A 122,522-nucleotide genomic window follows, 5' to 3' on the forward strand; every position below is an offset into this window, starting at 1 on the left:
GAAGGGTCAGAGGAAAGGAGGACCAGGCAAGTGTCAGTATGGTTTGGGAGAGTCTCAGTGGGTGCACTGAACTGTGAAGCACCATTCCTAAACCATGATACATATTATTTTATAAATTACTAACACAGCTTTGAATGTAATAATTCATTCTTACCAGTGCATAGTCTTCCTGTGACAGAAATCTTAGACATAGGCTCCCGCACAATGGAGAAATCTGTTGTTGCTCCCAATTTAAACATAACTGAACAGAGACAAAAGGCCATAATGCCAACTATCTTTCTTTTTATTCTGTGTGATAATACAGCAGTGTTCCATCTTTCTCAAAGAGTGAGTGGCACCTTAACAAAGAAACTATTTCTCTTGGAACATTTCACATGTGCTTCACATTTTGAACAACCCATAGGAAACACAGTAACTGGCTGAGGTATAAAGTAATGATAGGAGTGTTTAAAAAAGATCTTATGCTAGCAGCTGCAAAAGCAGGAGATGCAGTACAATATGACCGACAGGTCATAGTTTGGTTTCATTGCTACAGAGGATCCTCCAAACTGACAGAAGATAAAAAATCATTGGTTATTTTGCTTGCAATTCATTATACTCAGAGGGTGCTTCAGTGCAGCTCAGGCAATGACCAGCCTCTTGCAACTTTAAGATGTCTGAGCCAGCTGCACAAGGGATGTTTCTGTTTCTGCCTTGCAGCCTTAATGCCTCCAGTGAAGCTTTGGTATTGTATTATGGCACCATCCCCTTTAACATTTCTTTTGCCAGGAATGTCCATTTAATGTATTTTTAGAAAATGCAGATAGATTTACAGAAGGTTGTGTCCTAAATTTCCTTACATCATTAGAGAAAGATGCAGGAGGTTTTTATTGGTTTTTTTTAAATGAGGAAACCACAAAGAGAATGGTAAGAGGCAAAAAGCATGGCAAGAGTCCATTACAAAACCATAACCCATTTATGTGTGGGTTATAAACCCATATATGTTTTCACTAAGACTGCATTTTCAAGGCTATTTTATGAAGGGCAGAAAAGAGGGAGATGGGAGAAAATACCCCAAATAATAAAAAAAAATACCATACATGAAAATCCCCTGGAGGATTTATTGAGAGGCAAAGAGGATGGAAAGCTAAAACGAAGTGGCTCACAGGTGACTCAAAGAAGTGGTTACAAAAGCACAGAAAGTTAGCTCGCCCAATTCATGTTGCTGGTGACAGTGTACAAGGTCAGTGGTTCTGTGTTTTAAATGAAAGCTCCACAGTAATAAAAGCATAGACCCTTAAGTTCAGGTACAGAAAGACTGTTAAAGTTTTAATTGGAAGCTTTTGTTATTAGAAACTTAAGTTACAGTCATTTATAAGCAGGGAAAAGGCAGTATGTTTTCCATTTTTTATATACATACACACTTTTCTTTCCTACCATGAATGTGTATTTCCTTCTACAGTGCACTATGATCTATTTCATTTTATTTACACTCAGTTCTCAGTGTTAGGCTTTCTGCCTTTCAGCTGCCAATAATGTGGTTAGTAGTTATAATAAATGGAAACTCACAGACCTTGGTGTCATCCACCTCAGACAACATGATCCTATTACATCTAATCCAAATTAACTGGATGAGAACCCTTTGCCCTTGATACTTATACGGACAAGAGAGAGATTTGATGGTAACAATACCCATGTGGTTTAGTTTAGAGTGGAAATCTTCTGCTCTCCTTCTGTAATTGATTAGGGATTTGTAGGAACTCTAACATGCTGTTAAGGAGCGTGCGTTTTTTAGCCATGCGCTCTCAGTGTACTGAACATGGTATTTGATTAGACTGTAGAATAAAATGTTACACGGAAGGCATCTCCTGTGTATTTTATTCTGCCATGGGAATTGCTAGTTTTGAGAGCACACCTGAAATGCCACAGCCAAAAGAGGCAAATAATTCATGCAAGTTATTGTCAAATGGCAACAATGATGATGAAAGTCTTGGAACTACTACTTCAAAGAATTAAAAAAACCCGTAACACCGTGTCCAGGTGGATTTCTTCAAAAATAAGAATTCTCCATTGACTGAAACAGGACAACTTCTTTCCTCATTTAAAGATCATCCACTGGACTTGATGATCTTTGAGGGTTCCTTCCAACGCAAAATATTCTGTGAAAATCTTTTTACGAAGTGTTCCTCAGCCTGATATAGATTTACCTGTGTGAAAGTACAGAACCTGAAACTCTGGTTGGCTTTTATTCATTGTCCCAACAATGTATGACAGCCTGACTCTGTGGAAGCAACACAACTGAAAAAAGTTGTGGGGGGAAAAAACCCAAACAATCACAAAGAACCTTATAACCAAAGAGACTTTCCTATTTTTTTGTTGTGCAAAAGTAGTATTGTGTTGGAATTAATACTTACTGATCAATATATTTACATTTACTCAAGTCTTTCTATATTTTTCATTTCTTTTGTCAGCATTAAAACTACTTTGATATAATCAAATCAAATTGAAGGGAATTGAAATCTAGGACTGGCTCCAGGTTGTGATGCAAAAATCTTTGCCATGGTTTTTTTATTGTTTTACTGAGGGGATGTAAAAGAAGAATGAAAAGGTGCTTTTTTTGTGATTTGGGACAATCTGCCTCACAGAGCCGTCTGATGAGCATGAGATAGGGAATGTTACTAGAGAATTGCATGATAAAATTTAATTGTTCTTCCTTTCTCCTTCTGAAAACTTTTAGTGTCAGCTCAGGCCAGTAAATGAATTGAGTACTTTCACAGTTTTGATCAACTGAGTATTTTGAGCAGTATTTGAGCTTTTATAAGTAGAAAGGATTCAGTTGTTGCTATCACAGGGTATGATTTCTGAACCCACCACCTCCAGCCTGATGGGTGTTTCTGTCCTATGTGGCAGGTTGCTGTACAGGAGAATATGTTTCTGCACAGCATCTCCAGAGAGAGGGCTCTGCCATTACATGTCAATCCTTTGCTCCATCTGAGCCCTCAATCCCGGCATGCATCCCATTCCCACCAAAACTGGCTTTACACTCCAGAAACCCCTGCCTGGACACACATATGCCAGTGAAAGAGTTGCCATAAAAGAGAAAGCAACACAAGATTTGGTGTGAACAGCTTTCTGACACTTCTGCCACCCTGCAAAGCTGCAAAAATTTGACAAGGGATTAATGAGCAAAGCCATAAGGACTATTGATCTGGCATCTGCTTCTATTAGTCCAGCTTGCACCTCATTCCAAACATACTGAGGACACGCTGCTGTGCATTGAGAAGAAGGCAGTGGAAAGTGGGAGCATTAGGAATGAAGGAGAATTTGTCTGCATGCCTCCCTACATCGAGGACCAGCCTTAGATTTTTTTTCTTTTTTTTTCATTTTTACATTTTGCAAAAGAAGGTTGCCATCAGGGCATTGGGGATTAAAAAAAATGTTATCAAAATGCTGGTTCTGGATGACAGTGGAGAAAGAAGCCATGTCAAGTCTATATGGGTCCAGCTCTCTACACAGAAGAATAAAGCAAAGTGGGTTCCCTGCCCTCCACTGTGAGTCACAACCTGGTACAAAACAAAGATTTGAATCTTTTGCTGGGTTAGTCCTGTTATTCGTGCTACATAATTGCAGCAGATGCAGCTGCTATTCTTGATAAAACTTTTCTTCATTTCATTAGGAAAAAATTGCGTATAGAAGAGACTCTCTGGCTCTGAAGATTGCAAAAAAATGACCCTCTTTTTGAGATTTTTACATAACCAAATTGTGATGAGCAGAGATGATGGATACCTGCTTATGTGGGCAAATCAGCATCTTAAACCTACAGAAATATTTGCACAAAGCAAGCAGGATTTAGCAGCTTCTAAAAAGTACATAAAAAAACCACCAGGTTAAAACAACCAAACAAGAAAATGAAAGATTTTAGGAACATACTGCATTTATTGGTCCCACAATTCCTAACTTTGTAACAAACCCCCAGAGTTTCACTCCTTAAAGTGCTTCAAACTCCATTTATATTATTATTATTACTTTTAACATCAATGTACATTTCTGTATAAGCAACAATCCAAAGAAATTTATATTTTTATAAAATTCTTTGTATTAACGGATCAAACTTGCTCTCAAGATGGCCAACATTACGGCAAATTTCCAAAATTAAGACACTGGAGTTGCTCAAGTCTCTGCTGTTGTGGGTGAGAGCAGAATTTGGCCCAGTAGGGTATATGCAATTATATTTTCTGCACACGTCTCAAAAGGCACAATGGATTACCTTGGAAATCAAAAACATTTAAAAGGGAGTTTGTCAAAGCAAATACTTTCCGTTTGCTTTGGCACAGTCCACATCCAGAGGATGCATTTGCTCACCAGCTGTTCAGAACAAGCAGCCTGATGCTGATCAGCAAGGGGAGCCCACGCAGTTCTTCGGCAGACACAGCCTGATGCGTGCGCGCCGACTGTAACAGCAGAGTTACTCCTCTGGGCACCCCTGCAAATTCACTACACCGTGAACCTCTGAAATCCTCCTGGCGGAGACATGTTTGTCATTGATGGTAATATTCCAAAGACAGCCAAAAAATGGGTCCTCAACTGGAAGCCACGGGGTGTCCAAATTTGCTACAAAAAACAAGGTGGAAAGACCAAGTTAATGAGAAGTATTTTAAAGAACATTAATTATGGCAAGGCTTTCAGAAGAGGGGCTATGATATAGGAGTACATGAATGGATGGAACCTTTGTTTTGGAAAGGAAAAACATGAAAAAATAAGAAGCAATAATATTACCTGGAATTTTGCCAAAGTAGAGTGGCTGATACACACGTCTAGGAGGAGAGGGTTGAAATTTAGTGGTATAGTTACTCTGTGAGTCCACCTCTAGCTGCACTGTGTTCTCCTTCTGAGAGACTGCAAAGAAACAAGTAAATGAGAACTATTTCTCAACCCTATTAAAGAATCAGCTAGATATGGCACTATTTTTAAATAGCATCTTTCTTGAAATTAAGGACACAGAAAAAACAGGTTTTATTTTAATTCACAATCAGACTGACAAACCTAGGTCATCTGGGGCTTAACAGAGCCTACCAAAAAATCTTATGTAAAGACTTTCATTAACAGAAGACACATCATTCTAAAGAGTATTCTCAGACTAAACAGAAGTAAAATGATTAATAAAAATATGGAGCTGCAGTGCTCTGTGCCCACCATCCCTTCAAAGCTTCAGAAGAAATTATATGTACAATGTACCTGCAATGGTATGCCACTGTCCATCAGACAGAGGTTTCTTAGGTGTGACTGATGCCTGGAATTCTCCAGCATCACTATTTCCAGCAGCAATGACCTGTAAAGGATTTTTCTGTTAAGCTACTGTGACAAAGAACAGGAGCAACAGGGGAAGGTCAGAATTCCCCCAGCTGGAATGGGAACAGTCTGTACCCACCTTTCCTCCCTTCATGTAAACAGTCAAGTAATTGTCTTGCTTGCTTCCAGCATGGAGGAGTACACCTGTGGAACTCCTCGGTCGAATGGTAAATACAATCCTGAAATCCAATCCCATCAGCAAATTACCTGTGGAGAATTAAACAGTGGGGAGAGGAATGATCATAGGTGGAGATAAAAACAAGTAACCTGTACACCTACATGCTTCAGACATATTCCATATACCATAATCTCTACACAGCTTACCAATGGTGATATATCCTCCTTCATTAAAGAAGTAAATCCCTGTGTCCATGGGAACATCCAGACATGGAAGTACACCATTTTTTTGTTGAGGTGCATTCATGACTTTTCCATTCACCTTAAAATTCCTCAGGCAACCCTTGAAATTCTTCATTGGTATATTCTGAAAGCATATTTCAAAACATGAATACTGAAGCAGGATGGCTTTTTTTTTTTTACTAATAATATTAAACATTGGTTCTTTTGGACTGTTGGACTACAGAAAGCCAACTGGCACTAAAGGCACCTAACACCCATCCCTCATGCAGTGAAAAGGTATGACAAAATTCAAAAAAAGTGCTTGAAACCCAGTAAGAGTTGATTTTGAATTAACACGACTTGTGCTTGTAAAAGAGATACTTCCCAATGATGTGTCAAAAAGACAATGCACGAAGAATTGCAAAATTCCAAGCAGCCCTTCCCTTTCTAAGTCTGTTTATTTAAATCTGATTTTATAAAATACCCTGGATCATTACCTGTCCTCTTTTTAAAATAGAAACCACACACATTTCAGATTAAAATCCAGTTCTACATCCATAATTCCTTAATGAGAATGATTTTTTTGCTTCTCTACTAATTATTGCTTAGTCCAGTGAGGTAAATGTTCTGCAGAAAGATCGTATTTCTGGAATTAAAAATGTGACTTTGGCCTCCTCTATTTTTAAGGAATAAAAATGAAAAGAGTACATGGTTGTCATCAGTGTCTCAGGAACATATTGAAAATATGGGTCCACGTGAAGGCTGTATGAACAGGTGAGAAAAAGATCTGTAATGAACCACTGCAAACACCAGTCACAGATGGTGCTCACGTGGTCCTTGGAAATCCCCGCCAAAGCTTTTCAGCATGGAAATCCTGCGTATTAAAGACTTTCCCATATAATTAGTGCAGTATGAGGAGTGTGTGTGGATGTGTCAACTATTTACCTGTTTCTTCAGTGGTGGCAGCCCTCCCACATAGACTGGTGGCTTAATGCTGATGGCAGAATGTGTTGCCAATTTCCTGTGCTGGGCCCTTAGACCATCCACGACAAGGCGGGCACTCTTCCCATCTGTGCTGAAGACCACCTTTCCAGGAGGCAAATATAACAGAATAAAAAACCCAAAAGCCAATGAAAGCCACTGCAGATTGTCTTTGTCTTTAAATTAAACACCATGTTGTTGAAATATTTAAAAACATACTGGGACCATCAGTCTCAATAAGGTCTCTCAGAGACCTGTCAATCACATGAACTTTCAGACATAGGAATTAATTTCCAATGACCAAAACTGAGTTTCTACTCTCTAACAAATGTAACAGGCTGTGCCTGCTGAAGGCATGCTAGTTATGCTATCACTGTGGTTCCATGCTACTTACAGTGTGCCATTGCCCATCATTGTATTTAATACTGGTTTTGACTTTGATTTGTTTTTCTCCAGAGCCAAGTGAAAAGACAAAATGTCCTTTTGAAATGTGGAGAGCCATATAAGAGTCCTCAGAACTTTCCTCCATGAAAACTATTAATCCTCTTGATGATCGAGTCCGTACATCTATAGAAAAATGTAACCTGCAGTGGAAAGTAAGCATATTCCAGTATAGGTCTATCTTGTTAGTTGTTGTATCTTTTCTGTTCTCCAGTGAAACTCCATTTGTGAAATGCAGAATAGCATTTGGGTGGAATCCATGGCATTATACACTGCATTTCTGAATGTGCATGAAACTGGACACATTCAGGCTTAGGAACTGGCATTAACATGCACCGTAATTGTTCACCACATCCCATTCAATCTACTCAGCCTGAACTTTTAGAACCACCTTTTGTTATGGCCCAAGACATAAACAGAAAGAAAATCCTTACACTCTGCACCCAAAGAGTCAGGCAGCTTTGACAGTTCAAGTACTAGGAGGAGAACAGAGAATGTTTTTATTACCTGTCTGTAGATAACAATGGGGAAACCATGTAGGAGATGAAACTGTTGGGGATGCTTCCAAGGAGATACGCTTCACTGCTGTCATATAACAGAGCTGGTATAGTGTGGTTTTGCACCTTAGCAGCTTTCAAATAATCAAGGTACTTTTCATTCTGTGCACACAAGATGGAATTGAAACATTTACTATATGTGCACATAAACAGAAACATTTTCATCAACACATTTAAGAGCTCCCACCCAAGGCAGTCAACAGCCTTCCCTAGAAGATAGAAAAGCTGCTGTCAGACATGTTTAGCATGAAACTCCAATACAGTGAGAACTTGCTTCAGATGTGAGACAGAAGGAAAGGAAGAACATTTGAATCTCAGTTCCAGAAATGACAGCTGTGCAGACAAAGCTCGGGCATCAATATGGAGCAAGGATGACAGTAACATTAAGCATACCTTTAGCATCTTAAGCCTAAGAGGATTTTTAAATTCCTGCAGCAGCATTGGTTCAAGGTTTTCATATTCCTGGCAAGCTCCAAGGGATACACCAGTCTTCCCAGTATTAGCAACAAGATTTTGAACGTCGGGGAGTTGACCTGCCCTGTCATGATGAAAGCAGTAAGTGCTGTGACTCAGCATTCCTCTTCTTTAGGGTAATCAACAACAAACATATTGTAAAACCATGTTCTGCACAAAAAATATTTCCCAGTGACAAGATAGTAAAGTATCAAATTCTGTTTTTCAATGAAAAATGGACATTCAGTGCTGTAAATCATATTTTCCCTGGTTCTGCTCACTTCTTTTTGGCTATAGAAAAACTGATGTTTTGTTCTCATCTTTTCTAAACAAAGTAATTTTTGCTAAGAGCTATTTAAAAAACGCAAACATATATGGTCCTTGAAAAAAGAGAAAAAAATGACAGCGGCCTTGATTAAGATTTCTGAATCAGACTATGAAAATTTGATGGGTAATTATACATAACCAGATTCAAATCAAGAAAATAGAACATCATCAGGTTCTGCTTCACTATCACCTTAAATAAGATGTTCTAATGAGTTTTGTCAAGGGACAAAGCCCATCACAACTTCATATGTAGCTTTAGTATTATAACCAAATTATCAGAAAGACTGTCAAAGCCTATTTACCCTGTGTATAAAGAATAATATTAAGTAATAATATAATTTTCTAAGTTGTACAAAGCATCTCTCATCAGTAAATGACAAACGACTTTACAACTACAAAAAAAGCTACAAAGCTCCTTGCTTGTGGATTTCTGTGAGAAGAGTGGTAGATTTGTGAGCAGAACCTGAACTTGAGGGCAGTAAAGCTATGCATTCATGAAGATTTCACACACATAGAAGAAAAGCATTTTGGCAAAACATAATTTTAATATGATTAAAGAAGGAGAACAGGCCAAAATGCATGAAATGTAATTCTTTCTAGGCCAAATACCTTTTAATAAAGATGTTTGAGATGCAACCTTCAAAATTATCTCCACCAAATTTTATAGCTCTGTTTGTATCCTGTAAATTTGATGACCTGGGAGAGTCAACTGCTTTTGACTCATCATCAACCATCAGATGTACTCTGAAAAAAGTGAATTAAAATAAGCATGAAATATAAATAAATAGTTAGGAAATAAAATTATATATATATATGTAAAAGAACCATTTGACAGATGTGTTTCCTAGTTACATTGTGATTATGCTAAAGTTTCATTAGCTTACTCTGGGACTTTTTCAGTATGTGCTTACTGACTGCTGTGAAATTGCTCTGCTTTTCCATATTAGATAATGAGCAAGAGTTGAAGTTCATACTTCAGTCCTACAGTGAAATCATCGTGCAATTGAAATTCATGAAAAGGCTCTCATTGTCAACCGTGGGACAGGATTTAATTATTTGTGTCAAAATGAAACAGACAATATTAAGTTATAATCACCCAAAGTTATAGCCAACCATTCAAAGCTTTCCACTTCAACTAACACTTATGTAATCTCATGCATTCCACAGCAATCAGAATGATTTAGGAGCTTTTCAGTAAATTGTCTCTTCTAATATCTAATATCTGCATAACAGATCATTATTGAAAAAACAGACACAGCATTTGCTTCTTCCCTGGTCCTTTAACCACCTGTGTTACAGGGACACATGTGAAGGTTATGGGAAGGGGAAGAGCTCCAAAGACTCCAAACCTCCAGCTAGTCAAGCAGTCAAAACTCACACAACCTATAAAAGAAATGCACAGTAGGGTACAACTGAAATATCACAGGTACCAGCACGCACATTCACAGAACATCTCCTTTCCCTTCATTATTTAGGTACCCTCTGCTAAAAGAGACCATTTTAAGCTATTTGTCTAAAGAATTAGTCCCACAAAATTTGAATTTCTTTTCTCCAACCACAACATATAGGAACTAGATGAAGAACTGGACTCACCTGTTGTCTGTTTTAATTACTGTCACATAATGCATTGACCCATCTTCGTATTTCTTTTCCAGTTTAATTTCCTTATCTCGTATCTTTGCAGTTACAGAGCCAGGACTCAGAAAGATGGAAAGAACATCAGGCTACAAAAGAACCCCACAAAATGATCAGCTAAATAAATGAAAGAGCCTTTAGTTCTTGCTACTGCCATTAATACAGTTCTCAGTGGGTGCCAGTAGGAAACTATTTTTCTTACACTAGAACTGCATTTCTCAGTCTTCTAGTACCAGATGTGTACCAAGTTCTACATGATGAGCATAGCTTCCATTTCAAAACACCCCTGCACCCTGAATAGCAAGCATTTATTTAAAATACTTGTTTATTTTTGCAAAAAGCAGAGGAGTCGGTTCTCCACTTCTCAAAGGCCTGGTGTGCATTCACTTCTTAGCTCCTCCAGCCAGCCAGAATGGGGTTCTTCTTAAATTTCCCTGCTTTCTGAGGGATCAGAGCCAGAACCAAACCTTTTCCTCTGCCTATTTGGACATGGGTAACAATTCTGTGTGGGCAGAGTGCCGTTTTCCTTGAGAAAATTTCCAGCCAATTAAGCACCAGTTTTCTTACTGGGATGGTGGTGTCAGGTGCTGCTCTGCAGAAGGCTCTAGTTCAGCTACTCATTGCACTACTTGTTGGCCATGGGAAGAAATTGCCAGAATGCATTTCTCTGGCCTATGACATGCAAGATGTCACACTCAAAAAAGGCATTTCTTACCTTAAAATACAGGAATCTATATGAGACTTATGACACAAACTGAAATGACTTATTCAGAGATAAAACCCATCACATATGCTAAGTTGAATGTGATTCATACCCGTAGATTGTAATTTAAGAGTGTTCCAGTCGAAGCTGTGGTCTGAAAACCAAAGCCAACTTGGAAATCCTTGGGAAATGGGAAATCTGCTGCACTCAGGCTCAGTGTTCCATCCTTGGAGAAAGCTGCAGATCTCACAAGCTGAGAGAAAATAATTATTTCAGTGATTTTCCTTTTAATGAGAAGAAATGCCAAGATGAGACAACAGCTGCCCCACTCAACATAATTGTGATCAGCTCCAGTCAAAACCAAGCACAAGGCAAACCTCAAAAACCATTATTTCAGTAGAGAACAGACTGTCAGAGTTGGCTTCACCAGCATTAATTATGGTCTGAGAAACTCTAAGAAGAGAGAGGAGGCTTGCTGAGAATAATGGGCTGTTCATCTCTAGCTACTGTGGCTTTGAAAGTTTTCCCATTTGGGAACACAAAACCAAGTAGCTGGAGGAACAGTTCATAACTATGAAGCTGTGCAGATGAGCTATGTAACTGAACCTGTGTGAGTCATAGGACACCTTTTAATACATGACAACTTTTACAGATACAGAGAATGAAGATTAGATCCTCTGCAAAGATAGTCTGTGAAGAAATCACTCTATCAAAGGTTCACATGCCACAAGTAAAAGAAAATAAACACAAACTTTCAGTGCAATACTGTAATAAAAATGGCAAATGAGATCATGCACCATGTAAGCAGCAGTAAGTAGAAGCAGAAGAATAGTTTTCATCTTCTCACACAGCACTAGTTAAGCCAGCACTGAAATGTCATGTTGTCCCATTTTAAAAAGAACGTGGCAAAACTCAAGGATGTGCAGAAAATAATTACAAAACAATCAGTTGAGTGGAGCTTAGAATGAGAGACTTTGATGGAAGTAGACTGTTAGGATGTTTTAAGAAAAAGGCTGAGAGAAGGAAAGGCTTCCATTTAATTAGGAAGTGTAAACCTCGGCAGGAGGAAAGATACAGAGCAGTATAAAGCATTCCAGCCTAATCAGTAACAGCAACTGGAAGCCAACAAGCTTACATGATAAATATGAATACTTAATTGTCAACAATATTAAATAAGAGGGTAGACTATGTGCTGTAACAAGCTATCACAATAGGGCTGGTGTCTCTTCCGCACCTTCACACCCAATCCAGGTTCTTTTACTGCCATCACATGTTAACCAAATACAGTTTTTGACCTAAGCCAAACATAATGGTCCAGGATATACAGACAAACCAGAGACTGTGAACTCCAGCAGAAGTTTTTGAGGAAATTTATTAGTTACCTTCCAGTCATCTGAACATTTCTTGCTGACACCGAAAGTCTTATCAAAAACAACAGATGCAGTGGCTGGGTTTTTCAAATTCTTCATGCAGCCCCGGAATGGAGGTGTAGATATACTAAAGCTGGTTTCAGGGAGGGGAACAAAAAAGAGTTCAGTGGCCTGGCATTTCAAAGCACACACCACCACAATAACCTATAAATGCTGACAATATAAAAAATAGAAAAAGAGCATGAGAGCAATCTTTCTTGTGTACACAAACTCATGCTGATCAAACCCAATCAATACAATAAGCTCCAACAAAGATCTCACCATTAGCCAAAAATCACAAATTATGATCATGTATTATACACTTGGTTTTTTATGTCACATTAGATAGTTGATATAGAGGGTGAAAGAAATTGTGAAAGGAAAGAGTTTAGATGGAGCTTCCCTACAAAGTCTGTATAGTACAGTCTTTTTATAGTTACTCACCGTTCCCGTAGAAAAGATGGAATTCCACCTAGGTAGTACTCAGTGAAATTGAAGACATGTATGTTGGCTTTAATACCAGGACTGACGTACACAACTTTGTTTCTTCGGTCAAGCACCAAATTAATCTGAAATACACAAATCATGAGAACCACTTCACTTGGCAGAAACAAAAATCATTCACCTGATTAAAAGTACCCCCCCAGAGCAGGACACAGTGATGTTTTTTTCCCCTTTCTTCTTGTTTACTATTCTTATCCTTAAATCAAGGAGAACTGCAGTAGTTCAAAGGTACTTTGCAAACTTTGGGCATTTAGTCAAAGCAAGGAAAATGTTCAACTATCCAAATACAAGGTGAGGTTTTATTTTTGTCTGGAAGATTGCCTTAAAAACACACGTCACCTAAGATTCAGATATTGTCTTGTCTTTGCAGCTGAAGATTCAGAAGCTGCTGTCTGATACAAAAACTAAGTCAGTCAGCTGGCTGAAGGTAACTTGACCCAGTAGAGCATAAAAATTCCTTGCAGCAGACCCTGCAGCTCACAGTACTTAGTTGGAAATATACTAAGGGGAAAAGGGAGAACTAACCAACAAGGAAATCAAAGGTTTTTAACAATGCCTTTATGATTTCACTCTGGTAGTGCTACAAAAGTGTTGGGCTGAAGCTAAGGAGACAAGCAACAACAAAGACTCCAAAAGAGTAATCTCTACAAAGATCAGCCCACCCTGAAGAAATAAACCCTTAGGTGGTGAAAACACTAAGTGTGAAACTAATGCAAACAATTGTAATGTGCAGTCATCTTTATGTTAAGCATTGCTTTGACAATTTTTTTTTCCTTTGGTGGTTTCACTGTTAAAACGGAACTATTCACATTAAAGCAGGACAAGAGAAAGATTAATTTTCACATCTGCAAACTACTCCCCAGTGACTTGATTTCCTCACACAAAAGGAAAAACTCTACAATTAAACTTTATAACAGGACAGTTTCAATTAATGTCTATTTTTACAAATAATGACCTCTTGATTCTCTAAAATTACATACTTGTTGATATGTTCCATCATTTATAGTTTTTTTGGCTTCTACTTCTTTTGGAGTTTCAGAGTCAAGTTTGTATCTAAAAACTGTATGGCCATTTTTAATAAGCACACTGATGAACTGATCCTGCAATAAATAAATAAATAAAAATCAACACAATAAACTGCCACAATTTCAGATATATATTTCTCTGTCACATGAATAATTTTAATGAAGCTATCTAGTTACTTCAAGAAAGCTTTTCGGGGAAAGGATAACACAATGCCTAAAATTTATACTAATCAATCACAATTACTTTAAACTATTATAAACAGATCTTGTATCAGCTGCAGGTATTCTCCACATCTCTAAAGGACTTTCTGTCATTTCAAATGTCTACTGACTTTTTACAGCATTGAAAAATTATTCAGAATATGTCCCAGTGATTGCAAATACACCTACAAGATTACCAGATAAGTAGCAGCACTGTGGTTATGAGCATCTTTACAGGTATAAGTCATCATGTCACTTCCTATATTCTTTCTTACTCTGTTACCACACATATCTAGATTTGGGAAGAGTGCACTTCCAATTTTGGATGATTTCAATATTCCAGTGTTGGTTTGATTCCAATTACATTCCTCCTTTCCTTCCCTCAGCTTTGAATTCTCTGCACAGCCTATGGGGGAGCTTCTTGGAATGATTTTTTTCTCAGCCTTGACAAAGTGAGTATTCAGCAACCATTGCAGAATCACTGAATATCTCAAGCTGGAAGGGACCCATAAGTCCGACTCCCTGTTTCTTGCACAACTACCTAAGACTAAACTATATGACATTAAACATACAGCAGAATCTATTGATTTTCCCCATAGATAAAAATAACACCTTTAAGACATTTCCTTACATTTCTTACTATATCTAACATGTTCCTTAATAAGCAAGGTTTTTAAGATGTTCTTCCACTACAAAACAGACAGAAGCATTCCACACATTACCCCATTTGCTGCAAAAAACACAATGCCTTCATCTGCGGTCGTCTCAATTGTCTGCTCGTACCGTACTCGCTCGGCACTTCCTTCTCTCGCTGTGACACTGGCATAACCAGTGCCCTCGAAATAGCTTTGGTCAGTCTCCTCTTTATACCTGTAATAATTCAATGTCACAGATGGGAATATATGACAGGAAAAGCTGCTACCACATGGACTTACTGCCATTATAATTTTAAAAAAGCTTAAGTCAAAGCATTTGGTATGGGACCAAATTCTGATCTAACCCAAGCAGAGACAAAACCTTCCACTGACTTCTATCAGATTCACAAATGGTCTTTAGAGAGGAAATCATTAATGACTGACTTTTTTTAACTTAATGTAGTATTTACTTTATAAAGTACATGAACACATTAGTCTACAAATTGTGTCTGGATTTTATAACACTTAAATTTAAACAGATTGAGATTGCCATAGATGTGAATCATTTCATGATGGAGGATTCTCTAAGAAACGTAATCATGATCACGAGTTAGAAAAAATCACCAGTTTAGCTACAGTGGTTACTCTTCTGGATGTGAAAAGACAAGAATTCATAATGATAAAATCACAGAACTGTGAAACACTTCTGTATTCCTATCATACCTTCTGCAGGGTAGCACATCAGTGGTGTTGAGATTAAAAGTCCTCTTGAAGTTGTAAAGGCTGATAATATGCTCATTGAGGCTGTTCAATTCAATGCAGCCTTCATAACGAGGATAGTCGAGATTACGTGGAGGCTGCAAAACAGCATCATTAAAACCACTGCATCAACATTAGCTAACAAAATTTTACACTGCTCTCTAACTGCTAAGACCTACTGCAAATATTATTAAGACACAGAATATGACACCCTAAATATGTAAAAAGAGATATACTACATGCTTGTATATAATATCCAAACCATCTGATACCACCCTAGGTGTACTGCAGCACGATTTAAAGTAGAGTCATGTGGATTTGGAACAGTATTTAGCAGGGCTAGACAGATTTCATGCTTTCCTTAGAAAGTGAAATATCATCATGCTCCCTTCTTTGAGCTCTAGCATATTACAAGCCAGGTAGATTCTGTAGGGAGTAGCATCTCCTTGCATCTCATCTATTCCTACTGAAATAGATAAATTTTTACACGTGCTTTTGAAAGATTGCTAATTCCAATCTTGTAAGAACAATGGAACGATTAACACAAAATCTCCTTAAATCACTAAGTATCTCTGTACCCTAAAATCTGGTGGGTATCCTCCAACATAAAAGACAACACTGCTGGGATCAAGATTGAGGAGCACGTCACTGTCTCCACTGCTTGCGCTTCTCGGGCTTTCATCAACTGGAGAAATTGATGTTGCTGCTTTGATGTACTTCAGCTTTGCATACTGGTAAATCCTAAAACCAAAACAGACAGGCAGAATATCACATTACACTAATAAAAGATGTTACTAGCAGGTTTCCAAGAAGATTGTTGTACATTGTGGGTCTTATACCTTTCAAATGTAACTTGATCCATAACAGCTTCCTCAGTTTTGCTTTGAGTCACCAATGACTGCACTCTCACTTCTCCATCACCATCTCCCAGGTTATAAACACAAGTAAGGTAACCATCTTTCACAGCCATACCAATGTAGTCCTTGGAAGCCTAAAAATAGCAAAGCAAATAATAATGAATAAATGATTAATTGTAATGAAGGTAAAATACAGCAGCACTTCCTCAGAGACATCATCATGCTGTGCATGAGTCATAAGAAATCCACCCACCTAATGATGAGAATTAAGTTTATCAGTTCTGGGAAGAAAAAATTGTAATCCTCTATGTTGCACTGATTCAATGAATATAGTTATAAATTTACTGAAAAGTCATGTGTGGCTTTTTATTTTTGTAACAACATTATCTAAAATATTTTTCTCACTTGTAACATCTCTCAGCCATAGCTACGAAAACTTGACACCTTTACTAAGAATTAGACTCAATACCTGTGACATAAAAAAGATGTTCAGAACAACACTCAGTAAAGGACCATGGTTCCTGCTGAGGTGATTGGGAGCAATCATTTTCCCCAAAAAATCACATTTTATTTCTTTAAGACACTGAATTTCAGAAGTAACCATTAAAATGCTTTCAACAGATGTCCTGGCTAGTTATTCAGAGGATAAAAAGATTAAGTCCAGTGTAGAACAAATACCTCTAAATAGCTTTCTCTGTAGGCACAAGGCTCACTACAGATACAGCTACTGTCAAGTAACAAGACCAGAAACCACATGCAGGAAATTTTTAAAATGTTTGATGGTGATTGAGCAAACCTGAGTGCACAAGCAGGTCTGCTTTATTCAGCATATTTAAACAACAACAGCAAAAAAGACCTGAGGGGCTGTATTTTAAAACTGAAATGATCACTTTTTTTTTTAACCAACAGAGAAACTCAGAGTGATTTGAAAATACTGCGAAAAGAGTCAAAGCTCTGAGGCAGGAGTTGGGCTGTCTTTGAGCTGACTGGTGCAGAAACTGACAGATCTGTTAAGAATGTGTGATGGTATCCATGATGGAGAAGTAACTTTTAAAGGAGCACAAGATCAAAACATCAAAGGACAAGGCTCAGCCACTTGTTAGTTATTTTGCTAGGGAAGGAATGAACAAAACACTTCTACCACCACTTAAAGGCAATTTTCAAGAAATAGGCCAACAGTAGCTACAAACTTCAGTCAAAACAGATCCCTTCCCATCCTTTTCTCAAACCATGATGCCTGGTCTAAAAATCAGATTAAATATCAAAATATACCTACATCTTTATTACCCAGGTACAGGACAAACCTATTTGCCCTCTGGCGGGTGTCTGATCTTTGCTGAGGTCTTTGGATAAATAAGGAAAGTGAAGTGTAGCCTTTTAGATCTTCAAGGTTGCCTGGAGGTCGAACCTCTACACCAGAGCTGCCATTGAACCTCATAGGAATAGCAACCTGTTAAAAAAAGCAAAGTTCAGGATGTTCCACTGGTGTGTTTAATTGCAAAGTAACCCATTACACATCCTAGTTGTGTTTCAGCCATGGATTACCACAGATTTGGACGCTGATCCTACCAAACAAAATAATTAGGAAACAGACTGGGTAATGCAGCAGTCTGTATTCTCAGTACTTAACACAGCACATTTTTGTTCCAGACTTCAATTAATCAACCCTTACTGTGCCTCTGTCAAGTAACTGTTACCTTCAATACACAGACAGGGAAGGATGTGCCCTGCAGCTCTGAAGAGCAAGTCTATGAATTATTGAGATGTCTACAAACACATCCTGGTGCTTCACTTAGCTGGACTTAGACTGTCTGTTGGGAATTACAATGCACCTCTGGTATTATAAAGACACATCCTATTATGGATAAATACACCATGACCACTGATTCCTCTTTTCACTGTAACTCTAGGCTATTTGTCATGATCTCAGGGATGCTTCTTAGTACCAGAGACCACACTATCACTTTAGCAACTACAGCAGTTGCTTAAATGAGAAAGGACAGTCTAATAAGGTGCCAGGAGCCAATTTCTAGCATTTTGGAGCAGCTAGAGGAACGAGAGTACAGGCTGCACAACTTTGGCAGTGTCAGCTTTCAACTGGCCATGCACAGGTAGAGAGTCCTGTCTCTAAGCAGCAGAGCCAACTCTGTCCCTGCTGCCAAAGCCACCACAAAGTACCCTGGAAGGCAAAAGGTTGCTGTACAAATAAATATTACAGAGATGCCCTGGGGGAAAAAAATGGGAGAAAGATCCAGCAGGATGCTACTGCATCCTGTCATTTTTATGTATGAATTATTATTCATCACCACAGTTACTTCAGTTGCTGGGTAGTGCTGTTGAATTACATTTATGTTTGGTCTTTCACACGTCTAAATAAAATGATTTAGAAAGAGAAAGAGGAACGAAAGTACTGTTGTGTATCCAAACCACTGAGGTCAAGCATGATTGCAATGCTCAGGACAGACCTTATTTGCAGCATCTCTTGCCTGCTGAATCAGCTCTCTTATGCGATTTATGTTCTCAGAAATGTTGCTTATTGGCATCAGCTGTTGGTTGATACTCTTGATCTTACTGAACAGATCTGGAAGTTGGTTTGTCAAATTTTTTACTGCAATGAAAGAAAGCAAATGATTGATATTAAAAAGGAGGAGGAAAGTAAGATGCAAAAATATGGTATCACTACACAATTATTAGAAAAGCAGTAGACAGAGTAATGACAAAACAATTTTGACTGGTCCTGCAATATTAGGAAGCTCTCACTAAAAGTGGCAATTTATACAGAGGTTATTGTACTTCTGAAATCTGTGGCCAAAGGTATTTGCAGAAGCAGTCAGAATTAGCACTTTCAAAAATGTTTTAGGTAAAGGTTCAGAAAAAAGTATTCAATAGAACAGCGATGTGGTCTATGACATTATCATCCAGTGGCTGTGGATGCTAGGGGAGAATGAGCATAAAGGACAGCAGATAGGACTCATGCTTGTAGCATCTCCTACTGCCACTGTCAGAGAGTGAACAATGGGGTAGGCACACTGCTGACCTGGCTGAGAAGGGCATGAATTATATTCTTGTGCCAAAGTTGCTAACCAGCACAGTTTAGTAGCGAGTCTTACAGTAAGTATCTGGCCAGGTTAGTTCAGAGAGAAGAAAATAAAATGAAAATTTCAACTTTCATTATAACAGGAAACAATTTCTCATCTCCAAAAAGCCAAAACCAAAACAAAAAAAACACCCTGAAAGTATTTGCAGACTTCAACCCTATGATGCAGAAGGCAACTAAAGTGAAATCCAGACCTTTTGTTTTTCTAAATATGACTTATAAACCAGTTTCGTAACTGCAGGGATGACTTACAACCCTGCAATACCATGCAGGACTAGCTCTCGTATTTATATTATTTAAAATGTTTTCCTCTTACTTGACTTTATCAGTTAAAGCTGCCGAAAAGATGTAAAATGAAATTCTCTGGGAATGTGATTGTCCCTTATTTTGTATTCAGCACAGGCTCTGTACAATCCTTTTCACTTAATTACAGCTAACAGATATGTAGTCTCAGGTAATTGTCTAGGGCCCTTCTCTAGCCAATGTAGTAGAAAATCACACAATCACAGAGCAGCTGAAGTTGGAAGGAACCTCTGGAGGTCCCAATGTCCAATCCCTGTGTTCAAGCACTAGCCACCAGACCCAGTTGCCCAGAATTCTGTCTAGGCAAGGCTTCTGAATATCCCTGAGGATGGAGACTACACAACATCTCTGGGCAACCTGTGCCAGTACTCAGTCACCCTCACAGGAAAGGAACTCTTTTGTCATATTCAGAGGGAGTCTCCTGTGTTTCAACCTTATACCCCAAGGGCACATTGCTGGCTCATCTTCAACTTCATGCCCGCCAAGACCCCCAGGTCCTCTTCTGCCAAGTTTTTTTCCAGCTTTGGCCACCTGCTCAGCCTATACTGGTACATGGGTTTATTTCTCCTCAGGTGCAGGAATTCTCCTTGTTGGACTTCAAGAGGTTCCTGGCAGTTTATTTCCACAGCCTGTTGAGCTTTGTCTGGATGGCAGCATGACCCTGTGGTGTATCAGCCAGTTTAGTGTCAGGAGCAAACATGCTGAGGCACACTCTGCCTCACCATCCAGATCATTAATAAAGATGTTGAACAGGATCAGACCCAGTATTGACCCTTGAGGTCCCCATTAGTCACTGGCCTCCAAATCTTTAGAGACCAGTCATGGCACTAGCTTTTAACATATACCACAGAATGGCCTGAGTTGCTCTCTGCTGTGCCTGTTCCTTTTCTACTGGCCATAAAAGAAGTTCAGAATACTAGCTTAGGGTAAGTGCCTAACTTTTGAATGATTAAAACTGCTGCAAAACTGGCCATGTTCACCCTACAGGATTTGACAGGTCCCACACAGCACCTGCAATACCTGAATTGTTTGCCTCCATCAGTGCTTTATTGAAGCTGGCACTCTGTGTGCTTCCATAGTTACTCTTAATTCTTTCCACTTCTGCTTTAATTGGGACCAGTTCATCCAATACACTACTGGTGACAGAGTTGGCATCTTCTGCCATGTTCCTTGCGCTGCTGATGATGCTGTCGATGTCACCTGAAACACACAGAAATGAACATGCAGATTCTTACAGTAACAGATGAAAGGGGCAGGCCAGAAGTGATGGCTAAGTAACAAACCTCTGTTTATCCCGTTGAGATTGTTTTGAGCAGTGACAAGATCAATTTTCAGTTCATTTGTCTTTCCATCAGCCACATCAAGTCTTTGCTTTAGGTCTTCAAGGTTTGGACCAAGAGCTGCAAGATAGTGAAAGCCCCATGAGAATTTTAAAGAAAAATACCGATTTTCTGCTGGACAGATGGTGCTGCAGCACTTGTCTACACTCCTACACAGCTCATGCTGCCACTGAGCATTGAGTCCACTGCAAAGTAAGTACAAGGCAAAGGATTTGCTGGACAGGAGGATTGCAAAGGTATATAGCATAGCAGAAGCAGAAAATCTACTTTCTTGCCTTTTTGCCATGGGAAATAACCACCACAAAAAGTCCCACTTTAACGGAACTACATTTTTTTCATTGAAGAAGTGCTGAAGGGTGAAAATTTATGTTTCAAGGAAAGCTGCTCATGCTGTGTCAACATTTCTAGTACCGCTTTCTTTCTTAGTACCTTGCAATGTCCTTTTAGCCTCCTGTGCTTGATCCATGAGCGTACTGCTCTCAGTTTTTAACCTTGCAGCTTTTCCTGATAGATCTTCTCTCTTCACAGTCTGGTAACAAAAGCATGATACTGTAAGATCTCTTGATAATTGCATAAAAATTTAAAGAGTAAAAGAGAGAACCCAATCCAATTTAAAGAACCCCCAAGTCTACAAGGGCAGATATCTCATATAATGAACATCACCTTTAGCAACAACTAACAAGGTTAATTTAAGCATACTACAAGCTTGGTTTTCAGCACACTTCAGATGGATTTTAGGGCACTAGGAGGAAATTACTGGCATACACAGTTGGATGCACTAGTAAACATAGTTGGATGTTATGTCTCTGCTTGTGGGTGTTAGTAGTGCAGAGTAAAAGAGAGTACCTGAAATCACCCGCAGTGATTACCAAGCTTGCCTTGGTAAGATCTCTTTATTTTGCACTGAAAGCAACAGTCAGTATTCATATGGGCAGTCCCATCAGAAAGGCAGTAATTGGCCGGGTTAGTGCTGAGCCAAGACGAATTAATCAACATGCAGAACAGCAACTCATATAAAAGGTCACAGAAAAATAAAGCATGCCAAGATACACAGTTGTTTGATTTTGGGGCCACTGCCACAGTTAAAACAAAACTCTAGTTTGTAACAAGTTTACCATCACTCAGCCTCTTGCTGATACTCACCGATAAAGCTGAGTCAGCTGCTTTCCCAGCTTGGTTGGCGGCCTCCTCTGCTGCCTTGATGGCACCAATAATATTGTCATAGGCAGTAGAAGCTTCCACAGCACACTCTACCAACTCGCCCTTCCTGGCACTGTTCTTTATTCTGTGGGAAACAGGGAGAAAAATGCAGCCTTCTGCCCAGGCTGTGAGATGGATTCCGAACAGATCTGAACTCACTATTTTCTAACTAACCCCAATACAGAAAATGTTTTTCCTTTAGAGCTGCAACTTCATTCTACAAAAATATCAAATTTGGAGCTAGAGCAACGTGGAAAGGCTCTTCAGAAGACAGATAAGTTCAGGCGTGTGGAAAAGTACAGCTGTGAGACTCCAAAGCAGCCTTCAAATGATTAAGATGGAGAGAATTCACCAAAGCATATGGTCAATAATAAGGCACCTCAATCACAGCCCTCCACATACAATTCAGTTAAGAGGAATTCAGAAAACTGTAGATGTCAGATCATGGAGCAACTACAAGACCTTTTGTGTTTTCCCCAAGAACCAGCACAGCAGCTTTGGAATCAGAACAACAGACAAAATCTCTTCTACCCGCTTCCCTGTGAACTCCACAACTGTCTAGTATTAGCTGCCTTGTATTTGTGAGAACAGTGCCTTCTTAACTGCAAAAAATCACACTGAAAACTAACAAAAAACGTAATGAAAATGTGGTTTTTTAGCAAAGAATTTTGCAGCCACATTACGTATTTTGGAATTTAACTTCCTGAGGCTTTCTATTTGGTGCAATGACAAAATGTGAACAGTTTGCTAGGCTAAGGGAAAATGAATAAGGATTTCACTTTTCTTTTTTTTTCATTTTGTTCTGACATATCACAGAAGGCCTGCAAAACCCGTCTCATAATTCCAATGCAAAGTACAAATAATGGAGAGAGAAACACTTGATTCTTTTCAAGTTTATCATATTTTTGCCTTTCTAGAAGATTCCTTGAAGGATAAGAAAACTAGAGGAGGTCTTTTCCTCCACAGTGCTGAGCAGGCATGTCTGAAGACTGCCAAGACAGCACTTATTCCAATTATTTGCCTCAATTCTTTGATACCATAAAAGCACCCTTGAGTACGAGTACCTGAAATAACTCTACAAAAAAATACGCTAAACAGCTTCCCACTCTGTACATGAGGATTTTCTCTTGCTACTAAGATGTTAATGAAGCGTTAGTACAGTAGTATAAAACAGTATTATGTGAGTTCACACTTCTGGGGGGAAAAAATCAGGAAAAATACAGGAAGATCTGTTTTTTGGAAAAAAAGAAAACTTCTGTACATTATGAAGAAGCAGAAAGAGATCAACTTAATTTCTCTCTAGCTTTGCAAATGGTTATTAAAGCAAGTGAAATTACAGACCATTACAACCATAGATGTTCTGTACAAAAATTACTCATTTACAGGAATGGCAACATACTCTTCCAGTTGTTTTGCCAAATCTTGCAAAGATTTGGCATGTTCCTCGGCCCTCACCACCAGTGGTTCTTTGCTTGCTGATGAGAGATTTGCCACTTTTTCATTCATATCCTTCCTTGCTCCATCCAGCTGAGCAGCCAGCATTTCATATTCCTATGGTTTTAAAAATATATAATTTTATTTGTATTTGTACATGTTTCATTTTGTCCATGTCTGCTTCATACCTTGCACCTGAGGAGATCAAAGGGAAAAACATTCCCTTCCAATTTGCTCTGCAGGTTACTGGAAACTAATGACAGTCACTACATTACACTTCCAGACCCACTACATAAAAGCTGAGTCAGAGCATAGACCCTTCTAGTCTATCTTGCCTCCCTAAAGTGGCTATCAGCAATTAACCAGAAAGAAATAGAAGAACAGCACAATTGCTTATGGTACTTCTCACAGTTGTTCTCCCCAATTCTGATATCTGCAGCTCAGTGTCTTCCTCAGACACATCACAACCCTCAACAAGCTTTTCTCACAGAAACCTGTGCAGGCAGGCAGGCTCCTTTTGCATCCAGGATGGGCTGTGAGATCCTCTCTTTGTTGACTGGCTCAGATAAGCTTCATCTCCAACAAGATACTGGGATTTTTAACCCTTTCTTAAGGTGGTAAACTTTACCTCTTTGCTCTCTTGCAGTAATCCAAGTACACTCTTAGCTTGTGTCAGGGAAGATCGGGCCGAGTTCAGAATATTCAAGACACCATTCTGTTGCACATTTGTCTTTTCAATCCGTTTCTGAGGAAAAATGAGAAGTTGAACAACATGATTGCTTGGAAAAAAGGGGCAGGAAAAGCCATATCTTAAAACCAAAATTAAAACAAAACAACAACCCCAAACCTAATCTAGGTGGCAGTAGGATTTACCAAGGGTAGAGTCACATTTTTTTTCTTACATATGGACATGAGTGTGCTAAACCAGTGATACATTTCAGCAAGACCACAATTAAGAGAATGTGTCCTGCAGCATTTATTCCTTGTACTATTTTACCAGCGCTAAAATTAAAACAATGCTTAGTAATAACAGCTGTTCCTTGTCCTGATGAGACCTCAGAAGCTGTTCTGTAGAACACTAATCCCAAATAATTTAACAGTATTGCACACATCTTTGCTCCCATCTTTCACGGCTGTTAAAGCTAAATACTTTAAAGAACTTACTATGAAAAGTACATCAGCATCAGGAATTTGGTCTAGAAAAGGAAATAAAAACACTAGTGGCAGTTGGAAAGAAGTGCTGGGAAGAGACTCCTTCCCTGCTCTCATCAGAGCTATGTCTTGGTCACGCTGCTCTGGTCACACCAAGAGGCCATAGGCAGCAGAGCACTACATTTATACCTGTCCACACACACATCAGAGGATGGAAAGAGACCCTGAATGAAGTCTAAAGAATTAGTGCTGCTTGGCTTTGTGAGATCAAAAGCAGCAACCAAAACCACTTCTTATCTTCTGAGGTTTAATTTTTTTCTCCTGAACCCCAACATTACCTTGATGTCTTCTAACAGAACTGTGTTGTCTCTGTTTAAGCCTTCAGCCTGTTTGATTTGTCCCATCGCATCATTCAGAGCTTCACGAAGGTCAGTGATTTTGGATTCATATTCATTCAGTGCATCCCTCACAACTTTAATCAGCCCACGATTTTCTTGGTGATGCCTTTGTAGTTCATTCTTAACACGTGCCAGTACTGCAGTATCAGGACCAGAAAGAAAAGTTTTGTTCAGAGAAGAAGGGAACTGAAACAAACTTCACTAAAAAGGGCTTGACACTTAGGATTATAAAGCTGTTCTTGTGTGAACTGAGCATCTTCTGCATTCTGCAATGCCTAGTTCAATGCTAATATAGCAAAGATATTATTCAGCACCTTGCTGGAACAAATCTGCTCACTATTTTGCTGCTGCAGACACAGTGCACAGGTAAGTGTTCTCTTAATTAAGTAAGGATGAGGCTGATCTGAAAACACTAAATTTCTTTTTTATATGGAAATAACATAATATCATCAAAAATTTCATCTACAACCATGCTAGACATCAAAGCCCCCTCTGTAATCAATGGAGAGATATAGGCACATTTAATTTCAAAGAATATAGGAACACAAAACCACACTCTTAAGCATGCCCATTTCACTGCTGACAAAATAGGATACAGAAGAATCATTCAGAGGTAGGCATCAATGTTCAAGGTTGATGGAAATTAACTGTCTCTCATATGGGCTTTCACATTCCTCCACTATAGCCCTGGTTAGGAGATAAGCCTGCAACTTTTCATGATGTCTCCACTGTCTAGAATCAAGTTTCTAATGTCCCAGCCAAACACTTGCAGAAAACATGACAGGGAGTGCAATTAGTACAGCTAGAACTCCTGAACTTCCTTGTCCTTTTATGACCTGGCCCTTGGACTACTCTAGCAGCTTCTGAAAATCTGTCATTAAATTAAACATGCAATTCCTCTAAAATAATTCTATATACCACTACCTATCTCTTACAATACACAGAAGCATTGCATAGGCTATGTTAGGATTTGCTATGTCTTTATTTTACTGAGATTGATCTAGTTACAAAAGAAGGATCTACCGGGTTTCTTCCCCAGCTCAACTCATTTTCTTCCATAACACACTAAAATGCCTTTAAATCCAGGATGACCACTTTCCTGTTGACCAACAACAGCTACAAATCCCAGGGATACACTACAAAAGGCTGCTCCGTCTACTCCAACCCAATCAATAATTCTTCAGATTCAGGACTGATCTTTCTAGGAAGTCAGAAGCTGAGAGAACAAGCACTTACACCGCTGAGCTTCCGCTCGCTCCTTCTCTGCCTCAGCCTGAAGCTGGCCAAAGCTGCGGCTCCGCATCTCGGCCATCATGCGCTGAGCTTCAGCCAGCTCCTCAGAGGCATCTCCCAGGGGCAGGCTGTTACCTTCCGCGTTTGTACCAGCTACCTGTTCCAAGAGCGCTGAAAAAAGGCACTGCCAAAGTTAAAAACGGGATGTGCTTAAGCCTATTCTAAATGCTCAGATGACGGGCCAGCGCCTTTTCTGAGATGGATCTGCTTCATGAATTAATTCAGGAATAGGCACGTCTTATTTTTTTCCTTAATGAAGCACATCCATTTTGCATTCACTCTATTAAGATAAAAAGCATCCCATGACATACAACCAGAGAGAGTAAGATGGCATTGGCCTTGAAATCTGTCCCAAATTACCAAGTTCTCAGCAGTAATTTTAAGCTTCTAACTTTAAAGAGCCCATGACAACAACCCAGCACAAAGTTAGACTTGAGTCAGGATGGTCAAATTTGTTGCTCGAAATGTCTCTGTAGTGGAGCTTCTCTGTCTCTTTTCACTTCTTAGGCAAAGGAGGGTCCTAAACTAACGTTATATATTAGATTTCTAATAGGAAGAGTGAATTCTACAGCAGTGACCAAATTCTGATTTATGAAGTTGTTTTGTGAGAAAACCTCCTATGCATAATTAAGAATATTGTAAATAAGCTAAAAAGATGCTATAAAACAAAACATGAGTTAGAAATTATTTTTTACCTTGTATATTTTTGACCACTACTTGTATTTGTGAAACCAAATCCTTTCCCTTCTGATGAGTTTGGCCAAAATTGTTAAATAATCTCTCTGCTTCTTTGTAGTTCATTTCAGCCTAGCAAGAAAAAAAACTGTTAAATTAAAAGTATCTGGATACAGCATGCTAATACGTAGTCAGGAGATGTGTACTCTTAAATTGATTTGGTAAGTCACCTTTTCCTGGAGAGCATTTACATCACGATCTAGTTTAACGAAGTCTGTCTCCAACTCATCTACCTTTGAACCTTGACTATGAACAGCAGAACGGTAGTTGTTCAGTAAGACCTGAAAAGAAAGGAAAAAAATAATCCAATAAATCACCCACTGCACAGCAGACAAAAAGCAGAAAATTCACTGTATTAAATCTTTACCCAAGATAAATAAAAGCAGAATTACTGACACGAAAACTGAACAATTCCTTCCCAAAACATGGGGGTTTTACCTGTGGGCACCTGCTATTCCAACCACAGAACTTCTTTTTAGAAGGAATTTTGGTAATGGCAAGTGGAACACTGGGGGTTTTCAGTCATGCAGAGACATAAAGTGCTTGAAAAAGACATAGCTAGAGGGACACCTCAGAGGTGTAACTTCCAAGGTGAGCAGGCCTCAGAAAAAGCAGAGATACTCATTTTCTTTCAGAGCATGACATGGCAACCACAGCTACCTTCTAACAGGTGAAGCCCAGTGTTGCCAGCACCTGGTATTTGGAATCCAGGGTTGATGCATGTCTTCTTGCAACTGACAAAACTATGGCAAAGGTTCCTGGGTTCATTGCCTATCCACTTAATCTGAAATCCACTTTTCTGTTTCTGTGTGCCTACCTTTAAGTCCTTGATGCGTGTTTCCAGGTCTCTCATCTGCTCCAGACTGTGGGTACTTGCATGGACGTTCTGCAGCTGAGACTTGATGAGCTGAAGCTCATCAGCCGTTGTGCTCAAATCATTCAGCAGTGTAATCACACAGCTATCACAGGCTGGAGAGAACAGTGGAAATCAATCCATATCATCGATATTTAACACAGAGGACATTTGATGAACACATCAGTAATGGTGGAAAAGCTTTGAAGCTTGTCACCTGGTACAGCCTGAAGAACAAAGGCAACAACGACGCGTGCAGCACTAAGGAAAGTGACTTAAGACAGAAATAAGGAGGAGGTTCTACTTACACCTGACTAGACAAGCACCTCTTTAATAATTTTGCAAGTATTTGGTTGAATGTTTGTTTTTAAAACATTTATTACAGGATATCTCAGTCCTTTTTAAACTATGTCACCCTTAGAAGAGTCAGCAGTAGGTATTCAGAGCCAGCTGAAAGTAAACCAAAGTGCAGTTCTATTTTATCACTTACAGTCACAATCTTCATTGGGATCCACATCTTTTGGTTCATTATTGAAACATTCTGAAATCACAAGATTGTCATTAGTAACCAAAGTCTTCTTATGGAAAATACTACTTCATTTTTTCCCTCACTTTTCATGCTTGGCAGCCATTAAAACATGATGCTGCCCTTTCATAAATCCATACCCACTGTGAATGAGCCGAAATGCTCAGAAGGCTTGAGCATGCCAGAACATTCAACTCCCACTAATGCTTTGCTGAAAGCAACATCTTTTCCACCCTTCAAAGGAAACCTACTGTAATCCCACAATCCATGTTAGTTGGATAGAAGCAGGAGACCCTCTCACACCAAGTGTGCCAAATGTATTGCTAGAATTTGTCTAGAATAACACCACCAGGATTGGAGAGAAGATTATACTGTTAAAGCACTTTACTCAGGACATAGGTTCAAACCCCTTTTTCAACTTAATATCCCGGTTCAAACCACAGGTTCTGATTCCCCAAAGAATGTCTTACTCACAAGGAACTGAGAAATATTTATGGCCTTCCTTCATGCCTGTCACAGCTTGCAAGATTAAGGTATTAATCAAGCTTGAGAGAAATCTACAGTGTGTGCATGGAAGGAGGCACTGTACGTAAGACAAGGCATGAGGCTTGGACCACAGATGCAGGTTGTATATAACAAACACTGCCCTCAGACTTTCCAACAAGCCAGCACAGGTGACTTCCTGTCCAATGCACTCTTTTGTTTGCTTTTTACAAGCCCTGTTGAAAGAAGCTTAAAAGCCTCCAGGTCCATGTGGAGTAACATCCTAGGATCCTAACTTCTAGGATGCAGGAGAGAAACTGGCTCCTAAAATGCCACGATATAGGACAGGACTCTCCCCATCCTGATGCCCAAGTTCCTTTTACAGGCCTGGTCCCACTGCCAAGCTCTCATCTCCTCTTGAAAAAAAAAAGCCATGCATCTTGGTCAGAGATTGAACCTGATGATCTTGGAAGTCTTTTCCAGCCTTAATGATTCTATGTCTTTTACTCTAAAGGAAAACGATGCACTCAGTATAGACTGCCGCTGTCAAGAGTCAACAACAGCTTGCAACTTGTGAGAGGATACAGTGATAAAATTGGACCTGAACTTTACCAGCAACATTAAACAGCCTGGAACAAACTGCCTAGCTGTGCCATTTCCTTTGGCACTTGCACATTAAGTCATCAGGAAGTTAAACAGGATTGGTAGTGATTGCTGCTGCCAAAAGGAGACAAATCATAAAGAATATGTTTTTAACAGAACGAAGGAAATTCTTTCGAAATTCAAACATCCATGCAGTTCTACTGTTGTGTAGTTCAACTAATAGCAGGCACATTTCAGCTGTCACTGTGAAGTACCAATTAAATAAAACTGTTATTACAGCTTGTGCACCAAAAACATCAGCCAAGAAATGGTGAAGTGCTGGCCAAGCACCAAACATGATGCAAAAGTAACCTGTGAGAACATGTTGTGCCACAGAGGGGTTTATTCCTAATGCAGAGAAAGAGATGTCTGATCAGGATGTGTATTGGAGGAAAGAAAACTGGCTTGTTGAATATTGCCCTATGGATTAGTTTGTCCTAGCAAACTCTTGCTTCAAAAAAGAAAGGAATGATAAAACATCAAACACTGCTTGGATCTGTTCCATACAAGGTATAACAGAGATGTATTATTTCAATGATGAAATATGAAATGAGAACAAGCTATTGAAAAGTTGCACCAGCTGCCAACAGCACTTCACATCACTTGTTGTTTTTCTAATTTCTGTAGCCAAGGAAAGACAATGGGTTCCTTGGAGTTACTGGACTGCAGGATGAACAGCAGTGCAGAGAAATGAAGAGTATAGAAATATTTGGAGTTATTAGTTGGAAATTTCACTAACATATGAGGAAGAAAATCTGTTTACAGGGAAGGAAAAGTGAAATTTTATTGGTGAATGAAAATATGGGAGAATCAAGGACATTTCAGAAGCAGTGGCTTCTCTGTTTCTGAGTATAAAGGAGTATCCCAAGAGACTGAGGTGAATCAAGGTAAAGACACTCCAAGGAATGTAAGATCAGGCCCTTTACTTCAGAATTCTAATAGACAAAACAAACATAGGACCTTGGCATTATGTAAGAGCTTACTAGTAGTAAAGTACATGTGTGACTGATTCTAGGAAATCATGGATATTTAGCTAGAAAAGCAGCGCAGCAGAATTTATAAAAGAGCCTCCTGTGGCAGGTTCTAACTTCCACTGCAAATGCAGACAGCTTGGATACCTAAGACGGCAGTGCCTGATGCAGACTGAAGATTTCACTAAACTGTGCCAAATACATTTTAAATAGGCATATTGAGGATGCTCAGTTTCCTAAATCCATAACACAGACTGGCAGGAAATGATTTAACCCTGTCAGCAAAGGAACCATGATATATTTAAAAAACACTGCCACGGAACAAAACCAAAATAAAGTCAGCAGTATTTATGAAGGGAAATACAGGACAAAACCATTTAGAAGGGTGAACATGATGACTCAGGGCAGCCCTTCTATTACCATGATGTTGTGTTTTAGGAAATCTTACATTTTTTATCTACATTTCTTTTAAGTCTGGATCTTTCCTTCAGTTCAGCTTATCCAAGTACCTTCCCTCTTTGCTTCCCAAAGATAAAATAATGCTTCCTTCCATTCAGGACAATGCTCCATCCACAGGTCCTCACGTACCTCCAGTCAGGTGGTCACAGCTAGCCAGCTGTCCATTATTATTACAGTTACATTTCTGACAGAAGCCTCCATATTTTTGTGGATTTCCAAAATATCCAGTAGCACAGCTAGATAAAGAGATACAAGCAATTTTTATTAAATAGTTGAAGCTAATTTTGTGAAATATACTTTCCTTTGAGATAAAAACCCAGTTATTCTCCTGAAGAAACTTTCAAGAACTTTTGATTTCATGTCTTGACTTAGACAGAAATAATGTATTTCTGGTTTACAGTATCCTCTGCACTGTGCTAAAAATATCTTTGTGAGCACTGCAGAATCTTTTTCTAAAAATAGAAGAACTCCCACAGTGCTCTTGCAGGAATAATTCATTTAATCTGAAAAAACATGGCTTAACCAAGCAAACCATACCATTCTGCCCTGTGATCGCACCAGAAAACACGTACTAAGGGGGATCACACTGCATGCACAGCTGAGATTTCAAACAGCAACAGCGCTGAATGACATCATCACCCTTCTGCTGCATGACACCCCCTCTTGCCTCCTGCCAGCAAAGCAGTCTGTGTGACTGATCTCTAAATGTTTTGAAGGTAAAATATATTGTTCAGACTGGACAGCTAACATTCCTAGAAGTCACTCTGTGGTAAGACCTATAAGGGCGATAATGCAGGATCAAAGGGCCAAGATGAGCAGCTGAGGTACAGCTATACCTGGAAGAGAAAACACCTATAACCCTCAGATTAGACAGGCACCAGTCTAGAAGGACAAGACCATGTCCTACTGACCAGGTCCTGTCTTCAGATATGACATCATGACTCACTAGCTTCATATTTCCAAACCTGACAACACCACTCCATTACACTTCTGTTTTCTCTGGATTTGAAACTCAGTGAAATTGGTTCCTCTGTCTGCCTGAATGCTGTTCCTCTCTTGCTTTGCTAAGCTGCTGCAATGTTCCAGCAAAAGAGATGGCTTCAGCCTGGTCTGTGTAAGTTCCAACTGTGGAGCACTAGAATGATTTGGGATGAAGGGTATTGTGCTAAATGTTTCGTGATTGCTGTCAGATAAGATCATTGAGGCACCACTGTGTACACTGGAGGAAATGGGAAAATGTTTTTAACTTGAAAAGGGGTGAAATAAGTGGGAGTCATTATTACCAGAGTGCAGGATGAGGCAAGGCATAGGGTACTTAGGCAAAGAGGCAGATACCTCTTTTCATAAAAATGGTGCAGTCAGTAGTTTGTGGAGAATCGCTTACATTTCCCCAGGGAGCATTGGGTTTGTGACTGCAATCACACCACAGCACCATTCTTTAGCAGCTGCTTGTGTAAATAGCTACTCCTTATGTACATGGATACTGTGCATAGGTGCATGTCCATATGTCCACATGTGTCTGTCCCAATACAGATATCCCTCCTTTTATCATGTCTCTCAAAACTCTTGGTTTTGAGAAACAGGTTACTCACCGTTCACAACGAGCTCCAGTGTAGCCTTCTTTGCAGAGACACTGGATTTCTTCACCATTTGCCACACAGCCAGTTGCAAATCTTTGAGAAGAGGCAAAAATATTATTGTGAGCACATGATCAAATAGGTTTTACACTCTGGAGGTTCAGCTTAATGACTTTCAGATTAAAAAGTTTTTACAACATCAAATTACTTCTCAGCTAATATAATTGCCTCTAGATAATTTACTGTGACTAATCCTTTGAAGTTTCATGTTTTTTGTGCAGATCACTTTCCTGGACTCAAAAAATTATAATTTCTTGGCCCTGTGGACTGTGTATAATAGTTCACTACCCAAAGGAATACCTAAAATAAACCTTAATAGTGATGTCATAAAACAAGTCTGGATGGCTATTTTATCTTAGTAGGCAAGACTTATCAATCTATCTATCTTTTATTTATCAATAGCCTGTGCTAGACAACATTTCCTTATGTTCGTACATCTTTGCTTTGCTTTTTTCTTTTCTTTTTAATAGTAAAAACATTAAAGGATATTTTTATGTAGCTAATGTTATTTAGGGGTTTTTTATCCACGACAAAGTAGAGTTGTGTGCAATTTTGGGGATCTCAAGGATCTGATTAACACAATGAACTTTCTTCATGCAGATTTGTCTAGATTCAAAATTCAATGTTTGTGAAGCAGGGCCACGATTGCTATTTTCATTTTTTAATCTATGAACAGTTGGATAAAGCAAGTCTGTGTATCAAAGGCAGAGGTCTGCACTAAGAATTACTGGAATTTGAGTAGATGGAAAATTGTCAACTCCAGGAATGCCAGGTGGGGTGCATTTCCCATGTCAGGAATGATATTCACCACCCTAATCTGCAGTTGTGAAACTGCACAGGTTTATAGTCTCCCTAGATATTTCAGAACTTTGAAAGCAAACGATGACTAAAAACATGTTCAGTCAGCCTCAGGCAAGCACCTGAAGAAGAGGCTGTCAAAACCAGATCTATCAGAGAGTTCTCTGATAAATGATAAACCTGTCTATTGTCTGATGGTGTAAATCTCTTACTTAAGGTTAAGTGGTGTGTGCTAATGCACCTGGCAAATACAATGCGGTGCCTTTAGCAATGTATAGCTTAGGGTTTGTTTGGTTTTTTTTATTTTGATTTTATTTACCATGTTTCAGAACTGACCAATAATGATAACACGGCTAAACATACCGTGCATTTAAAATGTGATCAACTGCCCAATTTTAAAAGCCTGGCAACTTTATTAGATCCAAGGAAATTCCAATTTTTCACTTTTCATCTCAGTATGTTTGCACTTCAAACAGAACTTTCACAGGAAAAGCAACCATACTCTTTTAAAGTTCTAGTTTTGTGCTTAAGACCTTATATGTTTTTATATTATTTTTGCATCTTAATAATTCTTTTGAATTCCTATAAAAGACTTGTTTCACTGTTTTCTCTTATCTCCTAGCCAGAGGAATGGTGTTAAACATCTTGCATTCCAGTAAAAGAGAAAGATTCTGGATATGCTCAGTAAGGGAAAAGACCTCAATCGTATATTTCTCACTATAACGGAAGTACTGGTGGTCTTGAAAAGAAGCTCACTTCTACTGTCTGGGGCTCCCCAAGACTATGAGCAGTGTGCCTCTGAAGTTTAGGATCTGAATGAGAATTAGAATACTCAGGTTATTAAAAAAGGCCATGCTGTGAGACAGACCACCAAGCTCTCAATACGAGAACAGAGAAGATCATATATTCCTATGGTAGCAGAGTTTGGAATTTTTTTTTCTCTCTCTCTCTCCCCCACTTTTTTTTTGTTTGTTTTTGTGTTTTGTTTTTTTTTTGTTTTGTTTTGGTTTTTTTGGTTTTTTTTTTTGTTTTGTTTTGTTTTGTTTTGGTTTTGTTTTGTTTTGTTTTTTTGTTTTTGTTTGTTTGTTTGTTTTGTGGGTTTTTTGTTGGTTTTTTTTTGTGTGTGTTTTTTTGTTGTTGTTGTTGTTGGGGTTTTTTGTTTGGTTGGTTGGTTGGTTTGTTTTGTTTTGGGGGTTTTTTCCCCCTTTTTCTTCTTCCCTCCCCTACTTGACTCTTCTTACAAGCTTTTACTGTACCTGTTTGTATATGGGCAAGGGCATTCTCGGCAGGAACCCTGAGTGGCATCTCCAAAATAACCGTCTTTACAGTGTTCACATTTCTCCCCAGCAGTATTATACTGACAGTCCTTGGAAAGGAAACCAGCAACACATTTAGCAGTGCTTTATCACTCAATATGGCTTTACTATTATTTAAAAAAAATACAGCCTATTTACTCAGAGAATATGTTATTTTTCTTCCACATAATTAAGCATTTATTGCCAAAACTGCCTTCACAACCAAGATAGAACAGTTTCAGCCAATTTTCTAACTGTACAAAGCACAGTTTCCTCCCTCTTGTGGCAAAACAATAGATAAATAATAAACAATTATAAATAGAAACAATAATAAAACAATTCATAAATATGAATTCAACATATTTTTAAAGAGACTCAACCAGATGCATAGTTTGCAAAGGAGCATTCCATTAATTGTCTCTATCCTCATATAACAATTAGAAATCACTACGTTTATACAAAACTTTAGATTTTGCATCTTAACACTACTTAGAAGGCAGATACAATCTAAAAGCATGGAATTGAGCCCAAGTACATTGGTTTAAAAATCTCATTAAATAAATACAAAATTTGTTTCTCTTAGTAGGTTCAGACCAGAATTGAGTTTAATGTAATTTCTCCACTGATGTGTTACTTGTATTTTTCTGTAGTAACTGGAATAAATAATAGAAAGCAAAAGCTAAGAATACAATTGAAACTGATACAGCTGAGCCCCTTTTTCCATGATAAAATTGTTGGGAATTGTATCTTGGTTGAGAAACATTCTTAATTCTAGTGCTGTCTAATTGTCATACATTTATATTTTATGGGTACAGAATGAGGAGATTGCCTTTGCATTACCTGAAGTGTTGCTAATTTAAAATAGAAGTTGTTCAAATACATAAACAGCAAAAAAATACATAAGCAACCATAAGGAGAATTTCAAACAACTAACAGTCAAGAGGCATTCACACTCCCAAGTTCTACAACTGTTTGTCTTCTGGGCAACAGACTGATGAAATGTCCCACAGAGCTGAAGGCTTACTAACAGAGCAAAAGATGGAAAAAAGAAAGCAGGAAATCAGCTGGAAGCAGTCACTCAGCAAACTCTGCTTCCATTTCAGGAACCTTGATGGCTCAGGGCTATGTTTGAGGACCCTACTACCATGACTGGCAGAAGAGGGGCATTTTTCCCTGCAAATGAGAAATAGTTCTGTCTCTCCCATCTCCTCTACAACACCATTCTCCTTCACGTTTCTTCACACCAGATTCCCTCAAACACAAGCTCTTCCCTCAGGTGGTAACCCCTAATTTGTTTTCAGTTTGGTTAAAGAACTAAATCTGTGGTTCATTGATAAAAGGTTCTGGGAAAGACAAGAGAAGCTCCAGTTCCCCTATGAGCCATTTCACATGAAGTTAAACACCAAGTATCACAAAGGCACTATGTTTGCAAAAGAAACCCTTTTAAAATGCAGCCTCTATAAAAGCTGGTGCATATGTCCCTGCAAAAACCTAATGGAAAATTCAGACTGTTTCTGAAAAATTACTGTCAATTTTTATAATCCTTAATATTAAATTCAACTGCAGAAAGAGTAAAAGAGACGTATTTAAAATGTATGTGCTGGTTTCATCTTATAGCAACTTCCTCCCACCCCCACAAATTTATTTCCTGGCTTTTTGTTTTGCTCACTCTGTCTATAGAAACTCAAGTAATTCTGTAAATGGAAAGAAAATCTCAGCTATTTCACACATAAGCCACCCTAAATGTGCCATGCTGCTCCTCTAGCTACATGGCATATAAGGGCTGGAGCTCCCTAGGCCCAGTGCAATGAAGCCAGAGCAGCAACTCCCTCATGGATCTTCCTTCAAGTTTTATAGGGTCAGAGATACCCCTGGAGTCACAGCATCTCCCAACCATCAAGTACTGCAAACCGTGAAGGAAAATTTCCAGCTGACTCCATGTGCGCCCATATGGTACAAGGCCGTGAGAGTGTGTCAGGGCCACAGCAGAACCACCGAGGTTACGTCATACACGTGGGGCTCCCTGACATGAAGCAACACGCCATGGGACAGGCAAGTCTCGGCACCATGCTGCTGCTGAGGGAATGTGCCTTCCAGGAGGAAGGGCAGGGACCATGAGGACACAAAGCCTGATTAATGGCAGAGAAATGCTCTTCCCCTTCGCTTGAGAACCGAGGTCTTCAGTCTTCTCCACCTCCTCCTGCCCTCCATTGTTCCCTGCTTCCAGCAGCACAGCAGTGCACTCCTCTCCTCCCACCAGCCTGCAGCAGCGGGAGAGCAACTGCCTGAGCCAGGGAGGGCTGTGCTGCTGCACAGGGGAAGGAGCCAGCCTGGGCTTAGCCTCCCTCACAAAGCCACCTCTGTCACTGTCACTGGAGAGACACTGACAAATGTAGGATCCGGATCTGGGCTCCAGGTGAGGAGCAGGAAGCCAAGTGAACAAGCTTTGCACTCTGGATGTGGAACTTGACAGCTCCACAGTGGGAAGCCTCCTTGTCTTCCCTGCACCATGTCAGGTTTTTGTCCCATGGCTCCTCTACAGAGAGACATACTTGCTTTTGGTTAGGTGGAAGTTCATGATGGAAATAAAGGCCCTCAGGGCTTTCATTTTTCACCACATTATTCTGGATGACTTTGCTTGCCCAGGACCACGGGCTGATTTAGCCCTACCTATCTAAAGTTCATCGAGCTATGAGAAGGACAGAATAAAGAAAAGCCTAGATCACATACTTCATGAGGTGAAAGTAAAATTTGCCTTCATAATTCTAATCTGAAGTGAAGCTTCCTGATCTTTCTTGCTGTGCTGCAGCACTTTCCTGTCACGGCCTGCCCTGCTCCTCCAAAGCAGCAGCCTGTAAGTCATCTACCAGAATGTGCTGAATTGGTTTATAGTTTCCATTAAAGCAACATGGTTGGTTGAAACAAAGTCGGGGAGAATGACATAATGTGCAGGAATGCACCGCAGGCAGAATGGATGCACTGTGAACAAGGAGAAAGCAACAGAAAGGACAGACCATGAAAGATGTTGGCAAGATTCTTGTTTACACAGTAAATGAGAAATTAGAGAAAACGTTTTAAGGGGGAATTTTTCAAGACAAACTATTCAAAGAAGCATCATGGATATAAGCTGGAGAAGCACAGTCAGCCAAGTGTCACACTTCGATTCCTGAGGGCTGATCCATTCCCATAGGGCTGCTTTGGGTTTAATACAGTGTGCCAGCGAGCAAAATTTATCCCACCACGTCTTCTGTAACAGCTGAAATCTTCTAATTAATCTAACTTCTATTACTTGTATTTCATCTTATTTAATTCAGTATTTTTTAATCCATCCAGCTGTAGACTATGATTAGTGGAGATGCACTGAAGCTGATTAAACAAGATTCTGCAAAGCCTATGCTATGCATGAATGTGCTGTTTGTGATCATTATACTAACATATCCTAGTACATTTGTATAAAGCTAAGGACTGCATATGCCAGGATAAGACTCATGTTTATTATAAATAACTACAAACCTTTCCTTATGTACAAGTCTGGTGGCTTGTTGTAACCAGGAGCTAACAAAAATTACACGGGAAAGAAAAAAATGAAGACAGAGCACAAATTATTCCAATCAACCACAGTTACATTAAATGTACATTTAAGTGCACACATCTTATGTTCATTACCCATATAAAATTCAGAGAATGAGACATACAAGGATTATTCTTAGTTGCTTGGAATTTAACAATTCTGTATGGTCCATACTGCACTAAGATAGATGTTCTTTTCTCCTTTTCTTCCCATTAATTTACTGAATGTTACTAATTACTTACAATACATTTTCCAGTACCATCTTGACATCTATTTGAATTTCCATTGCAGTTGCAGGGCACACAGCGTCCAGCAAATAATCCTTTATTCTCACGATAAAATCCAGTGCTGCACTCCTGGACAGCAAGAAGAAATAAAAAAAAATCTTGAGCATTGGTAGAAATTTTTACATGTTACAGGAAGTGTATTTTGAAAATGTTTGCCATTTCCAAGGAGTAGTGAAGGCGTGAAATTCCTTTCAATCTCTCTTAAGATCATAATGTTGTTTAAATTTTTTAATGCAGTAAATAGCAATTAATGGAGAAGAAGAAGTTTCATCTGAACCCTGGGCTTTAAATACTTTGGCAGTGATGATTTAATAATTTTGACTCTAACCTTGGAGAAAAACACATTTCCTGTGGCTAAGTACAAAGGTGTAAAATATGATTTCTAAACCACAGAAAAATATTTGAGTACAAGAACACTAGTGTGAATCTAAAGAACATCTGGAAATCTCACATACTAATTAGTGGTTATATCTTGATAATAATTTCACTACATGTATTCCTTGGAAACAGTTCTGGATACCTTTTACATACTTTCATCACGACATCCCCAGTTTAGTCTACCAAGAGCTAAAGCCACACCTAGACATAGCTAGGTGATGTAACAAAACATACACTGGTCTAATTTCTAAGTACAGGCTTGCCCTGGAGACTGGGGAAGCATGAGAAGAATGTTCCAACTATTGAGGGCACAGGAGCAGGAGCACAACCTGTCAGATCACAGTTGGATTTGAACAGGGAGCTGAACCAGAGGGACATTCTGAACAGAGCAAGAGACATCAAGTTTGTTTGCCTACAGCAGGGAGGTAGTAACTAATATGTTAAAACCAGGTTCTGGCTTGGCATGAGCAGGAAAATCATAAGGAATTCCTCCCGGGCAGGAAGCCCTTCTGCCTACAGATCAAAAACTCATGCCCTTCTTCTCCTGGAATACTCTGGGTACACCAACCACACTAAAAATGACTGGACATCAGTCTGTCCTTTCTGCAGCTCTCTTCCTCTAGGAACTAAGCTGGTGTGGTGCAAGGAATATCAAAGGCTTGGAAGTGGGGAGAAAGTCGTGCTCCCCACGAAGCCAGCACCTCCCAGGTTCCTGCCTCCAGCAATGTTCTTGTGAGCTGTACCTGTGCCTTGCCTCTGCCTCACGGGCAGGGGCTGGCCCCAACAACATGCAGAAAACAAGCCACAGTTGAACTCTAAAGCCATAAATCTTTTCTCATAGTAAGTGCACCACTAAAACTGATGGAACCAATCTGAAGAGCAAAGGGTCGGTGGGATTGTGTCACAAATCACATTCCAGTGGTTAAAGGTATAATAAATATATGCAGAGGCAGGATTAACCAGAGAATTTTTCAATGATAGAACTACCACAGGGAAAAAAATACTCATTGCTCACAAAGCAGATCCCAAAAGGATTATTGAATTAATGTTGTTGAAACAACAATCACTCCTGGCACCTTTGCCTTCTCTACACGTAGGATAATTGGAAAAAAAAAAAGTATGCAGAATACTAATACCATCAACAGCTTTGAACACTGACTTCAGTGTGAGCAAGGACTAAGTTTAGAACAGACAGTTGAAGTTTTTCAGATACATTTTTTAAAGGGTGAAGATTCTCCCTGAACAACAGGGAGCCAATATACACAGTTTCAGAAGAAACCAGGGCCTGAAATACATTAAATGCATAACTAAGTAAAATATATGTTCTAATGCATACAAATTTTACTTACTTAAAAGTCTCTTTTTGGAGAGAAAAGTAAATCAAACATTTTAAAAATACATCTAATTGCATTTGGGAAAAAAATCTGTACAGCCTTTTGTTTTTCTATTTATGCTGTCTTTAAAATTACACATTTGGAGTACGTGGGCACTTTGTTTTTGAAGCAGCACTTGTGATTCCACACAAATGATAAACTGATTCCACATGAAGATAAAGCTCTAGGCACTTTCAAGTGCTTTTTAGGATCATTGTTTTCAAGTAAACAGCAATTTAATAGAAACCTCTTGTACACACTTTTTGTTAGTAAAGTACTTTGAGACAAAAGATTAATCTTCTCATTACTTCTATATTAAGTAATATAGTTGTTGTTACCAAATTAGTTCATTTAAAAACAAAGTGAAAGAAGGAAGCGAGGAAGAAAAAATGAGCAAATTACCTCTCTCCGATTAAAATCCATTTGAACTTGTTGCCACTGACTCCTCTCCTGAAGGTGGGGATAGGAGAGCCTCTGCTGCATATCTTGTGCTAGACAATGCCCAAGGGACACTAAAGTGACAACCAGCCATCCTACATTTCTTGGCCTCTCTGCTTGGGCCATCATTTTACTTTGGCTCCCCTGTGAACATTCACTGCTCTCCCTTCGGTGCTCACTGCTCCTTCTATTACGCCCCCTTTTCCAGCTTCTGACTCAGATTAATGAGGTTCTGTGCCGTGATGGGCCCCACCTTTAAACTTTATCCGTGAGTCAAGTCGCTCAGCACACAGTACCTGAGGTTAACAAGTAACTCTGCAGTTCCTGTAGCTCAATATATACCTAAGTCAGGGTGTGGCAGGCATCACCTCCTCCCCACCTAAGGCAGCCAGACAGAGCTTGGTGATTACAGCACTAAATCACTGCCTGAGTAATGCTGCATAAACATACAGGGCTTACGAACTTCCCCGTGAGTGTCTTGATCGCTTCCTTTGGCTTTGTATTTTCACCAGGTCACATTAAAAAAACCCCAACAGCTTAGTTTAACCAAGGCAGTATGTTGAAAGCAATGGGATGGCAGCAGAATTCTCAGTCAATGTTCATCAGTTTGTGTGTGGCACAGAGCCACAGAAGTGTGAAAAAATAAGAAGTGATTCCAAAACGGTTATTCTGCAGATGATGAATTAGCTGTCCTGAGCAGTGGATGCACACACGAAACGTAAGCCAGCCATACACGGCTTTGTTCAGTCTCTCTGCAGCTGCTCCAGCCTAGATATTATTCATCCATTCTCAATTCAAAAAGCTTTTGCAAGGTTAGTATGGCAATTGCTACTTTATGGTAATGCTCAACCGTTTTCTGAGAGTAATTCCTCATATTTTGTGCACTTTGTACACTGCTTATCTCTCTGGTGCTTTATTCTACTGCATTGGGTACTTATATATGGCAACAGCCAAACTCTAAGTGAAGCAAAGTGACAACCAAAAGAATTACAGCTACAGGAACTGCATCAGGGACAGGATATACAGCTGTATTGCCAGTCTTCAGCTAATAGTATTACTTTGCAAAGCCTACACTATTTTTAATAAACATCTCCAAATATTTTTTGCAAATATGTTAATTTCAGATTTCACATGTTTTTCTACTCAAATAGTAGCCTGAATTATCTGCATTCAGGCTACTTCCCTTGGGCCCTGTTAAAGTAGGAAACACCAGGAATCCTCTTTACTGTGTATGGTCTCACAGCCTTCGATTAAGTCAACTCTGACCTTCTCTCCATTAAAGTAAGAGATTATTCAGCCTCTCAGAGGGCATCACAGAAGAAATCCTCCATTGTAGTGGCTCACATACGCAAAATTACATTTGCAGCTCCATAAAAGCAATCACAAGTAGAAAAACCCCACAGTGCTTTTTAGACGGTGAAAGCACTTGAGCCATTGGAAGTGCACAGGCTTAGGGGAAGCACACTTAATTGCTTTAACAACCATCCAGCTCCTCTACCTAACCCAGTATGTATAGCTGCAGGCAACAGGCAGAAGACAATGGCTCCTATGGAGGCAGGCGCTTCCTACCTGGCATGAGTCACCGGTGTACTGCGGCGGGCAGGCGCACGTCTCCACGGCGAGCGCGACGCCGCCGCGGCCCTCGCCGGTGGCTTCCTCCAGCCCGACCTCGCCGAGCGTCAGGCGCTGCGTCTCCGTGAAGTACAGCGCCCGGATGTGCAAGCCATCCAGCCTGGACAGCATGGTCAGCAGCTCCTCCCGGGATACCGCCTTACCGCTGCTGGCGTGCCTGAAGTTGCCCTGCGCGTTGAGCGGTACAAAATGAGCACAACGCTGCAGCTGCTTAAGAAGAGCGGCTTCAAAGAAGACCAGAGGACAGAAAAAGGGAGAAAACACCCATGGAACAGACTTGCCTAGTGCCAGCTGGTGTGGGGTAATAGAGTCCAGGAGAGTAGACACAGGATGTGTAGAAATAAGAATATTGACCATAAAAGAGATTTAGCTTTGACTGTGCAAGATAAGAATGGCTCAGAGGCATTGAAAAGTGAAGATGCTTGTGGGTTCCTCTTCAGTCATCCAGATTTCATTGAGATACCACCTACCAAACCATAAAAATGTGAAAGAAAATGGTTTTATTTTTAAGTGAAGTCTTAGAAACCAAATCTTTCAGGGCTTTCTTGCCGCTAATAAACACAGCATTGTTGAAAATGGAATGTGGCTTGAAGAAGCATCTTTTCTGCCTGCATATGAATAAATAACCCAGTTTGACCTTCTGAGCACAGGTTTAAGGTAGGAATAATCCCTGCTGAATTCACCTACATGAATGTTGGACACCCCACTCTAAACTATGTGCCTAGACACCAAGGAAAACAGATAACACTTCATTCCATCCCTACTAAGTACAGTCTGTGGCTGCGATGAATCACCTTCTATAGAGGACTGATTCAGCATTACTCCACTGGCCCTGGAGGGGAGTGCTAAGGGCTACTCTGGACAAGATGCCAGAGGTGCTGAAATTAGGTGTCATGAATCCGAACCTGGGTTCAACATGGCCAGTAATGAGAGAGAAAAAATGTTCCTAATATTTAAGGTCTACAGTGTTTAAGTTTATATTCATCACGTTATGAAGTATTTGGTATATGTGCACATATTCTGCATGTGTGTATTTTTATGTGACTCTGGAAGGAAAAGAGGAGGCCATTCCTTTTTCAGTTCTTACCTCAACCAGATGCACTCGGCCATAATACTGACGATCAGGCAGTGGGTTGTTGGGATCCATATAAACAACTTCCATTTGGTGGCCCTGTGTGAGAATGAGGTGATAACATTACTGTTTCACTATTTGTTATGGGAAAGTGCTCAGATGCAACAAAATTTGGTGAAGCACATTAATCCTGTAATTTGGGGAATCAAAACCACGTAGTACTAGGAAAACTGTCTTTTTCTCACGAAAGTGGTGTAGGTGAGCACTGCATTCTGGTGCCAGCAAGGTCTTCACTGCTTTTGCCTATTAACAACCTTGTTTTCCAGTAGAACACCAAGAGAATCAAATTAATGCTGATCAACTCTCACAGGAACTAGTTATTACGTTAGAATAACAATGGTTTTGCATTTTGAAACACCCTCCCTTGCCTCCTGGTGCACCAGCAACTATGGGTATTATGGTAGGAGTTTATAAGGTACATTTCCCAATAAGAATACTAGAACATTGAATTAGTATTTCTGATGGTGTGAGGAAACAAAACATCCCCTTGAGAATTTCAACAAACAGTTAAAGATTTCAATTTTGGCTTAAAAGTGGTTAAATTTAAAAACTGTCAACCTAAATGGCATTTTTATTTCAGTCCCTTAAAGCCTTATAATTATGCTTAATTTTATGCCAAAAAAAAATCTCACAGAAAATGAGATTAATTACACATGAAATCCAGGGCATCTATTGCAGAGATGAGGCCATATTTGTTGACAAGTGTGCAATGTATTAATTAATTTTTTTCCACAGGCATATTCTACAGAGAAATCCTGGTTTATCTTTTTACTTGCTCTCAAATCAGTTATGCTTAATATGTTACTTTGGCAACAGAGACAGATGTGTTGATGGCTTTGAGCAAAATGCAGTAAAATCACTTTTACAGAAATAGTTAATGGTTTTAATAGTTAAGTTAATGTTTTAATAGGTACACTGTACTGTTAGGTACACTATAAGAGCACAATTTGCCATAGTTGTTAAGTACGATAAAAATCAGGGTATTTGTATTGCTTATAAGAATAAATAGTATTTTAAAGCTTACTGTTAGTCGTATATCAGGTTTCTTATCCAGAAGAACCATGCCCTCGCTCGGTAAGCCAAAAGATTTCACTTGGTAACTTAGGAAGCCACCATATGAAGAAAGCTGTAACAAAATGTACATGATCAGAGATACTTTATTGCACTATTGCTTGATATTAACCTATATTTTTATTCAATTTATCTCACCTTCCAGCACCATAAATAATACATTTACTCTTTGTCAATGCTGCTCAATCAAACCACCCTGCATAAATACAGTCTTTTAAAGAAACATAAGAGAATTCAAATTAAAGTTGATTTCCTGTTTAACAAGTTTCAGAACTGCACCATTTGAGAGGCTGTTAAATTACTTATTTTTCAGTGGGTTTTTTTATAGGACACTGTTGGTATTACAAACTAACCTTTGTATTCTGTATGTACAGTATTTATTTTCTAAAGTCAAGAGTGGTCTATTCAACACCGCGTTAAAATATAAAAGAAAATGGGAACAACATAATCTGCATTTCCCAATCACCCTTGGTTTCTATACTGCTATACATTTTACATTTGGTTCCCTTCTAACTTTGTAAACAGAAGACAGAGAAAGGAAAGAAAATACACTCTGCTAAATATAAATGTTCTAGTGGAACCAGTTAAAAGGTTTCAAATAATGGAAAACGGTATTTATACCCTCAACATAATGAAAAATAGTTGAGGTGATCTTGTTCATATTTTCAAAAAGAGATGCTATCACTGGAAGCAGACCAAACCCTGACATTTTTAAAACACAATAACATGAATAATGAACTTGTAAACTCACATTTAGACAGCATTTTGGTGGGACTTACATTACTGCAGTATTGCCTGTGCTAAAATATACACTGATACACAGTGTACAGAAAAAGTAGGACCCAAATTAGAACTATTTTATTTGCAGTGCTGTAACTGTAAATAACAGTTAGTAATGGCAGGTAAATGTTGTGACATGCAACATAAAACTCACAGCACTGATCTTAATAGCTGTGTTTAAAAAGGGTTATTGCTGCTTTATGTCTTGTTATGGAACAACAGAAGTACTTTTGCTGTAACGCTGCAGGTGATAACGTATGCTTTAACATGAAATTTCTTTCAAAAATAATTTGTAGGCACTGAAACAAAAACCTTTATAACATCAACAAAAAGCACCCTAACTAAATGTGCTGTTCACCTGACATAGATACGTAGTTCTGAGCATAGGAGAGCAGGAGGAAAAATACTGCTCTAGTCTTTAAAGTGAGGACTAGGAGAAACTTCAAAAACTGTAGCATCTTTCATGCCTTGGTGTCTACACCATTTTTTTTCTCTTGTGTGTTGGTAGGATTGCATCTGAAAAACCTGTGTGTCCTGCAACTGGCTGGTAAATATTGGCACTGTCAGGGTTCCAAAGAGGCAGAACCTGGGGCTCTGGGCCTGCAAATCACCATCAGCAAGTCCCCTGGTCGGTGTGATCCTCGGGCTGAGAAGCTGGTGGCATCACCTGCGAGCAGAAGACTGCCCCCATGCATGGGTTGACAGAGCAGCAAGCAGCTCAAAGGACACAAAGGGAAAAACCAGTTGATGCTCTCCCCAAGTAACATATCAAAAGTACAAGATTTGGGTATTTTTGTGTGCCACTGAGCACATAACCACCTTTTATTCTTTTGGAAATCTGCCCAGGACATACTCTAAAAACTCTAAAGAATTCACAAGCCCTATATGTTCTGGGTTTCAGAGCAGCCACATTGGCAAATTCTACATGTTCTGGGCTTCAGAAAAGCAGCTGAAGGTACCAGCTGCTTGAGACATTTGAACCATTCGTGCCATTGAGCTCTGTATCATGTTGTTCACATTAAGACCTGTCTGGGACCAAACAGTATGATTAATTCTGTGTTATAGGTTAATTTCAAAACTATACTCAGAAGTAAACTGTGATTCCTGGCATGACAGGTAAGAGAGACAAGTGAAGAGAGAAAAACTGATCTGAGAAAAAAAGTGAGACTCTTCATCAGTGATGCTGGTAAAAAAATGATTACATGTTATTGAAACAGAAGAGTTAGGTAGCATTTACCTTCTCTCCCAGGTAGGATGGTGGTGCTTTCCAGTACAAATTATGCACAGAAGCTGGCAACTCTTGAATATCAGCCACCACACTGTTACTGACTGGATTGAAAGTGACTGGAATGTCCATATTTTCATCTACTGCCTCCAAGCGCCAATTCATCATATCCACAAACTAATGAAAAACACATAAAGGAAACAACAGTTCTCTTCATCCTTTATTAAAACTTTACCAGCACTAAGTAAGGAGAAGAAATTGTTTAGCTTCTGTCATTCCCTTAGCATGAGATCCAACCCCTTCAGAGCCAGCCTAAAAGTCTTTGAACAATGGATATTTCATGGACCTCAAAAGAGAGTGAAAATGTAAAGATATGCCAAAGCTACTTGGGATGCAGGCATTTGGTTTGTTCACCTGGAAATGAAATTCTATCTTCAGACATAGCAAAACATAGCCTTCTGGGGGTGACTAGAAATTGTGCACACAAACCTGAGTATAATCTGGAGGAACTTTTTAAAGTCCATTCCAAAATCAGACCCAGGGCACTAACCTCAAAGACAGAGTTTGGAACAGGTTAACTGTGAGGGAGGGGACAGGGCATGAAATTTTGGAGAGGCAGGCAATGTAGCCTAATATTCTGCCTCCTTAATGCACATTTTATGTTTAGGACTGTTCTTCCATAAAAGACCATGTCTCTTTTTTTTATCATTATGCTGGAGGAAAGAGAGCATAATGTGTATGATGTCCAGAACAGTTCTGGGTTCTGGTGGATTGCCCTTGAGTGGTCAAAGCAGAAAACCAAAAAAATAGACATGTTTTCAGAAACAGTTTTTGGTGAGGACAAGTAATGACTAGAGGAAATTTTCTACTGATTTCACTTAGGCCGCATGTTTACCTTTTGCTTGTAAACAGTAAAGGGCACAATCTAGTCTATGTCTAAATCTTAAGTAAACTCCTCATTCACTATTCTCACTTTCCTCCCTTTTTCTTTCTCTTGCCTTTTTTCAAGCAGCTGTTGCTTTTTTTGTCAGTCTTCAGCCATTTTACTGTTCATTTATGCTACTAAAAATCTTTGTTTCTCACACTTGATGTCATGTCTCTTTTACAGGGGGGGAAGAAAGACAATTTTTACAAGCTCTGTAGAATCTGTCACACAGTTCTTAAGAATGTATCTATAATACAGCCATGTAAAATGATATGTGTTTATCAAAGCACCTTGAAGGAGATCACTGACTTTAATGATGACACAGAGTTTGAAGATAAAGCAAGCAAGGTAAAGGCCAGCTCAACTTCAGTCCAGCTAGTGACTTGTAAACAAACAGGTGAAAAGGGCCACTTCTGCTGAACGGCACTTTCAGACTACACCTAATCTTAAGAAGATTAAATCTACACTAAATCTTCACTTCGAGAACTGCTTGGAGAATATTTCTCGTCCTCAGAAATTAATAAAGTATATTTTCAGCTTTGGAAGAAATCTGTAATTTCCTTAATGGAACAAGTATAAATTCATGATAGAAAAGAAAAAAAACCACTTTGGCACACCTTGGTTCTACGACGATCTGTGCTGCGACAGCTGCTGGTTGCCCCAAAACAAAAGCAAGGTGTGCACCCCCTGGGGTTGGAAGGGTTCAGATAAAAGGATCCTGGCCTGCAAGTGTCACATGCTGCACCTTCAACATTTTCCTGTTAAGACACAGATCAAAGAAATTTCAGTGCCTTCTTTTTGCTTTGCTGAGGTCCCCAAAACTTCTTGCATATGAAACAAACCTTCTGAAAGAATAAGTATTTAAATGTATAGAAATGATTGAAAATATGTGATTGTCTGGATAGACTATATTGCAAATGCAAATAAAACTGTCTTGAAGACTATCTTATGAACTTTCTTTCCAGTTTACAATGTGAAATGTGAACCACTGAGTAACAAATATTAGTCAGAGACAGCTGGTAACTTCCTTGCCAAAACCCTCCTGCTGGCTTTTGCAAACCCATAATATAAAAGGTCACTTGTGAAAGTTCACATTTATCACATTTAATTATGCAGATCAGAACAAAAGAAGATTTCCTAGCTATAATGATGTTGTAAAATGTCAACTGACATAATATGGCTAAAAAAAGCATGGGACTTGGTTAACATCCAAAAGGCAAGATGCAGATGGATAAAGTGGATCTGTGCAGGGTACAGACTGCTTCAGTGATTCAATGGGCATCTACTCTGCAGTGCTCCAAAATCCTGCAAAAACTAAGACCACCTGTACAACTGACAGATGTTGGAGCCATTAAAAATGGTATTTAACATTACCATGATAATGTGTGCACACAATGCAAAGGGTGGTGGCTTTGTACAGCTGCATTTAATTTTTACTGAAAACTTAATGACAAACTCACTTTATTCACCCCATTATATATGAAATAGTCACTGGCATGCAAATGATGCTTGTGAATGCAGAAGTAATTTGATTTATCTGACCTTGCAAAGACAAATTCCTGTCTGGGGGTCACAAACATCTGGTTCTGTTCCATCTCTGTTACAGCTACATGGCACACAGTTAGGGAAACCATAAGTTCCAGGAGCACACTGATCACACTGACGTCCTTTTATTCCTGGTTTGCATCTTTATCAACAAGCACAGAGGAGAGAGTCAATAAGGGAGGTAGGAATGGAGTAGGGAAGGGAAAATAAAACAACAGGCAGGTGGATTTTCAAAGGGATTGCATGGCTATGACAACATTATGACTTCCAGAGAAAAAGCAGCAGGTTAGTATTGTTCTCAGATTTTGAATAGTGTGACATTTTAAATGGCCACAGAACTGACTAGGAATGGATTTGACTTTGAAGGATAAAAATGCTCACAATATAATTAGACTCTTTAGCTGCTAATTAGACTCTTAGCAGCTATTCAGTGCTTGCAGTGCAGAACTACTCCCTCTGTACACCAAGGTGTAAAACATGGATGTTGAATATGGGTAAGCAGTGCTGGAAGAAGGTCTATAGCTGGAAAACATGCCTGGGCATTACTCAAGGCATGCACCTGGTAACAGAAAAAAGGGCGATTGCAAGCATATGAATAATTACGGGGACTTCAATCACCCACAAAGCCTGGGTTAGTTTACAACTGTTCACAGTGGATAAAATTAATTTTGCTCACACTGCAGAGTGAATAAATCAAATTTCCCATATCCTCTCCAAACACCTGAAAAGAGCACTGAAGCAAACCATTCATGAATTGTTTATAACACACATAACCCAAACTTACTTGCATTGCCCACTGGTTTTATCACATTCTGGGCTTGCCACATCAACAATTCCTTTTTCTGAGCAGTTGCAGCTCTTGCAGCCAGCAAGGGGATGATAGCTGAAGTAGTATTTCTCACACACTTCACATTTTGGCTTCACAGTTCGTGGAGGGCAAATGCATTTACCAGTCATATCATCACAAAGACGCTGCCCGCAGCTGCATACTAGATGAAAGAAATTGTTCTACAAATCAATCACATCTCATCTTACAACAATCAATTCTTATTGAATATGCAACGAATACACACAACCTTTATGTACAGAAAATGTGACTCTTTTCTCTCACTAGTTTAAACTTCAGGGTCACAGAAACCAACTATGTGACTACAACAATAGTTTCAAAGTGCAGGTTTAGTGCTTGGCTCCTTTCCACGGATTGGTTGTTTAACTTCACCACAGACATTGTTTATCCCTTGCCAAAACTGCCAAGGATTAAACACGTAGTTTTGGTGTCAAGGGCACCACTTTTAGAAAGGAATGTTTATAAACATCAATATAGTATCTATGAAAGCAACTAAGGACTGTTGGTGTAATCTATAGATCTGTTGTTACTATTAACATCAGAATATGAGGAACTAGGAATGCTGTGTCTCTGATTATCTACGGAAGAGCTTGAAGGTGTAAAATGGGATTAAACATTAACAACCTGGAAATGATTTAGCAGTCAGTGCAGAAAAAAATCTATTTCACTGAAATAGTGGCAATATGGATTTTAACCAGTTCAGCTGTAAGCCTACTATACTGGATCAGACGACACATGCAAAGGCACACTTCACCACGGGCTAGGCGTGCCTCAGGGGAATGGGATTTCTTCTGCCTTAAACTGAAGCTATGCTGTGGTGAAGCTAAAACAGCTTGATCACCCTCTCACAGGATCAGGCTCTACAAAGAAGAGTCAGGCTGCAGTACATCTGCAGTAAATTCAGAGGGTTAAAAAGGTGGCCAGGTCAGGAACTGAAGGAGTGCAGGCACACACTTACACTTGCAAAATGGGAATCCATAGTAGCCTGTTTGGCACCGGCTGCACCGGCGGCCGATGACGTTGGGTCTGCAGACACACTGCCCTCCCAGGGGGCTGCACGTGGGGCTCGTGGCACCTGCGCTGTGGCACTCACACGGCAGGGCTCCGTTGTTGTAGAAGGCCACCAGGGACCTTACTGAGTCCTTACAGAAGGCCGAGGATCGTTCCGGGCTATTCAAATTGAAATATAAATCATGTAAGTGCTGGCACAAGAGAATTGTTATGAGAGTACTTTGTAGTGGTTCAGTAAATTAGGGTTCTGTCTTTCACAGTTTGACATAAGGATGGCATCAGCACACATGCAAGGATATACTTTAGTTAAATCAGGGATGAATGGCTCTGAACATGCAGGTAAAAGGTTTTTTTCATAGCAAGTGCATATTAGTGGTATCAGTTCAGACATGCCAAGCAAAATACCAAAAAAGCAAGGATGGAAATACCAAAGGCAGGAAGATGACACAGATTTTCCACTTCTGTACTGTGAGCAATAAAGCTCTACCTTTACATTGCATTTGCAATAGAAAGTCATGGAAAAATGACTCATGGAAATTTAATGGGCCAGCATAAGCCATGAAAACCATTTTAATGCAGCACAGTTATAGGGATTTTAGAAAGCTCTTTAATACAGAGTAAAACCATTATTATTCCCAGCCTGTTGTCAATGTTCAGTCTTTTCAAAAGTGATGCTTACTCAATATAAAAACTGTTTCCTCCACATTGGCTGATAAAATCAAATGACTTGTCCACTGTCTTTTTGTCAAGAATTTTGTAACTGTAGGTGTCTGCTGGAACAACTAAGATATTTTCCTTAAAACAATAAGAAAGCCAAATTGTACATTTCAGACAAAAACAAAAAGGCACAAGCTAAACGCATTTACATGTTTAAATGTTGCTTCATTATACATTCTGGATTTTTTCAAAACCTCTAAGATTTTAACCAAAAATTAAGAAAATTAACTTTGCATACTGCCCTCAAAGTTGTGATGTTACAAGCAGTGTACAACAGAAACAGAGCAGAGCATCTTAAAAATTTAAACTAAAACCAAAGCAGTGCATAAGATCCTAAAGATCTGAAACACAACATTAAAAAAAAATACTCTTTTTGGTTTTCATCTTTGCATCTATCTCTAAATGACTGGTAACAACATTTTCAAGTACATTTACTTAATACACGTACCAGAACTAGCGTTCTTCCATCCGGTATCATCACTGTAACAGAGATCATGGGTTCAGAAATGTCCAGCCCAATTTGGTTTGCTGCAGTCACCTGAACCCGGCAGCCAGAAGTATGAGGGCAGAATGAAGCACTGAAAGTACCTAGAAGAAAAAATATATTTGGTTTATGTGAAAAGGTTTTGGTTGTAGGGGGCTGCTGGGATGGGTTCTATGAAAATCTGTAAGAAGCATCTCCCGTGTCCGACAGAGCCAATGCCAGTTGGCTCCAAGACTGGCCGAGGCTGCATCTGACCATGGCAGCACCTCTGGAATTTAAGAAAGGGGGAAGTATTTAAGAAAGGGGGAAAAAAACAGCTCAACAGCAGGTACAGCCAGAGAGAACAGTGAGAACATGCAAGAGAAACAACTCTGCAGTCACCAAGGTCAGCAAAGAAGGAGAGTGTGGTCCAGGTCCTGGAGCAGAGATTCACCTGAAGCCTGTGGAGGAGATCCATGCAAGAGCAGGTGGATGCCCAAATGGGTCTGTAAACCTCTGGGAATCCCACACTAGAGCAGGCTCCTGGCAGGCCTTGTAACCACGTGGAACAGACCCACACTGGAGCAGTTAATGAAGAATTACAGCCCAGGAAAATGACTCATGTTGGAGAAGTTGTTGGAGCACTGTCTCCTACGTGAGGGATCCCAAACTAAAGCATTGGAAGAGTGTGAGCAGTCTCTCACTGAAGAGGAAGGAACAGAGGCAACATGTGATGAACTGAGAACAGCCCACATTCTCTGTATCTGTGTGCCACTCAGTGGGAGGAGTTGGAGAAATTTGGGAGTAAAGCTGAGCCCAGGAAAAAGGGAAAGGTGGAAGGAAAGTGTTTGAAGCTTTGGCTTTAGTTCTCATTAACCTACTCTGATTTGATTAGTAACAAACCAAGCTAATTTCCCCAAGACAGGTCTGTTTTGCCCATGTGGGTAACTAGTGAGTGATCTCTCCATGTCCTTATCTCCTCCCACATGCCTTTTGTTATATTTGCTCTCCCCTGCCCAGCTGAGGAGGGGAGTGACAGAGTGGCTTTGGTGGGCACCTGGTGTCTATCCAGGGTCAACCCAACACAGCTCCATATCCCAAAATGCTGAGAAACAAAAAGGATTAGGTCAAATTCAGATGCCTACCTGACCAAACATGTCCTGCATTCACATGGACTTGAACAGAGAACACTGGGTGTGCCGGCTGATAAAAATGCACCACAAATACATATCTGCCCAAGTGGGGCACTCTGCCACTCAAGGTGATCTGGTTCTGGAGAAACAAGAATATCTCTGGTATTAAATCACAGAATTTAGTTTGTGACACATTCTTGGGCTTATCAGTTGTGCTAAGTGCCCCCTACCTGCAGTGAAAGAGGGGGCTTAACATCTCTCAGCAGGTTCAGTTTCTTCAAGGAACATGGCATTACAACTCTGTTTGCCTGCCAAGCACATTTAACATTCCTCTCAGTCTGTGAGACTGTTGTGTAGTTCAGAAAGAAGCTGGTGCTTGGATTTTTCTTTTCCCTTCTTTATATTGTCTCTGTGGCTTACTCAGTTTGCAACATTTTCATCGTATCACATCATCCAGTTTTGATTTGCTTACAGCGTTTCATGTATTTAACTTTACTAAGAACACACCTCGTGACTTGCAAAACAAAGTTTTTAAAATATGAGGTACCTGTAACGGTGTCAAGGTGATTCCATGAACTGAACCAGCAGGTAAAGTAGCACTCAGGGGATCATGGAGTATATTCTCCTGTACTTCGGAAATCTTCCCATCTTTGAATGCATCCAAAACCAAAGCTCCTGGTGGAGCTTCAAAAACTGAGGGAATGCATGCTGCACTGAACACAGAACCACAGTAATTATCCTTGGGGCTAGGAGAAAGTTTTAATCATAACAGGAAAAGCTGCTGACTTACTAAAGTCAGTGTATTAGACTGCATTGCAATTGATAATGCAATAATAACTCCTGTACCTATTTGGATTCTTTGTGAATGATCAGAAAGTAAATGAAAAGAAGAGGTATGGATTTAACTGATAAAGCGGAAAGTGCGTACACTTCTAGCATTAACTGACTTTATTCACAAAAAAATTCCGTAACTTTAAGTTTCAGTAGAAAGAATTTTCTAAGGAAGATGAAACTTAAGGGAATCATGAGCACTAAAAATTAAATGCATTTTAGTTAGTCCAGTTAGTTACATTCACCAGAATCTGTACTAATACTGAATTCTCAGTTCTACACATATTTACTCAGGTGTATCCTTTAAACACCCAAGTTTTGCCACTGAAGTCAATGGGACTACTTAAGTACTTAGACTCAAATATTTGTAGAATTGGAGCCAAAATAAATAACAGTACTCCTTGAAAGCACCCTTATTCATTCACTGCTGTGTTTAACTATTTCTTCCTTGGCATATTTAATTCTGGGATTGAGAGCAGAATTTTCCAAGACTGCAGGATAAAACATTTTGGGGGGTTTCCTGGTTGTATTTGTTCACTTCTAGTAAGTACTCAACAGACAATGATTAATCTTTGCTCAAGACAGGCCCAGAACTTGAATGGCAAATGTGTTTCAGGGCCAGAACTGAGATGTATTTGCCAGGCCTGTGTGGGATATCATGTGCAGCATCCCCTTACAATACTGTTAAACTGAGCCAAGTTTTTACATCTTTCAACTTGATGAACTTAAACACTTTCAGGAAAGCAAAAATTCTGCCAGATAACAATAAAAACAAAACTAAAACCTACAGTAAATGATGCAAATGTAACAAGAGTTTTAAAAAACACCCCACACAAAACCAAAGTAAAATATGTACCTTTTAACATTAGTTTTATTTTGAATCATCATTTTTTCACCCATATCCTTTTTCCCCATTTTACTCAAAATATAAATCCTGTATGTGCAAAATAACTTTGGTGCATGGACAAGTATCTTTGGTCTTAGAAAGCTGCTCTCAGTGGTAACAGTGAGCAGGAGAATTAAAGCAGTGATTCAATGCTATGCATGCTTGGAAGCCAAGCACAGTCACATGTTTTTATCCAATTTACTATCCAGATTTTTCTGCTTTCTGTTTCAATTCAACCATTATATTAGAAGCTACCATTTGGAAAACTATTAGACCAAATCCCAAACTCTTTTTGCCTCTTAAGTCCTGCAAATGACATTTACTTTTATTTTGAGACCCTTCCCACTGCTAGATCAGTAGGAAGAAAGCCTTAGGAGTAGGCATCACGAGGCACATTCTGGGGATGCAACAGGCACTGAAATGTGGAGGTTCCTAATTTGGAAGCTGCAGTGACAATTCCTCTCTGTCCCAAAGAACAAAAGATGGGGAGGGAAGAGCTTCAACAGGACAGACGAGATGCTCTGCAGAACCCAAACTTGACCACTTGGGAAGGCAAGGTTCAGATCTTCACAGCAAGAGAAGAACTGTTAGCCTGGATCAACCAAGCAGTACATGAGGCCCCTAATTACAACCTATAACATATGATGGAGAAGAAGGATCAGCTGGCATTACTGTGTGAGGTGAATAATGAGGGCACACCTACTCTAAGGGCTCCATAATGACAAGGAAATGGGAATGACTTGTTTGGGAAGCAGGGGTTTACATGTTGAATAATTTGATGCTGCCAAATTGAGCTGGTGGATTTCTGCCCAAAAGGGCAGTCCCATCCCACACCCAGTGACAAATTAAAGTCATTTTGCAACAGCTGAAGCAGTAACATGCAGAAGAAAACTCTAGATGGAGCAGTAAGCATTTAAGGCCATTAAAGTAGGAATGATTTTCCAGCTTGGACACCTGTTGTACTGGGTGGCGTGTGAAAGATGTGTGTTTTCTCACACGTTGGCACTGGGTAGTTCAGATGGGCCAGAAAAAGGCTATTATCAACAAAACTCTGTCTGGATTAACACTAACATTTACAGAGGTGGCCTACAAATCACCTGTGAGTCACTGAGCACAGCTTCACTCAAAAGAATTTAAACACCATTTATTCTGCCTTTCAAGGTTGCCCTCAGATAACAGGAAGGATAAAATCAAGCAAGTTACCTTCCATCACTGTTACTCCTGTAAGCAGCTAGGCACTGTACTTTAGGATCTACGTATTCTGGAGAAAATTCTTCAGCTGATATAATGCAAACCTTGTGCTGGAAAACAAGGCACAATTAACAATTAATATCATAAATAACAAGGCCAGACCCGAAGAGGGAAGATTCCCATCAAGGGAATATTGGCGGTTCAGGAGGGAAATAACTAAAAGGAAAGTATACCTGTGTGGTAAAGGGAAGGACAGAAGACCAACTCAAAGGCTGAGAAGCAAGGCAAGGAATGTAGAGAGGTAGGAGGGAAAAGCCTTCATCTGTGGTGTCAGAGACTTTTGGACCCTGGGGGAACTCCTAGACTTTCTCAAATACAAGCACAAACACTTGCTCGTGCAAAGTCCATGGGAGTGAGTTTCAGTGACATCAGGATTTTTCTCCCAGGATTCAGAACTCATTTCAAAAGAAGTGAGACCTCATTTGGGATTTTTTTTATTTTAACTAAAAGTAGACATGAACAAATGAATCTGTGATAGTCCTGCTGTACTCGTGGTGGTAAGGACATAAGGGAAAGCTTGTGGGTAAACACTAGAGCGAAACTAATAAAATATATAGGAAAATACATGTGCACAAATTACAGAACTTATCCATTAACTACCTGAAAAGGAGATGAAGACGTCCAATAAGCAATAAGATAGCTAGCACTACATTACAAGTAGTAATGTAAGTAAAAATTGTGTAAGGAGAATTCATTATTACGCAATGTGATTCAGTTTGGGGCTCAGCCTGTGTTTTAAAAGTAGTAAGCAGGGGGAAAAAGCCTTTATAACCCACAAGGCAGAGTGCTAAAAATCCCTTTTCCTGGGCAGCCAACACTTTGCCTGTCTTGCATGTAACAACCCAGAGGGCTGCAGGCCATTGCAGCAGAACAAGGGTACAAACTGAAGCTTTGAACAGCACTTCGTGAGTGGCTAAGAGGTTTGTGCCAAGTGCAGTCTGGGTTTAGACAGCTTGTCTGCATCAGTGTGAGATAAAGACTATCAAGCTGTAAGAGCCTCTTTGCACAGAGGGCCTCAAGAACCCCATTTCCCCTTTATTTAGACCAGGAGTTTCCAGCACTGGAGGTGGTTCCAATTTGCCTCTGCTCTGCATGACAGGAACACACGAGCATCTCTAACCCCAAAATTGCTGCCTTGACTTCATGATTAGTGTCTACATACCAGAAGCACTTCTCTTCCCCTTTCCCATGTTTTGCTAAGTGCAGCCTTTGTAATTAAAGATTGTGAAGATCAGATCTTGTTAGCACAGCAGTTGCTGCAGGAAGCTAACAGAAAATGTAAAAGGTACTAGTTTACACTGACTCATGAAATGAAGAAAGCATGTATCAGCTGTTAGTCCTAGTAGTTGTTACTAGCTGGGTTGGAGCTCTAGATTTTAACAAACCTTGTGTTTCTAAAATAGAAAACAGAAACAACATGTAAGAAAATTTAGTCTCAAGAAAAGTATATTCCTGGTGTGGCCAAAAGAGGTCAGTGAAGGCCTTTTATTTAAAATACCTAAAAGCTATATGACTAATGAATGCATTTATTATCTGAAATATTGTAATATTACCTGAATTTTGTAAGAGACATGGGAAACTTCTACATGGGTTTTGAGGATTTAGGAAAAATGAAAGATAAAAAAAGAAAATAAAAAATTAGGTATAAAAGCTACCAGAATATTTTTCCTTTAAAGTTTATTTGTAGAAGAGAAAGGGGAACTGAAATAAAGCACAAGAAAGCTGGAAAATACCCTTGTCAATAAAGGGAAAGTTCTGTTTGTCTTTGAAACTGGCAAGTTTGCCTCAGCATTCTGGGGTATATATAAAGCATGTCTAGTTAAGCATCTAATACACACGATCTCACACACTGCCTTACAGGATGTGAATATAGGGAGACAAATACCTTTGTTTACCCAATCAAGGAACAAGTATTACCAAAGGGAAAAGAAAATGTCAACTTACCAGGAGAAAATTACTTGATGATGCCTTAAGACTTATCTTTGTGTCTGCTAGAAGGTCATAGGCTGCAATGCGATTCCTGTCATCAATTACAACGCTGCGACAAAGGAAACTGAGACAGAAAACAGCATTAAGGATGAGCCTGCTGCCATGGCCACGTTGTTTAGGCTGTCACCTAGCTTCACTGCCTGGCTGTTGGCTAGCCACAGCAGCTAGCCCTCCTGCTGGATCATAATTAACCTTCCTGTGGCCACTGCAGAACATGCACTCTCCTCACCAGTGAGACACAGGGTCTGCCATGTACAAAACACTGCTTATCCTGGGTGGACTAGAGCTGAAGCCTCCAGATCTCAGCTCAGATACCCATTTGAGCTACTGGCTTAAATAGGATGTGGACAGACAGCTACACATAGGTGCTGCCTGCAGACATTTTCACACTGTGGAACATGGTGTGTTACTAATATTCTCCTGCCTGGGCCGTGCTCCCTGAGGTGCCAGCACACACCAGCTGCTCTTTTCCACTGCTGCCATGTGCCACTGAGGATGTGAATCAGCAGCTCTTGCACACGCAGTGGCAGCTGGGCAAGGCCTGATCTTAGGAAGCTATTCTGTACACTGATATTCCTCAATGCAAGTGAAAAAACAGGTTTGCCTCCTCTACAAACCAGAGAATGTGGAAGTTTCACCCTTGTTTAGAGCATAGATTAGAAAAAATGTCAGCTCAGGGCTAGGGAAATGGAAATCTGGAGAAATATAGGTTCTTTATTCATTATTTGCTCAAAGCCTGTGATGTTTTATTCACTTACCATGTTTTATTTGGAATATTCAAGCTCACTGAGCTGTAAGAAAGTCTGGCACAATATACTACAAATTCTACAAGTTACTGTTATATACATTTACCTCACTATGTCATTGCTTGATTTATTTTTTATCAGAAGAGACTTGCATCTTCCTGTTTGGGAAAGATGACACAGCACTTCACTCACAGTGTGACCATTCAGTTCATGCAGAATGTCTGCAGAAGGGATTTGCTGCATTGCTACATTAAAACAGCAAGGGCTTTCCTTGTATTCCCATGAACATGTTTATAATGTGTCATATAAACAAACAAGTGTGTTCAAAATCAGCCCATGAAATGTGGGGAAAAATGTGCATGTTTTGGTGGAACAAAACAGCAAAAAACCAATAAAATGGAAGATTTATTGCAAGAAGTTTGGGGCTGAAAGTGTTATGTAACAGGCTAAAATAAGAGCTTTCCCCAGCAGTAACCTGACAAGGTCACTGCTCCACATGGCTGTGCTCTGTATCACAAACATGCTGATGGAAATTATTTTTCTTACTGAACAATTTCATCCTGAATATTCCTAAGCCTCCATTCTGCCAAACAGTTGGCTCATTGGAGTAAAGGATGCATGTCTGTAATCCCCTGGCACTGGACAGGCTCTTCCAAGGGCTCAGAATAAACTCAGGTGCTCAAGTGTTAAAGACAATCTCACCCAGGACAGGCAAAAATCTCTTGTGCAGAAACATCTGCAGTAACCTCATCAGTCAAGGATAAAAAAGCATGTGGCTGAAGACCTTGTCTACAGCCTAACAGCCAGAGGATGACTAAAGGCAGAATTTCAGAGACCTTTATACTTCTGCTCTAGCAAATCTTGTTAGAAAGGGTGGGAATGCTCTTGTAAAACTGGCTGCTACATTTTTATAGCCAAAGCCCTTGGACACATTTTTAACTAAAGAAAAACAGGGCAGGCATCTGCACCAAACAGCAATGCTCCTCCACTGGACTTGGAGATTAGTAAATTTATAAGGATTTAAGAATGTATATAAAAAAGTAACCCTTTGCATAGGAAAGCAACTCATTGAAGCAGCAGCAATATTTAATGAGCTGACTACAGAAAGAGTATTAAAAAACTCTACAAAATCCACAGGATCCTGCACTTGATTTTAAATCATCCTAGAAACTGAACAATCTACATGGCAAAATGGATTCAAATATACAAAAAATATAAGTACATTCCAAATGCTTATTTAATCATTTATTGTTTACTTCAGAAATTCTCACCTGTATTTACAACTGTATATTCTCACTCTGCCTTCAGTGACAGGTCCAGGGCTATGCACTGTTACCTCTGCAGTGTTTATCTGATCTCCTTCATTGGCATATTCAAAAACCAGAACATAGCGACCCACTTGAGGAACATTTATGGTCATCTCTAAATTGACCTGGGTCAAAATAATTGAAAAACAAAAGAAGGAGTTAAACCTTTCACTCCCTTTTCTTGCAGGAAGCTCCCACTTCCTGCTCTTTTCACTGATCAGCTTTAGTCCAGGGCCAGTCCTGCAGTATCTCAACAGAAGACACCCAGCAGAATGCAAGCAACAGTTATAAAAATCACTTTGTCCTCTAATAAGAGTCAAACAAGTTCAAGAAACACTTGCCAATTATACCAGTTCTAGGAATGTTGTAAAATAACCCTGGGAAATTACTCTATTATTATTTCTCTTCTCCCCAGCAGAAAGAGATGTTATGATGCTAAATAATTGTCACCATCTCTAAGCTATCCTTAACCATATACAAAAACTGAGTTTAACTTCTCCACTGAAAAATTACTTCTAGGAACACAAAATTCCTACTATAGCAATGCTGTATTTTGATTCCCTACAAAGAGTGAAAGCATGTTCTCCAGCAAAAAATAACACTTTGTAGCATCAAGGTTTTCTTTTAGGTTACTTGCACAAGGTGGTTAACATAATATTTGATGCAAAATACTTCTAAGTAGCTAAGTACTGTGGTTAGAAAGGTTTTGCTTCAGTTGACTACATAATTATTTTTAAATTTAAACTGTTTTTCTCAGTATTTCCTTAGGCTACAAACACTTAAACATGTAAATAATTCTGTCAACAGCTCTCTTGACTTCACTGCAATTATTCATTCCAGTAAATTTTGCACATGCATCAGTGATGAAGCACCAGAGCCTGTGGCATGGGAGTATTCTTGCTGTACTTGATATTTTTAAAAGAAATATCCAAGCACAGTAATAGAGGCCACAATCATTTTACATCACTATCACATACTTGATAAAATACCTTACTTTTTGCCAAACACATTTCTAGGAGATCTTCTAATTTCTAAAAAATGTTTCGCTTTCAAAGAACCTACAGCAGTGGCATAATTGCTTCTGCTTGTTTATCAGTAAAGCAAACACTTTACCTAAGTGTAGCTATTTAAGAAAAAAAAGGATTAGTTTAGAGTGATGTATGTATGCCATTTCTGCTGACAAATCATGACATTTCTTCTGAACAAACCAGTATGCCTAAAGGAGAAGGATTTTTGTTTAATGAAATGCTTTTGCCAGAGTAGAATGTCCACTCCAGTCACAGTTATAAATCTGCCTACACTGATACTTTTACATAGTTTTGTGTAAAATGCAGACCTTGGTGCAGAGTCAGTTTTAGGGACGTGTTAAGATCTGAAAATCCTGAGCTGTAAATCTGCAACGACTTTAGTCTGGTAGGTTTATAGTCAACAGCACAGATGGGAGTGCAATTAGCAGGCAGGAATCTGACCTCTCTTCCACTGATTTGGGCCATCACAGGCTGACTGGGAGCTGGCTGTCGCACAGGTATTCTTCTGGATTCTCCCCCGTGTCTGAAATGCACTGCCTCTGAACCAAGGACACAGGAAAATCCGCCCAGAGGCAAATGCTGATAGAGCAAGCAGCTTACATACACACACACACACAAAAAATAAAACAACAAACAAAACACAGGATTATTATTGTTTTCAAGTGCAGCAGGATGATGACAAAATAAAGCAAGGCACTGGTTTATGCTGTAGCTTATCTACTGACTGTTCTGCCGAAGCAGGCGCGGGATGTGTGCAAGGCTCTGTAACTGGGATCTGCAACAGGGATGCCTCGTAGTAATCACTAGGTAACAGCACCAGATAATCCTAAGAACAAAGAATACAACAAATGCTAAAGCACTCAAACAAAAACCAAAAGAGGTTTTTGCAATGTAACAATGAATGAAACCAACCACATAAACAATTTGTACAGAGGGCATCTGCAAGATGTGGGTTGAGGTTTTTTTCTGTTACTACTTGGGCCAATAACATCAGAATGTGTTTCCTTAACCCTGCAATTTCAGAAAGATGGTATGAAGGCAGCTGCTCTGAGATCAGGGAAACTCTGAAGCCACTCTCCCATCATGTGTTCTACAAGACAGAGCACCGAAGGGAGCTTCCCTGCAGCTCGGTAACACACAGCCAATGCCCGCAGTTTCCATCCATGAGTGCAATCCACAAGCACCCAACTTAACTCTGGGTGACTCCACATAGGAGATTCACATATCCCGGACGACTTGATTAAAATACTCCACGTAACTTATTAAGATGTGCTTCAAAAGCTGGTATCTTTTTGTTCTGCCTTGCTTACTTAAATAAAGTATTAGAGCTTAAGTATAACCACTGTTAATGGGAGAACATGATGGGCTAAGGTAATTAATATATACCTTTCCCAAGGTATTAGTGAAAAAACCCAACACAATAATACTGTCACTTTCAGCAAGAAATATGTTTGCAAGCTCTTTACTAACACTTCATGTGGTATTCCATAAATTTAACATAGCCCCAGGCTTAATGACTAGAGACACTGCTTTTTATCCCTGTACAAAATATGTAAGAATTTCAGTCTGCTGTCTTTGTGATAATACATATTCAAGGTTGTTCATAAATGATCATCTCAAATAATTTCTCTTTCTCTAGCAATTTCTTAGAACTGCTGCTAGGAGATTTTTCAGTTTTTCAGTGAATGAAAGGAGAGAAAACATAGGAGGCTAAAAGCAATCAGAAACTGACCTGCTCATAATGGAGCCCAATTTACAATATTCTTATGAAGGTATTTTTGTCAAGAAACTAAGGCCGTGGCTGAGCTAAGCTCTAGACACATCTGAAATGTAAAAATTACTAATTTTTGTGAGCATTTATGCTTTGTGCTATATGTTAATAATACCTTACAATTTGAAAGTACAGATTCCAGATAGACCTAAAGTCTGTAAGGAGAAGAAAAATCAGAGCAGGAGAGAGAGGAGAAATAAGAAGCAGAAGTGTAATTTTTCATAATTGTATCTACTCCTTTCACTAGTGCTGAATTTCACTTGCTTGCAGGGTTCTTTGTAGCAAACAACTCCAAGCAGTAACTTTATGACAAACATCAAGCAGTTGTTTTCCTCAATTGTTTTCTTACCAAGAGGACTTCCTCTGCCATTATACTGACAGTCCATGTGCCTGGAGCCAGTAAGAAAGGCTCTGTGGAGCTTTTTCCTGGGATTGTGATAAAAGCTGGCTCCTTGCTGGGTGGGAAGACAAACTCTTTGCTCTGAGCAGACCCTGCCAGAAAAAAAACAAGTAAAAAACCTAAGTGACTGTGTAAAATGTCTCAACTTGCTTAGTGAGCTGGACTGATAATTTGGTCCATTAAACTTTGTTTGACAGGAGTTGATCAGTGCTTTTCAGTTAATATGCATTAGCAATACACTTGACCAGACACAGAGCTATGCTGTGAGAGCTAAACAGAGTGGTTGTTGTTTCATTCTTATTACTCTTGAGCAAATTGATACAGAAAAGCAGAGCTCTGCCTCTGTAATGACCAGTTTTGCAATATTCTGAAATGGTCAATTTTTCAGTTTCCCTTTTCATAATTTTCCATTCAACCTCTCTCTGCACTGACTCTCAGCATGTTCAGCTGACACATTTCATGTTCTCAAGTCAAATACTTCAGGTATTGGAGGTTCTCAGTAGCATCTGAGAATCATAGTAGAAATTTTACTTACAGACAGGTAACTTCTAGGCAGAGATGATGGCCAGCTGTGGATGTCCCATCCCTGGCAGTGTTCAAGGCCAAGTTGGATGGGGCTCTGAGCAACCCGATAAAATACCTTACTCTTTGCCCTTGGTGTCTCTGTCCTTGGTAGGGGGTTGGAACTGGACGATCCTTAAGGCCCCTTCCAACCCAGACCATTCTATGACCCTATGTACCACAGAAATATAGCTGTGGTATGCTTTGTGAAATAGGATAAAGTCATGAGGATCAACTGTTGTGAATGTTAAAGGTTTCCTCTTTGAAGACCCTGGACACAGACAAAATCTGGTTCCCAGTCTCCCAATTATTAGAAGCCAGTGATGACCACAAACTTCTGCCACTCTGCTAAATGGTGTTGGTGAAGTCATCAGTTTTGTCTTGAATTTCTAAAAGGATCTATAACTTTACTCCTCTCAGTAAGGCAGGAATAGTAAGGCATAATTCTGCATATAGGCTTGGTATGCCCCTACCATTCAAAGCATATGGAGTACTTATCTTTTATCAGGGCCTGAAAACCATCACATATTTTTGAGGTCTGTAATCAGAACTAACTTGGTAGACTGGGTTCATCATTTTAAACAAATCTTACTCATTGAATGAAGGCAAAAGGTACATTCAAAACTTGAATATTAAAGGGAAGTAAACCAAACAAAGTGTTGCTACCCCTTCTTTAAAAGCTTCATAAAACCCACAGTTCAGAGCTTCCAAGTACAGGACTGAGAGTACTAAGAGTGGCAAATATTTAAAGAAACAAAGGTTGATTACTACTGCATGCAGGGGTTTCATGCAAAAACAGCCACATCAATTACACAGCAAAAATGTACGTGGAGAAGCACAAAAGCACTGACACTGTTAAAACTGATGCCCCTTTTAAGAAACATTAAAGACTTGAAAAGTCTTTAATGCAATGCACCTTGGAAATCCTTCTCTGATCTAACACTCATCTGAGCTGTAGCACTGCTGAGTTACACCTACCTGCTCCAGGCTGAGAGTGACAAGCAGATATGCGGCCAGATAATGTTTTGCCTCCAGGGTTAATATACCTCAGGACAATGCGAAATAAGTAGAGGTTTGATTTTTCCACATTCAAAGTTATCCTCACTTCATTCTGAAAAAAGGAAGTTAATAAACAAAACCAGCCATAAAGTGCTGAATTGAGGAAGAGTTAGAAGCCATGCAAGCACCAGACTAAAGTCCTACAAGAAAAAGACACATGCAGACAAGTATATACTGAAACAGCAATGCTGGTGTATGACAGAGGAAGACAGGGAAGCCTAGTGAGAAAATTAATTCACTTACAAGTATAATTAGTGCCAATATGTTTTCCCTCAGCAACTGAGATCTTCCCTTTAGAGCTTTTTGAGCCCAGGCTGACATAGTGGAGGACTAGGTGGAAGAGCTTAGGGGAAGCCACAGTGATAGGCACAACCACCTCTGGCTGGGAAAAATAAAAAGAAAGGGAAAAAGGAGGAATGGAAAGTACATTACTTGTTACTAGCACCCAGAGAAAGAAAAAACATTTGGCAAAGACAAAAGGCTTGGGCAGCTTACAAAAGAGCACAGAACAAAATCTCCTGTGAAATAAAACTCTTGTTGAATACGAGCTGATCCAGAAGGACACAGAACGGCTGAACTAACATGTGTTAGTGTGATACACCAACAGTATTTTACTGTTATTCCCCCCACTTTTTGCCCCCATAAAGGAGGCATATGGTACCAAGGGCTGTTGATATTCCTGCCTTTCCAAGGCACAGGTCACAGTCATTGATCCTAGTCTGAGATCCCACAGCATGCAGACACCTCAGACTGTCACTGAAACTTCTGATCCTCCACCAGAGCCTATGGTTGCTTCGAGCTACAATACCAGGAATGCTGTCCTTGTCCTGGGGCTGAACTGACACCTCCAGACTCACAAAATTCTCTGTATTCACACAGGCCCATTATTTAGTTTTCAGAAGAACTAAGAGACATGTTAAGGGTCAGTGGTGGATTAGGAAAAAAGGATTGGTGCAATCTCATGGGTTTGGTCTCTTTCTTTCCATCCTAAACCCTAAAGCTCTCCTCACAATCCAGTTCCCACCAATTCACCCATCACAATCCACCTGCTGTCCCTTTCCAAACTACTTGTGGCTCAGTGACTTCCCCACCAGTGTGGTCCACTCTCCTTCCCCAAATGCAAATGTTTTCTCTGTTTCCCAGACCTGAGAACAGAACAACAAGCCTGTACAAAATGCCCCCAGAAAAGAAATGCAAAAAGCAGCTGAATTAGAAAGCAGGCGCTAAGAAATCAAAGATACCGAAGAGTTTCCTTCATTTACAAATATGGAATAATACTGAAAATTCAAAAATTATCTGGGATAAAAAAAAAACCAAAAAAAAACCCCAAGACCAAAACAACAAAAGAAGAATGACTGAAAAATGAAGAACATAAAGGAAATCATTGTGCAACCATTTATGTGCTTTTGTCCCATGCTACTGTGATTCATTAGTCCCTGGACAAATGGAGGCTGGACACGACTACACCAAAGCACTACTCTCAAGATGAGTGAACAAATCCCATTTATTACTCAAATCTACTATTTTAAAATTCTGCTTCATTTGATCAGCAGTTCAATCCAAAGTTGGAAGAGCCCTTCCCAGAGAAATTACGATGACTTTCTACCTGTGATTTAATTATTCCTCAGCTGCTGTTTAGTTTATTTATAGTCTGTCATGAAACTAAAATAAATGTTGCCAATATGCCCCTGTTTACAGCTTCTTTTACTGAACCATACATTTTCCTGTTAGTTGTAATGTGAAGGTATCATTCATAATAAAAGCTGTCATCTCTCTCTTGTTTACCCAATGTAAGTTCAAGTGTAAGATGACTTCAGTTACAGCACTGTGAATTTACTTGAAAATCCTATGGACACAGACTGTCATAGACCTGTGAAATTCAAATTATTTAGCCAAGCATTAATCTTTTGCTGTTCCCACTGTTCTTGGCATGACAAGAATTTCTGCACTTAGTATTATAGACTTTAAAGCTGTAAGTTCCCTCTTTACACAAGCTGTCTCACAAAAAAGCCAACCTCAAAGAATATTTCTGAAGAAGGTGTATTTGCACAAGCAACGTGCAAATGACCTGACAAAAATACCGACGCTCACTAATCCAAACAGCAACGTAGTGCCAAAGGGTTTGGAATACTCAGATCCTGTCCTTTATTCTGTTTTTTTTCCATGACCTTCTACACACATAGCAGTATTATAAAGACATATGTGCCATGCACTTTTGTTTTCATTTTCACCCCAAAGTCTTGAGTGAAATACCAGCTTACTTGTATAGAGGACATCTGCGCATATCCTCTCCAACTGAAGCTAGGAAATTCCCGAGGATCATAGCCAAACCGAATTTTCCCTCCTTGGAGAGTAGCACCATCTTCAATCTCAAACTTCATGTGGTGCAGATCAGGAAAAAAATAGGTTTTTTCAGGCCTTTCAGGGAGGAAAAAAACCCACAAAAAAATCAGCAAAGAATTTCCAGTCATTCATGATCTGCACCTAAAGGCAAAAAGCAGTGGAAGGAAGGTGATCTACTGATGACTGAGGAATTCTGCCAGCAGCTCATAGATTCAAGACAGCTGGTAAGGGGAATGCAATGCGAATTTTCTTTCCAGGAGCTTTTACAGCTTTCATATGAAAGCATATACTTTTATATGCATATAAACAACTCTTGATAGATATATAGATACATATGCAGTATTACTGCAGAACTCGTATTGGTTATTTAAGGAAACAAGTCAGAAAATCTTACTAAAATACAGGAAGGAAACTGCCCAGGAAAACTAGTATCAGTAACCAGTGCAGTTTACCAAGTTACTTATCAACAAATCCCAAAAGGAAGTATAAGAAGGGGCTCATGGGCAGTTTGGACAGAGCTGTGCTGAAGCAGCCAGGAGCTGCAGCTGGACTCACTCCCGGCAGGTCGTGCCCACGACGTGCGCCCTGCAGTGGCAGCTGCCCGAGGGCTGGGAACAGGCTGGGCCGAGGGATCCTCCAACGTCACACCTGCAGCCTGGCAGGCCCACAGCAGAGGCCAAGCAGACAGAGAGTGATAAAAGTGATCAGAAAACACACCACGGCCTCACCTAACTAAACACCATTAATGACTCGTTTCCTTCTCCCAGAGCCCTTCAGACTGTTTCAAACATAATACACGTGCAGAAGCTGCAATTATTTTGCTCTTCCCCTTTTTGTGTCTGTTTTCTTTTTAATTTCTTCTTAGAATGTGGCAAAAGTCACTTTGTAAAAAACACTCAAATAAGAGACCCTGCCACATTGCTAAATGTAGGGCTGCAGTTTTGCAGAACTGCTATTCAAACTATTTCCTAGCGAGTCAGAAATTCTACAGCGATATCACAAAGAATAATTATTAAAAAAACTCACAAACAACAAAATCTAAAACCTAACTTACAAAAATTGCGAGATCTTAATTTTTCGAAGTCTAGTACCCTAGTATTTAATCTGACAAAACTGCAATGTATGTGTTCATATAATACACATATTTTCAACTGACACTGAACAACAATACTGAATTACTTTCTACAGGAGACAGGGCTAGTGTCACAAACTAAAGGACACCTCTAGTAATGAGGTATAATATGCTGTACTAAGGAACAAGTATGTCAAGGCTAAAAATTTCAAGCTGGATTGAAAGGCTGAGTGCTCCTTAAAAAGATTTATGTCATAGTTTAAAAGCACAAAATGTCTGGGAAGCACAGTGGTAACATTTGTCTTGTTCCTTCTCCTGCTGAAAGGCAAAAGAGGAGTCACAAGCAAGGTTACAGCACCAGCACCAGTGCAAAATGCTGTGCACCTCAGTCATTCAAACATCCCCATTCTAAAAGTACAGCCTAGGGAATTCTAAAGACTCCTGTGCTAAGTGCAAATGTTCCACTAGATATGTCTTTTATTCATTTTACCTTGGCAGCCAAAATAATTCTTTTCTTCAAGAGCATAATAACCAGCTTCACAAGTATCACAGGAATCTCCACAAACATTAGATTTGCAGTAGCAATGCCCATTTTCCTGTGAAGAAAATAAATTTCATCAAAAATGTTTCCAAAACTTTAATCTCTCAATACTCTGAATTCCCTCTAATTCTAAAGAGGAAAAACCTTCTAACTGAAAAAAAAAACAACCAAAATCAAAACCCAACAAAACACAAAACAAAACCAAAAACAACAACAACAAAAATCCCACCAAATCAAATCAAACCAAACCAACAAAAAAAGAAAAAGAAAAAAACCCCATAAAAACCAAAAATCATTATCTGGACATTATTTCTGTCACTTATCATCTTCAGAAACAGACTAGAAAATACATAAACTCAAGATGAAAATAATTTTTTAAAAACTTTATACATCCCTTGGATGTGTAAAATTGATTCTTTGATGTATAAAACTAGCTATTTTATGTTCAAAAGCAATAAACAGTACTAAGATTTCTACCTTAGAAAATGTTACAGTAATTTATCTTTACAATAATGAATATAATTAGTATTTTTCTTTTAATTTCACTTTACCTGCTGACATTCTCCAACTCCACTTAGTGTTCCACTCACATCACACTGGCATGCTGCACACATGAAATAAAAAGACACCTGCATTTCATCTTTTCATGATACTTTACAGGGAAAAATCCCACCACCCTGAATCTGCAATTTTGAGTCAATGTGCCACAAGGTGGATTTTATTCTGGAAGGTTCAGAACAGCAGACAAGAAACTGGTATGAGGTGAGAAGAAAAAGAGAAGGAGAAAGAATGAGGACTTCTAAGTATGTGTGATTTAGTAGTGTATTTTAAAGTGATTTAACTTGTATTTGACAAAAAAACCAGTATTGAGTTTGAATTTGTCTTCTTTCTTAGAAACATTCAGACAACTGATACAAAACAGAGTCTTCCAGCCTGACTGGCACCTTCTATTCTGCAGTACTACTCTGGGGCCAAACCAACTCTCCATATGAAATAGAAGTGGAGAAAGTATTGCAGGGAGGAACTATGCTGACCCAGAAGTTTGGAGAAACCCAGTATTGACTCTGTGACTGAAAGCAGAGAATTACATGGAAAGTGCAGTACTTAATATTTGAGGAGTTGTTTCCTATTTAGAGATCTAAAGTAAAAAATGCAGTGATACCATTATCAGGTCTAAAGCTACTCATCCTAATTGGTTGTTGTGGTGGAATCTGTTCCAAAAGAAACAGCTGGAGAGAACCTGTAAAGATTTTTTTTAATCTTTACCCTTTTTAATTTTAATTAATTATTATTATCTGCATGAAAAACACAAACTCCCTGTTGGAAAACATTGACAATCACAGGTTACTATACAGATATAACAGCTTTGGCACACCCTGATGCCACAAGAAGCATTTACACTCCAAGTTAGGAAATAATAAAAAGTATTATAAATATTTTATATTACTTTATATTATATTTTAAATATTAAAAATATAATAATAAAAAACAGTTTTTCTCTCAGAACAATGAGAAAAATTCTGATTTCAGGTAAAAATCCTGTGTCGCTCCAGTAGATCTGCAATAGGGCCATATGAGGTGAACATCACTGTAACTTCAGAGCACACCCTGGTTCAGCACTAGGCAAACACCCATGAAATCATGGCCTGGTTTCTGAAAGTAACTGCTGGTATCATGAGTGATTTGGTGCTACCATTAAGCAGCATGAGAAACACGCTGTTAACAAGAGTTTAGTTAAAGTCACAAAGAGCACCAGTGTAAGAGAATAAAGATGACTACATTTCATATGCCAGAGAAATATGCCATGAAGCCAATACCTGTACATCCCTCGGGGTTTTCTTTGGCCAGGTTCCAGTACAAGGGTTTGCATTTGCTGCAGGTAGGACCTTCAACATGCTGGAGACATTGACAATATCCCTAACAACAGAAAGGAGCTAATATGGGTTCACCTGCTTCATAAAAAACTAACTGCTCTTTCCTACTAAGAAAAACCTAATACTGTTAAGAGCTCATGCAGTTGACTGACTTTTACAGATACATGGATCTCAGGCTGATTCAGACATCTTAGATTTTTCTGTCTCATACTATCAGCACAGGATTTTTCCACCCTGCATATTTTTTATGTATCTAATTTATTCTCAGGGTCCCAAAGCGTGTTCTTTCGAATTCTTTTATAGCCTTATTAGAACTGGGACTAGAAAGTTAATACTAGAAAGTATTAACTGTTTTGCACAAAGAATAAACTCCATTTTTCCTTAAAAATACTAATTCATTTTCATATTTCATCTTTTCTTTATTGGTGGAAGACACACATAGCTCCATACAGAAGCCTACATAGGTACCCCTACCATCCATCAGACTCACCCTCCAGCAAAGATCATGGTCTTTGCTACACATTTAACAATGCCTGTAATTTCTGGTAATATGCAACTACTAATAACCACTATCGTATTTATAGCAATAATAGTGGAACAGCAACAAAGATGCAATGATTTTTCAAGAATAATTTGATGCTGAAATGCCGCCTGCAACCTAGACAGTCTTTGAGACATGCATAGGCTTGTATCTTCATATACATGATAGTGTTAAGAGTGTACCAAAAAGACATAAACAGTATGTATGTTCTATATATAAAAGATAAAAAAACCCCATCCTTGACAAGGTTTTGCACTGATATGATCAAAGAACAAAACACAAAGCTTATTTCCACTCCTATTCCTCAAACAAGCTCGTGCAGCTCTTTTAGAGTCTAAGAGCAGGCTTGAGCAATGAGCTGGATGTGTTCAGCAAAGGCACAGGAGTGATTAACATGCACTGTTAGCTGCAGTGGCAGAATACTTACAAAGTGAGAGCCAACGCTACCTGCAGGGTCACACTCGCTGTTGACACCTTTATAAAACAGACACATTGAAAGATCTTTTGAAAACAGAGCTGTGGAATGTAGCAGAGCAGAAGCACAATGTAGCAGGTGTGAGCTTGAAAGGGCTTTTTAATAGGGTTACCTTGTAGAGACTCAAATATTTTAAACTCCAAGGCAGCAGAAGCCTTTAATAATGATTTTTTAAATGTGTATTTAGCCTGATCTATAATATTTGGGTTTGTATACAAAGCAGTCACTTGGAAAAATAGAACACTAACCTATGGACCTGACAGATATTTTCTTTAATTTCCTGTCCCATCAAAATGGAGATCTTTTAAATTGAAATATATTTGAGAAGTTTTATTTTTTTCTTCCATATTGCAGAAATAGGAAAGAAACCCCTGGTAAACGCAGGGAAGGCTTTTACTCACGCAGGCAGTTGGGATAGCTGTAATATCCTGGAGCACACTGGTCACATCTCAGCCCAGCATAGTTACTACGGCACCAACACTGCCCTCCAGGACCACAGGTATTCCCCAGTGAGCCAACACCATCACAACTGCATTCTGCAGGGAGAAAAAAAAAATAACAGGTATGTGTCTAAATCTAGAACCTCCCAAAAAACTTACCTTTGAATGTAAATCAATAATTTACGTTCAGAAAACCAGACAAACCATAATTTTACCACCAAAAATAAATATCCCAATACAGACAGTTATTCTGCAATTGTCTCCTCAACCACTGATAATCTTGGTTCCTGCAGTTCTGTAATGCACAGCTAAGAGATTCAGTTTGATGCCTTGCACAACACATGTAAGGGACATAAATCCATCTTACATTTGGGAAGAATGTCACATGACAGAAATGACACTTCAGAAAATCTTCAAAAATATACTCAAAGCATGTTGTCAACTGTAACGGCGAACTTCTCATGGAGTTATCTTTACAATAACCAATTTAATTAATAATAGTTACCACTATTTTGGGCTAACAGCTAAAGACAAGACCTGCTATTTTCTTGAGATGATGCTGGGATGTTCCACAGGGTCACACTTCACAGGTACAGGAATGGGACCCCATGTGGGCATCCCAGCTGTCCCAGGTACAAGATGAAGTGCAGTAGTTAACCACTTAGATGTTATGACTCGCAGAAATAGCTCACTAACAGAAATACAAACACTGCCTTCCTGTTACATGTTCATGTTTCTGGTTCCCCCTTTTCGTTCCTCTTTCTGCTGCAGTCAAAAACATCTGACTTTGCTGTGTTTACTTTAAAGTTGCTTGGAAAGCCACAGAGCTTGCTAGGAAGTTAGTGTAAGAGAAATACAAACACTGAAGCTTCCATGAACAACACCTACACTAGAGTCCCCCATCACTTGACTATTACATTGCATTCTCTCCTAATTTTAGTATTAAGTGTTTTGTTTAAAGGCTTTGTTTTGATAGCATTTTTTTTGAATAAAGCTTCTATTGAGCTCAACAAGTCAAGACCAGAGAGATTAGTTCTAGTCCCAGCTGCCCAAAAATATAGATGTGTCTCCCTTTTGAAGATGTCAATTCCTTACATGAGTAGCAGACTGGGGTGTTCTCTTTCTCCCACAGCTTGCAGCATGCTGTGTTAATTTATGTTTAAACCCATGGCAGCTCATTTTAACTGAACAAACTGTGAAGTGCAGCAGTTCTGAGTAATCCCACTGACTGTGTTTTCAACTATTTTTATCTGTCTTTTACAATTTGTTTTTGCATGCTCTTTTAAGCTTTTATGTCTCTTTTCAGCTTTTGGTGTTCAAAGATCAAACACATTCAATACGGGCTTGATTTGCTTTAAGATCGCTACTTGATTTTGCTCTCGGAAAAAAAAAAAAGTTATTTTAAAACCACTGAAGAGTGTGTACCAATGCAGAATCCTGATTTTATGTTTTTCATTAAAAATGTTGATCTACTCCAGACCATAAAACCCACAATCATGTGGTGTTTCCTTATTCCACCCATTGTGTTTGGTAACACAACCCAGTCTGTCTTTGCAAGGTGCCACAGTTTAACCCCAGCTGGCAAATAGGTACACAGAGTCACTCACACCCCACCCATGGGATGGGGGGAAGAATTGGGAAAACACAGGTAAAACACAGCACTGTACACAGTATTAGGAATAAAATTAACTCTACCCCAGCTGAAACCAGGGCATGAGGGCATAAGAATTCTGCTGTTCCCTTACAGGAGATAAACAACTGTCTAAGCCCAAAGAAAGAAGACTGACATAGCCAACAGCCAAAAATAACACGAGCAAAAGCAAAATCATAAGCAAAAGCAAATCATAATGTTATACATAAATCTTGTTAAACAGTACAGGAAAGCATATTCCAGAACTCTGCAATATTCTATATCCTTTCTCAATGAAAAAATCACTTAAGGATTTAGGGCCCCCTCTCTCATTCACTTTAAAGGCAGACAAAACCTAGAGCCAAGTAGGACTCGATGGGAGTCCTCATACGCACACAAGACCATTGTGATACTCCAAAGTTATACTCCATTAATTTCTTTATCCTGTAAAAAACAGGCTAATCCTCGGTGGGAAACTCCACAGAGATCTTTCATGTTTCATGCCTAGGTGGACACAGGTTGGGTTAGTTCCTGTCAGATGATCTTAAAACAATGAGAAATCACCTTGAAGGGCAAAATCAGAGCTTCAGGTTTTCAGATTTGCAGTTCACACCTTTTACAAGGTACCAAACTTTGGTACCAAACAAGGTACCAAAGACTCTCTGCAAAAGCAGACCAGTGCTTCACAGTTCTGCCATGCTGCTTCCTCAGCAGTCAAGTGTGCCCTGTTGCTGTGGGTCTCCATGTGAGAATAGCTCTCAAATGCTTTGGTTATTAGTAAGACAGCTTTGCTGATTGAGGGTACATCAAACTGTCTGACCATGAGGGGAAGAAAGGCCTGAAATTGGAGAATTAAAATATATGAGGATTTCAGTGAAGAGCACAAGAAGGAGTTGCCCATTTGCTGCTGTGACCACTGCTTTGGCTGCTGGCCTGGAAAGCACTGCTGTCTGCCTTTTCAGGGCCCTGTCTGATGCTGTACACGCAATCAGCAGCCTTACCTTGACAGGCAGGGAACGAGTGGTGGCCCGGCTGGCAGCTGTCACACTGAAGTCCAGCGACCCCTGGGCGACAAAGACACCTCCCAAGAAAGTCGCAGACTTCGGGCTGGGTACCCAGCAAGTTACATTCACACACTGCCAACGAGAAAAGACATTTCAGAGGCAGCCTCTCCACAGGCTCTCTTCTTTTATCTTTCTTGAAATAAAAATACATTTGAAAAAAGAGCAGTAAAAGCAACTCCCTGCTCCCTGATATGCAACAGGATGACAATTTTCCCATCAGATTTATATGGATTCATAACAGCTTTTATTGATTGCTCACATCTGTAACAATTCAGGAACAAGGAAAACATTAATGAAAGAGCAGTGAATCTTGCTCAAAGTTCAATTATTGGTGTCAAAGCACTACACTTGGCCTGGCCCCACAGAGAGCCTGATTTATCAATCCCAAGTGGTTTGCCAACTATTGAAAGTAGTTCCATCGCTTCTGGGACTGAAGCGAAACAATTTATGGTTTAGATTTACAGCCTCAGGTTGGAGTGGTCAATAAATTGCCTAAAAAGACAGTAAAGTGACAGCTATTAAAATTCAAAATCAGTCAGTTTTCTAGAGTTGATTAGATGGGGTAGCTTGGTGCATCAAAGTGAGGTTGCAAACTTATATAAAACACACTTTTTAAAAAAAAAAATCCCAAGATTAAACCAGAAATATTTCCAAAGTTATTCTAAGTTTAATCAATGTTACTAAATCCAAACACAAACTAGTGTCTGGCAGCTGCATCAAACAGTAGACAGCAACCAAGGAAACAGGGGCATTTTTAGATCAGAATCTCCCCTCATCACATTATTCTTCTTTGATTTGTGTGAGTTCTGGGAGAGCCTGTTATGAATACATCTCCATGGCAAAATAACTTCGTTCTTCAGTATAAAACTTGGAGATTTGGTGTTTTGGATATGCTTGCCAAAAGGGAGTGTTTGGCTTACCCAGGCAGAAGGGGTACTGAAAATAGCCAGCTGCACAGCTGTCACAGGAAAAACCCCCAAATCCAGTTCGACATCTGCACTGCCCGGTACTTCCATCACAGTCACCGCCCAGCACTCCTGCACCGTGGCACTGGCATGCTGAAGAGCACATTTGTAAAGAAAACATTTGCAGTATTATGATCTTAAAGTTCTTATTTCCCTTGGAAGCCAAAGGTTGGCATTTATCCTGGAGCACAGGCTCCAAGTGCCAAAGAAACGATGTCACTTACGCAGACACTGGGGGCCAAAATACCCTGGTTTGCAGCCTCCTTCTAGTTAAAACAGGAAGGGAAAAGAAAAAACAAAGTTACTGCACATAATCCCCAAATTCCTTGTAATTTTGCAGAGAAAAATAGATCAGTACTTCATAAATACTACTCCTGAACAAAAAATACCCTATCTGTATGAGCCTTACATGCAAAATCTCATTCAAAAAGCCACAATCTGTAATTGTGCTTAGTCTTACAGCACAAATTTACAACTTCTACTGAAACTTCCACATAGAGGCAGCTGCCTTTCTTATGCCTTCAAATTCAGATGCTGCGCATTGAAAGTGTAAAGAGCTCAAGATCTGTTTTCTCCTGTTATATTTATTCACTTTCCTTTGGAGTTTTTTTCTTCTTCCTTTTAGAAGTTTGTGAGAGAAGGGGATATGCAACAGAGCATACCCAGAGGCCTACCAGGGCAATTATTTTGGATGCTGTATGAAGGTGAAGTGCATTATAAGTATGTGATTAAGTGCTAGCTGTGATAATGTCTCCATAGCACAGTACGATAATATAGGCTAAAAAATATAAGCCCACCAAGGGAATCACTGTATGGATTTCAGGCAGCTTTGCAGTGGCCTAAACAAGAAATACGAAGTTTTCTTAGAAATCAAAGTCCTTCACTGCCAAGGGCAACGTACAATTTGCCAGGTGAGAGAGGACAGTCCAGAGGCAGAGGCCAGTTAATCTTAAGAAAGAGATTTACACCACAAAGCAGTGGTTGTCATGTTAGAAAGTTTTACATGTCAGAAAGTCTTGATGGATTTGTTCTTAAGTGCACCAAACAAGATGGTCACCCCCTCCTGCGGATGTTTGCCGGAGGTTGGCTGAAATTATTTTGATCCATAACTCTTTCTGGAGCTAGCCCACTAAACTATTTGGCATAAACATGACAATTGGATGAACTTCTGGCAAGAACAAAGGTTCTCTTGAAAGATAAATACCAACAGAGGCAAAATTACTATCTAAAAATCAACCTAATGATTCTATGACTCTACAAAAGAGCAGGCAGGACTGAAACAGTGAAAAATAGCAAGATGGGGAAAAACAGTGAAATGGAGAAAAACCATCAAGAACTTGCCTATTATGTCACCAGCCACTTCATCTCTTGGAATTGAAGAAGTGGGAGGATATACAGGATTATCTTTAAAACAAAAGGAATAATGAGAAGCATTTGAAACAAACACATTAATTTCATTAAAAATCATGACAAACAATGAAGTCATCTACTGTCAATACAGAGACCATGATATTCATATGACTCTAGTAACCAACTTCAGCTTAGTTTTCTTTAGTTTTCTTAGGAGAGAGGTAAGAGACATGGCACTTTTGATTCCCAATTCAGATACAAAGTTCCGTTCTCAAAAAGCAGTATGAAAGGCCAGACACCATTTGGAAATGCCACCAGATTGCTTCCCTGCTCCCTATCCTTCTGTACGGAAAGCTTTCTTCCACTAGACAGCGTTGTGAGAATTATCAAAGGATCTTCATATTTATTTCCTGCTTCCAGCTGAAGGTCCATCTCCTTCTATGTGGCATTACCACCTGCTACATGAACTGCCATCATTTATGGCATGTACATTTTAGGAGCTTTTATCTGAGAGTCCTCCAGATTGCTGGATTATCTTTCCCATTCTTAAACATTCTTGCATTGAGATGGGATCCAAGTCAAGGAGCTACAAACATCAGCGGGACTTAGATCAATGTCTACCTAGCTTAACTAATTTAAAAATGTCAGATTTCAATCAAGAAGATCTATGACATGTGATAGTTCTAGAATGCAGTGTACAATGTTCTATCCAGCCATTGAATTCAAACAACATTCAGTTTTCACAGGGTTTTATTTTTTCATTTGTTTTGTATTGTTTTCCCTCTTCTTGTATTTCTATTGTGGTACCTCTCTTCTAGTCAGACCTCAGATCTTGTCCCAGATCAACACTTGTTTTTTATCAGCTGTCAGAAACACACATCTTTTTCCTGAAGGCACAAAACATCCCACTGATGCATTTCTGCAATCTTTTCATCGGGTCAGAAGCTTTTACGCAGGAATCCTGATGCTACATTTTCCTATCAGTTATTTTACATGTTATTTTTGAAAATTTGAAAGCATTGTTTATCAGAGATGCAAGTTCCAAGTCCTAGGAGGTGTCAAGGAGAACACAGACCCATTTTCACCCCTCTCTGTCATTACAGTCATGTTCTAGTTCTCTGTGCAGGTGGTCTTTATCCCTAAAAATCCTGACACATGTTTGAGCAATTTGTTCAGGGCTTGAGGACTGGAGTTCACAGCTCACTGGCTGTAAACTTGATGTCTCAAATGACTTCAGAATTGTGAGAATGCAGCACAATCTCTGTTTTTCAAGTCAATATCATTTTGTTAAATAAACCCAACTCTCTCAGTATTATAACAACTGATTTATCAGAACAGATCAACATGTGAATCTGAAATACCAGATGTTTTTTAACCAAGTCAAGAGCAATGAACACCATTAATTCTTTAATGCACATTTCAAATACAGAAAAAGAGGCAATTTTACTTGCATACTTACAGACACAAAATGGATAACCATAGAATCCATCAGTGCAGCGTTCACAGTGGTCTCCCTGGAAATTCTGCTTACAGAAGCAGCGGCCAGACCCCTCCTCACAGCCGTCTGCATGCTCCAAGTTACAACTGCAGGCTAAGTAAAAGTACCAGCAATTAGGCACTCCTTGGAAAATAATCAATTTGCCTTCTACAGCAGTACACAATGGCATTGCAACAACAAACCTGCAGATGTGAATGACTCATTATTTAATGAATTAACACTTCCCAAGTACTTACATATCACCAATACATCCCTTAAAAGCAAAACTCATGTTAGTTTCTTAGAGAGTTGAGGAGTTTTAAATTCTAAAAGCTGCACGTTGTTCCTCCACAGCACTGCAGCAATTTTTCTGTGGCAACCACTCATCTCTTCCCATGGTCTAGGCTAAGCATCACCCCATTCACTTTCATTTACACACTACATGCAACACTAGGACCACAACTCTGCTGACATCTCCCTCCTTTCAATCCCCAAACACAACTGTAGTTTCCTCCTACCTGTCACATGGCTCCTTCAGCCTGTTTACAATCCAACACTTTCGTCCTACCTATACTCAGTTCTGTTTAAAAAGTCCTATTAGAAATTACCCTATTGCATCACTTATGAGTTGATGGGCTCAGCACTGCATAAGATCAGAGTAGTGATCCTTGTGACCTCTTGAGCTACAGAATAAAATTTTCAATTGACCAAGGGATAGCTCACATGTACATCAAAGAGCTAAGAGAAACAAGATCATGAGGACAGGAGATAAGAATGGCTTCCTAGGGGTCCTGAGATCCTCCTTACTGTGGGATGTGTAGCAGCATCCCAGGTTTCCATGATCCTATCTCCTCTGTACCCTTTTATAGCCTATTATCTCTCTTTCTGCTGTTCTGAATATGCTCCTATGACACATAAATTGAGAAAAATATAATTTAAAAGGTTTAAAGCAACACAGAAAATAATTTGTAGCTATTCTCCAACATCTTTTGCCCACTCTTTCATTTCCTGCTCCCCAAAAGACGCATCCTATGCCTTGATTATAAGCCCAAACCCCTCAAGCCACCAGGAGAAGGTCCAGGAGAAGGACTCACGTATACAACCATCGGGAGCTCTCACTGGAACACCGTAAGGACGATAGTAACCTTTTGCACACTTCTCACAGTTAATCCCAGCCGTGTTATGCTGTGCAAAATAAAACAAAAGGATAGTACAAGATAAAGAGAGGAACTTGGAAGAATTAAGAAATGATAACACCCTTTACACTGTATATACAGCTAAGAAGGGGGAAAAAGGAATATGACTGCAATAAGAATCAATCATCATGTGGTGTTCTTTAACCACCTGTTCTCTACAGGGTTCTGAATCATGGTATTCTCACATAAAGCAGCTGATTTTTGTCTTTAAAGCACAATAAACCCCTCCTCCCATTAAACAAAATATTTGGAAAAATATCTCTTTATATCATAAAATTTCTCTTTTTAGGCTACTTTCTTAGCACCATGTATATATTGCTCAAGAGACTGCATCATGAGTTTTTTCCTATACTATATATTAATTTTCTGAATACCTTGTGTCTAAGATCAGCAATACCAAAAGAAACCAAAAACTGAACAGTCCAGCCAGCACAAGATAGGTTTCCACTAGAAAAGTGTATGTCTCTATAAATATGTGCTTTAGGCATACTAGGAAAAAAAATCCTAAGTAATTTGAACTACAGCAGTGATGGCAAGTACAAGTTGAGTAAATCATGGTCGTGAAGCACCCTGATGATCTCATGGACATGAGAGCCAGGGAACCAGAGCAGGAAGCTCTGCCCTGGAGCAACCAAAACATTTCCCCCAGCTCCCACTCCCTGTTTAGTTCCTCCTTAGGAGTTTTGCAATTCAGGGCTGAGCAGGGACAAGCATTTCCTGGATGGACTGGTGAGCAGTTCAAGAGCAGGGCACTCAGGACTCTCCATGTCCTTCAGTGACTACCGGAGCTCACTCCAGTGGCTCATCAGTGGCCCCAGCTGAGACAGAGCTTCGGGAAGATGCTAGAAGGACAATGCAGCAGGGTGCAAATAATCCAGAAGTTATTTTGAATGTATGAAAGACAAGCAAACAAGACAAATAGCAGAATTACAGTTCTGGACTTTGAAAAGCAGACTTGTCCTTGCTCAGAGAGCTGCTTGACAAGATCCTGTGTGAAAGTGACCCAGGTGGGAAAGGGGACCTAGAGAGACAGTTGATTCTCATGGACAGCCTCCTTAGAACTAGAACAGTTTTTTCCAACAAGCAAGCAGGGCAGAAGGTCAGCACAGATACACAGTGTTTGATCTCAAACTCAAAAAGAAAGTGCATGGAAGGTGGAAGCAGGGACAGATTACTTGGTGGCAATACAAAGACATTGCCCAAATATGCAATAGTGGAGTTAGGAAAGCCAAAGCTTAGTAGAGTTAAAATTAGCAAGGAAGGTGATGTGCAGAAAGGAAGGTTCCAGGAGTAGAGGAGCAGCAAAAGAAAAGCTAATGGGGGTAGAGGCCCATTTCTGAGTGGGGAAGGAGATCCAGTGAACAAATTTAGAATACAAAGGATTGGGATGTAATGGAACATATCCAGCATAGTTTACTCAGGGCAAAATACTCCCAAATCAACCTCATGGACCTCTGTGATACGATGACAGGTGCTGTGGGCAGACCCACGCAGAAGCACATGACATCCAGGAAGAGGCTGAGATGGTTGGGTTTCTTCAGCATTAAGAAGACAAGAGTGAATTTATTGCTAGCTACAACTACCATATCAGAGAATACAAAGGGGATGGCCACAGACTCCTATTGGAGGTGCACAGCAAAAGGATGAGAGGCAACAGGCACAGATTGGAACATGAAAAATTTCAATTAGATACTAGGGAAAAAAATTGTCATGCAGGCAGTCAAACACTGAAACAGACTGCAATGAGTGGTTGTGGCATTCCAGTCTTTGGAGATGTTCAAAGCTTGAAGGAGTGAGTTCCTGAGCAACCTGATCCAATTAGACCTACTCTGAATAGGCCTGCATGATTTCCAGAGCTCTTTTGTCATCATACTCTAAAGAAACAGATTCTATATTTGTATGCAACACTTCAGTTATATCACTTCTTCATTCAGGCATCCATTCCTAAAACTTTTCTTTCCCCTGACACAAACAGAAAAAGTAAATTAAAATTCATGCACTTTGTCAATGAAAAGAAAACACAACAAAAAAAGAGAGCTATAGTTGGATTTATGGTAAACTCATTTAATCCAACTTAACTTCCACCAAAATAATTTCAAACAACATGTATCAGTCATATAACTAGGATTTGTAAATTTAGACTAATTTTGCTATTTTCTGTCTCTGAAACAGTATTAAAAGACATGTTCTTTCATGAACAAAGAGCTGACAGAAAGAACCAACATGGTAAATCTTACTAGACCGCATGAACAAAGTTCTGCACAGAAATGTCAATCGGAAGACAAAGAACATTTCTTCTACTCATGTTAGTAAAAATAACGCCACTCTCTTCTGACTGCCTTTTGGACAATAGCTGATTATATTGTAGCAAGAATATGGAAAACATAGTCTATACTGGATATTTGCCTTTTCTGTTGCTTAAATACAGCTATATTTTAAAATATACGACATCGTAATACATAAATCATGATGCATAGATTTCACAGGAACATAGAATGGATTATAATTTTCCTGTAATGCAAAATTCTGGTCAGCTACTTGTCATACATCAGATGACTTGACAACAAAAGGAAGACAGACTTCCAAGTAAGTCTGGATTTATTTAACCATGAGATCTCTGATGAATGACTCAGGTTATAAGGGACCTCAGGAGGTCAAGTAGTTCACTCCTGCTACAAGCAGAGAAAAGACTAAGATTAGATCTTTATCAGAGTCTTATTTGATCTTTCCTCATAGTCACTGCCAGAGTAGAACAAAATCAGAATGAAAGAAATGCTTGTCCTTTCCAAGAATGTGCTATCCACTTATGACAGATACAGTGTAAAGTCTCTGATTCCAAATTCACAACTTTTGATTCAATCCAATGGAGCCTCTAAGATAGTTATGGAGCTCATCCCCTCAGTTTTCAGGGGAAACTGAGGGAATGACTTTGGTTGGCATGGAGGGGGAAGGTGCCTAATGGCCACTTTCCTCTACCTAAGGCATCTCTCCTCTACACAAAAGACAGAACCAACTCTTCTCACGCAAGCACAGCACAAGCCCAAAAGCCAACTATCACAAGTGGGGAAATTCCTGCTCAACAGGAGTGTGATTAAGTGCTGTTAAAGATTACCCAGAGTGTGTGTAAAGTGCATCGTCAGAAATTTGCAGAATTCAACTGGGTGTTTCTCAGTGCAATGATATAACTGTGCATCTAGCCTTGGTTAGAGTGGAGCACTAGTCCAAAAGGATTCCAGAGGGCTCTTTTATGATTCTGTGCTTTCCCAGTATCTATGATTTTCCATCTTGGTATAGTCTAGATCCTCCTTTATTTCTGCTGATGAGAGAGAGCCCTCTGTGTTTTGCTGCAGTAAGGAACAAGCTGGCATTTTATTTGGTTAATTTTATTTCCTTCTGTTAAGCAGGGAAATGGCAGAGTTTGTAACAACAGGAAAGGGAATTTTTGTAGCTGATTAAATTGTTTGGTTTGATTGTGTAGTTTTATCCTGATCACACAGGACTGAGCATAAATACAATTTTTGTGTGTCTTTTACACATTACAAAGCAATATTGAACATAGTAAATTATTTTCACACACCTTTTTCCACGCTTTGAGTACAAGTAGTAACACCATCACAGAAATGGGCCTATCTGGACTGGTCAGACCCAAAACTATGGGTGTGAACATTTTTTTAAACTGATAAAAATGATCTTTTTACCTGGCAGTTAATGCAGACTCCTCCACCTTCATAATGCCCATGGATGTTTAAGCTTTCTCGGTGCTGATCAACATCAGCATCATAGTAGCAATCAGTGGCATGTCCATGGCAATTGCAGGCTGAAAAAGTAATATTCCAAGTCAGCTTGTTTTATAATGCTGGAATTTAGCAATCTCCAGAATTTACCTCCAGCAGAGGTGTAAAAGATGAGATTTTTTTATGTGTACATAAACCCAGGCATGCTGGAGTGTACTCAAATGCACATATTTACCTATAAACAGCTGTATTTTCATACCAGAAACATAATACAGTAACGCAGACATGAAGAAAATGTGCAGTCTTACCTAGTCTTACCAGAGAAGGCAACAGTTGTACCATCTCAAAACTATGCATAAATGCTGAACTAGGAAGCTCCAGAAGAATGGCTGAGCGGTTTTTTTTAAATTATCAAAAACATGCTCAAATGTTTATTTTTTCATGTCTAAAAAAATCTGGACTGATGTTATGTGCACTACAACTTTATTTAAAATTAAAAATTATATATAAGAGATACACATTTAAATAAAAAGACCTACACCAACGAACTCTCATATTCAGCTGTAGGTGCATATATACCAGAAAACTTGGCTATAATATAATTCTGAGTAGAAACTAACCATAACAACAAACAAATAGAATAAACCAAAGGGCCATAAATTCATTCAATGACCTCTTTTTTTCTGATCTTCCTTCTTCGCTGGAGAGGAAAATGGGAATTTTTTGGAAGAATGCAGGTAGCAAAAACAGGCTTCCCCAAGCATCTGGGTGCTAGCTGGTCTTTTAATTACAGGAAATTACCTTCCCAGGAAATTCCTGAAGTTATGACTTGATAAAGCTATTACTTCATGTTTAGGGAAACCCTCCCGTCATCTGGACCAGGGGACACAATACTCTGGAAGGCAATGGGTTAGAGAAGCTAAGGGCTCTGCCCCTTCTTCAGGATGAGGGAAGCACATAGGAGGTAATTCTTCTAAACTCTATTCCAAGTTCCTGGCACAACTGGGAGCATAACTCAGGGACAACTGATTTTCTGTGTCTTGCTAAATAACCAGAGAGACAAGAGAAGAGAAACTGGACCATTCTCTACATTCTCTCTATGTCATTTTATCTGAAGAGTTGTGGATAAGGAAGCGTTTTCCTAGAAATTACCAACCACATAGCTGAGGAGGTGCCCTGCCATCAGGTTCCCTTATGGTCTGCCAACAAGTACTGGACAGGGTTCAAGACTGGTTCACTGGCCAGGATGTAATAGATTATGAAGACCTTTGGGTTTTCTTACTCATAAAATTATTCAAGAAAATAAAACATTACACAAATGAGATACTGGCTCAAGATATTAGGTCAGAAAAGGAAAAAAGAGATTTTTATATATATATATGTATGTATATGTATAAGTACAATATAAATAAAACCTCCCTTGCCCCTAGGGCCAAACCACCTGGGAGCTACTGCTCAGCTATCTCTTCCAACAGCAACAGGAAATTATTTGCTCTGATTACAGTAACAACCCTTTCAGTCATAGGGGAATAGAAACCCCTTCTACCTCATCAAGCACGTTTTCACCACATTGGGCCATTTGCTGATCCATATGTACTGGGAAGCTCACAGCAAAATGTTGGGGTGATTCCTACAAGCTTCCCCCAACCTCTCTCAATCAGTTTCTCTCAAGGAACCTCAGGCTTATGGGATGTTGAATAAGGTTGTTTTAATTCCTTCACTAGTGGCTGCCAGCTAAAGAGGCCTGCACCTGGCAAATGCTCTCATCACATCACCTCAAACTGCTAGGAGCAATCCGTACTAAAAAGGATATCTTTTCGGAGGTAGTTAGAAAAGAAGTGGTTTTGGCTCAGAATCTTGTAGATGATCTTCTATACACTCATTCTTCAAAAAAATGACACTATTTATGCTCTTTGTCTGTCTCTTTTCTGGCAAAAAATGTTTTCCTTTTAAAAAGGAGGACTTAATTGAGGTTTCAAATATTGTTCAAAAACTGTGTCCCAACTTGCCTACCTCCTATCAAACATTTTAATCACACACAACCTCCTTCCCCCCTCCCAATCTTAGTACTGCAGTTTTAATTAAACAAGTCATCTCTTTATTCCTCAGAGTAATTATATAGGTAGATCTCTTTGGCTTTCAAATAATGTTCTCCAGTTAAGAGTTTGCACCCACTGGCTATGCTACTCTCAGGAAAGGCAGATGAGAAAAATAGATTGGGTCAGACACAAAGGAAAGGAAATGGTTGTGCACAGAGATTGCAATGCTCTGTACCACTCTGCCTGGTTTGTGCCCAGGGAAGGGAAAACACCCGTGTGTGACAGTACAAACCCATCACCAAAAGAGGGTCCATGCTGTCGCTTCCTTTAAGAATGAAACACAGGGAAAATGGGGGAAAGACAAATGAATGGGCTTCTCCAGCTTGACTACTCAGTCTGTAGGGCTAACATACTCCAAATGCCCAAATACAAGGATAGGAAGAGATACGAGTGTGGAATCACCAGGATTCCCACCAGTTGCCATTGAGGGGCAACTCTCAGCCTGAGAAGGGAGGGCAGCTCAAGCACCTGTAAGCAGTGTTAGCTTCAAGCAACCCCTCTGCAATCTGAACACCAAGAGGCTGGGTGATGGAAAGGGATATTTTGGAGTTGTACAAGATGCCTGTAGTCTCTGCTTGGCTTGGAGATCCACAGTCTGCCAGAAGACAGCTATGACTGAGGATGTTGACTCAGTGTTCTACAAAAGGTCTTCCATTTTTCTCATGTCATATTCTCACACAAATTATTCCTTTCACTGTTTAATAAGGAAGAAGACCATAAATAATATTCACTGCATTTTTGATTCTTTATTTCTGTATGGAAAGCATTTTCTCTACACAGAAGAAAAAAGGTGCTTATGTTCCATGAACATGTGTGCTACAGTTAATTCCCACCCTCTTGTCAGTATCTCTTTTAATCCACCAAGTTTCTGGCTACTCACGTTCACATATGTTTGTGCTGCCAGCTGTTGCAGGTTGCCACTGCTTCTGATTATATCCAGGACAGCAGTGATCACAGGTTTCTCCACAAGTGTTATGCTGACATTCACACTGAAACCTAGAGAAATGAAAGCCTCTTAAAGAAGCTGAGCTTAAAATCTTTTTTTAAGTTCTTAAATAAAACATATTTGGGTTTTTTTCTTTGTTTTATTTTTTTGTTTTTTACTGCAGTCCAAGACTTACACATAGTATGAAAAGGACAGGACATAAACCTCACATGAAAAGAAGTCAATCACTAATACCAGAACGTTTTGGAACTTTCCTCAAATTCTTCAAGATTGATTACTTTAATCATGTGATTATGAGTTTATTAGAACACATTACTTACAGAAAACCTTTATAATTGGATGCCACAGACTGGATTATGACACTATTTTATATTATGAAATCAAGTTTATATACAGTAGTTTAGGATGTATCTTGTTTTAGCTTCATTCCAAGGCTGAAATTTGTTGGCCTACAGTAATCAAAATATTTATTACCTTTAAATGCATGCCTTCATAACTTTTCCATTATGCTTTGTTTACATTAATTTTATCAGTGTTTTGAATAAACCAAGATCATAACTTGACCTTGTTAATTTTAAGACAGTGCAAACTATTTGATTTAGCTGAAGAGCCTACTTTCTTATTATTATAAGAAAGTAGGCTATTCAGAAGGCTATTATATATTTCTTATTTTTATTTTCTCTTACAACATTCTTCTTTTATGTATGTAGTCCAATAACACAGAAGCAATAAAACTTTCGAGTATGACCATCCTATTTTCATAGATTTCTCTCTTTCTTTACTTACTTTTCCCTAGCACAGACATCTGGAATGGAGGCACCCATCTACCTCACTTATTCTTCATCAAAACACAACTGAAAACATTTCATTGTCCTGATAAAAGTTTGTTTTAATGCCATCATGGATAAGAGCAACAGCTGGTTTAAAGAAGATTTTAAAGCATATTTGAGATAGGCTGATTATTTGTAATCACTTCCCTGCAGCAGGTGAGGCAAGAAGCCTGAGTGAAATCAATGTGGGGGTCAAAAACTTGACAGGGAAAGAGAATAGTCCATTCAGTTTGTTTTTATGTTATTACAGTAATGATCTAAAACCATTGGATCTTGCATGAGTGCAGTTATACTGCTCAATATCTTCATGAAGTTCACTGATTTTGTTCTTGAGTTGGACTTCTAAGTCCATGTAAGAAGGCGATATCAACTCATGTTTTCCAAAAAGGACTATGTATTTCTAAGAAATTATTCAATCTGCCAAACTTGTATTTCAATTAAAATGAAAAACCAAAGTAAAGACTTTCTCTATTTCACATACAATCGCTCTTGACATGTTTTCTTGCCAACCTTTTCTAGCAGGTTCTATTTCTTTTAAATATAAAGAAAATAAAATCCCTGCACAACTACATAATTCTACAATAAAAAGGTCATTTGAAAGCACGCATATATTCTTTTTCTCAGATAAATGTCAGGCTCCATTTACTTACTTGTATTGGTTTTCAACACTCTTTGGATTACATACTTCAGCATGGCCATGGCAAACACATCGACCACCAATGCTGATGTCCTTTATACTGTAGTAATACTGTGGAACAAGCACAAGAAATATGTATAGGTCTTCCCTTGCTTGCACTGTGTCAGAAATATCAGCATCAGGTTTGCTGGACTTGGAAGGTGTCTACAATAAAATTTGCTCTCTCCTTTATGAATTTAATTAAACATTTCAGATTTCCTTCGTCTCTCCTACACCCCATGGCCAGATAACACCAGAAGTTCCTTACACTACAGCTGTGCTGCTTGCCAAGTAAACTGCATACTGCATTTACATCTGCCTGTGAGCTATGTCTTAAAATTAACTTAAGGCACTAAGGGCACTTGATGGGAGTGTTGTCAAGTAACTGAAGTAGCTTTATGTTTTTCAGTGCAGAAACCCTCACACACATTTGTATGGTGCCTCACCCCAGGGTTTCCTCCAATTGTTACTGAATCTTCATTTTAAATGAAAAGCTTAAAAATAGCAATACAATACGAAGTCAGAAATCTCTGTATGTGAATATCTGTGCGGTGTTCCCTGTATTTCCTTTCATTTACCCTCTGAATGGGAGGTCTTGGATAGCCCAAAATGCATTGAAAACACCTAGGCATCTCAAATGATTTGTGGAAAGACGGCAACTTTCAAGTATGGCCTTTGATTTCTGCTCCTTCAGAAACTCAGGTACTATTTTCTGAAAATCTTTCGTGAGTAAACATCAGAAAGTAGTGACAAATAAAGTTGAAGAGATTTAGTTCCTCAGTTCTGCATAAGGGAGTTTAGCATAATTTTGCTTTGGCTCTTTATAGCTTGCATGATGCACTCAGCTTCCTGCCATATTAGAAAGCAGGGAATGAAAATGGTCTGTTACAAAATCATTAATAATTACTGCCCCTCCATAAATCCATGCTGGCCCAGTTATCCTCTTATCTCAAACAAATCTGGAGAAAATATGGGTATTTCAAGGTGGATCAATGCAAATTTCACTGTCAGGATGTTGCAGACTTAAAACATTCAGACCATTTTTTGGTCCCTAACATGCCGGGTACGACTGTTGAGTATTTACATCTCAGTGACAACAGCACTTACTCTACGAGTTACAGTGGGGTCCCGCTGAGCTTTGGATATCAAGTGTCCAAGAAGAGTATTAGTTCTGAGAAAACAGAGGCGTATGTTTGTTGCTTTCGTGAATTCTTGAAGACCAGGGGAATAAGTGAAGTTTTTTGCTCCTGGGCGACCATTTATCAAAGATACTACAATCTAAAAAAGGAGTAAGCAACTCTTGTTAAAATATATCAACTGCAAGTGCCACCAGCAGCATAGAGCAGAATTAATAAAAGAATCCAAAAACTTACTATTGTTTCTGAACACATTTTCAGTAACAACTAGGCAATTCATACTGAAGTCAGGATATTGGGAAAATAGTGTTGTTAATCTTGGAGCTTCCTGTATTCTCATTATCCATAGAACACATCAGAAAAAAAAAAGAAAAAAAAGTGCCTCTATCTGTTTTGAAAACAGGAGGTATAGCACGCAAAAAGTACATTTTAATAGCAAAAAAACAATAGGAATAAATGCAAGTAGTTGTTTGAACAGTTGACAGTGTCAGTGGAAGTTTAGCTTGATTAAAAACATCAGATTTTGGCTCTTTCCCAAAGCACATTTATTTTTGGGTCAAGGCATAAACATTCCTGGAAAATATTATTGTTAGCAGGTCCAGTGCCTGCAAGCATATTAATGGTCTTCTGGAAGAAAGTACACAGTGTTGCCTTAGAAAATCCCCTCACATGAAAGCAGGTTTGTCTGACTTCCAAAACAAGGAATCCAATAATTTTTTTTTAAAGAAACAGCTGCCAGAAGCTCAGCAATCCTGACTCTCTACTGAATGAACAACCTAGTTTGTATGTACAGGGCTCAGTAAAAGAACTTTATTTATAACCACCCAATAACAGATTTCTATTTTCAAATGGCTCCTATACTCTGAAGCATATATCAAGGGCATGATGATTGTTCCAACTGCAGCACAATTCCCACAGGAAAAGTCATAGAGCACATAATAGGGAATGGCACCAGCAGTGTTCTTCTGTGGAAATTATTCTTTACAGTATCTGATTAGAAAATTTTTACAGCTATTTTAACAAATAAGTTCTATTTTAATATAAAACCTTAGATCCACCTGCTCAAAACTCTGGATAACTCTTGAGGAGCTCAGATCTGGATTCTAACAATATCAGGCATAAGAACAGAATGCCAGGAGGATCTATCAGCACAACCAGGAGTTTAATATTCATTCAATTAATAGAAGCCATAGTTCTGCCTAGCAAGAACAATGGCTAAAATCAAAGCAATGTTTTCCAGATACTTTTATTATATTATAAACATGTAGCTCTCTTTTATATATATATTTTTAAAATTTTTTTAACGGCTACCTATTCTTGAATGGTAAATATCTTTTTCTACAGCCTTCGCTCACATGAGCAATTCTGGTGCACCAAGTTATGCCATGCACATTGGAAGTATTCAGAAAATGCAGTCAACAACTTCAAATGGACATGGCTATAGTGAGGCACACAAATTACACTAAATATAAACACAGGTTTCCCTGAGCAGCCCCTACAGGGAATGGTGAAAATTAGGAGGAGCTGGGTCATGCTCCCAAAATCTCACTGAGGTTTAGGTTATGGACTTACTGATGCAGATTCAAGCACTCATAGCTAAAAAGTTACTTCCAACAAACTTCTGAAACCAATGACATTTGTTTCCAGCACCACACATGGCTTCCCTGAAAGCACCTACCTCTCCATTTTCAAGAGGCAGAATGCGAGAGTACTCGGTGGTGCACAGGACATCGCTGTCCCTCCTCACGGGAAGATTTGCTTCCTTTCCAAAGCGCTCCCAGCAATCTGCTTTCGAGTCTAGTCAAGCAAGAACAAAATTAATTTTATATAAAATAGGCCCTATTGGTCTAGTTTAAAGTAACAGAAAAGTATCCCCTGTGCTTTCAGGTAAATTCTCCCTACAACACAGTATTGAGAGTGATTGTGTTATTCAGCACAGAGTAACAGACATTCCTCAAAACAATAATCTCTCTTCCTAAGCAATTCACTGGTGCCTGACAAGACATGGCACAGTATTCCTCATATCATCACCAGAAAAAAAGCTATGTAGATACTTCAAGATTTTACATTTGTATTTCACTTTGATTTTTGCAAGAAACTCCAGGGTCCCAAGGAGGAGTGACACTGAAGTTCTGACATACCCAGAAAACAAGAGAAACAAAACAAATCAGAAATTTCTAAGAAAATGAAAAACATTCATGTGCTGAGTTACACTTTCAAAATACCATACTCATACACTTCTACCACTAATTCATTGTGGCTAAATAAGAAAAAAAAAAATGTATTTAACATTCACTGTCTTCTCTTTCAGGTGAAATCTTCAGCAAGCCCCATGCTTTAATTTTGCTGCTACTGAGGAAATGATTAAAGAAACCTGTCCCCAAAAGACCAGTGACACAAGAATTGATACTTACGAGCAAAATATTGCCAAGGAGTGTATGTTTTTCCAAAGTCCACAGATCTCTCCAAGACCCAGAGATCTGGACGAGGAGAATTCGCAAACTTGATAAGGATATAGGCAACATGGAAAAGCTGGTAACAGAACATACATAGACTTGTCAGGAGCTTTTTTTGAACTCTGTAAAAGCATAGCAATAATAAAACTAATGCAAATAAACACTTCTTTAGTGTGCAGGGAAAAGGTTATTCTCTGCAGTTTCATTTCCATTAAAATAAGAGGCCAGATTCTCAGCTGGCTACTTCACCTGGCAATGTGTTCAAGAACATTAAGACATCTGCAAGAGGACTGTGTTAAATGCCATCTCCTACATTTCAGACCAGGTCTGCTGTGCAGCTGACTGATTGCTTGGGTGTGTTAAGGGTACAGTACTCAACCCAGAAAAGTTATATCACTCAACTAAGCTGCTTTTGCAGCACTCGGGTACATTTGTGAGGCATTCCAATCACATAATTGTGCTTGTAGTTAAGGAATATAAAAATCATGTAAGAGAAAATGCAAATACCCTTTACACTGGGACTCCTTTGGTTGATAATAATCCCAGCCACCTGCTCCCTCATGTTAAGATTATTTCCAGATGAATTTGCCACTTGACAGACTTTCCAAGTAATGGAAGCAAGCCACTTCGGAGTTTGTGGGTATCGAATAGCACAGGAGAGATTTTTGTAACTGGTAGCTAATTCAGTGTCTGAAACAGCTCAAAGAGCTCCATCAGCTCAAGGTTCCCAAGGCCAAGAGTTTCATCTGGCTTCTTTAGGTGCTCATTGTGTATCACACAGAGAACAAATGGGTCTTCCCAGACAGGAAGTCTTACTGTAAGCCTCTTGTGGTAGTCCACAGTCATAATAACCAGAACATCAATAAAAATTACCTTTAAACAACAAGCTAAACACAGATTGATTCTAAAGGCCATTTAAAAATTAAACCATGGATGACATGTCATGTCAAACCATGGATGGAACTGTCAATAAAAGTGAACCAATACTGAGGTACACTCAATATTCAAATGAAGCTACACTGGAATTTCCCCCTCAATGAGCTCAATTGAGAATCATCTGCTGGCAGGAGGTTCTTACTTTGATGGGAGAGACTGCAGTCAGCAGTTTGTCAAGTAACTGCTACCAGAGCCCCCACATCAAATACATCCTAATGGTTTATCTTTGCTCATACCTCATAAATGTCATAACCCTGAAGCTAACACTTTGCAAAGTTTATTAGACTCCAAACCACAAGTGCATACAAGCTCTCAACCACAAACTGGGAGCAGCATCTTCTGGCATGCCTGGCCCATTCAGCTGTCAGCTATGAACAATTCAATAGCTGTCACACCAACTGGGACCACCAAGAGGCAGATGCAAATGGTGAATAATGCAGTGAAACAGATACCTGGAAATACTTGTCCCTAACCAGCTCTGCCCATGACAATCGCACTACATGCGCACTACAATCGCTGCTACATGCAGCCTCCATGCTCACACATCTATATCAGACATCAGCTTCTGAATATCTGTTATACTGTACTCACAGTAGAAAGTAAAACCTTCTCATGGAAAAATGAGAGAACTCAGGGACTTCATTGAGCATGTTCTCATCTTATCCTTCACATCTCAGAACAAAACTGAAACTTTTTTGTTGTGCATTCATTTAATGTAGTATGTACAAGTACTCTCCAGGGCAAGCCCCTGTTCTACACACACACCAAGGCAGCACTGCAGCAGGTATAGTACAGTGCAACCCATTTCAAAAACTTTTGCTTTGCTGACTGTTGCTGACTTAGGTCAGTGCAAAGAGAACCGTGAGGAAAATAACCCAGCTTTTCTGTGAGTGTTGAAATTTACCCTGCTATTTAACACAGCCTGACAAGCACCAGCTTCACCTACAGAGATACTAAATTAGGTACCTCAGCAAACAGACATTATGTCCATAGGAAAAATTACTGACTAGACAACAATACTGAGCACAGAAAGTGGCTGTCATTCTGTTGATAGAACCATGGCAAACCCCAAACCTTTGCTCTATGCCTGCACAGGTGGAGTAATGCCCTCAAATTGCTGATGGAAAGTCTGGTTTTAGCCACTGACAGAAATAGGTGAATACTTTGGAGACAGTAGCAAGATTTGCTTTTACTGAGTTTCTGATACTCTTTGTCTGAGTAACTTCTGCTACTTCACTGTCAAGCTTCAGAGTAGAAATATTTGCCATGCAGACATTACACATCATCTGGTATGGCCACTCAGTGCAAAGATTAGTATCCTTCTAGGAAAGCATAATAGTTCTGAAATGCCTAAAAAAAAAAAAAAAGTGCTTCATGTTCTCACTTTTGGTCAGCTGAATCTCTCAAGGGGCATTTATCTGTCCAAACCAGGTTTGCACTGGCAGGCAACAATATACTGTCTTTCTTCCCCTATGTCTTAACATCTTTGGAAGTCCTATCTTAACATGCAATATTTAGCAAGTGCTGATAACACTCTGTGTGTTGACTGATAGAGATTTAATCAAGACAAGTGGTTTAGAAAGCTCAAGAGGAAATAAAGGAAGCACATAGCCAATGCCCTGCCTCTTCCACGGATTCACTCCTTTTAGTCACATTGTGGAGTGATTACAACACCTTGTACCTACTCTTAAAAATGCTTATTTATCAGGAACTTTGGAAGTCTGCCAATGCCTAAAGAACTGCCACCCAGCACCAATCCTTGCATCTTTCCATGCAAATGAAAAATGGAATGGAAAGAAAAAGTATGGCAACTTGATAGTACTATTGTCTATGAAAACCTTCTATTCACATGATGCTTTCCTTACATATCTCAGTTTGAAATACTGCTCAGATATTGAATGTGCCTGAACGTACAGGCACATTCAGAAAGGGAAAAGGGACAGGTCTGATAAAAATTAAATTACCGTTAGTTAATGACAACGTATCACCAAAATGTAGTCACCAAGCCTATCATCTGTCCTGCTTCTGACTTTGCATGAGTGCCTGTGATTTGCTTTTGGCCTGGATCACGGATGTAGAATGGCACTTGAACATCTAAACTTCCACTAAGATTAAATATTGACCAAGTTGATGAATGGTCTCTCTCCAGATCTGATGAGACAACAACAGAAGAAAAATAATCCCTGTCTTAGGAAATAAATCCCATCTGAAGATAAAAGAATAACCTTGCTGACATAAGACCTAGAAAAGCAACATTAAAGCAAATTTTAATCACATATTCTAAGCTGGTATTTCACTACTTTAAATCTTGATCCTGACCTAAGACCCACCCTGAAAAAAGGCAGACTAAACTCAAAGCAATGTTTTCCTTCAGCCATTTAGTGCTGAGGAAAAAAACCAAAGTGCCTTCATTTTTGAAAAAAATGTTTATTTGGTTGCTTTGAAGCCAAATTTGTTTCATAAAAAACAACCATCCCTCAAAAGGATTGCTAAAACTGTAAGTAAGCATTCTGGTATAATTACATAATATTTTAAAAAATCACAAAAAAATCCCAGAAATATAACTTAATCGGAATTCTGACCATTTTCTTGTATGAGTAAAGAACTTAATTTCAAAGTGGAAACAGCATTTTGTTTACAGTAATGAAAACAATGCACTCTAGCAATGCATGCTTGAAAGAAGATATATTACTGTAAGAGTTGAACATCATATTCTGCTGTAATCCAGCACCATAGGTCAAACCTTATTGATTATCAACTGGTGGAATTTAATCAATTCCACATTGATGTGATCTTTTTCCAGTTCACTCAGGTTTGTTCAGATTTAAAATGTTCTAGCAGTCAATGGCCTAAAGACTCAGAAAAACCCAGAAAAAGTTTTTAAAAATAATCCAGTCAAATGAACAAAATGCTCTCTTTATCTGAGAATGAAAATTAAAATTCAGTGTTATGCATTAACAATATTACATTACAAAGAGAGATTTCTATAAAAGCTCTTTCAGGTGACTTTAAGATGACATTAAAAGGTCATTTAAATGGATTGAGTTACACTGTACCGTTATTGTTAATGACACAATATTCATCATCTCTAACAGCATGCACATGACTTATTTTAAACCAATAGAAAGAAAAATGCCTGTTACCCATTGCATTCTCATAAGAATGCTAAAATTCTCAATATTAGTTTAAAATGTTTTCCCTATTTTCTCCTTAAAAGTTAAAACAACTCTATGTAGAGAAATTTCCAAGATTTTTTGAATCCTAGAAAGCATTTAAAAATGGATAAAAGTTACATATGCATATATAAAGGTATAGCATGTTTTCCTCTGTTCCTGACACCATAAACTCAAACCAGAATACTAAAACACTGAAACGATTTGTTAAATGACATCTACATTCTACATCCCTGATCCAGGCCAAAAGCTGGACATAAACTAATACAAAAGAAAAAACACACCATGTTCCAAACAATCATGATGATGTGTGTGCTGCTTCTGTAGCAAAAGATTGTTCTTCCTTTTTGGCTCATGAAGAGTAGAAAGTTCTGGAATGTGGTAGTAGCAAGAACCCAACTAAATCCAGGTAGACCATCTATCTGAGGCATTCTGTAGACACCATAGCAATCTTTCTTCACGTAATTTGATTCTGTTTACAGCAGGGCGAAATTTCCTCAGACTGTTATTAGCAGATACAGCTGCGGCACCAAAACTTCCCTCAACATGGTATGGTTGTTGTTTTAGGTTTCTTTGATCATCTTGAATAATGTGGTTGGTGTTGCAGATTGCTCAGAAGAGACAGAAATCTGATATGATTCAGTGCACAAATTAAACTTTTCAAAGGGAGACTGATGCAGGAGAGGGATTCAAGGAGTGTGAACTGTGCTTAGCACCTGCTCCAGAACACACCTTAGTGCCACTGACTGCATAGGGTTGGCATGTACATGCCCATTGGTTTTCTTGGTGTAATGAAACCTTAAGGTCTTGAGCATTGTTTCCTCTCAGAGACCAAGCCACAAAAACATCAATCTGTTCAAATGAAACAAAAAATCCCGCATGCTCTGGCTAAAATTAAAAGCTTTGATTTCTTGATGCTGCAAAGAGGGAAGCAGTCCTTTTATCCAAACATCCCAGTAGTACTTGAGGCCCCCTTGCAGATCCAGGTACTGTATAAAGCACTCCTAACAGTCAGTATTTGTCAATTTCCAACAATGTATTTTGTAACACAAACGGTAATACAAAAAATGCCAAATAGAGAGAGCTGAGCCAGCATTCCTGGAGTTGCCAGCTACCCTTCTGAGTATGTGGAAAATAGTTGTAGCAGAGGTGCAGAAAAAATCATTTGTGGGTAATACCTGAGAGGCATCAGACCCCCTGAGTGTGTTCTATGCAGCTGAAATGAGTACCCATATACACAGCAATAACTATACTGCATAAATAATGACAGCAGCTGCACAGGCTCCCACTGCATAGCATGCTGAAGTCATTCCTTGTGTTCTAGCTTCCCAGTCCAGGGTGCAGAAGCCCGGAATAAGCACAGGATTTTCAATGTTGTTCAGTTATCCCTGTCCATGGTGGTGTAGTCACATCATGCCTTCTTTTAACCAGCCACCGATGCTGAAAAATATCTTTAGTTATGTAAGTCAGTGCCTGTGAATAGGCCTCATAGACATGTCTGGAGATCCTTTTTCTGTTCCTGTTGATGGCAGGACCAGAAGGGAAAAGCTCTCCCTACATAGCATGGGCAGTACTCTGGAAGGAAGAACTGCATGCAGAAATGAAAGGGTAGTCCATTTTCCTCATTCAACCAGTCTTCAGTCTTTCTGCCAAGGCTGCAGGCAGCTACATCAATGAGTCTCGGTCATTTTCCTGAAATTTCTCGTGCAGCCACTTTTCCATTAGGATTTGGACAAAGACCAACTCAATTCTTGTAATTACTTCTTACATATGGCCTATTTCTTCGCAGAACACTGAAGCTATTGATATGGGAAAGGATTTGTACGACTCAGCCCTCAGTTGTCCAGAAGAAAAATGTCTCCTTATGAGGGCTGCAGTCCGAAGTAGAAGGGACACAGTAGGACCGTCAGCACTGGGAAGAAACCCAGGGAAGTGCAAAGGATTAGAGGCAACCAGCAGAGGTTCTGCTTTTACTACACTGGGTTGAAACTGAGGTATTTGGAACAACATACCACAAAATTAAAGCAACATGGAGGAATGGGCATGGAAAGAAAGATGGGGGAAGCAGAAATACAGACATGAAGGAAGTGAGATAAAAGAGTGGGAACCAAGACTTTCCTAAAGGGATGCTAAGGAAGAGCCAGAGAACGACTGAGTCAGAACAGCAAAGGAGAACAAGACTTGTGAGGTTTTCTCCTGTATATTTTCAGAATAACATCAAATTGGTATCAAAAATGCATTTTAAAACCAATGACGTGCAACTACTAATGCAAACACGAGAAAAAAATGATGAGCCATTGAAAAGGTCTTTAATTAAAGCTTAGAAAAACACCAACACACTGACTGCAACTTGAAGTAAAACAAATGAGCAAGAAAGAACGTATTTTAAGCTCTCTCCCTTATTAAGGATGGTAGCTCAACTCTGAATGAGTTGCTTGTAGTGTGACCTAGGAATAAATGAAATATGTTTTACCTGATACAACTTTTAGAAGATTCTATCACACAGGTGCTACTTCATCAGCTGAAGTTGTGTTACTCTAAAGCTCACAACTAGATGCACCTTTCTGTGACATAAGCCAAAAATCACAACTAACTTCAAATCATACTGTTCTGCGGCATGATCCCAAATCAGCTTCCTAAACAAACTAAAATACTCAGCACCAGAGTTCTCTAATACCAAGGAACACTTCAGCGCTGTTAGCATCCCCATTTTTGTTTACAATATTGCACCTTCTCCAGACTTAAGAGCCCCTTTTCTCCCCAGTACGAACCAAAACAGCAGAGCAGGGCTTGGTGCTGCTGTGGATTCAGAGCTGTGAGGGGCTCCAGAGGAAGGGCTTTGTCTCACTGCAGATACAGCACTGCAGCACTGCAGAAGCCTCGTGCAGCGGTTCTCATGCCCTAATCTGTAGGACTTCCCAGCACTATTACAGAGGTTATGCAACTTCATGCTAGGGCTGGGTCTGATTTCAGGGTCAGTGATAACAGAAAGTCTTCAAAAGCCAAGCACAGTGAGTGCAATGACTATTTTTGGAAGCCCAGTTCCATGCAGTTCGTGATAAATCTCTCACCACCTTGAGAGTTTCTCCCTACAGAAGAAGTGAGCACAGGACACTTTCTATTTTACAGAATGACACTGAAATTAATTGTAACTTCAGAAACATTTTAAGTTATCATGTCAATCTTTTGTAAGTTAAGAACAATTGGTTTTAGTTCTCAACAATTAGCCAAAGCTGAATAATATTCCAAACAACAAATATTGTTTGTAAATCAAAGGATTGCTACCAAATATAAAAATTAAACCTCTATCATAAAAAAGCAACTCAGAAGATTTGCCAAACTGTGAGGCTATTTATAAAATGTTTATACACTTTAACTGGTAGAAAATGTAAAAGCACGAAGTCCTCCACAGCACTTAGCTTAAATTTATGCCCTCCATCCCTAATAAATGTACTAATTTGGACATTGCATTCCACTGTGTACCTTTAATTTACAACGGTGACTAATAATATTGCTACATAAAAACTATTCAACATATTAGTCCACAAGAATTCATTGAGTCTGAGTCTTTCAGCACTATATTATTATTGCCAAAAAGCACAGCAAAAGTAAAAAAACTACACATAACTAAAAGCAACAATAAAATATATGGGCTACACTTCTTTGAACTACTTTTTGTAGTTGGACATTTCTTTTTCATTGTACGCTGTCATGCTATCCTGAACTTTCATTTCTTCTGAAGAGAGAGTTCAGAAAAATACCTGGGGGAGAGTTACAGTAATACCTGCTGAGCACTAAGCAAGCCAAAGATGAGGACACACCTGCTGAAATTAGGCAATCCAAAGAGTCAGGGGAAGGGCAATGAAATTCAGTCAAACATTCTGGATTCAGAAGTTTAAAATATGTTGAAAACTACATTGGGAAAAACATAACTAATTAGAGGAATAACTGAGATTTCATTTGATCCAAGTATTTCAAACAAGTCAGGAATAGCCACAGTGTAAGCAGGTATGTTAACAGAATGGAGAGACTGCCTCAGGGATAAACATTATAATTGTTACGCGGAAGGACTGTGATTGATTAGAAATGTAACTATAGTACAGAAAGTCAGAAAGGGAAGTAAAGCAGGGGTTTTGCTTTAAGGTTTTTGCTTTTTCTTGTATTACGAGGTACAGCAAAATGAGCATTCTTCTTGCACACAGATTTAACAGCCTGAAGGCATTTTGATTTTCACCCAAGCCTTTGTGAAACAGAAGCAGCACCAGGTGGGTGTTCTGTTCCAACCATTGCAGTGCACATTAAAACTTCCATCATGGTGCAACTATTCCATTAAACACTGTCGTGAGACCATGGTAAGAGGCTCCACTGGGACTCTGCTCTCAATGATAAAGATATAATGGCAGGAATGCAGAAAATTAAAAGCTTTTGACTTTGCACTATGTCCTGCTTCCTCTAATTGTGGATACTTGATGACCAGCTTACACTCAGTCACTGCTTCCCTGCACACATTTGTACCTTACTCTTTGTCATGTTCTGCACACCCAAAAACCTTTCCAGTTTTTGTTTGCAGAAAAAAGCGCCTTGTATTAAAAAGAAACAAAACAAAAAAAAGAAAAATAATTAGTAAAGAAAACTACACCCCTGTTATCTTTTCAATATTACCATATGTGGTTCTGTATTCAGATACACATCTAAAATTAAGAAGATTTATTTTTCTTTAAAACCCAAAACCTTCATCTCAGCTAAGTTGAGGGGGAAATGCACTCTGAAAAATTGTCTCTGTCAATTACTAACAAAATCTGCACCATTAGGACACACCAAGCTCTTAATATTAGGATCATGAAATAAGGTAAGATGAATTGGGGTCTCAGTGCTTACCTGTTCACTTGAGTAGACTTACTCTGTCACAGTACTTAATGTTCTTCATTATTAGTATTGTGTGCTACTGTATGAATTTGGGAGTGAAAATACTAAGCAAAATGTCAGAAGTGAATCTCAAGTTCAAACAAATCCTCAGATTAAGGTTTAACTGGATGAAAGCAGATATGAGAAAATGTCTTTGAAGCGGGAAAAAAAATCATATGAATCTTACCAAACCCTCATCTATCCACCAGCTAAAATGATTCATTCCTGATCACAGGACATGGAGTAATTTTCACCTTTGTCCTGGATTACTTTCATTTCCAAGAAAGGGGATTCAGAGTCATCTTTCCAAGTGGTATCAGAGTAATGAGAAACATGCAACCTCGCTCTAAGAAATCCTTTAACAACTACAGAAATCTTAGCATACAGCTGCTGGTGTCCATGAAAAGAGGGCACTTAGGTCATATCCCTTCTCTCAAGGAAAGAGGTTTCTCAGAAGTTTACTCAGCAAATAAAAAGTAATGTGTCTGTCAGTAGGTCCTCCAAAGAAGGTAAAAAGTGCAAAGCAGGAAAAGAAGTTTAGTATGGCCTTTCTGCACTGCAGCTCTACTGGATACAGAAACACTGAATAAAGATACCCACAAAATGAGAACCATTCCAGCCGTGGGAGGAACCAGAGTATTAGAACACCACATAAGATGAGATGTAAAATATGTTGCACCAGAATCCCCAGCAAAAATGGCAGCTAAGTCTCACAGAGAAATACTTTCTTAGTTATCCCTCACCTTGCTGTCAACTAAATTGAAGGCCTACTCAAAAACTCCTGTCCTATATAATCAGTCAATAAACAATTACTGCAGTCCAAAATATATATGCATGTGTGTACATATACTTTGCAGGCCTACATATGTATTTATAAACATGTGTTTTCTCATGATGTGAACTTGCACAGTCTAACTAACTTCACTGGATCAGCACCCAGTTATGGCAGCTGAGAATCCATCCCAGTGACTTAAAAAACAGATACAGAGGCTTTACTCTCAGCTACTTGCCTATCACTTGCAGGGGAAATACGGGTGTTCTTGTTGCTGTCTCATTACTAAATCATATTACACTGGTTTTGCAGTCCCTTCCTTTTAGACCACCTTATCAGGATTTTTCTGTCTATCTTGAAGATCTTGCTGGATGCCAGAGAAACCAGAAGGATCCCTGAGGCAAAAGCAGACTCAGTTATTCTCAAAATGTGTGCACGCAGAGATCATGAAGCCTCTCTCTCTCTGAGCTCATGGAAAAGGGGAATATTAAACAGAAGGCAGAGCTTGAGTTTCAACTAAGAAGTCCCTCCATATCACTTCAAATTAATGAGTTAGTGTCTGTGCAAGAAAGTACACCATCACAACATCTGTGTGGTCCCAATGGCAAGAACCCCCATCATCAAAATTCTAAAGGAAAGCAATCAATTTAAACAATATACAGTCAACTTGGTAAAAAAATACAGAACGTAAACCAGACAAAAAAGCTGTGATGTCAGGAAGTAAAAATCATCAGCCCAAAAGTCTCTCCCAACTGCAAAGCACAGGCACAAATGCAAGAAATGATCACACCTCACCTCACACACCGCTCAGGCACTTACCTGCCCCAGATCCAAGGTGACATTGACTTCGTTGTACTTCATGCCCATGGAGAGGGGGGGACTTTGCCACCAGCGCTCAGTGCCGTCAATGGCATTGGCTATCGGGTGAGCCTTGCTGGGGTCAGCAGCGTTGCAGTAATCACAAAACTGGCCCTGAAACATGAGCAAGAGCATCGTCTCAGACAACACCTCATGCACTGATGACACATGTGGTTGTTAATGGAGATTCTGAACTAGAGTGTTGACTAAAAATGCGGGTAGATTTTGTTCGTTTATACACCGTAAGTTTTAATGTATAAATCATTCTCCTGGTAATTAAATTACACATTGAAACACACGTTTTTATGTTACAAACTAAAACTTCAGAAATCTCAGTAAGGGAACTACAGTAAATCTTTATTAACTTATTGACACTTTGGTGAAATGACCTATATTATATCTACAGTGTTGTCTGCAGGAAAACTGCAGAAAAATAGTGAAATAAAGATTCTTAGAACTGGAATAGGAACAACAAAATTTATCCTCAATTCGCCTAAAACACCATGAAATGTCTACGTATGCACATAGCCTAGTATAAAGAAAACCATAACAAAAAAGCACTGTTACTTGGCTATAAGTTTAGTATTAGAATTTTATAACACTGTTTTCTTTTTTTTTTTTTGTGCCATTATAATACATTCTGAATCAGAATTTTTCTAAACAATATATGCTTGTGGAAAATGCAACCGATTGTTCCCTTTAAGCTTCCCTTTAAAGAATGTCATTATATCTTCATTTCAAGGAGTTACTGCCCAATTTCCAGTCCACAACTAAAGCCACAATCCAGAGATGCCCTTTGAGTCTCTTAAGCTCTTTGTACAATAATGATGAATAAACTTCAGGAAAATTGTCTTTTGATTTCATATCTTGGCTTGCCCCACAAGCTATTTTTATCTCCAAGAAAATGCATTTTACAGTCTACTAAGATTAGTGCTGAATGCTGAAATTAGTTATTAAGGGATCTTTTCAGTGTCCCATTCAGTTCTTATTCCAATCACTAGGTGGAGATAATTAGTGAAAATGCTAAACTGTGCCAGCTACAGATTTTTGTAGAAAAATAATATGTTCATTGAATGGCAGCACACCCTCCATGGCTACTTCAGTAGGACAGTTGCTTAATCCATCAATCTGTGAGCTGCTGACACTGTGTTGGGCTCCTTTTGAAATAAAGGGAATAGGGTGCATGTTACCTTATCAACTAAGCATATGTTACCTTCAAAAGCATGTGACTAATCTTTGTTGTTTCCACAATCCACACTGCCTGGCATGAAGCACATTCATACCCTTTAAGAATTAACAAACTCCTGTCTAAGTGCCATTGTTTCATTTGTCACTGCTGTCAGACTAACCAGGGTACCTGGAGCTATCATACTTGTCTGCTTTTTACAGAAAAGTAACAGAAGAGCTCTCACACTCTTGCTGGGTGCAGCCTTGCAAGCTTGGTGAGTTTAAGATGTTGTGCAGAATTTATTTAACATCTACCAATTACTAACAGATTGGAAAATACTTAATCAATCTCATGTGATATGAATACACCATCCTGTGCCTTTCAACTATGAAACACAGATGTTCACTGAATTGAATATTTCTGCAGTATCAATAGCAGTAATTTCGGCATCTGCATCCATCCTCCTCTTCTGGAAAGCCCAGAATACGATGCAGTTTCCAGAATGTGGCTACCATTACCTGTTCTGATTCAGCACAGCCGATGCCAGTCTGGCTGGGGGTTAACTCTTGACAATTCTAAGAGACTAAATACTCACATACACAAGTTGGTCAACTACAGATGGGGTCATGTTATAACACGATTCTCCTCCAGCTCTGTTAGAGAAGATGGTTTGGCTGACTTTAATACAAACTACAGCACGGCAGGACTCTGTCTGATTCAGGTGGTTTGCTGCAGCAGATACACATCAGCCCGTGCTAGCTACAGGCAACGCTGCCAGTTTCTGCAGTGACGAGCAGAGAACATCATGTCACTATCTGCAAAAATCCATACCCTGAGAAATCAATCTGTGCACTGGCAACTGCAGCTACTACCACATCAGAGCATCCTCCCTGACAAATGCATACCTGAGTTCTGACATATATGTTACAACAGGGCAAGCTTCCCTAAATAGCTTTATAATGGGCTTGAAACATAGTCTTTAGATGTAAATTACATTCACAATGATCAGGCTGGAAGTACACAAGAAACTGTTGCTGTTACAGCAGTTTGAGCTCTGATCTGGAAACAACCTCAAAGAAAGGTTGAATGAGAAGAAAACAATAGGGAGTATTAAACACAAGAGTTCAATTTACATGCATTTATGTGATTTCAGTGTACCAGAGCACTTGATATGAACTCAAGATACCATCTTTCTCTTTTTGGGCACATAATTCAAAGAATTTCATTGCAACAGCTGGAGTTTCAGTTATTTAAGTTACATTCCAGCAACTGCCAACTAGGCAGCAAAACAAAAATGAAAGAAAAAAAGTTATTGGACAGAGCAACCTTCCTCCCTTCTCACTGGCAGTATCTCAGGCACATCGTGCTCAGCCTGGCTGCTACAGGGCACGTCTCCACTCTGGTAGACTGGGCCTTGAAACTTGGTTTGATTTTGGCTGCAGTTCATCAGACAGGCAGGTGTGCATTTGTTGGTGACCTTGTTACTACCCTCCTTTCCCCTGCTTCTGTTGAGCAGAGACCTGGAACTGCATGAAAGAGTCTGCTGAAATACACTAGTGAGGACCAGGGACACACAGGGATGAAAAAGTCCTGCCTGTAAGTTATAGAAAGTGGCAACAATGAAGGATTTGTTCCCTATTTCATACCTAGCAGCTCTGTGCCCACTGGCAGGGCAGGACAGGTATGCAGTTAGACTTCAACTCACGCCCGCACACCACTGCGGACAGACTGGCAGGCAAAACCAGGCATGCCACTTATCTATCAGCTGCTGAAATATTTTATACTGTTGTGCATTTCTTCACTCAACACTGCTCTTATTAAGTCATTGTCCCACATGCCAGTGTGCTACATAAAGGAAACCCACCTCTTTCCACAGTGTATGTCCAGCACTGCCTTAAGAACCTTCCTTGAGCTGCCCACAAAGGGACTGCCACCCCACTGACCACCTTTAAACAACATCCAAATGCTCCTTCTGGATTTGCTGGATACTACAGGCTTCATTAAAAGACACATCACTAAATGACAAGCTGAACGAGAACAACCAAAGACAGAGCAATGGAAATGATGCTGGGGCTGCTCTTCCTCTGCCTTATTTTCAGATAGCACTGGCAACGGAGCTGTCTGCTCCCTTTGCCAGAACGAGGATCACATTCTGCACCTCCTTTCCAACTTCCCTATTCATAGGGCAACTCCTGCAATCCAGCATTGTAGAGAGTCCAAAAGAGAGTGACTCAAGTGTGTGGTATCACTTGAACTAGCACAACACAGTGGGTATTACGCCTATCACTTTGTAAAAGCCACATGACCTCCCCCTCAAGACTCTCAAGAAACGACATTTGATTTTAAATTTAATTTGCTGATTTAAAATCCTTCTATGTAAGCTCATGTTCTGTAAAAGTTTAATGCAATTCTCTCCAATTTTCCATGAAAGAAAAAATTCTCTTATTCAGAGCATCTTTGAACTTGAGAGGTGAAGTGTCTTGAGAATATACTCATTGTGCATTTTCCATGTCTGGATTTCCCTGGCCTTTTGAAAGCCTTTCCAGCCCTTCTTGAAACACAACAATGACTGGTACACCACAGAAGCACTCATGTTATGTATCTCAATGGGGCTTTGTTCAAACTGGAGAGAGACGCTGTGGTATCTGCACTTACACAAGCGCTCTGACAGGCACAGCACGCTTCCTCGTGCCAGGCCTGAGCTATCAGCAGTCCTCCTGGAAACCTCAGTCGGGCAGGAACCATAACAGCCCTCTAAGCTAGGACCTGCAAGTCAAACATTTAAGAAGAAGAGTTCCCCTCTTTCTAGCCTCCCTCTTCCTTTACACAGCAAACCCTCATTTCCAGTCAAGTGTTAGTATATAAAAGGAACAACTACAAAAACCATCAATGGCAACACGCAGGCTTCATTCCGCTTGCTTGACAAGTTTATCTGATGTTTGCTTTGGCTGATTTTTATTACCCTGTGATTTCTGATATTTCAAGGCATGTCAGTTTGAGATTTCACTGCAGCAGTGGGCTGTAGCGAGTTGCTGAGAGATTGCTGGGTTTACAATTTACCTGGTGGCACAGTTGTTTCAGGCAACTTTACACATGAGTGTTGCATTTGGTAGGGATGGATGGGTGCCTAAACTTCAGAGGTGTATTAGAAACAGCAAACCAAGCAGTATCCTGATCATCACCTTTTTTTGTAACCTCAGGTTAAGCATATAATACCTGTGTCCCAGTTTCCCTTTTACTAGAACTGTATACTACTCAGCCTGTAAGCATTTCCAAAGTACTTTGAGCTTTTTTTATGACCGAAAGCACAACAGAGATACAAGGTAATATAAAGAGAGAGAGAGAGAGAGATAAGATAAATTCATTGTGAGGGAGGGAGTTATGGCAGAGGGAAGTCCAGAGCAAAGCACACTACTGGCTTGGCTGCCCAATGAACTGTGAGGGCGGATTGCACGATGGTGCATGCTCCCCTCTGGCACATGGCAAGGAAAACACATGCTGCACCTTCTTAGTCCTCTCCCCATCTCACGAGTGCCTATGCTCATTAAAAGTGAGAAGAACAACTCTGTTATCCATTGAAACCCCTTCTGAAACCATCTTAAGGGTTATTTCACTATTAAACATACAAACACTTCATAAGACTTTGAAACACTAGCTCTTCTTCAAAGATGCTAAAAATTCACTTGTATGCTTTCTGTATTGCCTTAAGTCAGACAGCGCACCTTTAAGCTTTCAAAATCCCTTTCAAATTGCAGTTTCTTTCTGGTTCTCCTCCCACCAAGAAAGAATACCATTAAAATAACTTTGGAAGGTCTGAAGCTTTCGGAAAGTCCCCTCTTTTAACAAAGCAAATCAAACAGATACCAAGCATCTACTGCAGTACAACAGTTTGGTGCATTTTTTACTCCTTTCTTATCCTCTAACAAATACATGTTTCTTCCAAAGGAAAGGTATATTTCCACTAATCCTTTTTCAGAAGTTTTGCAGTTCGTTGTTATCTTGTGACTGGCGCAAAACGTGTGTAGTAATCTTGTGCTACGCTAGAAAAGTACAGCATGGTCCTTGCTGCCCTCTGCGCTTATACTCCCTGTCAGAGCCCCAAGGAGCCTCTGGCTTCCTCCCACAAGCACTGCAAGGCACAAACGATAAGCCTCACATTTAGTGCTTCTAAAATACCACGAAATACTTGACTAAAGCCAGTACTCTTTTCGCGCCGGCTGCAGAGAGGTGCCCGCTGTCCAGCCAGCAGCTGCCAGTGAAGCTCCGTCCCATCCCTTCCCTCAGGCTCGCCGCCTTACCCTCGGCCGTACCTCGCTGCTCACCGCAGCCCGCGGCCCACGCGTGAGGCCGCAAAGCCACCCTGGGCACCCCCCGAGGCACCCCCGGGAGCCCGGCGGGACGAGCAGCTCCCACACGCCCGGGAGCAGCCGCAGCGCCGTGCACCGCGGCGAGGGGCGGTGTGTGGGTGTGTGGCTCCGGGAGGTGCCGGGACTCCTGAGGGCAGGTGCGCGGGCAGAGGCGCCGCTGCCCGCTGCCATCCATCCATCCTGCCCGGCGCTTCCCCGCCTGGGCTCCCGCCGCTCCACGCTCCCCCTCCATGCCCGTGGCACACGCCCAGCCAGGAGGAAACGAGACCGCGGGCAGCAGGGTCACCTCAGACCCCGCAAAAGACACCCACACCCCCGGGGATGCGGGACGGGGAAGAGGTCCCGGCTTACCTGGATGGCGCGTCCCAGCGGGGCGGCGGCCGGGCCCCCCACCAGCTTGCAGAAGAGCTGCGGCCGCCCGCCGCCGCCCGCCGCCTCCCCGCAGGTGGCCGTGGCCCAGATGCGGGCGGCGGCCGCCAGGTTGAAGTAGGGCGGGTGGAGGCTGAGCCCCGTCCCGCGGGAGGCGCCGGGGCCCGGCTGCGCGGCGCACAGGGCGAGCAGCGGCGGCAGCAGCGCGCAGAGCAGCGGGGAGCCCGGCGGCGCCGCCATCCCGCGCCGGGCTCTGCCCCGGCCCCCCGGGGCGGCACTGCCGGGCGGGCGGGAGCGGGGCAGGAGAAGGAAGGAACGGCGGCTGCGAAGGAGAAGGAGCGGGCTGGGGGCTGCCTGCACCTCTCTCACGCCCTGCCTGCGCTGCGCGGTGCGGGCTGGGGCGGGACGAGGCGCAGCCCCGTCCCCCGGGGCGTGCGGTGCGCTGGACGGGGCGGGACGGGACGGGGAAGGGTCTCGGGGCTGGCGGGGTTGTCCCAGGTGTGTGCCCAGGCGCCCAGGAGCGGGCATGGCCAGAGGTGCCGCCCCTGGGCTCAGCTGGAGCTCTCTGAGCCTCCTCTTCCCCGCCAAGTGCGGGTCAAGATTTTTGACAGACCATGAAGAAGTATCAGAGTATGCCAGCCTCAAAATCTGCCCCAGCACATTACGTTGTGGATGCCCCATTCCTGGTGGTTTTCAAGGCCAGGCTGGATGGGGCTCTGAGCCACCTGGTCTAGAGGGAGGTGACCCTGCCCAGGGCAGGGAGGGGTTGGAAAACTAGATGATTGTAAAGGCTCCTTCCAACCCAAACTATTCTGTGATTCTCTGATAACCCCTGTTATGTCAGTAACCTGTCGTGTCACATACAGGGAGTAAAGTTAAGGCGTTCAAGCTTTCTTCACAAGCAGGGGCATCCCCACACAAAGTATACCGTGCTGCTCTCTGCAGGTCCTTAGGAAGACCCCGTGTGACTGTGCTGCAGAAATCGCAGTGCCTCTTGCCAAATTCAGTGCTCTGAGGCTGCTGGAACCGGAGCAGCCCGGGCCAGCCTCCTGCAATGCACAGCCAGTGCTCGCAGCTCCTTGTGAAATGGGTGTTCCTGCTCATCCAGGGCAGACAATGAATCTCCTGTCTTTTTAAAGCTATTTGGCACAGACTTTGGATAACACAGGAGCTGGAGGCTAAGGGGGAAGGTTAGGGAGGGAGAGGGAGGCCTAAGAACCATGTCATCCGTATCAGGATTTGCACTGATTAATGGCATTGCTATCCTAAGTTTCATACCTATTCATGTTTCCAATCCTACACATGCTCCCACATCCAGTGTTCGTTCCTCTTAACAAAATTTGAAGGATTCTGACAAAAGATACGGGTAGATACAAATGCCTACAATAGTTTAAGAGTGATTCATGTGAATTGCAAAGCATTTCATAACTTTATGAAAGCTTTGCTACATGCTGCTCAGCAGTGGCAAGGGAGATCCCTGGTGTACTGTTTCAGGAAGCACCAGCCCCAAGCTATTGATTTTGCCTACAAGATAATCTCACCACCCTTCTTTGTTTGGCTATGGCTTTAGCACACCATAGAGACACATCTGTGGGATACAATTTTTGTGTCTTCCATAATAAGAGTTGACTTTCATAAATGTAACATGCTGTCAATTCACATATATCAAATTTCATAAATGCTTTTGGCTTCTAGAGCACCTTAAAAATATTACCCTTTTACAACTGTGACGTCTCTTATTGCATATGTACATCATTCGACTTCATCAAATAGATTGCACTTCATTAGAAGTAGGAGAGGTTTGAATACAAAGAAATGTTCCATTAACCAAAATGCCACGCTATCAGATAGGACAGCCACTGGTCATTTCAAACTATTTATTGAAAAATGGTTAAATTGCAAGTATATCCTGGTGTGTATCAGTTTTTTACAAATGGAGATCTGGAAGTATCTGATGGAAGTCCAGAGCAAGCAAGTTCTTAGAAAGGCCTGCCCACTTTTTTGGGTGGTTCAGGTAAGAAACCTAGCCTCAGGAGATCCTTTGCAATCTCACTTTGAAGAGAAGATTCTTGAGAGCTGTTTGGTGGGTTGCTCACGAGAAATGCTCGTTCTCAAACAGAGAGTATTAATTTATAGGTAAGCATCACAGGAGAAAACACAACTAACATGAGCAAGAACGTAATAGTGTGGTAAAATAATGACATGTTCTTGGATCTACTTTCCTAAAAGTTAAAAATAGGGATGAAACTTTGTAAATATTCACAAAATTAGCCAATCAGATAGAAAAAGAGAGGGAGAAATTTTCCTATTCTTTCCCTCATAAAGTAGTGTTCATTTTCCTTAATGTATACCTAGATTTAAAAATATTTTGTTGGCCTTCTAGGTGATTTTTCTGTCCTTTTGTAAATCACTTATACTAAACAAGGGATTTTTTTTTAATTCAGTGTGTTTTCTAGAAATAGAGATCAAAGTGCCACCTTTTAAATTTTCTTGAAAAATCTCTAGAGAGCTCTCTAAATATGTTGGCAGATATTATGAAAAATGCAATGACAGTTTTTGCCTTTAACTCAAAATGATTGGAAAAAATGTTTAGAGGGGCATTCCCAGCAGAGGTACTCGATAACTTGATTTTTATAAAAAGTGACCAAAATTTTTATGCAGAGACCCAGCAGCTATTCAAAGCCAGAGATAATAATTTGAGTGAGGAAACAGCAGTAGTGTGGGTGTGTACATGGAGGTCATGATAACAGCCTGGCCTGGCACTAGCAGATGGAAAACTGAAATTTTTCTGTGACTTCACTGAGTTTTGGCTCACCTTAACTAATGTAGAACTTCATCCTCCAAAAAAGTCACTATCAACAATTCATGGAATAATACTTCATCTTCCCCACATGTCATCTTTTTTTGTAATTACAGGTTCCAGAAACACAGGTAAGAATTCATTAGCTGGCATCGCTCTGCAATCAGCATTTATGAGATAGTGCCCCTCTGCAGAAAACACTCTTCTTCAGCTGTCTGCCCTTTTTTCCTTCCACTAAAGCATTTCCTCCTTTTTCCTTCAGCTTTTATAAGGTTTGCTTTCCTTATTTCTTCCTGTCTGCAAGGAGTAAACTTTGTTAGTTGACTGACATTGAGCACTTTATTGAATAAATAGGCAATTGAAAATGTTACTGGGTTTCTATTGTTATAACATAAGCAGATTATGTTACATTATTATACACTATACATTCTATTTTAAAATATGTTCATTTAAAATTTCAAGTCAAGAATGTTTGAAAATTAGCCTTGCTGATGTAACTTCTGTTTCACTCTCTTATTGATATGTGCAGTACAGCCTGTCTCGTCTCATATTGCTGTTTCATGTATGTTATATTACAAACCTCCAGTGAAAATGAAACCATCAATAAATAGTCCCAGTGAGTAATATTTTTTATTGCTCACTGAGTAATTAGTGGTAATATTTAGCTCCTACTTTACAATCCCACATTGCCACACATGGTGTTATGGGAATTTGCTCTATGTTTTTGAGATAATAGTGAATCAATATCCTACCAGGTAGCCAGAAAGTCTCTCAGATTAGATAGTCCTGAGTCTCTACTCAGTGATCATCAAAGATGAAAGTGTGCATCTTGTTCCCCCATTAATGTTTTGTATCTGGCATTTTTGTTTAAGCCGATCATAATAATTTTGAGAAGAAGCTCAATACTTTACAGGAAGACTCTTCCACAGACTAAATCTTTATCAGGTAAGCACTAGAGTGTAAATACCCAACCAGAAGCTTTCAAGCTCAAAAAACGATCCCTGCTTTTATCACGGAAATAAGCCATTTATCACATCCTGTCATAAATGCTTATGCATTACTAATACTTGGTTTGTGTCTATATGTTAAACTTTCATTAGTTTTAACAACATATTTTTGCAGTAAACCTAGAGTAAAATAAAGTTATTTGCAGGCACTCTGGTGTAATAGTAAAATGGTGCAGTGTGCTGGCAAGACCAGTGTCCTCACTGAATATCATTAAATAAGATGCATTCTGTTTAAGATCATTTTAGTCTCTGCTCTTCTAACATAAGTAGCTTTTTCATCTCTCAGACATTCCTTTAGTATTTGAGGACGCTACCATGTCACTTTGAAAAAGATAAATTATCCTGTTTGTAACTGGAATAGAGGCATACAGAGGCTAGGACTGAGCTCTAAAATGCAGTTCTATCAGCAGAAACAGTTTAGAATACTACATTACACTACGTAGTGTAATTCCAAACTCAGTTACTCAGAACTGCACGTTGGTCCTGTCCTTTGGTTTGAGTTCATTTTTTCTTGTTTCTTTCACCTGTTTCTTTCTGGATTTACACACTAGGATTATACCATCCTCCTTCACAGACCACGTTTTTCTGAATGTCCTTGTGCTATGCCTGCTAGATCTTGTTATCCATCCAACTGGAGCCTCTCTTATTGTCTGTCCTCTTATCTCACATGATGCAGGTATTTCAGCTGATGCTTTTTGAACTTTTTTTATAACTAGATGGCTGCATAATGTTGCTGTGCCATTCCACTGTGCTTGTTGCATGGTAGTTTAGTTGCTGCCATTTACTTAGCATTGTTTTACAGCCTAATAGGCAGTCTGTCTTTCCTTCTGCCAGACAGCAATCTCATGTACTAAGATTTTCCTGTACATTCTGCTTCCTAAGTTTATTTGACTTAGCCTTAAAACAGAAAACCACTGTGAATACTCAGTTTCTAAGGGCCCTCAAGTTAAATTGCAACATCTGAAGAACATTCTCATCATAGCTGTTGTATGTTTTCCTATATTTTGTATTTCTTTCCTATCTCTTGTATTTCTTCAAATGTCCTGGCTACAAACAACTTAATAGTAAGCACTAATGGCTTGATGGGGTTGTGGACTAAGAAACTTTGAAATGGCTTTGTGGCAGATTGGTATTTCATGCTCTTCCACTGCAGGGAAGTGCTAAGCCAAAAGAGGAGGGAAGGTGAATGTTTGCTGCTTTACAACACTCTCCCCATTCATGGGAAGGCAAATTGCATTTTCCTGAGAAGGGAAATTAGACTTTCAAGACAAAAACATGACCTCTCATTCCTAGCCAGTGTGTAGAACTCATGACAGTCTGTCCCAGTTTTGATCTTTTTATGTTTAGTCAGTGAGTATCCTGAGGCTAGGGCAACCCTGGAAGTGAGACACAACTTCTTTGCCATCCAGTTCCAAAGAATAAGTCCAGAGGAACACTCTGGGCTATGTAGTTAAAGATATAGCTAAGAATCCCTAAGCAAACTACACTTGACCATAACTCCTGTTAACTACAGAGGGTGATACTTTTTTTTTTTTTTTAATAACCTTCTAATGGACAACATTAAAATCCATCCACTTTATTGTTTTGTTTCTTAATGGATTTCCTTCTTATTCCCAGCTTCCTGTACTCTTTTATAGAGTTGCTCATGGACTTGGAAGCTCGAAAAGAAGAAAACAAGTCTTGGTCATAAAATGGCTGATGTTTTGTGAAGAAGCACATTCTCCCTTTGGTCAGTACCCAATGACTTGTCAGTCAAACATCTGGGGAAAACTAAAATGTCAGCTCTTGTATTTTTCACATCCTGTTTTTCTATTTGCTGACATTGGTGCTATTATTGGTACTTTGGCCATCATAATAAGGGAAAACAGCATGCCACAGACTCTCTGCCACAGTACGCCAAGCAGCCACTCTTGGAAACCACTTCTTTCTAGACTGCTTTTCCTAAGAGGCTTTTTTAGCCATTGGTTAAATTAGATTGGCATTTGAATTTCATATTTTTCTCTGCCAGAATTGTCTTTGATCTGATCTCTAATAATAATAATAAGACAGTGTTTTTCTTGGGATCCTTTTCCAGAAAGGTTTTAGGTAGTGTTGCTTTTACAAAGTACCTCAAGTTTACTTCAATCTCAGCTCTAGCCTGACCATAGTCCCATCAAGTCCTTAATTTTTAAATAGAACCTTATGTTTAAATGTGATAGGAAGCCAGATTTCAGCAGTATAAACTGAGCAGACTCCAGTGTTGTATCAGTTTATGTCAGCTGAGGATCAGGCAAAAAATGTAAGTGAAAATTCAAACAGATGTAGCTTAAGAATATTATTTATTTTTATTTTTGTGACTCAGGAAATATAGTAAATTTAAAACAAATCCCTTGTGAAAGTGCTGAAAATTTAGTGGAGAATACTTTTGCTACTTTTTTTTAACACAATTACAGATTTCTGTAGCATAGACATAATGCATTACAACAATTCTCCATGGAAGAGAATGTATAAGAGTTACAGCTCTTATAAATATTTTTTTTGATAAATAGTAATTAGTTTCAGTCATGTTAATTACCAGGAGCTTCATTAGATGTGAATGTGCTTGGTAGCCCTGCTGTGGTATTATTTTGTCATTTGGGTATTTTATCATACAGTTGTATACGTATGTTCTTTAGCCAAATCCTTTCTTTTCAATTAGTGGACTGATTTTCTGATCAGCAGAGCATAAGACAGAGAAATTGAACTGACTGAGCTGTAGCCAGTAACTCAAATTTTTTACCTGGCAAGGCAAGTAGTTTCTCTCTCACATGCATAGAGTTGACTCCTATTGAACTTGCTTATGCCATGCCATGTCATCCATACCCTCAGCCCAAGGTCTCAGTCTTTTCCTCTGAGCACTTCAATTCTCACCAAGTGAGGATGAAATTAATCTACCAGGCCAGTTTTACTGAGTGGGGTGAGCTCTGAGGGCCCAGGGAGGCATCTCAGAGTCTGGACTCTGAAAGTAATGCTGCCCAACAGCTTCTGTTGTCCTCGGACAAAGTTTTTGGGACAGAGAAGAAACAGCCAAGCACACACAGTTCAGCTGGTCAGAATGGCTCCTGTGACCAAGACAGCGAGAATTTTACACTTCCATGCTAAATACAGAGCAGTTTTGTGGTTCCTGTGCAGGAACCACAATGAGGTGTGTCCCCCTTTAACAAATCTGTTTACTTAGGCTTAGGAGGATAACTAGAGTTTGGCCTGTTTTCTTACACTGAGGTTTTTCTGTCTTAGTAAATGTACACAAATCTTCCATTTACAAGAAGTTAGTTTTATTCTGTGGGCTAAAAAAAACCAGCAAGCCTTGGATAATCTGCTGTTTTTCCTACCTGTAGTAGCATTTGGGATATATCATGCATTGTTCTCACACTCATGTGACACGTATGTTTTCAGATCCACAACACTTCTCACAGTGAAGTTATATACAATAATGTACAAACAATGGCTGGGGAAAATGGATATGATATTATTTGATTTAAATATGCCTTTCTGTTTGGAGAACTTCACTAGCCATCAAGTTTAGATTGTTCATGGACTCTGCCAGTTTCATCTATGTGCACCACTATCCATTAACATTTAAGTGCCAGGTATAGGGTTGAAAGATTGCAAACTTGAACACAGGCTCATGCACTTCTCTCTGGCTGAGCAGATGGAAAATAGGTAAACAGTTAATTTCAGACTGACTCATAAAATCAACATATGCAGAGGGTACGCAGGGAAAACAAAAAGAAATGACAGATGAAGAAAGCACACTGTCACAACCTGTATACATTGTATTAAAGCAATATAACTTGAAGAGAGCAAAATTCCAAGACTTGGAGGAGAAGGATAAAAAAAATTATGAGTGTGATGTACCTGTACAGATGCTAACATAGAGATGATTGAGTTGTTTGAAGGTTGGAAGGCGTTTGCACTTAAGTGAAGATGGCATGCTGGTGCTTATACTGGACTAGAAATTGGTCTTACATGGTAGTTGTCATCCTGTCATCAATTTCCTTGACCTGTCTCTTCACATCTGTGACAAAAGTCATCAATTTGCTGTGAAAAAATGGAAAAGAGGAAGGAAAAGAGCAAACTCATTGAGAAATTCAAGTGGCAATTTGGGAATTTGTTCTCTACTACTTATTCGAGTGCAATGCTAACTTCTCTCTGATTCCCTGGTCATTAGCCCAGGCATCAGTTCACAGGTTCACGTGAAGGAAGTTAAAAACACTCTTATGGTCCCCAGCAGCTACATGTCCTTACACCAGCTTATACCAGCAAATTTGGTAGGAAGTTGGATATCATAGGAGGCCTCAGCAAGAAGGCTGTGTAGTAGGAAAAGAAAAATTGAAGATAAGAGTTCCCTAGAAGATGAATGAATACAGTTACTAACATGTTGAGTAAACTATTTCTATTAATAGATAAACTTTTCCATTTTCAGGTCCAGTTTTGTAAATCCCCCATTCTATTTTTAAAATGTTTATGGGATACATAAATACTTAATACAGTTTTCCTGATAAGTCTGCAAGATTTATTTTCAAAGTAACTTTTACTGTTTCTAATATTATCCCTATTCATTTCCAGGAGTACCTTCCAAAATAAAAAGTAACTCAAAGTACTTTCTTCATGTACTAGTTTTTGTAAAATAGACCTGTATTTTTTTAATATTATGGAAATAAGGAACAGGCTATGTAACTATTTATGCTACTGTTTAGCAAGAGAAAGATTAATGGAAATGGTAGAGATGGACCAGATGGAAAATCTTTTTGTTTATAGACTGTGTTATCAAAGTTATTGCGGATGAATTAAATGCATTTTCTTCAATATGAAGAATTTAAATTAACAATCAAAAAAAAGTGCAATATACAACTTGAAGACTGTAATGTTCCTGATAATTTCAAAATTGAAGTCAATCTATTAGCTTAGTTTTCCTTAAATTCTGCAATATTCCATCTTCAAATTAAAGTAGGTCCTGCAACAAAGAAATCAGCAAAACCAGGTTGTATTTCTTAAAGAACTACACACAAAGTGCTTCCCAAATCCTGAAATCAGGCTCACAACACAGGGTGAAAATGTGCTGGAAAGGCATGACAGCATGATTTAATCTGATGCAAGCTTATGAATTAATCCTTGGAGCTGTCACTGTGTGGTAGGAGGTACTGATTCCAGTGTCTCAAGTAGCAGATCTCCCCAAAGCTGTGTTATTGAAGTCTTTGTCTATGGAGTTTCCAGAAAGAGTAAGATTTTTGGCTTGAAATGAGCAGCATCTTTTTTGTTTATAAAGAGAAAAAATTAGGGGATTATTTCTCACCTCAGTAGCAAGGCTGTGTGTATTTCTGTGCACTTTCATAGCAGCACATTAATGGATCTGCTCTTGTGCTTTCCTGATTTAAAACTCCTTGTGCACACCAGAGAAGACTGGAAGTAAAACAGCAGTTTGCTGAATTAGTTTAGAAATGCCTCTCAGATCTGTCACTATTCCTCTTTTTAATCAAAAGACAGTTTGGACAGCAGTGATACATTGCACTCAAATTAATACCCACCTCATGGATAGCACCATCCATCTCAATGTCCTAGCATTTTGCATGCAAACTTTGGCTAAGTACATAAGCAATAATCATCTGAGACATGCAGGAGGTTTTCTCTGTGGCTGTTCAAGTGTTTCAACATGAGATGAGCAGTGCCACTCTTCATTGAAGGAAGCAAACCCAGTTACTCAGCCCCAAGTGCTGTGAAGGTGCCAAAGGGCGTCAAACCAAGAAGCAGACAAGGATTCCTTTTGGGCTGAAGAATATTCCTAGGTGGCACAGCCTGCTGGATTAGGAATGATTAATACTCCCAGGCAAGGGATGGGCAAGCCCAGGCACTACAGGGTGTATCACACTTGTTGGACATGTACAAGGTGATGACACAAGCTGTTGTCAGTAGACACAGCATGCTTAGAAAGTATCACATTTATTGTCTATGTTATGTACCATGAATTTGTCTTGTGCACCCTGAAAAAGGTCAGGCTCACCCTGTCCTTGAAATGGGTTGATGAAGCACACATAAACGAACCCACACTAAGCTGCAGTAGACAGGCCAAGGATTTCCTGATGGTTTGTGTCCCATTTGTAGGTGCTGCAGAACATCTGTAAGTCCTGGGCAAAAAGTGAGGCTTCCCAGATTCTCAGTGAATGAGAGAACACACACAGGGCACAAGACTTTGGCTACTTTTCAGGCAGGAGAGGGGAGCCGACATGGCTGTAGCAGACATCTTATTATAAGGTACTTCTTCTGTTTCAAAGATTGCACCGCAGTTTAGAGATGTCTAAGCTAGCTGTGGTAGTAGTAGCACAACAGAGGCTGTCTACTTTGCAAATACTGCAGCCTGACAGGAGCGAATCTGTAGAGCAAATGGTGCTCAGCTGTAGGCTGATGGCCTCAGCAAATGGTGCTGAGGACCTAAAGTCTAAATTGTACCCTTTTCATATTGAGCTAGTTTTAATTCAGATTAGCTCTTTTTCAATCCCAGTTGGTAGCTGCAACCCACCGGGAGTTCTTTGAGGTTGTTCAAACTGGATCCAGTGTGCACAGTACAGGATCCTTCACAATGAGGAAAGAGCACCATAGGGGAGACAATCAGGAGATTCTCCTCAGCTGAGTACTCCTCATCCAGACTAGAGCCTCATGATTCTCCTCATCCAGACTAGAGCACTGCAGCAGCTGTCCCGGAGAGGTCAGCATGAACTGATTTAGCCAGCCAAGCAGTTGGATTTGCTGGTCTATGCAGATGCCCATGCTGGCACAGCAGAACTGCTGGTGGTATCTGAGCTTGCCAGCTCAGTTCACTCCACAGCACAGTGCAGGATTTAGCCAAGATCAAGAATGATTTCAGCAACATAAAGGGTCCAAAGATGGGGAAAGAGACAAAAGTTTTAGAGCTGCTCTCTTACTGTGTGCTGGTAATTGAATCTTGCTAACAAAAACTGATGTGCAAAAACCTTATGCTGATGGTTTCAAAAGTAGTCTTTGTCTTGGTGTCATTATTTTGAGTTACAAGGCAAAAGAACGTAAGGAAGCCAAACTGAGAAGTTATTTTTAAAGATTTTGGCACAAAAGGCTTACCCGGGCCCACACAGGAGGTCATAGACAGAAACACACACAGTCCTTCAAGAGGCAATGATCCAGGATTTTGAAATCATGCAGAGAGAACTAGAGTAGTAAAGAAGATTTCTACCTTTAGTAAAATAGAAATAGAATTTGCTATTCATGGTAGCTAGCTTATTACTGTTGTTGTCTGGGTAAAATTAGGCTTCAAAATTTGTAACTGAAGCTGCTGAAGATTGATACATTTTACATTTTAAATTTCCCTTTTTTCATACTTTGGGTAAAGTAATTTATTTCTAGAAAAATATAGAAACCTATTTACATTTTAAAAATATTTAAATAACTAAATGTTAATGGAAGCAAATGTCCAAGGAAAGAAGACAATGCAGCTGAAATCAATAACATTATAGTAAGATCACCATTTGCAAAGCTTCAGAAAAAAAAAGTAAGTTACAATCAGAGAATAAATGTCACGGACCTTCATCAGTGATATTTATACAGGTGATATTGAAAGCAAAAGCACTGACATTACTGACATGCAGCCATATGGGAAATGACAAAAGCTGTTGCAGAAACGTGTTTGTCAATGCAATATCTTCTGAGTTACACAGATGCAGTCGTGTGGCATGCCCTGCAGTAAAGAGCTCTGCAGTCTGGAAGATGGCAGGTGAATTTAACAACAGGGGTTTGAGATGGGTGCAGATTCTCATGTCAGAGTTCACTGAAGTTACAAAACACACATTGACCGTCTTGTCTGCTGAAATGTATTTACTCATTTCTATACACAGCTGGCAAAGTTATATTGCTCCCTATTCACATTTCTAAATAGGTATTTGTTTGTTTATTGCTGTTTTTTAAAGCAAATAAAAATTAATGTCATCTTTGCATTAAAAATTGTAGAAGTTTAGATCACAATCTCTGAAGGAATGTTTTGTCTAACCCAAAATTTGTGCTACTTCTCTTAATCATCAATCACCATATATAGATGTGCTTGAACTGTCCTGGCTCAGGTAAGGTTTTTCTGTGACTTACACAGAATTGTTGGATCAGCTTTTAAAAGCAATAATTTAATTTGTTCGTGCAATTCATCTTAGGTAGCCTTCAGATTTGAACAAAACAACATGACTCAGGATATTTGAAATAACTGCTGTGATGAAATACTAGGTGAGAGGAATGCAGCCTGCTGCCCTGCAGATGAATTCTGCCAAGCAGCTAACAAATCTCAACCAGTCCGAGTATCTTGCAATCTTAAATAGTCTGCCAAGACTAAAGAATAGGGGAGAAGTGTAGCCCTAAAATGCAGTATTCCCATGATAGTAACAGGCATTGAGTTTGCAGGGCCTCAGGACTGAGTCTTGCCAGGTTTGCTCTCTTTAAACTTTTCTTGACCTCCCTCAACTTTGTTTTACAAGGCTTATCTCTAACAGCAGCTTTTCTAATTGAAATGAGAATTAGTTGGGTTGTAATATGGAACTGCAGACCAGTGAAAAAAGAGTCAGAGGTAAAAGCATGTTAGCAAAAGTATAAAACAGAATTATGCAGATCCTAGAAGGAAGAAGAAGATCATGAACATGAACATCATAGTCCCTGCAGTGACCAATTCCAGATGCTACAGCTCACCATAACATCCCAAACCACCAGCACCAGAATGAAACCACCAACTCTGAGATCTAGCAGAGCAGGGGAAAGGTGAGGATAACATCCAGAGAAGAGTGAAAACTAGGAAGTGTATATAGGTTTTAACTGTAATGTTATTAATACTGGTTTTTTTCTCTGTATAGACTTTTTTCTTTTTCTGCTAGAATTACATCTGCTCTAGTAATGGTTCTTATATTAGACTGTTAAGATTCATTTTGCCTCTTTGCCCATAAACAAGTGTAACAATAAACAGAGTTCTGCATCAGAAAACATTGTTTCTACATGCTTTCTGGGATAAACTTTCAAAGGATCACTAAAAAGGAACATACCTTATATATGTATTTCTGTATTCAGCTGTCCTGACAAATTACTGTACCTAAATAGGAAAACAGAAAAGTCACAGGAGACCATGCACAACTGAAAACAGGTGCAATTTCAGATTTTTTTGGGATATTAAGAAAAGCACTTTAAATTTTTTCCCCTGACACATAAGATAAATACAGACACCTCCCCCCCCCCCCTCCATACAATATTGCTTTCCTCTCCTTTTTTGTTGTTCATCCAGATAATTCTTTGGTGTTTTTCTGGTCATAAAATTTAATATTTGGGCTGATGAATGTGAAAAGTTTGGCATGTTATTCACAACAGATTGAATAAACACAGGGATTTTCCAAGGGTGAGGTAGGGAGTGTGTACAGATCAGTAATATTTTCCTCTTTCAGCAGACAATCATCACTGTGCGACTGGATCAGAGCAAGGATGACTCTCAGCTATGCAATTGGCTGAATTTATTTGGTATTTTTAAGATTAAGAAGCAACCTGAGTGATCATCCAGGACTGTATGATCTCAGTAATTAAGGTTCACACCAGGCCATGCATTCTGAGATGAGCTGGTGCTATTAGCACCTTTCATCTGCTTGCCTCCCGTTTGTTTTACTGTATGCACAGATGCACAGATGAACATTGCCTCAGGAAAGAGATCTGCAGAAACCCCTTCACTTGCAGATTTGTAGAATAAGCTATTTGGATCTCAGCACAAGTATTTTCTCTCAATGCACACGCATAATTTTCCTGTGAATGGGATTTATGTGTGCACATCAAAAGAGGAAAATCCCTAAGGGCTCAGTTTAAACCAACAATAGCAAAGAAATTCAGGAATCTCTCACCAGAGCATGCCCTGCTTTGCCTACTTTATATCACGAAGACTTTGAATGAAATCTGTGGCAGCCAGGCAAAACAGGACATGAATTTGCTTTATGGTTGCTCATTTTTAAAGGCTTAAAACTAAGCCCTTAAGAACTTACTGGCTTCCTAACGAGAGCACATCAGCCGTGGGAGATAGTGTTGGTGTTAGCTGGATGCTTGCAAGGTGAGGGAATGCTCACCCCCAGCACAGGTTTGGGTGGCAGCACCGTGGGTGTACTCACAACATTATCTTTTAACAGGTTTTTCCTAGATATGAAGG

At 39.6% G+C, this 122,522-nt stretch overlaps 1 protein-coding gene across 1 annotated transcript; it reads right to left on the bottom strand.

Moving 5' to 3' along the window:
- Positions 1–265: 265 nt before the first annotated feature.
- Positions 266–108,918, bottom strand: LAMA3 (laminin subunit alpha 3). The gene is made up of 77 exons (XM_063395366.1): positions 108,503–108,918; positions 102,578–102,730; positions 91,931–92,048; positions 91,195–91,313; positions 89,488–89,658; positions 88,355–88,452; positions 86,809–86,924; positions 83,794–83,912; positions 79,994–80,084; positions 78,882–79,013; positions 77,414–77,476; positions 76,297–76,338; positions 76,028–76,165; positions 75,045–75,179; positions 72,375–72,509; positions 71,926–71,972; positions 70,901–71,000; positions 69,635–69,687; positions 69,033–69,138; positions 68,026–68,125; positions 67,389–67,545; positions 65,371–65,509; positions 63,457–63,599; positions 62,062–62,162; positions 61,778–61,931; positions 60,273–60,433; positions 58,211–58,319; positions 56,219–56,316; positions 53,846–54,011; positions 53,311–53,437; positions 52,151–52,290; positions 51,665–51,780; positions 50,933–51,144; positions 49,912–50,116; positions 49,125–49,269; positions 48,200–48,340; positions 46,670–46,834; positions 44,606–44,707; positions 43,537–43,620; positions 42,387–42,617; positions 38,584–38,697; positions 34,732–34,841; positions 32,633–32,713; positions 31,170–31,276; positions 28,450–28,500; positions 27,924–28,075; positions 27,277–27,387; positions 27,067–27,178; positions 26,315–26,482; positions 25,019–25,215; positions 24,157–24,273; positions 23,494–23,645; positions 22,038–22,179; positions 21,324–21,423; positions 20,838–20,954; positions 20,575–20,754; positions 18,620–18,762; positions 17,431–17,604; positions 16,137–16,288; positions 15,876–16,038; positions 15,262–15,395; positions 14,626–14,773; positions 13,658–13,777; positions 12,618–12,742; positions 12,147–12,267; positions 10,877–11,017; positions 10,020–10,150; positions 9,036–9,170; positions 8,040–8,184; positions 7,597–7,748; positions 7,043–7,232; positions 6,613–6,753; positions 5,653–5,812; positions 5,408–5,535; positions 5,215–5,308; positions 4,756–4,875; positions 266–4,590 (listed from the first exon to the last, which is right to left on the bottom strand). Exons 1-77 carry the CDS (start codon positions 108,758–108,760, stop codon positions 4,445–4,447), a joined length of 10,164 nt encoding a protein of 3,387 aa, XP_063251436.1. The 5' UTR covers positions 108,761–108,918; the 3' UTR covers positions 266–4,444.
- Positions 108,919–122,522: the final 13,604 nt, after the last annotated feature.

The sequence above is a fragment of the Prinia subflava genome, chromosome 1 (genome assembly GCF_021018805.1).
Source record: "Prinia subflava isolate CZ2003 ecotype Zambia chromosome 1, Cam_Psub_1.2, whole genome shotgun sequence".
NCBI lineage: Eukaryota > Metazoa > Chordata > Aves > Passeriformes > Cisticolidae > Prinia > Prinia subflava.

Coding starts and splice junctions, on each gene's coding strand:
- LAMA3 (XM_063395366.1), bottom strand. CDS start 108,760: ATGGCGGCGCCGCCGGGCTCCCCGCTGCTCTGCGCGCTGCTGCCGCCG. Junction 77,477..78,881: donor TGGTTATCCATTTTGTGTCT/GTAAGTATGCAA, acceptor TTTGTTTTAAAG/ATAATCCTGTATATCCTCCC. Junction 71,973..72,374: donor CAGCTATCCCAACTGCCTGC/GTGAGTAAAAGC, acceptor TGTTTTATAAAG/GTGTCAACAGCGAGTGTGAC.